Genomic DNA, 142040 nt, shown 5'->3' with positions numbered 1-142040 from the left:
CAAACTACTGACAGCATTTATTCCAAATTCCAAATAAAAATATTGTCATTTAGAGCATTTATTTGCAGAAAATGACAACTGGTCAAAATGACAAAAAAGATGCTGTGTTTTCAGACCTCGAATAATGCAAAGAAAACAAGTTCATATTCATTTTTAAACAACACAATACTAATGTTTAACTTAGGAAGAGTTCAGAAATCAATATTTGGTGGAATAACCCTGATTTTCAGTCACAGCTTTCATGCGTCTTTGCATGTTCTCTACCAGTCTTTCACATTGCTGTTGGGTGAATTTGTGCCACTCCTGGTGCAAAACTTCAAGCAGGAATTCAACAGACACTGGAATGGCTGCCATACATGTAGAGATGCTTATTTAAGAAACATTTGGAGTGGTCTCTTAATTTTTCCAGAGCTGTATATACTGTATATGTGCATGTATGTGATTTTCCGAAGTTTGAGTCCACTTGTGAAAATGTTTCTATTTTGCATTTTTATTGTGTAATTGTGTATTTTTCATTACAAATTATATTATCAGCATAACAGTTTGTGTGAAAACTTTGTGCAAAACCTGATGATTATAATATAATTGTGATCATGCATGTGCATTTTCACAGAGCATCTTAAGTGATTTAATGAAAGAAAACCTGTCCTTTTGTACAGTTAATGTCAAAAAATTTGCTTATTTGATTACTGATCACGAAATTGTGTGGAATCTTAAATATTTCTTATATTATGTCATTGTAATCATGTAATCACTAGCACTCAAGCAATAGCGAGAGAGGAGCAGGCTATTTTACTTATATGAAGTTTTTTGCACCTGACCTGCATTCCAATCTACATCTTGATGTAATCCTTCCTTATGATCACGCAACGTGTTTTATTCAGGTGAATGGGAGGCTAAACACTATTAAAGTGTGACGAGACTCGTGCTGCACGTGCAAGCCATTCGCTCATTTTAAGCCGATCAACTATTTAGCCCTTTTCAGTGAATAGCACTTGCAAAATCCTAAAACTTTATTTCCATGTTTAATTTATATTTTGAATAGACGCAGATTTTAATGTTTTATGTTTTCTCTTTAAATCGTTTAATGTAATTTTGAGTGTGACTGTGGTTTAAGGAGGGTGTACCTGTATGCTGGTTTGGAAATCTCAAGGATTAATAGTGGTGTTTACCTCATTACATCACGTGTTTTTCTGAAAGCAAAAAGAAACAAATGAAACACGGAATGTAGGCTGTCATACACGGAACCTGACCGGAGCGAAGCAAAGCGGACACGTTTTAAGTTGCACTATTAACTGAAAGTGTAGCGCTGCCGGCTTGTGATGCACGAATGGTTTGCATGCGCTGCACGAGTCAGTTGGTATACTGCAGTCTCGTCACATTTTAACTTTTTGTTTAGCCTCACATTCAGCTGATGAAAACGCGCTGCGTGATCATGCGGAAGGATTACATCAAGATGTAGATTGGAATGCAGGTGCGGAATTTCAGATAAATAAAATAGTCTACTCCTCTCTCGCCGTTGCTGGCGTGCCAGTGATTACCCCTCCATAGCCATAGGTTGCCGACCCCTGTTCTAAACCCTTATGACTTTCTTTTTTCCGTGGAGCACAACAGGAGATTTTAGGAAGATTGACAGTCTCAGTCACCATTCACTTTCATTGTATCGAAAAAAGACACAATGAAAATGAATGGTGACTGAGACTAACATTTTTGTAACATCTTTAGATGTAACTAACATCTCCTTTTGTACGTAGGATGACAGAATTTTGCACTTTTGGCTGAACTGTTCCTTTAAGTTTCTCTGTTATCCATAGGTAGTACATTCCTGTGTCATCTACATCATCCAAAAGGCCCGTTACATTGCCTCAAACTACAGTGGAACATTTTTCCGGATAGAGCATAATGTGGCAGAAATGGAAGCGTACTGTAGTGCCCTGTGCCAGCTGCGGGCATTGCTTTACCTGGCACAGGTATTACTAAATGACAATGCCTATGGCCAGCTCTATTCACAAGAGGAAGGAGGTTTGAGTGAGAAATTTGTGCAAGAGTACATCTCCATGCATAAGGCTTGTTTCTATGGCCGTTGCTTGGGCTTCCAGGTGAGATTATGTAAATGCTTTTTGAAAATTGTGCAGAATGGTTCTGGTTTTACCACTTTTATACAATACAGAGAATCACCCATGCATAATTAAATTTATCCTTTCCCTGGTGTTGGCAAATATGTTTCAAAAACATAATGGCAGCCTCTATTTTTTTCTCTGTCTTCCAAGTTTTCCCCATCTCTCAGGCCTTTTCTACAGACAGTGGTCATCAGTATGGTATCCTTTGGTGAAAACTACAAGAAACAGCAAACTGGTATAGGTAAGTGCAATGGATCTGCGTTGGGCAAAATGTCTAAGCATAATATTGTGATTAGATGTGTGGTGATGTTGGCATGGCCGAGCGACGTCTGTGGAGAGCGAGGCCGGGAGAGGAAGAGTGGTAAGAATTGACACCTGTGGGAAATCACTTCTAACAACTGTTTTGTGTTGCAGTGAGAGGTGGAGGGGGTTAAAAGGGCAGTCCAAACCGCCGGAGGTGAGAGAGAGATGCACAAAGCTGACTGTGTATGTGCGTGCAATGTTATGCTGAAAAGCAGATCTTTGAGTGTGTAAAATAAAAGACTACGTGGATTGTTTATCATGGATACGCCATCATGGAGTCCTCGCCCTTCGCCGATCTAATCAAGACCCTCACCAGCATCCACCAAACACAACATCAGACTGTGCTTGAGCTGCACCAGGAACAGGAGCAGCGATTCGACGGCCGGAGGAATTCATGGAGCTGTTTGAGCGTGCGGTGGAAGCAGCAGGATGGCCAGAGTCCCAGTGGGCAGTCCTCCTGCTGCCGCTGCTGTCAAGAGAAACACAACTGGCAGCCCAACAACTACCCGTTGCCAACCTCCTGGGGTATCAGGACTTGAAGCGAGCCATCTTGCAACAAGTTGGCCGCAGAGCAGCATTGCCTGCACTTCCGCTCGCTGACGCTTGGCGAGTTCGGCCAACTGTTTGCCTTTGCCCAACAGCTCCGTGACTCCTGCCAGCAGTGGCTGCTGCAACCGAACGCGACGTCGTGGCAGTAGTCGAACTGGTGGTACTGGAGCAGTTGATCAACTGACTACCGAAAGGGATGGCAGAATGGGTCCAGTGCCACCGCCCGGCATCGCTGGACGAGGTGGTCAAGCTGGCTAAGGACCATATGGCGACATATACGGGGGCTGGCGAGCCCTCATCTCTCTCCATCTCTCTCTCCTCCTTCCCCCCTCCTTCCACTCGTCCTGTTCCTATTCCCCAGAAACGGGATATTCAGACCCCAAACCGGTTCCCCGGTCCCGTGGGCCATTCAACCCACCGGTTTTCCCTAACCCTCTCCACTTTCCCCCACAGGCTGGTGAATCCGCTGCCGCGGGTGTGGGCGTGAAGTCTGGGCTGGGCTGGTCTGCTGGAGCTGCAGGGAACCTGGGCATTTCCAGGACCGATGCCCCACAATGGAGGTGGAGACATTGGTCTGGATCCCCGACATGCCACAGGCTGCCCCCGATCGAGCAGGTGCATACTGGATACCTGTGAGTATTAAGGGAGGTACATACAAAGCCTTGGTGGATTCAGGTTGTAATCAAACCTTCATTCACCAAAGCTTGGTTCAATCTGAGGCTTTGGATACGAGCCAGCGGGTGAAGGTAAGGTGTGTGCACGGGAATATTCAACATTACCCTGTAGTGACGGTCATTATTCCATTTCGGGGACAAAAGCATTGTGTCGAGGCTGCGGTTAGTACCCACCTCTCCCATCCACTAATCTTGGGTACGAATTGGCCGGCATTTACAACTTTATTGAGGGGAATATGTGTGGATGGGTCCTGCAACAAAATGTATCGGTGTGTGGTGTGTGATTCGCTGGCTGGGGAGGCGGTGCCACAGCCGTCTACATCAGCTCCACGTCAGGAGGATGTAAGGGAGGGGAAAGTCTTGGCTCCCCTTAGAGGATTCCCTGCAGGGGATTTCCCTCTGGAGCAGACGTGAGACGAGACCCTTCAGCACGCCTTTGAACAAGTGAAAGTGATTGATGGTCAACATCTCTAGCCAGACATTGCACTCACATATCCGTATTTTTAAATTATCAAGGATCGGTTGTATCGAGTGATGCAGGACACTCAGATAAAGGAGGATACAACCCAATTGTTAATACTTAGGAGCCGTCTGGAAATGTTATTCCAGACGGCTCATTTTAATCTGATGGCGGGTCACGTAGGGCAGGAAAAGACACTGAACCATCTAATGGCCCGTTTCTATTGGCCGGGCATTCACGGGGATGTTTGCAGGTGGTGTACGGCATGCCATGAATGTCAACTGGGGAATCCGCCGGCCACCCCAAGAGTGCCAATGCGCCCACTTCTGTTGATTGTGGTCCCCTTTGAAAGAATTGGTGTGGACCTCATCGGGCCATTAGAATGGACGGCACGAGGGCATTGCTTTGTGTTGGTTCTGGTGGACTATGCAACGCAATATCCGGAAGCAGTGCCTCTGTGCAACATTTCAGCGTAATCCGGCAGTATAATAGGGGTACTTGACTACGGGAATTTACACCGGGAGAGAAAGTCCATGTATTGCTCCCCACATCAAGCTCTAAATTACTAGCCAAGTGGCAAGGACCCTTTGAAGTCACACTGCAAGTTAAGGAAATCGATTAAGAGGTCAAACAAATGAATAGAGATGGAGCACATCAGATTTACCACCTCAACCTCCTAAAACTGTGGAGAGAGGTGGTCCATGTGACTTTGGCGACAGTGGTTCCGAGGGAGGAGGGAGGACCGGAGGTGAACTTAAAAGTCACCGATCGAGTCACCCTGGTCACTTGTGGAGACCACCACTTACCATCCCAAATCACAGAGGTTGCCAGGTTGCAAGGAGAATTCTACGACGTGTTCTCGCCTCTTCCCGGTCGTATGAATCTCATAGAGCACCATATCGAGATGACCCCAGGGGTAGTGGTATGTAGACATCCCTACCAATTACCCGAGCACAAAAAAAGTGGTTCGGGAAGAATTAAAGGCTATGCTGGATATGGGGGGTAATAGAAGAATCCCACAGTGACTGGGCCAGCCTGGTAATTTTGGTTCCGGTTCTGTGTGGATTATGGAAAATTCAATGCAGTGTCTAAATTTGATGCGTATCTGATGCCTTGGATTGACGAGCTGCTCAATCGGTTAGGTGCGGCTCGCTTTTATTCAGCACTGGATTTGACGAAGGGATATTGGCAGATCCCCTTAACTCCCATGACCCGTGAAAAGATGGCATTTTCCACACCGTTCGGATTACACCAATTCGTGACGCTTCCGTTCGGTTTGTTTGGGGCCCCGGCGACATTTCAGTGGCTCATGGACAGAATCCTCAGACCGCACGCTGCTTACGCCGCTGCCTATCTGGATGACATCATTATTTTCAGTAATGATTGGCAGGGGCACTTGCGGCATCTGAGGGCTGTCCTGAGATCATTGAGACTGGCGGGACTCACGGCAAACCCAAAGAAGTGCGCAACTGGGTGGGTGGAAGTAAGGTATCTGGGCTTCCACTTGGGTCACGGGCAGGTGTGGCCCCAAATTGATAAGACCGCAGTGATTGCAGCCTGCCCGAGACCTAAGACCAAAAAGGAGGTGAGACAATTCCTGGGGCTAGCTGGCTATTATCGCAGGTTTGCGCCTAATTATTCGACCGTCACCAGCCCACTGATTGAGCTTACTAGAACGGGGGCACCAGATCCGGTCCAGTGGACGGAGCGTGTCAGCAGGCGTTCACGCGGGTGAAGGCTGCACTTTGCCTGGCTCCCGCTTCCTCCTTAAAGAAGAGAGTTAAAGAACCTGTTACAAGATTATTAACTTATTTGATGGATGAACTCCTAATAATCAGGATGGACTGTTTGAAACCTTAAAGTCAACATGAAATGCTGTTCGCAACACATTTTACTTTGTAATCTGGCATATTTCTGATTTAAAAAAAATTAGGAGGTATTGACTGGATCGACTGAGGCTGTCATTTTGCATAAAATCTCCTTTTAGAACAACATGAGAGTGATGACATTTTTTGGGTGAACTATCCCTTCAAACAACTACATATCCCTCTAGTTAGTGAAGTCTGGTCTATTTACAGGCATAGCAGCTCTCTCTTTCTTCACATCTGGCAAATATGCGATGAACCCTGAGCTGAGAGGGGCAGAGTTTGAGCGCATCACTCAAAATTTAGATATGCAGTTTTGGAAAACCTTTTGGAACCTAACAGAGACAGAGCTATTATCAGTAAGTACAAGCATGTTTCTGTGTGCTCCTACATGACAGCTGATACAAAACGCCTGATTTTTATATTCACATCATTAAAGGAATATTCCAGGTTCAATACAATTTAAGCTCAATCTACAGCTTTTGTGGCATAATATTGATTACCACAAAAAATCATTTCGACTTGTTTCTCATTTTATTTACCCAAAAATCTGAGTTACAGTGAGGCACTTACAATGGAAGTAAATGGTTCCAATCTGTAAACATTAAAATACTCACTGTTTCAAAAGAATAGCCACAAGACATAAATAATATGCATGTTATCATGATTATAGTGTGATAAAATTGTTTACAAATATTTTCTGTGTAAAGTTATAGCCAATTTTACAACTTTGTTGCCATGACGACGTAATGTCATAATTAATATAATTAATTAATGTCTTAAATAACTGTAAAAGCAAAGATTTAAACAACTTTACAGCTCAAATAATGCATGAGTTTTAACAGAAGAATTAACGTAATTGCTTATATAAAATTATAAGCGTTGCATTTTTGCCTTTAAACCCTCCAGAAATTGTCCCCATTCATTTCCATTGTAAGTGCCTCACTGTAACCCAGATTTTTTTTAAATAAAAGTAAGGATGAGTCGTAATAATTTTTTGTGGTAATCAACATTATGCCATACATGCTGTTGACTGAGCTTAACTTGTATTCAACCCAGAATATTCCTTTAAGAATATTTTTTTTTGTTTTGTTTTAAGTGTAGAATAATCAAATACTTGTTAATGAGTTATTATGTTAATGAGATATGGTTTACAAAAGTGCTTGCATGTCACTAAATAAGACAGAAGAGTTCAAAGCCTTAAGGTGATTATCCTTTTTCTCTCTCCTTTCTCCATAGAGTTTGTCAAGGATTGCTTCCAGTGTGGTGCAAGTGAATCTGACATTAACAGTGCCAGCTGAAACGTTTAGTTTGCCACTCGCCTCTGACCCAACTCTCTCAGTCTCTGTGACCCCACCAGTTGCACACTGGGGCCCTGGGCCAGTTAATGTGCGGCTGATCTCACACATGCTCCGCCAAGGACAGGTTTGTGTGTATGTTTTATGGAAAAGAAATGGCTAGTAAATTTTATTTATTTAGGATAAGCAGCTATCTAAAGACAGTTGGAAAGCACCCCAGTTTCAAGCCTAGGAACGGCATCTCAAGAAATACGTAGTATTGCTTTGTAATATGCATACAATCCTTGTGATTGGTTGAAATGCCTAAAAAAGTAACTGTTAAACATTTACTTCCCCTCAATTTCCCCCACCCTCTATATTCCCTTTCTTTTCATAGGACAGTGCAGATCTGTTAGCATTTTCTCGGTCTGAAGGGCCTTACCGTTCTTTACCTGCAAGTTTCAGTCGTCAGACAGCTCCTCTCACTCCTTGTCTTCTCATTCACTTCCATGGAGGAGGATTTGTCGCACAAACTTCAAAATCACATGAGGTATCCAGACAGCAGTTGTTTTGTAGTTGCTTTGTTTAATGAATAACCAGTGTGCCAAAACCTCAGGATAGTGGCCCAAAAAGTATTAGGATCTCAAACCATACTTAAAATACGTGAATGTTGTAGAATTAAAGCTGAAGCATGAAACTTTTTCTGTGTTAAAATACTTTCTCATATCCCAGTTTAATATGCAGAGAAAAGTATAAGTAAGCCATTCACAGGTCAGTTTTCTTGAAAACTGTAAACACTGTGTCTCTGTGGCGCTTTAAAAATTCCTCTGTTTGTTTTGAGTGACCCATTTCAAGAGAGACAATAACATTGACTTGACCAATGGCATGAGTTGAGGGCAAAATGATCAGTTTCTTTGACCAATGGCAGATTGGGGTCATAATCAGAAAGCTGTTTTGAAAACAATGTTTATTTTTGTAATTCCGTTTGGTGCCACTAGTGGCACAGAAATTATATACTTCTGCTTTAAATGACAAAATATCAAACCAAGTGCCATTTATTTTAAAGAAAGATAGCTTAAGCACATTTTTCAAGCAAAACATGTCAAAGTTTGTTAGGTTTAAAATGATAAAACAATAGATATAGTGTTTAAAATGAAGACATAAAGTATAGTGACACTCTGGTTGTCAGATGTAAGTGCAGCGTGTCCATAGTTATTGTGATAAACTAAGAAAAGTTAATTGTAATAAAAGTTTTAATACTGAAAAAAAGATATAATTTGTTTGCAGATGAAACTTGCTTATTATTTTATTATCTAATGCTATATCATTCAGACATTTCAATCATTAAATGAATATTCATGGTTAATTACAAGTTAAGCTCAGTTGACAGCATTTGTGGCATAATATTGATTTCCGCATCGATTAGTTTTGACTCGTACCTCCTTTTCTTTAAAAAAAAAAGCAAAAATCAGTTACATTGAGGCACTTACAATGAAAGTGATTGGTGCCAATTTTTGGAGGGTTTAAAGCCAGAAATGTGAAGCCTCTATTTTATAAAAAGAAAGCAAGCCACCCCAGTGGCTCCCCGCCTCGGTCCTTCTACCTATGGGTATGAGGCCGTGCCGGTTAGCACTGGGGGCGATTTGGGGACCTCAATGGGACCACCTTTGCCGGGTATCCCCCCACGGACCTCCCATTCCCCAGCACGCTCACTTGCCCCGGTCAGGCGCTCGGACGAGATCGCCGGCTCGTCTCAGGGCGAGTTCGACCTCTCGTTCGGAGCCCGGGAAGAAGACGGGTTATCGAGCGCAGCATCGGAGAGTGGGCTTGTCCAGTCAGACGCAGAGGCTTCGACTGGGCTTCCTCCTTCGGGAATGGTCGCCCAGTCCCAGGCCGATGAGGAAATGATGGACATGCTTTCCCAGGCGGCTGCGAGTGTTGGGCTAGAGTGGAACCCTCCACTCTCCCCTGAACCCTCGCGGCTCGACGATTGGTTCCTGGACTCAGAGCGCCGCCCACAGCCACGCCCCGCCCCCGTTCCTTTCTTCCCGGAAGTGCATGAGGAGCTGACAAGATCGTGGGAGGCACCTTTTACTGCCCGATCCCAGTCTTTCAGCTCCCCCTCTCTCGCTATCCTCGATGGTGGAGCTGCCAGGGGGTATTCGGTGATCCCCCAGGTGGATAAGGCACTCGCAGTGCACTTGTGCCCACAGAGCGCTGCCACCTGGCGCGGGCGCCCGAATCTCCCGTCCAGGGATTGATGCAGGAACTGCGCTCGGCAACCGACCTCGCTCTCCGGGCGATGAAGGTCATGGCGCGGTCTCTCGGGCAGGCGATGTCCACCCTGGTGGTCCTGGAGCGCCACCTTTGGCTCAACTTGGTTGAGATGCGAGAGGCTGACAAGGCACGGTTTCTTGATGCCCCCATCTCCCAGGTTGGCCTATTCGGCAACACCGTCGAGGACTTTGCCGAGCAGTTCTCGGCGGTGAAGCAGCAGATGGAGGCCATACAGCACATCCTGCCCCGGTGCGGCTCAAGACCCCACACCCCGTCTGCTCATCGCCAAGGGCGTCCTCCTGCAACTACAACACCAGCTCTGCCACCGCCCCCCGGCGTGGAGCCCAGCGCAGGAAGCAGACGCCATCCGTCTCACGGCCAGCTGCTAAGAACCCGAGGAAGACTTCGAAACGCCCCTGAGACGGGTGACCCAGAGGCAAGGAGACCCGCTTCTCTGGAGCTGGCAAGCAGACCACTCCATCCCCCGGTGGAGGGCCAGGAGGAGAATCTTTTGTTTCATTTTCATTTAATTTCGCTGCATGTCCAAGAGGTTGCGGTACCCAAAAATTCAACAAAAGAGCGGTTTTCTTGTTCCCTGGGTCACATGTCCGGTGTGCATGGCCGTCGTCATGACCACCGTCCACTGTTCCATCTTTGCAGGTATGGCGCTCCAGCGGCGGTCCCCCGCCCCTGTGCGCCCAGCTGTGGCACAAACACACCCACACGGGATTGGGTCCAGTGGACTATGGGGACGAGATTCCTCGTCCCCCCTCCTCGGCCAATCTTATGGTGGGCGACAAGAGCCAGGTAAGTGCTTTGATGTCCCTGGACTCAGCATGGCCACGGGGCTCGAATCCCCTCAACGTGGCACCTCGAGCTCCGTCCCGCCGCGAGGCCCCACCCGCCGGTATGTCCGACGTGATCATTCCCTTGGTCCCCCTCGCCCGGAGTTTGGGCGCTTGGCTCGCGCTTTACAACCCGTCGCGATGGCTGACACAGACCGTCCGACTCGGCTACGCAATTCAGTTCGCCAGGCACCCGCCCAGGTTCGGTGGCGTCTGCTTCACCTCGGTGAAGGGCGAGAACGCCGCTACCTTGCGTGCGGTGATCGCTACCCTTCTGTGCAAGGGTGCAATAGAGCCTGTCCCTCCAGCCGAGATGAAGAAACGGTTCTACAGCCCTTACTTCATCGTACCGAAGAAAGGCGGTGGGTTGCAACCAATCCTGGACCTGCGAGTACTGAACTGGGCTTTGCACAAACTCCCGTTCAAGATGCTGATGCAAAAATGCCTTCTAGCGAGCGTCCAGCATCAAGATTGGTTCATGGCGGTAGACCTGAAGGACGCGTACTTCCATGTCTCGGTCTTACCTCGACACAGACCCTTCCTGCGGTTTGCCTTCGAAGGCCAGGCATACCAGAACAAGGTCCTTCCCTTCGGCCTGTCCTTGTCCCCTCGTGTCTTCACGAAGGTTGCAGAGGCAGCCCTTGCCCCGCTAAGGGATGTGGGCATCCACATCCTCAACTATCTCGACGACTAGCTAATCTTAGCTCACTCTCGAGAGTTGCTCTGCACACACAGGGACCTTGTGCTCCGGCACCTCAGCGGACTGGGGCTTTGGGTCAACTGGGAAAAGAGCAAACTTTCAGAGCATCACTTTTCTCGGTTTGGAGTTGGACTCAGTCTTGATGACAGCGCACCTCACGAACGAGCGTGCACAGTTGGTGCTGAACTGTCTGAAGGCATTCAGATGGAGAACAGTGGTTCCACTGAAACTTTTTCAGAGGCTCCTGGGGAGAACCGCTCGAGTTGATCTGGCTTCGGACTCGAGTCCCAAGATGGGCATGGTGCCTCGGGACACATCGTGTGGCCATCACGCCGATCCGGACCGACCTTGCATTTCTTTTTTTTTTTTTCAATTTGGAATGCCCAATTCCCAATGCGCTCTAAGTCCTCGTGGTGGCGTAGTGATTCGCCTCAGTCCGGGTGGCGGAGGACGAATCCCAGTTGCCTCTGCGTCTGAGACAGTCAACCCACGCATCTTATCACGTGGCTTGTTGAGTGCGTTGCCACGGAGACATAGCGCGTGTGGAGGCTTCACGCCATCCACCGCGGCAACCACGCTCAATTCACCATGCGCCACCAAGAACAAACCACATTATAGCGACCACGAGGAGGTTACCCCATGTGACTCTACCCTCCCTAGCAACCGGGCCAATTTGGTTGCTTAGGAGACCTGGCTGGAGTCACTCAGCACACCCTGGGATTCGAACTAGCGAACTAGCGACTCCAGGGGTGGTAGCCAGCGTATTTTACCACTGAGCTACCCAGGCCCCCCCGACCTTGCATTCCTATGGGCAGGGGGTCCCCAAGAGCAGGTCTCCAGGTGCGTCGTGGTTACAACAGATGCCTCCAAGATGGGCTGGGGCGCCGTATGCAACGGGCACACAGCCGCCGGCTCCTGGACTGGCCCGCGGCTGCTTTGGCACATCAACTACCTAGAGTTGTTGGCAGTTCTTTTCGCCCTGCGGAGGTTTTGGCCATTGATCAAGGGCAAGCACGTGTTGGTCTGGACGGTAGCGTACACCCACCCAGACATGGTTCTCGGATCTCACGCTCCTCGGATCTCACTACCCACTGTCGTGTTCACAGACTGTGATCCCTGGATGACTTTCCTCCTTAGCCTTCTGGCAGTTGAGTTTGCGGAGAAACTCGCTGACTGGCCCAGTACGTGCGCTGAGCCCCTGTACTGAGGTAGGTGCTCCACATGTGCTGGTTCCCCGAAGGCGACCCCATGTGATATCTTCCACAAAATTGTTTCCCTGACGGCAAACTGCGTCTTCCTTGGGCAGAGGCCCCTCTGGCCCCCCAGTTGCCATGCTCTGTAGAAACTCCTTCCCCTTTGGGTAAGACCTACCATGGGACCTCTCCACATGACATACTTCCGACAAGACTCGGTAAGACCGTGTGACGTATTCCACTCAGAATACCCCCCCCCCTTTTGGGCGGGTGTGGTCTCCGCAGTGCCTTCCCCTTGGGAGGGACACCCCCCAACGCAGACACTTATGGCTCCCAGTCAGTTAACAAATTCCACTCTTTTTGGGGAGAAAAGAGGCCTCGGCTGGTCTAGCCTGTCCCTATAGTTGGGCAGCCGACTTGTTCCTAATGGACCGTTCAACACTCATAAGAGCGTTGGGGGAGGTTATGTGACGGTCTGGTGCGCTGGCTACGAGGCACGCAGCAGTCTGCCTGTCACACACCGCCAGTTCACGTAACACAGTTCAGCTAGTTGTGGCGTTTTGTATAGGGACCCCTAGTGTCACTACATCAACACAACGTCGAGTAAGTGACAGATAGGGAACGTCCTGGTTACTTTCGTAACCTCCGTTCCCTGATGGAGGGAACGGGACGTTGTGTCCCTCTTGCCACAACGCTGAACTACCCACTGAAATGGCCAGGACCTGGTCTCGGCTCCTCAGCACAAAACCTGAATGAGTGGTTGCATACCAGCTCCTTTTATACCCGTATGTCCGGGGGAGTGGCATGCAAATTCCGCTCGCCAATTCTCATTGGCCATTTTAAAAAAAAGCAGAGGTGTTTGGGGCTCACAAGAGTGACCCCTAGTGTCACTACATCGACACAACGTCTCGTTCCCTCCATCAGGGAACGGAGGTTACGAAAGTAACCAGAACGTTAATTCTTCTGTTAAAACTCATTAAATTTTGTACATTATTTAAGCTGTAAAGATGTTTAAATTGTCAGTTTTACAGTCATTTTAGGATTTAAGGTTTTGTTGACATAACATCGTCATCATGGCAATGAAGTTGTAAAATTGGTTAAAACTTTACACAGAAATGGTTAGCAAGCGATTTTTTCACACTAAAATCATGCTAACACACATATTGTTCACGTATTGTGGCTATACTTTTAAAACAGTGAGTATTTTAATGTTTACAGATTCTTCACAGGTTCTTTGCAGCTCCTTTAGGGATAGTTTACCAAAAAATTCTGTCATCATTTACTCACTTCCCCAGACTTTGGATTTTTTTAAAGAAAAGGAGGGACAAGTCAAAATTTCATTTTTTTAGTAATCAATATTATGCCACAAATGCTGTCGATAAAGCTTAACTTGTATTCAACCTGGAATATTCCTATAACCTCCTGAGACCAGAGCGTGACTGCTGTATGGATTTTCCATTGATTTGTAACTAGTAGCGCCGAAAAAACATGAAAAAACAAAAAAAAATGTTTTAGACCAAATCGTTTTCCTAAAAATTGATGTCAGCATATTTGGACAATGGGACTAAGTTGTGACATTTTAAATAATACCAAGCTATAGAAAGTCAGATTTTTTTTTATTTTTTTTATCAAATTGTTTATTATGTTTCCAGTAGTGTTATTTATGTTTTTGAGACATTACAGACATTACATCAGAAAAGAGCATAAATAATTCTGATTCAAAGTAATGGCTAAATCTATGTAAATCTATGTACTGATTACCATTGTTTCATGTCTGCCAAACATGTTTAGTGGTCCAAACATCTGCTTCTGTTTGGTCACAAGACTCGTACTTCAAATGTTTAACCCTTTACTTTTTTTGATTTTCTCCCCAATTTGGAATGCCCAATTCCCAATGTGCTGTAAGTCCTCGTGGTGGTGTAGTGACTCGCCTCAATCCAGGTGGCGCACGACAAATCTCAGTTGCCTCCACGTCTGAGACCGTCAATCCACGCATCTTATCACGTGGCTTGTTGAGTGCGCAACTCACCACATGCCCCACCGAGATTGAGAACCACATTATAGCGACCACGAGGAGGTTAACCCAATGTGACTCTATCCACCCTAGCAGCTGGGCCAATTGGTTGCTTAGGAAGCCTGACTGGATGTTTAACCCTTTACTGACAGCACAGAGTCTTCTGAACTGAGATCAGTCAGTTTAAATTAAATAAAATTATGCGTTGCATATTGCAAAGCTAAAATACAAAGTCCACGCATGTGGATGCGGGGTCGCACAAGTTTAAGTGTGGCATAAGTGTTCAAATACTGTTTGGAGCTAAAGCATAAAGTTTTTCATGTATAAAATGTATTTGTTTAGATTCAGTTTTTTGTCTCTGTTGTAGAATTACTTGAAAAGCTGGTCAAAGGATCTGGATGTGCCTATTCTCTCAGTGGATTACTCCTTGGCTCCAGAGGCCCCATTCCCCCGAGCTCTAGAGGAGTGTTTCTACGCCTACTGTTGGGCCTTGAAGAATTGCCACTTGCTGGGTTTGTATAGCGCACCCCTTACCAGATAAAAACAAAGATCCTTAAGATGATGATGATGATGACAGTCAACAAAGGCAAATCCACACTTGTTTGCCAAAAAAGTATTTACGTATTTGTTACATTTTTTTTGTTGTTGCTATAAAATAGGATAAAGCTTACTTTGTAAAATGGGATCCAGACATAGACACTTCATTTAAATGCATTCAATTTATTTAGTTTTATAACCTGATATTTGAGGTTAGCGAGTTAAATTATTTGACATCCATGTTTTTAGTGACAAATATTAAGAACCAAATATTAAAATAATGGTTTCAATTACAACCAAAAAGCATTTTACAGTCTGATATCAGATGAGAATTTAAGTTCTGCAAAGACCTTTTTATTCACCAGTTCTTTTGAAAATATCTACGTACTTTAAAGACCAAAGAAACCAATAGACTGATCTGCAAAATCTATTAAAGTAACATAGAACCAGTTCACCTAAAAGTAACTCACCCTCAAGCTGTTTAAAAAATATATGGCTTTCTAGGTGGAATTTTTGCATCGCCACCATTCACTTTCATTGTATAAAAAAACGATGCAATGGAGAATGGTGACTGAGGCTAACATTCTGCCTAACATCTCCTTTTGTGTTCCATGGAAGAAAGTTATACAGGTTTGGAACAACATGAAAGTGAGTAAATGATGACAGAATTTTGTGGTAAACTATCCCTAAAGGAGCTGCAAAGAACCTTTGAAGAACATTTATTTTTAAAAGTGAAAGGTGTGTGCCTCATGCCTATTTGAGAATAATTAGAGATGCTTAATGATTCTCTAAATCTTGATCTTGCTACTCAGGTTCGACTGCAGAGCGTGTTTGTTTGGTTGGGGATAGTGCAGGTGGTAACCTGTGTATAACCGTCTCTATGAAGGCAATGTCTTACGGTGTGCGCATTCCTGATGGAATCGTGGCAGCGTACCCAGCAACTCTACTGACAACGGACTCCTCACCATCCAGGCTGCTTACTCTCATTGACCCTTTGCTGCCTTTGAGTGTGCTCTATAAGTGCATCGATGCCTATGTTGGTGAGATTTTGAGTATGAGTTCTGAGTCCATCATTAGCATCTTTCGGGTGGATATTATGTCATAAGCTACATATAATGTAAAGGAATATTCTGGGTTCAATACAAGTCATGCTCAGTTGACAGCATTTGTGGCATAATGTTGATGACCACAAATACTAATTTCGACTTGTCCCTCCTTTTCTTAAAAAAAAAAAAGCAGAAATTGAGGTTACAATGGTGCCAATTTCTGGAGGGTTTAACCTTGCGTGACCCTGCGTCCACATGCGTAGACATTTTATTTTGGCTTCGCTATACACAATGCATAATTTAAATTAATTTATACTGACTGAATACTGTTCACAAGACTCTAGACTGTCATTTAAGGGAAAAACATCTGCCGCACCGAGTCACTTGACACAACAGCATGGCATCAATTTCCATGAAGCTCTTCTACGGGTGCAGAGCTTACAACATTTTTTTAATTGAAACCTGTTTGGGTGTAAAGAGTAGCGTCTCTAGTTTCATTGATATGTCACTAAAAAATTCATTCATTTTTCACATGCTGATAAACATGATGTCCATATACGTGGATTTTGAGACATTATTCCCTCAAAAGTAAAGAAAAAACATGTTAGTTATTTTGATAACTTTCGACATTATCTGTGAGAATGTTTTATTTATTTATTTATTTATTTTTTATTAGATGTTACTAGTTACAAATCAAAAAGGGAAATTGAAAATGCACACAGTAGTCACTCTTGGGTTTCAGGAGTTTAAAGGAAGAAATGTGAATTTTATACAAGCACTTATATTATTTTTTTCTGTTAAAACTTGTGTATTATTTGAGCTGTAAAGTTTTCAAATTGTCATTTTTATGGCTGTTTTAGAGTTTTGGGGTTCACAATGTTTCGTCGTCATGACAACAAAGTTGTAAAAATGGATATAACGTTACACAGAAAAGGTTAGTAAGTGATTTTATCACACTAAAATCATGTTAACATGCAGATTGTTTACTTCTTGTGGATATACGTTCGAAACAGTGAGTATTTAAATGTTTACGGACATTGTAACAGATTCTTGCTTTTTTTTTTTTTAAAGAAAAGTAGGGCAAGTTGAAATGATTTTTTGTGGTAATAATCATTATGCCACAAATGCTGTCATTTGAGCTTCACTTGTATTGAACCCAGAATATACTGTACCTTTAAACTACTTCAAATACAGTCAAGCTACGCTTTTGAAAAAGTAGTTAGCTACTTTGCTAACATAAATTAGCTAACTACATTGAAGCTATTTAAGTAATGTATTTTTAAATATATAATCAAATAAATGTTTTAGCAATCAGAACAGTATTTTTCTGGCAGAAATTACAGCATTAAACCTGAAAAGATAAATTTACACTAAATACAACCAAAAAACATGAAAACCTCATAATTGATATAACTGAGCAGCATAGAACTAAATATTTGGCTAGAAAAAGACACAGTTCCTGATGAAGAATGATGACTCTGAATTGGTTCATATTTTTTAACTGATTAGTGTACATGAACTGTTCAAACAAATTAATTTAACTAAAATGAATTGGACTCTTCATTGCTTTATATAAGAGAGAGAATGAATTTGATAATTACCTCAGTTTTCATGGCTGTAAAGCTATGCGTACTATGTGGCAAAAAAGTAACAATGTAATGTTTTGTAACACTACACTGCTACTTGTTGGAAAAAAGGAGCTATTTACTGGAAAAGCTACTCTATATTGAAAACAATTTAAAAATTGTAGTTAAATTAGTAGCATCGCTACTTTTAGTTAGTTACTCCCCAACACTGTTTTAATCTAATAGTGATGTTGGTAGAAATCTATACATGTTTAATCTTAAATCTGTTTTATTCTCTCTCATGATTATCCTGTATTTTTGTCGCTATCTCTATCTCAGGTACAGGAAGTCAGACAGTTCAGCCAGCACGGCATTTAGACACCCTGGACGCTTTGGGACAGGATACAGTTAAGTTGTCAAGTAACTTTACACAGGGAGCGACCAATTGTTTTAAATCCTTAATAGATCCAAAAGCACCATCATCATCATCATCCACTGCAACCACATCATCCAATGGGCCTTCACCTTCCAAGTCACACTCTGAAGACAGGCCACAGGAAGTCCGAGAATACCCTGAAAACTTTGAGCCACTCCGGTCGAGGTGTCTGGTGGATATACAGACACCTTGCACACCAATAATGAAAAACCCCTTTGTGTCCCCTCTACTTGCTCCAGACAGTCTACTCAAGGGGCTGCCACCAGTGCATATAGTGGTAAGACATGATTAGGCCACTAGAAATTCTGTAATTTGTGAAAAAATACCACTTTCATTCCCGCAATTACTTGTTTGATGTGTTTGTAAGCATGTGCTGGAGATCATCGTAAGTTTTAAATGCTGTAATTAATTGAAAGTTTCTTTCCAAAACCCTGCCTTCCAAAAACATGTTAGTCAATCAAATGTTATCAATCCAGATTGTGCAAAATGATTCACAAGTAAAGAGTATTTCTGATTGGCCAGTTTTGTACTAGTTTGCACAGTTGTTTTGGCTGCCACAGAGACAAGTGTGATTTAGGGACATTAGTAGGGGCATTTTATGCATGGTATTTAAAAAATAAATAAAAAGTAACTACTGTAGATAGGTTAAGTTTGTCAAGAAAAAAACAGACAGACAGACAGATAGATAGATAAGACCTTTATTAGACCTTGAAGGAAAATAAAGTTTGCTTATAAGTAAACAAGGACAGAATTTGAGCTGCTCACAAGTCATCTCTTTCTTTTTCTTACTGTTATTATACTATTGTTCTCCTTAGGCCTCTGCTCTGGATGCCCTGTTAGATGATTCAGTGATGTTTGCCAAAAAGCTGAGAAATATGAACCAGCCAGTGACACTCACTGTGGTAGAGGACCTCCCCCACGGCTTCCTGAGCCTGTTAAAGCTCTCCAAAGAAACCCAGGAGGCATCTAACATATGTGTTCAACGAATCAGAGAAGTCTTCCAGCAAGAAGAAGTACCTCCTGCTCACAGACAGCCAAGGCTCAGTTAGACAAAGCTTTATGCTTGAGAATGTCAGGGAAATAAATAAGAGCAAATCTTGACAGGTCATGAAAATGTAGCATCAACAAATGTAGTCAAGAGTGAGCAGTACAAAAAAGCACCAGACTACAGGTGCATCTCAATAAATTAGAATGTCGTGGAAAAGTTCATTTATTTCAGTAATTCAACTCAAATTGTGAAACTCGTGTATTAAATAAATTCAATGCACACAGACTGAAGTAGTTTAAGTCTTTGGTTCTTTTAATTGTGATGATTTTGGCTCACATTTAACAAAAACCCACCAATTCACTATCTCAAATAATTAGAATATGGTGACATGCCAATCAGCTAATCAACTCAAAACACCTGCAAAGGTTTCCTGAGCCTTCAAAATGGTCTCTCAGTTTGGTTCACTAGGTTACACAATCATGGGGAAGACTGCTGATCTGACAGATGTCCAGAAGACAATCATTGACACCCTTCACAAGGAGGGTAAGCCACAAACATTCATTGCCAAAGAAGCTGGCTGTTCACAGAGTGCTGTATCCAAGCATGTTAACAGAAAGTTGAGTGGAAGGAAAAAGTGTGGAAGAAAAAGATGCACAACCAACCGAGAGAACCGCAGCCTTATGAGGATTGTCAAGCAAAATCGATTCAAGAATTTGGGTGAACCTCACAAGGAATGGACTGAGGCTGGGGTCAAGGCATTAAGAGCCACCACACACAGACATGTCAAGGAATTTGGCTACAGTTGTCGTATTCCTCTTGTTAAGCCACTCCTGAACCACCGACAACGTCAGAGGCGTCTTACCTGGGCTAAGGAGAAGAAGAACTGGACTGTTGCCCAGTGGTCCAAAGTCCTCTTTTCAGATGAGAGCAAGTTTTGTATTTCATTTGGAAACCAAGGTCCTAGAGTCTGGAGGAAGGGTGGAGAAGCTCATAGCCCAAGTTGCTTGAAGTCCCGTGTTAAGTTTCCACAGTCTGTGATGATTTGGGGTGCAATGTCATCTGCTGGTGTTGGTCCATTGTGTTTTTTGAAAACCAAAGTCACTGCACCCGTTTACCAAGAAATTTTGGAGCACTTCATGCTTCCTTCTGCTGACCAGCTTTTTAAAGATGCTGATTTCATTTTCCAGCAGGATTTGGCACCTGCCCACACTGCCAAAAGCACCAAAAGTTGGTTAAATGACCATGGTGTTGGTGTGCTTGACTGGCCAGCAAACTCACCAGACCTGAACCCCATAGAGAATCTATGGGGTATTGTCAAGAGGAAAATGAGAAACAAGAGACCAAAAAATGCAGATGAGCTGAAGGCCACTGTCAAAGAAACCTGGGCTTCCATACCACCTCAGCAGTGCCACAAACTGATCACCTCCATGCCACGCCGAATTGAGGCAGTAATTAAAGCAAAAGGAGCCCCTACCAAGTATTGAGTACATATACAGTAAATGAACATACTTTCCAGAAGGCCAACAATTCACTAAAAATGTTTTTTTTTTTTTATTGGTCTTATGATGTATTCTAATTTTTTGAGATAGTGAATTGGTGGTTTTTGTTAAATGTGAGCCAAAATCATCACAATTAAAAGAACCAAAGACTTAAACTACTTCAGTCTGTGTGCATTGAATTTATTTAATACACAAGTTTCACAATTTGAGTTGAATTACTGAAATAAATTAACTTTTCCAAGACATTCTAATTTATTGAGATGCACCTGTATGTGAAGAAAAAATAACTTTTGCTGTCCCCTGTCCAAACTCCACTAAATCAGTCATACTTGATGTAAACGTCTGGAAACAAACATGCACATGCACTTGTAAATCCAACTTGCAACACCAAAGACATATCTGACATTTAATGAAACATGCAGACTTTCATTACAATGACTAAAAGGTATTCACAGTGACCATTCACTTTACTGACCATATCAACTGACAAGATTTTACCATTGTGCCTGTACTAAAGCAATACAATCTATCTGAGCTGCTTTTGCATTGCAAACTAACACCATTTTTTTAAAGCATCTGCGCTGTTGCCTTTTATTTATGTCACCCTTTGTTTTGACCTCTTGTAAGTAATATCTGAAATGATAATGGTTTGAATGCTTTAATTTTAAAATACAAGGTTTAATAAATAATTTTACAAGGGTGTGTGTGTGTGTGTGTGTGTGTGAGAGAGACATTATTATTTACAAGATACAATTTTAAGGCCTTTTAATGGATGGGGTTATAAGCTTTACACCATTGTTTCCTTTCGTACTGTTGTCTAACCTCGTCATCTCATCAACACAAATGTTGATGACCAGATGCACTGTTAACTTGTCAATGTTAAATAACATGGTCAAAAAAAATTATCAAACTTTGACAAGTTACCAGTTTCTGTTACATGCAGTTCACTAAATAGATGTTTGTTCTATTGTGTGCACTTAAGATATTTTGATATTTGCATTGTTTTTAATAACAAATGCAATAATAAATAATCCACTGTTTTCATTAAAGCCTCATTTTCCAGTGCGTTTTTTCTTAGTAGTCTGTCTTTTACAAAATGTTACCACGGTAGCCATAGTTTCATCAAAATACAACCGTTAATACACCGTACACCCGGACAAGTTCGTTTAACTTAAAACATTTTATGGAAACTCATTGCCCTAAAAAAAAAAAAAAAAAAAAAAATTCTGAGGGAAAGAATTTGCGTTAACTCAACTTAAATTAGTTGTGTTATCTTTCTTGGGTTTTTTTTTTTTTTTCAACTTGAGAAGTCTTGTTGAGGCAGATCAAACAACTGATTTAAGTAATGTGGACTTGAACTATTTAGTTCAAGTAACTAAATATTAATTAATTAAACTTGTTTTTGGTACTGTTGTAGTTTATCTGTATACTTTATGTGAAGTACACAGCACAACCTTTGCCACTTAATGCACAAGCATCTTGCAAAGCAAACGCAGCATGTGATATTCTGTATAGGGAGGCACATAGACCTCAAAACTTTGCACACAAACCTCAGTAAAGCTCACAATCGACAAACATCAATAAGTGAAAAGGTCAGCTTTGAACATCACCACACAACCATTAACTAACAGTAATGATGAAAACAGCAGCAAAGATAAAGTCTGCAAACAGCAAAAAATAAGCCTATAACACTTACCATAAAAATGCATTCATGCCGCAATCCATGCTGGGAGCTGGCAAATCTGCAACATTGTTCAATATTAAATAGTTTATTCAGACAACTTTGTTAAGCTAGTTGGGGCAACATCTAGGGTGATATTGTTTGTCTAACATGTGTTTAGATTCAGAGTAATTTACATTTCTTAGTGCTGAAGATCTTGTGATAAATTATGTGAAATTACCTGGCACCAAATGTAGTTGATTCAACGTGTGTTTTTGAGTTGAGGTGGCAAATACTTTGTTAATTCAACTTAAGTATACAAATTGAAACAATAACAACTTAAAGGTGCACGAAGTAACATTTGTCTTTGGCTGCGTTTCATTTGGAAGGCTGCGTCCTCGGAGGTCGCATTTGTCGGCCGCATACGTCATCGAGGCTGTCTCGTTTCAGAAAAGCGAGTAGGACACTCTGAATGCAGCCTTCGAATGCGACCTTCTTTCACTGGAATTCAGAGGATGCATGAGGTGTATCCTTTGCGGGCACTCACAACCCACAATTCTTTGCTTCAACAGAAATAAAAAAAAATTAAAAAAAATGATGCCAATTTGCCTGTAAATATGATGTTCAAACGCAAGTAATGTTAATTCCCAAGTTGAAGTACCTCAGTAGATGGGTGCAGAGTATATAATATGTATAATTATATTAATATATAATTAAAATAAAGTATTAGACTAAAAGTACCCCTGTAAAATCTATTTTCTTTTCTCTTTACATCATTATAACTCTCCTAAAATGTACCTCATACATTCCCTTCTAAAGGGACTTTGTTCCCTTCTCACTCAAAGCACTCCTGCTTGTTAAAGAGTGGCGTGCTGTCATAGCAACCATGTTACGTTCCATTTCCGTTTGTCGTACGAAGGCCGTCTCGTTTAAACGAGACTTGTTTAAAGGAGGACACTCGGTATACAGCAGCCTTCAAAGGACGCATCCTACCTAGCATGCAGCCTTCGAAATGAGACACAGCCATTGTGTCATCTTGGACACTGATACTTGTGTATCCATACTGCTTGGATGCAGCATTATTTAAAATCAATAATTTTCAGTTTCAGATGCCATTGTAGAAATTTTGTATTCACAGTTCAGCCATGATTACTTTAATTAATGAGTGAAAGTGTCAAATAACAGGACGGTTACTGAGATTAAGTGAGTGGTATTCGGCTGGTCATTTGATTCTAACATGGCAGCCCCCATGTGCGGACCCTCTCCATGTAGAATAAAACAGCTTTTATAAGGTTACTGATATGACTGGAGTCTTAAATTTAATGTGAGTGGCCATGATTTCCTACATATATTGCAAAATAACAATTCATGTCTTTAGAAGTTAAACTTTTTTAATGAGGAAAAAATTACTGAGTGCACCTTTAAGGGAGCCTATATTTAGTAAATGTGAAGGTCATGCGAGCCTCCGCGCTGTTGATGGCAGCACTTCAGCTGTGCCGCGGTAATATCAGCACGGAGACTCGACCATGTTGACAGAGAAGTACAACAAAGGAGACGAGCTGCTTGTAGTGACATTACACACTTTCTAAATACCACACTGATAAACCATTAATTCACCTCAGATATAACGAAGCATACAGCATCGACAAAAGCAAAGGGTAAATGTATTAATGTTTGGTTGTAACTATTGGACATTATGAAGTAATGTCACACCATTCACTGGTTAGCCTAGCTTAGTTAGCACATATCACCTCCTTAGTGAACTTACAGTTTGGTGTTTGTCCAAATCGGTGGACAATAGCTATAAAGTGAGGGATAGTTCAGTTATTTACTTAAATTAAGCAATTATCAATCTCACTCCTTGTAACTCTGATATGCTGGTGTTTAAAAAAAGTTATGGCTAAACATTTATATCATATACTATAGTTGTGTGAGCCTGTCTCGCTTTGTTTTGAATTGATTGGGATGTGTTCATTTGTAAACAAGAAAATCTATGCAGTGACATACAGATAGAAAGTCATGACACTTAGGTCGTGCCAGCTCGTATATCTTACAAAGACAAAGTTGAGTTGTGACTATTACAGTTTATGACGCTAACAAAAAGTATAATGGCATTACCGTGTTTTTAGACATGTACCAGTATGGTATTCTTTGAAGTACCATTGTATTACCATCTGATACCAATCACAGTACCATAGTACTGTCACGGTACCTTTTTGAAAGGGGAACATTTAGGTCAGACAGGGGATATGAAATGGACTGTTTTTAGTCCTGAATATTTAAAGCTTCTCTTACAAAGAATTTACCATGGTAACCACAATCTCTATTCCATGCTATTTTAGCTGAATCTTTAATGACCATGATATTGCTCATTGCAACTACAGCTGAAAGAGTGCATGTGATTTTGTGTTTGAATATTTTTTTGATTTTCAAACGGTTTCTCTGCAGGTTGCACAGGTGTGGGAATAACTGGAAGACGACACAGGAAAGGATCTACTACTCCATACCTCCCATTTACACATACCCTACTCACTTATATTCATATTTACATCTCTGACTACTCCGCAAGCATAGACTTGCAAGCTTAAACAGAAGATTATTTAAGGAACTGAAGGCGATACTTGTGTTTGGTCCTGTTTGGCCTTTGGACTGCAGTCATCCTGAAGTGTTGCTTTGTCTATGAACATTCCCAATTTTGAATGTGACTGATTCAACCCTCAGATGCTGTGGAGTGAATCTTGCCTGCCAGACAAATGTATAGATGAACTGAACCTGGACTGTGATCTAAACAGGATATCAAACAATTTAAAAAGCACAAGAACTAATCTGTTTAAGTGTCTATTGCAAAAGTAAGACAAAAAGTCATTCAGGTCAGAAGAGCAGTATTTATGCTAAAGGTCTTTCCTTAGTTCAGATTGCCTTAGCTGTTCTTTTGCAGGACTAGTCATCAATCACACCTGTTCAGGTATAATTTTCTATACTGTGTGCAGGTGTACTATATTTATGCACATAAATATTTATTTCTCTTCTTTTGGAAGAGCTTTCCTGTTAAATCTTCTGTGACAGCAGTTGCTCTTATTTAAAGAGATAAGCTGTACATTGAGTTTGTAAATATCTCATAAGATTCTTAATTGAAGATTTTTACTGAGACCTTGTGGACACTGTAAATGCTTTATTAGATCTTATATAAACATTGGTAAGGCATTAAAAAGAGTGAAGAAAAAAAAACAAACTTCAGAGAACAAAAAACCTTTAAAGAAGTGATCAAACGGCAACAAGGATGGAGAATGTTAGCCCTGCTGTCATGGGAATGAACCAACACAACAGGCAGTTTAAAGGCCAGCCTAAAATAACCTCTCAAGTAGGACCCCAAACCGCACCCCAAGGAGTTCAACCTGGAAAAGAACATGCAGGAACCCAGAAACCAGCCAATGCCTCTCGAGAAAGAACTGGCATCAGGTTAGCTCATCAGATTTCAAAGAAAAACATTTTAGGATTTGTTATAATACACATTTTTTTTGCACAATATTTATTAAAATATTCCTACTTAATCTTGGGGCTTAATAGGTTAGTCAGACTGTTTTAATCCCTCTGAATGAGTGTTTTTATATCTGTATGTATATGCTATTCACCTACTGCCTTTCAGGTTTGGTGATGACTGGAAAAAGAGTCTAGAGCTCCCCCCTACGGACAACAGAGTCAAAACTTCTGTAAGTTTTTAACTGAAGTTATAAAACCTCACAGTACACCTTTAAAGTGTGTTCAGAAACTGAAAAGTGCGCAAATTGGAATGTATACATATCCATGGAATAATAGTGTTAGAATAATATTAGTCTTAAAGGGATAGTTCACACAAGAATGAATATTCTCTTATTTACTCACCCTCATGCCATCCCAGATACAGTTGAAGTCAGATGTTTACATATACTTAGGTTGAAGTAATTAAAACTCATTTTTTAACCACTCCAGAGATTTCATTTTAGAAATGAAGTCGTTTAGGACATCTGCTTTGTGCATGAGTAATTTTTCCAACAATTGTTTACAGACAGATTGTTTCACGTTTAATTGACTATATCACAATTTCAGTGGGTCAGAAGTTTACATACACTAAGCTAACTGTATTTTTAAGCAGTTTGGAAAATTCCAGAAAATGATGTCAAGCCTTAAGGCAATTAGCCAATTAGCTTCTGATAGGCTAATTGGAGTCAATTGGAGGTGTACCTGTGGATGTATTTTAAGGCCTACCTTCAAACCCAGTGCCTCTTTGCTTGACATCATGGGAAAATCTAAAGAAATCAGCCAAGACCTCAGAAAAGAATTGTGGACCTCCACAAGTCTGGTTCATCCTTTGGAGCAATTTCTAAATGCCTGAAGGTACCACGTTCATCTGTACAAACAATAGTATGCAAGTATAAACACCATGAGACCACACAGCCATCATACCGCTCAGGAAGGAGATTCATTCTGTCTCCTAGAGATGAACATAGTTTGGTGTGAAAAGTGCAAATCAGTCCCAGAACAACAGCAAAGGACCTTGTGAAGATGCTGGAGGAAACAGGTAGACGAGTATCTATATCCAAAATAAAACGAGTCCTATATCGACATAACCTGAAAGGCTGCTCAGCAAGGAAGAAGCAACTGCTGCAAAACCGCAATAAAAAAGCCAGACTACAGTTTGCAAATGCACATGGGGACAAAGATCTTACTTTTTGGAGAAATGTCCTCTGGTCTGATGAAACAAAAATTGAACTGTTTGGCCATAATGACCATCGTTATGTTTGGAGGAAAAAAAAGAGTGAGGCTTGCAAGCCGAAGAACACCATCCCAACCTAGAAGCATGGGGGTGGCAGCAGCATGTTGTGGGGGTGCTTTGCTGCAGGAGGGACTGGTGTACTTCACAAAATAGATGTCATCATGAGGAAGGAAAAGTATGTGGATATATTGAAGCAACAACTCAAGACATCAGCCAGGAAATTAAAGCTTGGTCGCAAATGGGTCTTCCAACTGGATAATGACCCCAAGCATACCTCCAAAGTTGTGGCAAAATGGCTTAAGGACAACAAAGTCAAGGTACTGGAGTGGCCAACACAAAGCTCTGACCTCGATCCGATAGAAAATTCGTGGGCAGAACTGAAAAATCATGTGCGAGCAAGGAGGCCTACAAACTTGACTTAGTTACACCAGTTCTGTCTGGAGGAATGGGCCAAAGATCCAGCAACATATTGTGATAAGCTTGTGGAAGGCTACCTAAAATGTTTGACTCAAGTTAAACAATTTAAAGGCAATGCTACCAAATACTAACAAAGTGTATGTAAACTTCTGAACCACTGGGAATGTGATGAAAGTAATAAAAGCTTAAATAAATCATTCTCTCTACTATTATTCTGAAATTTTACATTCTTAAAATAGTGATCCTAACTGACCTAAGACAGGGAATGTTTTCTACTACTAAATGTCAGGAATTGTGAAAAACTGAGTTTAAATGTATTTGGCTAAGATGTATTTATACTTCTGACTTCAACTGTACGTATTACTCCTTTTCTTCTGCAGAACACAAACAAATGTTTATAGAAAAATATTTCAGCTCTGTATGTCCATTCAATGCAAGTGAATGTTGATTTTGAAGGTCCAATAAGCACATAAAGTCAGCATAAAAGTAATTCATAAGTGATCCATGTCTTCTGAAGAGATCCAATCAGATTTGGGTGAGAACTGACCAAACAGAATTCACTATAAACCTTGACATCAGCAGTGTCCATCTAGCGCTCTGCACATGCGTCAAGCACAAGGAGGTGTAATCAAGCTTGAAATCATGATTGTGCCTAGAGACTACAATTGCAAGATGTACAGTGAAAAATGAATTACAGTGGTCTGTTCTCATTCAAAACCATTTGGATTGCTTTAGAGGACATGGATTAAATCACTAGAGTCTTATGGATTACTTTTATGCTGCCTTTGTGCTTTTTGGAGCTTCAAGGTTCTGGCCACCATTCACTTGCTTAGTCCGGACCTACAGAGCTTGAGGTATTCTTCTGCGTTTTACTAAAATCATTTTTTTTTTCTTCTTTTTTTTTTCTCTCTTTTTTCATTCTCTCTCTTAAGGATGTCACTGCCACAAAAGGAAATGAGTTTGAGGACTACTGCTTGAAGAGAGAGTTACTGATGGGCATCTTTGAGATGGGCTGGGAAAAGCCCTCCCCCATTCAGGTAACGGATATAACAGCTTCAGAAAAGGATCTTTGCCGTAGACAAGCAGATACCTTTGGTAGGCAGTTTGTTAAAATGAGAGATTTGTGTCCTGGATGCAAATCAGTGCTAGTTGTTTCATTATTTGTGTCCAGTAATGATAATGGAATTACCACTTTTTAGCCTGATTTGTTTAGTACGGTCGTTCTGTAAAATATGTGTATTTTACAATCCAAAACTTTTTAACTGGCTTATGCTCAAGCCATTTTTCTCTTTTATCCTCTCAGGAGGAGAGTATCCCTATTGCTCTCTCTGGCCGTGATATACTGGCTCGTGCCAAAAACGGAACAGGAAAGAGTGGTGCGTACTTGATTCCCCTACTGGAGAGAATTGACCTGAAAAAGGACTACATTCAGGGTAAGAGACACATTTTCTCTCTCTCTCTCCCTCTATGTCTATCCCCCTGTCTTTCTCTCCAAATTTTCTTCTGAAAATTAGCTTGTTATATAAGTTTTTGGCCCTTTATTGTGCAATCTTTGATCTGAGTTGTCTTTCTGTTTTTGCCTGCAGCCATAGTGGTAGTTCCCACCCGTGAGCTCGCACTGCAGGTCAGTCAGATCAGTATTCAGATTAGTAAGCACCTGGGTGGCGTTAAAGTCATGGCAACCACAGGTGGGACCAACCTACGAGATGACATCATGCGCCTGGATGAGACGGGTAGGAATCCGTAATGCCTCAATATTTATGCACTGATAAAGAGACTAGTTAATGTTTGACCACCATCTATAATGAAGACATAATGTTTACATTTGTTTTCTGCAGTTCATGTTGTTATAGCAACACCAGGCCGAATTTTGGACTTGATTAGAAAGGGTGTGGCCAAAATGGATAAAGTTCAGATAATGGTTATGGATGAGGTATGTAAATCATATGACATGTTTATGTACCGGTAGTTGTTGCAGGGTTCCCACAGTCATAGAAAACCGGAAATATAAGGGAACTTTAAAATTGTTATTACTAGGCCATGGAAATTTCAGTTGTGGACATGCTTTTTTTTTCTTTCAAATATTCAAAAATTCTAATATTAGAATGTTTTTGTAGACATGTGTGCACTAATAAGCAGAATTGTTTAAACATGTTAACTCACAATTGGTAACTGAAATACAAATGGAGATCCGGCCAAGCAATTTCTGTAAATGATCTGTAAGAATCGTTATCCAGTTACAACAAACGACTGGAATAGTGATGGAAATATATTGGTCAAAATGTTTGGGAAACCTGTTGTCAAAATTTTCATATAATATATTTATGTAAACACAATTGTTTCATTGCCTAGTTTCACCAGTACCAAAGTATCCTTTTCATTGCCTCTCTCAATCTTTTCCGTGTTTTTATTCTAGGCTGATAAGTTGCTCTCTCGGGACTTTATGGTTCTTATTGAGGACATCATTGGTTCCCTTGCAAAGAACAGACAGATTCTACTTTATTCGGCCACCTTTCCCATTAGCGTACAGAAGTTCATGGTTCGAGAAATTTCATTGGTCATTTGTCTCATTTCTGCAACATCATAGGAATATTCTAGAAATTTTGTGGCTAAAATTTCTAAGTTAGCAAATTAATTGCTAAAGTTTGTGTACTTGTATGAGAATTTTGATTTATTTTTTTGTCTGAGTTCAGGTGAAGCACCTGCAGAAGCCCTATGAGATTAATCTGATGGAAGAATTAACTCTGAAGGGCATTACCCAGTACTATGCTTACGTCACAGAGAGACAGAAAGTGCACTGTCTCAACACACTGTTTTCCAGGGTAAATTGCCTCAATGTATTGTAATATGTTGTGTCTAATGAAAGTTGAACAGCACCAACATTGATGTGATTAAAAACGGAAAACATATAGTACTTAGACACAATATTAGGTATTGAACTTAGTTTTATAAATGGTCCTGGTGTACTGGAGAGGGAGATCGGAGTTTTGAAAGTATGCTCACAAAGTACATCAAGCTGTTTTGTTTAAAAATATAAAGGAAAATGTAATTGTACATGAAGCGACCCATTTAAGAACATTTTATTAATCATAAGTAATTGTCGTTGGCAGCCCTAGTAGTAACCTGTATAGTATTTTGCACTTTCAGTATCAAAATAAATGGCTTCTAAAGTTTAATAGAAAGTGCAATGGCACGTCATGTGACTCAAGCATAATTTGTGATACACACTCACTGAGCACTTTATAAGGAACACCTGTACTCTTATTCATGTGATTATCTAATCGTGTGGCAGCAGTGCAATGCATAAAATTATGCAGATGTGGGTCTGGAGCTTCAGTTAATGTTCACATCAACCATCAGAGGACCACGTCGGGCACTTTATTAGGACCATTGTGTTCCTAATAAAGTGCTCAGTGAGTGTATGTGATATTGTATTTGCAAGAGCCTTGCTGATACTCACTTGTATTCTCCACAGTTGCAGATCAATCAGTCCATCATCTTCTGTAACTCTACTCAGAGAGTGGAACTTTTGGCCAAGAAGATCACCCAGCTGGGCTACTCCTGCTTTTACATTCATGCAAAAATGATGCAGGTATTGTTCTAATATTTATTCCATTCAGTTAAACAAATCTCCATTTTACTGGACACATTTGTGTAATTGTGACTGTATTCTATGGCAGGAATATAGAAACCGTGTTTTCCATGACTTCAGAAATGGACTCTGCAGAAATCTTGTCTGCACAGGTGAATAAAGCCGCTCTCCCATCTTTCTTGATTTTAAAATAAAATCTATGTATTTCATAACTGCTTAAAATGGCAGTGGTACTAATTCACTAAATTGATATTTTTGGAACAGATTTGTTCACTAGAGGCATTGACATCCAGGCAGTAAATGTGGTCATAAACTTTGACTTCCCCAAGAATGCAGAGACCTATCTGCATCGCATAGGACGCTCAGGTAGAGTTGACAGGCAACAAAGAGATGCCATTTTAGAATGAATTATAACTTGTAACTATAATTCTTGTGGCTTTGGATGTTTCATGTGTTGCTTTATTTCATTAAATTCAATAAAACCAAGTGGTGAACTCTTTACAATAAGGTTCCATTTGTTAACATTATTTAACATGAACTAACAATGAACAATACTTACACAGCATTTATTAATCTCTTATTAATAAATAAATAATTTCAACATATTATACTTTTTTTAAATCAAACATTGTATATTTTAACATTAGTTAATGCACTTTGACATGAACTATTAACAATTGTATTTTGTATTTTTTTTATAAACTAACAAAGATGAATAAATGCTGTTAAAATACACTGCCTGGCAAAATGACGGGGAGTTGAACCACTCTGTAAAGTCTTCTCCAGCACATCCCAAAGACTTTCGATGGGGTTAATGTCAGGACTCTGTGGTGGCCAATTCATGTGTGAAAATGATTCCTCATGCTCCCTGAACCACTCTTTCACAATTTGAGCCCAATGAATCTTGGCATTGTTGTCCTGGAATATGCCCGTGCCGTCAGGGAAGAAAAAATCCATTGATGGGATAACCTGGTCATTCAGTACATTCAGGTAGTCAGCTGACTTCATTGTATTGCTGCATAATGTTGCTGAGCCTAGACCTGACCAATTGAAGCAACCCCAGATCATAACACTGCCTTCAGAGGCTTGTACAGTGGGCACTGTGCATGACGGGTGCATCGCTTCATGCGCTTCCCCTCTTAACCTGATGCAACCATCGTTTTGGAATAGGGTAAATCTGGACTCATCAGATCACATGACCTTTTTCCATTGCTCCACAGTCCAATCTTTATGCTCTCTAGCAAATTGAAGTAGTTTTTTCCGATTAGCCTCACTAACATGTGGCTTTCTTGTGGACACAGCTGTTTAGTCCCAATCCTGTAAGTTCTTGTCACATTGTGCTTGTGGAAATGTTGTTACTTTCGCCATTAAACATAGCCGTGAGTTCTACTGTCAATTATTTTTACGATGTGACTTCAAGTATTTTAGTAATCTACGAGCTCGATCATTGAAGATTTGTTTCCGACCACATTCTTCCGCGAAGCTGATGGTTCAACACTATCCTTCCAGGCTTTAATAATGCTTTGGACAGTTCTTAACCCAATTCCAGTAATTTCAGCAATCTCCTTAGTTGTTTTGTTTGATTGATGCAGGCCAATAATTTGCCCCTTCTGAAACACAGTAACATCTTTTCCACGACACTGGATACGTCTTCCGACATGGTTGTTTAAGAAATGAGAAGCTACATACTGCATCAGTTAGGGTTAAAGAATTGTTGCCAGCTGAAACATATTAATCACTGCAATAATGATCCAATCATAGGCTCTTAAGTATCTGCTTATTTAAATCCAAACAGTGACTTTTTTTTATTTTTTGGCCAGGCAGTGTATATTGTGCATTGTTAGTTCATGGTACCTAATGGAATGGAACCTTATTTTTAAGTGTTCACAATATGTAGTCTAATATGGTTAAGCAGGACAAAAAAAAGTGGTTCGTTGTTTAGTTGGAGGATGAAATAGTTTGCTTGTCCTGTATTGTAGAGCAGCCCTTGATTACAAGTTGAGCACAGAATGCACTATTTGACCCTAACAGCTCTTGTGCCTAAATTGTAGGAAGATTTGGACATTTGGGTTTGGCTATCAATCTCATTTCCGCTGAGGACCGCTTTAACATGAAGGCCATCGAGGACCAGCTGATCACGGACATCAAACCCATTCCCGGCAGCATTGATAAGAGCCTGTATGTGGCAGAGTTCCACTCTGTTAACCCTGACTGTGAGGTGGAAGCAGAGGAGGGAGAGACCCATCGCCCTGGCAGAGAGCCTCAAGCCTCTTAATCACCACCATTAGAGCAGGTCAGTATAGGGAGAAGTCATATAGATGGGTGGGTGGTGTAACACAAGGAACCATTTTGGGTAATTAGTGGGTATATTTGTGTAAGGAAATACAAGGCATATTTAAAGGTGAAGTGTGTTATTTACACGCCACTAGAATCACCAAATGGGATTGCAAAAATAATGTCACATTGTTTACACTTTAAGGGAATCAACCTACAAATGGCTTACGTATAGCTGTCTCTGCATATTACGCTTGAATAAGAGAAAGTATTCTATTTCTAATCTAACACTGAAATAATTACATCACCTTTAAAGTCTAAACTTAGCATGTCCTTATTGAGCTCAAAGAAGCTAATTTTGTAGTTTCTATTTATATTTCCATATTTATTAAAAATAGTGATTTTACCATCTTCCCTTTCTAGGACAATAAGAGAAACTGAACCTGGCGTTTGCACAAACCAGTTACTGCTCCGCTCATGTTTTCCCCCTGCAACTTGCCAATGTTTTGTTCATTTTTACATTAATTGTTCATTGTTTTGATCCTTGTGTCTGTCAGACTTTGTAGTATGCTTTGCACCAGAGACCAAGACTGATTATACCTCTATATGAATGACCACGCACATTCCAGTTGGTCCAATGGAGACTTGCAATAAAAACCTATTCAGATAAGTGTTCCTGTTTGATAGGATAAATATGGGCGTTTTGAAAATATAGAGTTGCATGGATGCATCATTAGTCTGTGCTCACGGTGCAAATGGTGCAGACTGTTCACTCGCTCTAAGAATTTAAGCAACGCATGAGTCTTTATGAGACAGTCTCCCCATATTTTGTCCCACACACACAAGAGCGAAGTGTTTTTAACCCAAGTGCCTTAATATGTCGCCTCTGTCTTAGATTCATATTTGTCATTTCTGGATGTTGAAGTATTTTTAAAGGCTGAAATGCAGATGCATTGATGCTACTTGATTCTATGAAAGAATCATTAGTATTTCCAACAAGAGGAGCATTTTCAAAGGTGTCAAGTTGTCAACTCAGAGGATTGCACTATATTTGTGATGAGTTCATGGCAGTCTCTTTACAAATTTTTTTGGAGAACTGTGTAAACTGTTAGGAAACATGGAAGGTAAACAGTGATGGTTTCAGTACAAATGGGCACTCCAAAATCTGTAAGAACTTGTAGTTATACTGCATTAAAGTTATACATGTCCAGTGCAGTTTTTTTATATAGTGAGAGGCTTTTTTTAAATATAATTTTGAAAACATTCTTATAAAGTTTAGCAATACAGAGGTGAGATATTACTAATTTAACAGGGTCATGTCAAAAAGCATGGCATAATGTGAAATACAGCAGACTACTACTTGAAAATTGAATCAAAATATATTGAATCTCACCACAAATAAAAATCAATTCATGTCAAGGATGACAGAAGGCTGAATGGAGTCATCATAGATTATCATAAACAGTCCTTAAAGATATGCACAACTACATCAAAAGATTCCTCAAAACGGTCTGTTTGGTTGATTTCAGTTTAAGATTGGTGAGAAGACACCAAATCTAAAAGGTTAGTCAAGTGCTCTGTGCAAAGCATTTGGACTGATATTGAAACGTTCTTTCATACCAAAAGGCTTTAGCCAACTACACATTTGGAAATTATATTTTCTGAAAATGTTATTCTTTTACCTTTTGCATTTATTTTGATATGAATGAATGTATAAAATTAGTTAATGAATGAACTCATGATATTTTATATTTCAAGATATTTTACATTTTTTTGCCAAAATGTTGGCTTTCACCTTCTACTGAATTTTGCATTTGGTCCATTCTCTGTCTAGTCTATTATTTTTTTTTTTTTTTTTTTTTTTTTTGATGGTTCAAAATCTTTACATGTCAGGAAGAAAGTAACTTTCCTGTTAATGTCAAAAAGCCTTTCTTTCATCTCCTTTTGGATGCTTGTAAGTGGCTTTTTGTAATCCAGTGTTGCATTTATATAATGGATGTTTTTTTGTTTGTTTGTTTGTTTTCAGATCAGATTTGTTTGTTTTTAAGTATAGCAAAATTGTAGCATCTTCTAAGTGGCAGCTGTGATATTTCTCCAAGAGATGTTCCTTTTATTGAAACCAGTGGGAAAAAAATACTTTTGGGCCATTTTTATTTTTTGTCAGTTCTTGCTAAGCAGTGATATGTTTTCTTTATTGCAGAAAACTCAGTTTACATTTAGCTATTAATGAGCATTTCCGAGTTAAATTAGGAGACATTGAGCCAGACTAAAAATCTCTGCTGAGGATATTGTGTTTTTGAAACACGGGTTTCTCAAAAAATTTAAGGCATATACAAATTTAGCATATTTCAAAACCTTCACCAAAACTTTTATTTGTACTCTAAATGGAGTTAAATTCTTTAAGCATCCAGTTGTTGTTGTTTTTGAAAAAAATACAAATAAAATGGTTCACTGCAATTAAAAGAAGTTTAAAAAACAGCAGGAGATATGGGTGTGATAGGGAGGCAGATTTTGTGGGACAGATTATTTTTATCTAATGCTGAATGTCAGGACAAAAACTGAAGCAAAACCAAAAATATGTTTCTGGAGTGTGCATGTGTGCATATTTTTTTGGGTGGGTGTACATGTAAGTTACCCTGTTTGTTACTCTGATTGATGGAAGAATGCTTTTGTGTGTGTACGTGTGCATGTGTGGGGGTCTGATTTGAGAATAATACTGACATGTTTGTTTTTGTATCTAATGTTCATTTTCTTTAAATAGCTTGAGGGTTATAGTTTGTATTGTAGTATGGAAGAGAATGTGTGTACCATAAGTTCAGTATATTCATATCAGATGTTGCAGAGTTAAAGCGAAGAACTGAGCCATTACCTTGATCAAAACATCACAGACCGCATAAATTGGTTTAAGTAACCATGCACCGGGGGAATGTATTTGCATCCAAAACATTTCTTATATTTTATGTACAGAGGCAGCTCCTTTGCTCTAAAAATTGTTAAAACTGTTTCCTATAAAAATGATTGTTGCACCACAATGTATATCGTTAGTAAAGAATACAAATATTTTCAATTAAATATCATTCTTAAAATATGTTCTATTTAGCATGATTTCTTTTTCTGATTTAACTTGTTCAATAACAAAAGTATAGTGAGAAATCAAATGTGTTCAGAAATCTTTTGTATGTCGAAATCCATACATCTTTGACCATGAATATGTTTTCTGTTTCTATGTATTTTTATATCTGCCTCAACAAGGGAAGAGAGAAGAAATGTGCTTATTGATACGCTCTGAACTTAGCTGTGATGTCTTGGCTTGGTTTGTCCACCCTGTGCTTCCAGTCATTTTATTCCCAAGTTACTGCTGTTTAACTAAATCTATGCAACATTACTGCTCATTAAAGCATAGTTTTGCAATGAAAATCCAATTGGAAATTGCAGCAGTCACCTAGTCCTGGGTTGGATTTGATGATGATAAAGTTACCATGTGGTCTGTGGACCATCATCAGTTTATTATTTGTTTAATAATAAAAAATAAAAAAACAATTGTTGTGTAGTGAGTGATTAATTATTGATAAATGTAGCAGAGCAGTGAAACAATGCTTGATTGCTCATAACTGATGTAAATGAGTATGATATTTGTTGCTTTCTGTGTTCAGTTAACAAGAGTTAGTTAGACACTAATGGGAAATTAAGTTCACTGCTCAAAAACATTGGCTTATTTTGTACATTCTGTGCTACATTAAAAGCCAAAGCTTCAATATAACCAACTTTATTTTCTAAGGGGCATTTTTGCTAAAGGACGTTTTTAGTATTAGGACAGGAGTTGAATTTTACAGTTAGCGGTTATGCTGACTGAAGACTTTTTGGAAATGTATCCCTCTTTGGCTCTATTAAAGCATTCTTCGATTATATTTAATTTAATAAATTAGAATTAAAGCAAAATTATTTGACATTGCAGTTGAGCATTTAAAGAATATGCTGTGAAATAGAAATGTGAGGTTTAGTATTAGAGACAGATCTTAAATCTACACCTGGATTAAATTGTATCTGTTGCAAGATGTCTTTAAATGAATTCCTTAATTCCTATTAAATATATATATATATATATATATATATATATATATATTGATTTGACATTAATAGTACCGATGTAAATCCTCTGCCCATACTTAGCAGGGTTTTAATTAAATAAAAAGATGAACTGAAACTGAATTAAATAAGTAAATGAAACACATTGGGACAGTGCTGCTCTTTTTTCAAATTATTTTACAGCTATGTTTTCTACAATGATACTAAGAGTTCATTACACAAGTTAATGATTAAACATATATATATATATATATATATATATATATATATATTCTTTTGTAAGTATCATTGGTTATATTTATAATTCTAGCTCCAGCTCGACCTTCATGGTCCATTCCTTGACCTTCACCGTACCGCCCCTTGCAGGCTCCTGGTAGGGTCATTACCACTGGCGTTTCATAACCATATAAACAGAAAATATAAGCTAAATTAGAAAGAAAAAAACAGAAGCATCATTTCTATTCGAGTGTATGTGAAGCACAACATTCAGCCGCCAAAGAACTGAATAAAGAAAATACAATAAATTTGCCGTGCTTGCTCTCTCAAACCCACCTCATTTTTAAGTAGTGATTGACAGGTAAACAGCCCAATAGTCATTCAGCTTTGGCTTTTTCGAACACGTGACTGAAAGTAGGAGGAGCAGGACTAGACCAGCGAGTAGGACTACAGGGGAAGCACGTGGTTCTGTAACTGTGAGAAGCGTCTTCTGTGAATCTCAACGTGAGTTGTCATTCATTCAATGTCAGTGAGCTTTTTTTTTTTTCTCTTCAATCTGCTGTATAATTTAGTGATATCATAGCGAGTAACATTCTCTGTTATACTGGAATGGCGTTTATATTAATTGCAAATAGGTTTAGTGTCTCATGAGTAACAAAACGCGTGTGGCATTTAGCTTTCCAGCTAATTTGTCAATGAACTACTACTAGTAGTATTCGTATAAAACCCGACTATCTGTTTAAAATAGCGCAGTTAAATTGTCATTTTCTGTTCTGAATAGCAGATACCTTAAAAATAAAAGACCAAGAACGTTTTCAACATTGCTCCCTAAAAATAACGTTCATGTATATTTTTTATCCCCAATGTATCCACTTTTTTGCATTTGAGGTATAAATCATATTTTATATATATATATATATATATATATATATATATATATATATATAGATATATTAAAAAAGGGGGAACGACAAATGTTATGTTTATTTGATTTTATATTGTATTAAATGTGTTTTATTATTATTATTATTATTATTATTATTATTATTAAAAATCTTAAGACCCAGAGTACATTATTTCAACAAAATGAAATATTATTTACCTCTTGCTCCCCATCCCTATTATTCTTTTCCTTCTGCTGTCTTAGAATGGGCAGTGTGTTGGCTGCCAGTGCCCCTAGCCCACCTCCGCCAGGCCCAGGTGGAGCAGGTTTGGTTTCAGTCCCACCAGGATTCACGATGCCATCCGTCTCACCTGTCTCTGTTACTGGTGGCTCTATCAATGGGCAGCTGAAGACTGATCATCCCCTCCCTAACCCTGGTGCCTTTGAAGAGTGTCATCGCAAATGCAAAGGTAAGAAAATCAGCAGAATTTCTCAATTTCAGTGGATTTGAAGGCTTTCAGTTTCAAAGTTTAAAATGCCACTGACTTAGTGACATACCTAAAATGATATTATATCTTGTATGACTCCTAGAATGATTATAAATTCATGGTCTACCTTTCTCAGCATGTTATAAGCTGGTTGTGCTGTTTGCGATTTGCACAATTTAGGGATATGCATTTTGGCAGATTCTTTTAACCAAGTAACCACCAGCATTAACTGGTTAACCGATAAGCCATTATTACATTATTATTATTAAGGCATTTTTATTACATTAACATTGAATGAACAACCGTATATTTCCTTCTTATATTTCATAAAAAAAAATTTTAATGGATCGCTTGCATGCCCAACTAACCTACGAGTCGATAACTTTTGCCATTTTAACAATGGAAGAATAAAAAACAGCAAGCCTACTCATAAATTGTGCTTCTGGGTAATCCTAATCATTTTTGTTTAGAAGAATTAACATATATACAATACTGTGCAAAAGTCTTGACTCTTGGGCAAATAAGATGTTTCACAAAAACATTTGTCGTAAGGTGGTTAACTATATGTTCAGCTTTAGTGTGTCAATTGGAAATATACATTGTAGACTCCCAACCATTCCTTTTACAAATAGAATAGAATAGATTTAAAATAGAAGAAAAGGGAGCCCTGCAACAGATGGCATGGCCCCCACAGAGCCCCCCACTGAACACTGAGTCAGTCTGGGATTACATGAAGAGACAGAAGCAATTGAGATAGCCTAAACAGATAGAAGAACTGTGTCGAAGAAGCCTGGAACATCCTATCTGCCAACAACCAAGAAAAACTAAGTCCAGGTGTATCTAGGAGAAATGGTGCTGTTTTGAAGGCAAAGCTGGTCATTACAGTATGTATCCGGTTGACAGCAAGCCTGGGAAACCACTCCGAAGGCACTGACGTTCCGCCGTGCATCACCCCTCCCATCTCCTGTGCAACATGAGTGAAATGTGGGGCTGTAAACATATGCTCTTAAATGTCGAGGCTTACAGATTTTTGTATATATATATATATATATATATATATATATATATATGGTACGGTATTGTACTTGTGCTACTACTAAAGACCTATTTTACAATTTGCATCAGAACACGTCATCTTCACGTACGAAATGGTCCCACAGTGCATCCTTTATATTTTCTTGTCATTAAGACCGAGTGGAAGACAGTGGTTTACATGATACGCATGTGTAGATAACATGCCCTACAAGTTAAACCCATCAGCTAAGCTCTCTGTTGTTTCTTTAATTAACCTCTCAGTTAATTTTTAACCAATAGTATTAGTCAAACAAATTGTTAATGTCAGTTAATTGGTTAACCTTCTACATGTCTAGGCACAATAGTGATGATGTTCATGGATCACCTGTTGTTGTTGCACTATTATGACATAAATCATAATTGTCAATTATTTCCAATTATTGGGATTCATTTCGATTAATATTATTTACATAAAAATACTTATTTTGGTTGAATAAACTGCATGTGGAATTGCTTTTGTCGGCTACACATCCAAAACTAGCTGAGAAATGTGTTCCTGAATTACTGTATTGCTTTTTTAAACATCAGTATAACAAGACTAGTTTCCTAAATGGTCAACTTCACATTGACCCTCTTAAAAGCTTAAAAAAAATGAAGCTGTTATTTTGAATCGATTATAGACAGAAAGCGAACAACAGGCTCATCTGTGTTTGGTTACAGTGCTCAAACGTTGCAAAAACACACGTTAAATAGAAATTTAAATGGAAAAGTTTGATGCAACATGAGTAGACCTGCATGGACTGCTATAATGGCAGCTGTAATTTTAATCTCAGTTATTTATTTTATTAATTTTGCAGCCCTAGATTCGACCAACCAATCTATTGTTTGGTCACTTATTACCTCATGATTTACAAATGGTTTATTTTGTGCTGCAATTGCACAGTACATCTTATCAGTGTTTGCTGGTTTGAGTGTTTTCTATTTGTTTCAATGTCATATCTCTTAATATTTATTGTTTTAAGCTCAGTGACAGTGTTCATTTTGTCTGTTGTCTGTTCCTCAGAGATTTTTCCTATGCAGATGGAGGGTGTCAGAATAACAGTGAACAAGGGCTTGAGCAACAACTTCCAGGTTAGTCCAGGCTGTTGATTGCTGGAGCTGAGCATTTTTAATTTGTTTTACTGTGCTATCGAAGGTATTTTTTATTTATTTTGGTCTTTGTCTACTTGCTGTGTGACTTGTAGGTTGTAGCTGTCATCAACACTGTCTCTTGTTTTATTTAATAGGTGAACCACACAACGTTGCTAAGCACTCTAGAAGATTCCAGTTACAGGTTTGGAGCTACTTATGTGGGGACCAAGCAAACAGGACCCGCAGAGGTAAACCTCTTTACTAGGAAAACTAAGCTGTGCTTACTTAACAATTAGCTGTTTTCATCCAATGAAAATGTATAGGGAAATTCATGAGTTACAGCATATAAACAAAAATGGATGAAAAAATGAAAGGTGCAAATGTATACTGTAAATCAAGTAAAAAAATATAATAAAATTGAACATATGAAAATATAATTAATATACAAATATGTACCGATTTAAAGACCTGCATTCTAGTCCATGTCATTTCTTGCACTTGAGTTTGCCTTTGATTGGTGCTGAAAGTTGCAACACACTTTGACAATCAGATCTTGTGTGAAAAGAGTTCTTGTCATGCCCTAATATTTTGTCAGGCCTTTCCTGTCATGGTTGGGGACATGGACAACTCAGGGAGCCTAAATGCACAGGTTATTCATCAGATCACCGACAAAGTGCGCTCCAAACTTGCTTTCCAGGTGTGTATATGTATGTTTAATGCTTGTTAAAGTTGGCTATTTTTTATGATTCATTTTGATGTGATATTAATGCATTGCTGGACATGCTGCAATGCTTTTCTCAATCAGACTCAGCAGCAGAAATTTGTGAACTGGCAAGGAGATGCAGAATTTAGAGGGAAAGATTTTACTGCTGCAGTTACATTTGGCAACCCAGATGTGTTGGTGGGGTCTGGTAATTGTCTTCTGTTTTATTATGAATCTGTGTACAAGTCAAGCTTGACCATGTTTATTTGTGCGACAGGTTGTTTGTTTTATGTTAATGTCTTGAGCAGTGTAGTTTTTTTTATTGGATATGAAGCACTATCATGGTCAATATTGTAAAGATCAATGCTCAAACGAAACCTCTATTAAAGGAATATTCTGGGTTAAGCTCAATCGGCAGCATTTGTGGCGTACTGTGGATCACAGCAAAAAATAATTTAGACTTGAAAAAATCAAGGTTATAGTGAGGCACTTATGTAAGTAAATGGGGCCAATTTTGGAGGGTTTGAAGGCAGAAATGTGAAAATTATAATGTTATTAAAGTGCTTACATTAATTCTTTTGATAATACTTGTGTTATTTGAGCTGTAAAGTTATTTTATCGTCATTTTTATGGTCGTTTAACAACACACATTTTAATTGCACTCATTTTTTTTTCCAGTTTCATTTGAATTTTTAGTTAAAATAAATAAAAAATAAAGTTCAAAGTTTGAAATGTTTGAAGTGCCTTGCTTTATTGTGTAGGCTTAACCCTAACCCTGCTTAATGAAAATTATGCCATAGTACCACCTAGCATCCAACCAGCACTAATACCGATGATCTTCAGTTTCCCGTGGATTTTTTTTTTCTGCGACCAAGTTGACCAAGACTCTTCTCATCGACTAAGGTTTGGTCGACTATCAGGGGGCAGCCCTAATATAACTTAACATTGAAAAGGTTAGTAAGGGATTTTATCACGCTAGCACGCATATTGTTTACGTCATGTGGCTTTACTTTTGAAAACAACATTGAGTATTTTTTACATTTACAGAATGGCCCCATTCACTTCCATTGTAAGTGCCTCACTGTAACCAATATTTTTAAAGAAAAGAAGGGCCAATTAAAAAAATAAATAAATTGTTTGTGGAAATCACCATTTTGTCAACAAATGCTGTCGATTGAGTTTAACTTGTACTGATTATGGAATGTAACTTTAAATGGAAAGTTTTTGTGACTTCTGGGAATAAAATGGGCTTGTTTAGCCATTTAATGTTAAAAAGCCATTATTAGCATTGAATAGGCTTCAACTGCCAATTTTCAGACTCCTTTATTAACAAAAGTCATAGATCATGATCAATCATTTAACTTTTTTTTTCTATTTTTATTTTATTTTTTTAAATATATTTTATTTTTCCCCTTTTTCTCCCAATTTGAAATCCCCAATTCCCCAATGTGCTTTTAAGTCCTCGTGGTTGCATAGTGATTCGCCTCAGTCCGGGTGGCGGAGGACGAATCCCAATTGCCTCCGCATCTGAGACCGTCAACCCGCGCATCTTATCACATGGCTTGCGCGCGTTGCCACGGAGACATAGCGCGTGTGGAGGCTTCACGCCATCCACCGCGGTATCCATGCACATCTCACCATGCGCCCCACCGAGAACGAACCACATTATAGCAATCACGAGGAGGTTACCCCATGTGACTCTACCCTCCCTAGCAACCGGGCCAATTTGGTTGCTTAGGAGACCTGGTTGGAGTAACTCAGCACGCCCTGGGTTCGAACTAGCGAGCTAGCGAACTCCAGGGGTGTTTGCAGCTTATTGTTTAAATGAGTGTTGTCTGTGAACAAGTGCTGTCTGTCTGTCTATGATTGCATGTGCTTTTCAGAGTTTCTACTCATGTTCAGATGAGCAGATGGACTGGCAGAGTACATTTACTTAACTTATTATCTTTCTCTCACCCCTTGTCCATTCTTCCATCTTCACTCCCATCTCCCTCAGGAATTGTCGTAGCTCATTATCTCCAGTCTGTCACCTCATCGCTGGCATTAGGGGGAGAGTTGGTGTACCACAAACGACCGGGAGAGGAGGGCACAGTCATGTCTCTGGCAGGCAGATATACAGGTATATGATATATGGAAAGAGGAGTAGAATTAATGATTGTAGTAATAAATGTTGTTATAATAATGGACGCATTGCTTAACCTTTGATAGTTAATTCACGATGTTTTGAAATGGCTACAAAATGGCCATTTTTGTATGTTTATAATAATTACATTCATATATTCAATTATTTCTTTGTATTACTTGTGTGCCTTGTGGTTTTCCACTCTTCATTGTCCATATTAATAGTGTTTTGTGCCTTGCTTGTCACTTATGCAAAATAAATGGCATGACTTAGAAATTGTTTTCTGTAGCAATTGTTTTATTTATTATTCTCCCCGGATTGAATATTTCTCTCCCTATATTTTCTATGATTTAGATTTTTTTAAAGAATGAATGAATACATGTATTAATACATTAAGAGTGCTGATAAAATCAGTCTATTGAGGGAAAAGAGATGAGTAGAGTAATATTATTGTAAGCGTCCTTTTATTTTTTTACATGTCTGATTCATGACTTTATCAGGCAGCAACTTTATTGCCACATTGACGCTAGGAGGAGCTGGAGCTCATGTGTCATATTACCACAAAGCAAATGACCAGGTAAATGTTCATCAATAGAATTAACCACATTTTTATTCTTTCATTCATTTATGTCTTTTTATGGCTGATGCCTGCAAACTTCTCAACCAGTGTTTATACACTTGACATTAGTTTTGTGTTTTGATATTAGTTACAGGTTGGCGTGGAGTTGGAAGCAAGCACTCGAATGCAGGACACTAGTGTATCATTTGGATACCAGCTGGATGTCCCCAAAGCTAACCTTGTGTTTAAAGGTTGGTACACACCCACATGCAAACAGAATTGATCAAAAATTCAGAACTCTAGATTTATGATGAATTCAACACTTAACTTGTGTTACATAAAACACTATTCTTTTTATGATTGATTTATACACCAGAGTTCCCAAGGTCATGGAAAACATAGAAATATCAAGGACTTTAAACATATTATTATCCAGGCCTGGAAAAGTAATGGAAATTAATCAAATCCGAAAAGTCTTAGAAATTTGTATAGTGACTATAGATATTTCTAGTTATGCTCTGCTCTGAAATATTTCATGGGCTAGATGTTCCATGTTTTGAGTACTTGTGTAGAGTAAAACTTGCAGGCAAGCCTGTGTGAATCATCAGTTGTTACTTGACATTTATATGGAAATCTGCCACAGATGGTTTCTAATATACATAATATGTGTATTCTAAAACTTTCACTTCCTCTTGCTCTAGGTTCTTTAGACAGTAACTGGGTGGTAGGAGCAACGCTTGAAAAAAAGTTGCAACCCCTGCCTCTGTCACTTGCCCTCTGTGCTTTCCTGAACCACAGAAAAAACAAGTTCCAGTGTGGATTTGGTGTCACCATTGGTTAAACCTACTGTCTTTCTTACTGGGAAAGCTTCAATTAATGCTACAGTTTACCTACCAGTGCCGTCGCTGGTCAAATGGTAAAGACTGGACACACTTGCACATTTATCCATACCTGTCCAAAACCGAAGATGATGTTAGAATTAAATTTCTACTTTTGAAGCAAAACACAGTTAAACAACATAAATATTTCTTTTTTTTCTCCATCCATCTGTGTTATTATAGTAATATTAAAGAAGAAAAATGTTTCAAAAAGCAGTGATCAATCTAGTAAATATTAGCCAATGGAAAAAACTTCTGTACCCTCTTATACATTGCGAGAACCATGTACAAATACTTGTTTGCATACAGATTTGCATTTTCTTTAGTTGTTTGTTATGGTCCAATTTTTATAAATTATTTCCTGTATTTCAGTGTTTTTTTTTTTTGTGTGTTTTTTTTTTTTGGTCTTTAATGGAGGGGTCAGGGGTTTTGTCACTTTTCAATAATTTTAAATACATCACTGGAGTATCTTTGTACTCCTATGGGTACATATACAAATAAAAAATATTGTATACATTGCCTGTATTATGAAACATGGATAGATCATTAAAACAGAACCTACGTCTAGCTGTTAAACTGAGATGCACTTTTATAATTTTTACGGATGTATTTTTGTGGGTGTGTCAGGACAATTATAAACAATGCGTGTAGTTGAAAGAGGGAGAAAAGATTAACTGAAGATGAATCAAACTTTTAATGTGTGCACAACACATCTTACCTTAATGAACACAGGATAAATAGTTTCATGATTTAGAAACATCTCTGTCTTAACTGTACTTTATCATTGTTAGAGAACCTAAATGACTAAATAGTTAACTGACAATTAATTGTGATGTATTATTAAGTAATAATAATTTGTATCCTTATTAAAAATGACACCGTTTATAACTATTAACTAATACATTGCAAATGTATTATATTCGCTCTTTATGCTGATACTTACTTGATTTGCTGTCTTAGTTTACACTGGGTGACTGTTACCATTGTATAAGCAGCTGTGGACATGACTTACCTGTACTAACATTATCCTAGAAAACATCTTTTACCAAGTCCATAAACGTGGTCTACTTTTAGGCCATTTTTAGTTTGTATTAAACATTTGGAGTTTTGCATGTTAGGTCAATGCATGCCAAAAAAGAATATAGAAAAACAAGACATAGAAAACTGATTAGTTTTGGGTGGGGCCTTTTCATAGCATAAACACTGCCTTAGTTCCAAATCTAGTTGAGTCTCTTACGTTCTATTTTACCTTTGTAACTGGTGTTCAGCTGATATCAGGTCCATTTTTATGCAGATAACTGTTGTGATGAAGCGTGTAATGTCCAGAAGGACCTACATTAATACCTGACTCATCAGTCATTCCAAGTCATTACATAAACCTTGCATTAATGCATGCAGTCCAACATGAACACATGCATATACTGTGTTACAAATACAAGTTCTACGTCTAAAACAAAACCTAACAGATCATTTAATCATCATTTTAATGGGAAATATCCCAATATTGTTAGCTAAGAATATCAAGGATTTGTTACATTAACATTGATTACTGTGTTACACTTTCAAGTGGAATCCAGTAGGTTTAGCTCAATACACAAGGGGAAAAAACTCATTTGTAATTCAGTAATTCATTATTAGTAATCATTGTTGGGTGTAATCCAATTAAAAAGTAATTAGTTACTGTAATATAATTACTTTTTAGTAAAAAAAAGTACTGTATTACATTTTAAATTCTAGTAATCAGATTACAGTTACTGACTTTCAATTAATTTAATGACTTTAGAGCACATTATAGGGTTTTGCTTATTTCTAATTTCTAATTTATGTAGAATGCATGAATTTTGACCCCGTAATGAGTCATTGTGAAGAAGAAATGTGAGTTGCTGAGTGTATGACTTGTGTGAAACAATGAACAAGAAAGAAATATAAACATTATTTTGAATTTGTTGAGTGGAAAAGTATTTTAGAAAGTAACTTAAGAGTAAAGTAATTAGTAATGTGATTACTTTCCCCATAAAGTAATAAGTAATCTGATTACTATTTTTAGAGAAATAATTAGTCATTTGTAGTGGATTACTATTTTTAAGTAACTTGCCCGACACTGTTAGTAACTCAATAATTAATTATTAGTAATTCAGTCACACTTCACAGAATTCATGTTTGTATATTATATAGTTAAACATTAGCAATAATTTTCTTTCATTATAATGTCAGATCATTCCCAAAAAATTCGTGACAGATGTAGTACTGGATACAAACTACAAAGATGCTTTGAGCAACAGCTGAATGCACAAAATGTCTACTACCATGGAATGCAGATGTAATAATCTGGTTTACACTGGAAAGCAATTAGATCAATACGAAAATGGTCAGGGGTCAGTCCTCACGCCGGGTTCACACATCCTGCGTGAGTGGTGCGTTTCCGTTTCGGCACACATATTATCAGATGACACCGTTTACACTGCAAGCGTGAGTCGCAAGGTGACACGTCCCAGAAGTGGCAGTGAGCGGATAGTTTCGGCGTTGAGCCTATTTTTGCTACGCGGCTCACGCTGAGCTCAGTGATTTTGGCTGCAGTACAACACTAAAATAATCAGGAGATTATTGAAAAGACAAAAAAGCAAATCAAGATGATTAAAACCGAACCTATAATACACTACAAATTATATGTCTGCATGCATGTGAAGTCAATAAAATAAATAAAGAATGAATAAACTGCCGGATCTTTTGCCATTCTGTGTATATTGGTGTAGAGTTTAGACACAACATTAACCAATCACAACCAAGTGTGCTGATAAAGATGAAGTGCACATGACTGCCCCCCGCTGTTGTCCTTGAAGCAGCAATAACCTCAGCTTATTACGACCTTATTAAAGAAAACATTTGGCGTAGGACCCCGTAGATAACTTTATTTCCTACGCAGAGGCGCAGCTGTTTCTCACGGAAGAGACGCGGCCAATGTGAATGTCCAACGCAACCGCCCCGCTCACGCCTTGCTCACGGAGGATGTGTGAACCCGGCATCAGTATTCTCCTTTACCTGACTGATAAATGTATGTGCAATCAACCTTGATGACTCAGTTGAATTCTGAAAGGCATTTTGTGTGTAATTGGGTGAATGCCTAGATGTATTTTACAACATCTGTTAAGTGAACTTTAACTTCTTAACCACTGATTTCTTAGTTTAAGACTGTGTGTAGGAATATTTATTTTTTTAAACCATACATATATATACAGCTCTGGAAACAATTAAGAGACCACTGAAAAATATTCTGAAAAAAAAAAAAAAAAAAAAAAATAAAATATATATATATATATATATATATATATATATCAGTTTCTCTGGATTTACTATTTATAGGGATGTGTTTGAGTGAAATGAACATTTTTGTTTTATTCTATAAACTACTGACAACATTTCTCCCAAATTCCAAATAAAAATATTGTCATTTATTTGCAGAAAATTACAACTGGTCAAAATAACAAAAAAGATGCTGTGTTTTCAGACCTCAAATAATGCAAAGTAAACAAGTTAATATTCATTTTTAAACAGCACAATACTAAGGTTTTAACTTAGGAAGAGCTCAGAAATCAATATTTGGTGGAATAACCCTGTTTTCCAAATCACAGCTTTCATGCGTCTTGGCATGCTCTCTACCAGTCTTTCACATTGCTGTTGGGTGACTTTATGCCACTCCTGGCACAGACATTCTTGTGACCATCCATCTTACTCTTGATCACATTCCAGAGGTTTTCAATGGGGTTCAGGTCTGGAGATTGGGCTGGCAATGACAGGGTCTTGATGCAGTGGTCCTCCATCAACACTTTGATTGACCTGGCTGTGTGGCATGGAACATTGTCCTGCTGGAAAAACCAATCCTCAGAGTTGGGGAACATTTTCAGAGCAGAAGGAAGCAAGTTTTCTTCCAGGATAACCTTGTTATGTGGCTTGATTCATGCATTCTTCACAAAGATGAATCTGCCCGATTCCAGCCTTGCTGAAGCACCCCCAGATCATCACCAATCCTCCACCAAATTTTACAGTGGGTGTGAGAACCTGTAGCTTGAAGGCCTCTCCAGGTCTCCGTCTAACCATTAGACAACCAGGTGTTGGGCAAAGTTGAAAATTGGACTCATCAGAGAAGATTACCTTTCTCCAGTCCCTTATGGTCCAATCCTTATGGTCTTTTGCAAACCTCAGCCTGGCTCTTCTTTGCTTCTCATTGATGAAGGGCTTTTTACTAGCTTTGCATGACTTCAGTCCTGCCCCTAGGAGCCCGTTTCGAACCGTCCTCGCCATGCATTTCACCCCTGCTGCCGTTTGCCATTCTTATTGTAGGTCACTTGATGTCATCCTACAGTGGTCGAGTGACAGTCGAATGAGTTGGCGGTCATCCCGGTCAGTGGAGAGTTGTTTTCACCCTCTGCCGGTCTGTAGCTTTGTTGTTCCCAATGTCTGCTGCTTGACCTTGTTCTTATGAACCTCTGTCTTTGAAATTTTAAGAATGGAAGCAACCTGATGCTTACTGTATCCTTCTGCCAGTAAAGCTAGAACTGAACCCTTCTTTTCATCACTGAAAACTGTTCTATTCAACTCTTTTGGCATGGTCAATAGTTATGTTTTGATTCTAATTACTTTTGAGGTACTACTAGCACTGTTTTTTCCATCCAGCTGGTCCTATTGCAAGAGGGTAGTGATGACAGCAGTGGTTTTTATACTTTTCCTCATTACATAAGATTTGGTTGAGGTGATCACCTAATCAGTACCTTATTAAGTAGAATGAGGTGTGCTTGTGTTGGAATTCAACAGACACTGGAATGGAAAGGCTGCCATACATGTTCAGATGCTGATTTAAGAAAAGTGAGTGGTCTTTTGAGAGCTATATATATATATATATACAGTTGAAGTCAGAAGTTTACATACACTTAGGTTGAAGTCATTAAAACTCATTTTTTTAACCACTCCACAGATTTCATATTAGCAAACTATAGTTTTGGCAAGTCGTTTAGGACATCTACTTTGTGCATGACACGAGTAATCTTTCCAACAATTGTTTACAAACAGATTGTTTCACTTTTAATTGACTATATCACAATTCCAGTGGGTCAGAAGTTTACATAAACTATGTTAACTGTGCCTTTAAGCAGATTGGAATATTTCAGAAAATGATGTCAAGCCTTTAGACAAATAGTCAATTAGCTTCTGATAGGAGGTGTACTGAATTGGAGGTGTACCTCTGGATGTATTTTAAGGCCTACTTTCAAACTCAGTGCCTCTTTGCTTGACATCATGGGAAAATCAAAAGAAATCAATCAAGACCTCAGAAAAAAAATTGTGGACCTCCACAAGTCTGGTTCATCCTTGGGAGCAATTTCCAAATGCCTGAATGTACCACGTTAATCTGTACAAAGAATAGTAAGCAAGTATAAACACCATGGGACCACGCAGCCATCATACTGCTCAGGAAGGAGACTCATTCTGTCTCCTAGAGATGAATGTAGTTTGATGCGAAAAGTGCAAATCAATCACAGAACAACAGCAAAAGACCATGTGAAGATGCTGGATGAAACAGGTAGACGAGTATCTATATCCACAGTAAAATGAGTCCTATATCGACATAACCTGAAAGGCTGCTCAGCAAGAAAGACACTGCTGCAAAACCGCAATAAAAAAACCAGACTACAGTTTGCAAGTGCATATGGGGACAAAGATCTTGCTTTTTGGAGAAATTTCCTCTGGTCTGATGAAACAAAAATGTAACTTTTTGGCCATAATGGCCATCACTATGTTTGGAGGAAAAAGGGTGAGGCTTGCAAGCCAACACCATCCCAACCGTGAAGCATGGGGGTGGCAGCATCATGTTGTGGGGGTGCTTAGCTGCAGGAGGGACTGGTGCACTTTACAGAATAGATGGCATCATGAGGAAGGAAAATTATGTGGATATATTGAAGCAACATCTCAAGACATCAGCCAGGAAGTTAAAGCTCGGTCACAAATGGGTCTTCCAAATGGACAATGACCCCAATCATACCTCCAAAATTGTGGCAAAATGGCTTAAGGACAACAAAGTCAAGGTACTGGAGTGGCCATCACAAAGCCCTGACCTCAATCCGATAGAAAATTTGTGGGCAGAACTGAAAAAGCATGCGCGAGCACGGAGGCCTACAAACCTGACTCAGTTACACCAGTTCTGGCTGCAGGAATGGGCCAAAATTCCAGCAACTTATTGTGAGAAGCCTGTGGAAATGCCTGGAAAAATGTTTGACCCAAGTGAAACAATTTAAAGGCAATGCTACCAAATACTAACAAAGTGGATGTAAAATTCTGACCCACTGGGAATGTGATGAAAGAAATAAAAGCTGAAATAAATCATTCTCTGTACTATTATTCTGACATTTCACATTCTTAAACTAGTGATCCTAACTGACCTAAGACAGGGAATGTTTTCTACGATTAAATGTCAGGAATTGTGAAAAAATGTATTTGGCTAAGGTGTATGTAAACTTCTGACTTCAACTGTATATATGTGTATGTATATATATATATATATATATATATATATATATATATATATATATATATATATATATATATATACACACACACACACACAGTATATATCTGTTTAAAATTAAATCAAGATTGTGAAACAAATAATTTTACTCTTCCATTGCTACGCTTACTGAATCCATGCCATATTTAAAAGGCCAAAAAGGACATGCCTAGACCCATCAAAATATAAAATACTGCTTCTTAACTCAGACTCAGAAAAGCAACATTTACAAAAAGTAAATGATAGACAATATGACAAGTTACAGCAGATCGGCTGGTAATTCATGTAGATTACAGTAGTATCGTCATGTCAGGTACAAAATTTGTTCTTTGCAGGTCACGTTATACTGTTTCAAAAAGCCTAAATATCAGTGTAATGGGTGTTCAGTGTATGTGTGTATTTGATGGCTTGGTGAGTCATAGGATGACAACAATAGCTTAAAGATAACAGTTTGAAGAGTGTTACATTTTGTCTTAATAGTTTGCAGTTTGTAAAATTGAGTTTCTAGTTTTGAGAAATGTAATATAGGTTTCAGAAAATGTCTTACAATTTGGAAAAATATTTTATTACTACTACTGCAACTATTACTGTAAATATACTGTATTACCTATATACGTATTTAAAGGCACATGTGTTTTCGAAATGCAGAATGTATAATTCTTATACAGTATTTGGTTTGTATGTAGGATTGTGGGTCACAGATCTGAGTTCAATTCAGTTAATTCAAGATATGCAATGAATGACATGGTATGTACAGCTGACAGCAGGGCACTACCTTCTGGACTTTACTGCCTTTATCAGAGCTCTGCAATCTATATATATATACAGCACTGATAGCTTCTCAACACATTTACAAACGGAAGAGGACAAGAGAAAGTCCATGGTAAAGAACTGGATAAAAACATATGAATGCAGTTATTTTATTCCATTACAAGCTAATCAAAAAATGTATAATATTGGTCTTGTCTGACAATATTATTTTTCATTTTAGACCATATGCAGAATCATGAAGGTCCTTGTAGTTTTTGTTATTGCAGCATTCTCAGGTGAGTATTCACTAATCTCAACAATTCAGTCATTTTCAAATGAAAGGAAACATTTTTGTGTTTTTATAACTGAAATAGAGGTCTGCTTCTGCTAAACACCAACCCAAAACTGGTCAGGAAAAAAATTTAACAAGTAAAACTGTTAATTATATTTGTTTTCTTTTATATTTTAATTGTGGTCAATTTAATAGGTTGTCATGCCAGTATGATGTGGCAGGACCAAGCAGAGCCTAGTATGGACCTGGTGAAAAATGCATTCTGGAATTATGTTGCTCAAGCAACCCTCACAGCTGAGGACACATTGCAAATGATCAGAAATTCTGAACTGGGACAAGAATTCAAGTAAGCAAAAAGTACATTTGAAAATAAACTGCTTATTAAACGCATGATGAAACTATAAAGAACACAAACATCTCTCTCACTTTCTCTTTAGTGACAGGATCTCTAAAAGCACAGATGCAATAAACAAATACACACTGGCCATTCATGGTCAAGTAACTCCTCTGACACAGGAGCTGCTGACCAAACTTTCCCAGGAGGCAGATGAATTGCAACTGTCTCTGGAACAGGAAATTACATCTGTGAAGTCCCAGCTTAAGCCTTATGTTGAGGAGGTTAGAGATGATATTCAGCAGCAGGTTGAGCAACTGAAGAAAGATGTGGCCCCATATGCAGAGACCCTGAACTCTGAAGCCCTGAAATCTACACTTCTCAAGGGAGCTGAGGAGCTAAAGGCAAGTCTGGAGAGAAATTTGATGGAGCTGGGCCCCAAAACTGAGGAGCTGAAGCAGAAACTGGACCAACACCTCCAGAACTTTCAGATGAACATGGCTCCATTAGCCCAAAGCTTCCAGAGTCAGCTGGCCCAGAGAAGCCAGGAGATTCAGAAGAATATTGCTCCCTATACAGAGGAGCTGATAAGCAAACTGGATCCATATGCCCAGGACCTGAAGGGCCAACTAACATCTCTCTGGGAGTCATTTGCTAAGAACAAATAGTAATAAGTCTTTTAAGGCTTTAGAGACTTTTTGGAAATGCAAAAGGACACTTCACTACTTTAAGTACTATAATATTAATAATACTGGCCTTGCTTTGGCTTGTTGGCCATGCGCCACCGTTTAGTTTCACCAAGTAGTTTATTTTTCATGTATGTTTTTAAAAAAAGAAAAGCTAAATAAAATAAAAAGTGTTTTAAAATAAAACAGTGTTTGATGTCAATCTAAATTTTATATATATATATATATATATATATATATATATATATATATATATATATATTACAGAGAATATAAAGTCATAATCATATGGTTAACTATAATATAAAATCATATGGTCCTAGGCAAGATTTTAATGACTACAAGGTCTGAGTTGAGTTATAATTTTCAAAAACATGCCACAGATGGAGAGAACAAGGAGTGGTAATTAGAATTAAGCCCCAATTATTTAATCTTCCTCTGCCACTGAACACCATGGCAGCCCCTAGAACTGTTTAGAGGAAAGTTGTTAAATTTGGCACATTGATTGTGGTGGACCTCTGTAGTCTTTGGGGTCTCCCAGACAACCCTCTAAAAGTACCATGATCAGTTCAAAGTTTGACTTTTCTTTTGCTTATAACTTTTGAACCATTTGGCCTAAGGTGTTTTAAACCAGTATTTTCAATATATGTTGTATTGATTGTGCAATATTGTCAAATACCATTGACATTTTTCCGCTACTCCTACAAATCTTGTCGAAGTCATCAAAAAACAGAAAGTCAGGCTAGCATCTCAGCAATGCTTTTGTCCTATGGACCAAGCGTCACAAAAGTTATTTTTATAACAGTAACACAATTTTAACCTTGTGTTGGGGCTTTTGAATTGCATTCCTGGAGGGCCACATCCTACAAAGCTTACTTCCAACCCTTCTCTTATAAACCTGACTATATTTCTCAAGTAATCCTAAAGACCTTGATTAGCTGGTTCAGGTGTATTTAATTTAGGTTGGGGCTGCACAGTTCAAGACATGGCCTTCTTCAAATGGAATTGAATAGGCCTTGAATAGGCTATATTTGCAGTTAGCTGATTCACAACTTGGTAGGTATCTTTGGCTATGTTCACAGTTGTTCATGTTGGTGTGGCAGAGTAGGTAAAGCTGTTGGAAAGGCTGCTTGAAAGGTTGCATGTTTGAACCCTATCCAGCCTAGTCTTAAAGTTTTACTTCTGTGTTCTTTGAACACTTTGCTTAAATTTGGTTAGTGAATATTGGCTAGGCTTGGGCCCATAATTTTTATTGAAACCTTGTTTGTATGTAAACATTCCAAAGCACTCACTAAAATGTTCCTTCATATACACTGGAAAAATATCCAGCTAACCTGTCCATTTACTTTGAAGGACAAAATCCATACACTTGCTACAAGAAAATGTTAAAAAGGGACAAAAGGACATGTAGATTTAATTTCACTGCCATTGTCCCACTAGTTTGCCCAGCATTTGCCATCATGTTTCAAGAGTAAACATAAACATGAGAATAATAGCACTAAGCATTATTTTGAAGACCCCATCGTAACTCAATCATGATAAATCAATATGTTTGGTTTCTAGGTTTAAAGTCCTTTGCCTATTACAACTAAAATTCCAGCAGCCCAGCCTCCCTGCAATATAAACCCAAAAGTGCTAGCCTTTACCATGGTACCACTCGATAAATGTAAATTTTATTGTGGTTCTGTAGGGATGCCCTCAGTTTTCCAGTACTTGTATAGTAAGCGCAGAGATTAAATGCTTCTCATCTGCCTTCTTGGGCAGGTTCTGTTAAAATGCAAGAATCATCCCCCTAGACCAACAAGTCTGCTTTCTTAGGCTGGTTCTGCTAAAGTGTGGGTCTTGGACTATTGGTGCATTATAGAAAGTAAAAGGCCTTTGCTAGCTGAATTAATGCCCATGTTCTCCAAAAGGGAGTTATTCTTTTTAGATGCACATGCTTAAAGATTTGTCAGTGTATGACAAGAACACACCCATTATATGATCAACTGAGATTGATCTCTCACAGCTCCAGAGTGGGCTCAAGCAGGTTCCACCAAGATTTGAACTCAGATTGCTAGATTCAAAGGCCAGAGAGCTATCCATTACAGCATGTAACCACTCAAGTTTGCCTCTGTTCTGAGACACCTTGAAGGATTCCACTGACACAATGAGCTGCATAGACTTAAGCTAAGTACACACTACACAAAGGCAGTCAAATTAGACTCTGCAGAACAAAAATATGCTTTTCCCAATCAAAGTGGGTGTTTATAGACCAGGATGGGCATTTTTCAACCACTTTACATAATTTACCAACTACATTGAGATTCCCTGCTTTCATTGGATAGTTAAGAAACACTCATCCTGGTTTGGAAACGCCCACTGATTACTACATTGAGATTCCCTACTTTTATTGGATAGTTTAGAAACACCCTTCCCAGTTTAAAAATGGCCATAGATTAGGAAATACCCATTATTGTTCAGCAGAGACCAATACTTCCATTTGAATGATAAAATGAGCATTTGAATTTTAGATGTGTGCCAAGCACTGATAATGAGGTCAGAATGATCAAATTCTTGGGCAAAAACAGACGCAATACAATTAATAAAATAGAATGTCTCGAGACACATTTTAAAGGTTGAATTTCCTTGTAAATGGACACAGTGACTAAAAAAAATGCACAGTTTCTGCACGAGATGCACGAAAAAACAGCAAGACATGGTGTTTTGCATTCAAAGTGAATGGCCCCCAGAGGTGGTCTTTGGCAGTTGTTTTTTGACTATGCCTTGCATAATCAGCTGCATAAGTGTCAGGTACAAACATACACCTGTATTAAATGAAAAACACTGTCATACCGGCGGTATTATGAAGCTTGAGTCTATGGTAATATTGCACCGGTATAGGCTACTGTGCACTACCCTTACAAAAATTGAGAGTTCATGGCAAATTTGCTGCTCAATATTTTCACATGCAAATTAGCTTGTGATTTGGCACAAATGTTTGACAGAAGTTTGCAGCTCTTCACCGGTAGTAGTGAACCTGCAGCAACCTTTGGCAACAATGGACAAATTTGACTTTCACATTTTTTGCACATTTGTTAACAGCCAGATATGTTCTTTGCAATAAACAATTGCTTCAACACTGCTGATTTGTTTATATTGATTTGTTGCACCCTCTTGTGGACGTCTGAAGGATTGTGTGTATTTTTAACTGTCATTAGTCAGATGTCATTAAATGTGACTGTGCCCCTGTATTGTATCTATGTTTGTCAAGGTTCATCAACCCTACAATGGTTGGGTTATGCTGAGGGGGGTTTCTGTGAGACCACATTTGTTTAGATGTTCCTAGGACATTCCTGGGGTTCACACTTACAGTGTTGTCCCTAGGCGGTCTCCTGTCTGTTTAGATAAAACATTTGCTCAGGTATAAAGGTCTGTCACGCAGAAAGAACTTTGGGTTAAGATTCAGAAGAGCAATGCTACACGATTGTCATCAATAAACTCTTTTCCCCACGAGCACTTGGTTTTGCTTACTCTATGTATTAGAAGAACTCTAATACATTGGCGAGCCACCTGATATCTGGTCAGCCAAATACAACAAGATCTAACAGTTGATTTAAAAATCAGATGTCTTTTAGATTTTCCCTCTACCTGAAATAATGTCTTTAAAATTCAAATATTATGAGAATTATGGTAATTTCCAGGATTTGACCCCTAGACCTCTCACACTCAAAGCAAGGATCATACCCCTAGACCAATGAGCTTGCATTAATTAAGGAGTTCTGCTTAAATGTGGTTCTTAGACTATTGGAGCAGTATACAAACTGAATGGTCTTTAAAAGCCAAAATGATGGCTGTGTTCTCCAAGAGGGTGTTTTTCATTTTCGTGTACAGCAAAAAAACACCCATTATACGCTAAACTGAGACCTCACAGCTCCAGAGTTTGCTCAAGATCTATGGCTGGATTCAAAATCTAAATGCTAGCCATTACACCATGGAAGCACATGAGTTTGGTTCCTTAATGCAACACCATGCACATGTTCTACAAGAGGGAGTTTTCCTTCTAAATGCACTTCGCTAAAGGCAGAGGTTTGGCAATGTATGGCATAAACACAACCATAATATGCTCAACTGAACCCAAACAGGTTGAGTCTGCTCAAAAAGGTTCCACTGAGATTATAACTCAGATTGCAGGATTCAAAATCCAGAATGCTAACCATTACACCATAGAGTCCACATACACAATTAGCTGCAAAGACTTATTAGTTGCATAACTTTTTGCCTCTTACATTCTAAAATCACTGGGCTCCTCCAACATATGAACCCGGGACCTTTTACACCCAAATAAATAATCATACCCCTAGATCAATGAGCCTGGCTCCTTTGGCGGGTTCTGCTAAAGTATGGGTCTTGGACTGTTGCTGCATTATAGAAACTGAATGGCCTTTACTAGCAGAATCGATGCCCATGTTCTCCAAGAGGGACTTTTTCCTTTTATTTGCACTGGGTTAAAGGTAGTGGTATGGCGGTGTACTGCAAAAAGCCACCCATTATATGATCAAGTGAGACTGATCACTCACAGCTCCAGAGTGGGCCAAAGCAGGTTCCTCTGAGATATAAACTTGGCTCACTGGAATAGAATTCGGAGCTCTTGCACTTATAATAAGTAATCTTAAAAAGAAATTATGATTATTTTTCCATAAATTGATTGAAATGAAAACAGCAGCCTTATCATTGTTGCCTTGCACAAAGTCTGTGCAGGTAAGAAATGCTCAAGATAAGATACTTCAGTCTCTCTTGTGTTACAGATGATAGTAGTTTGCTGACATGTTGTATTATTTTATCCAGGGCTGGTTTCTTTACAATACATTGACATGTTCTAATAAAAGATTAGTAAATGTAAAATATATACTGTACTGTATATTAATGTAGAAAATATAAAACAATGATAGGTAGACACATGAACATAAGGATACATAACCAAAATATAATATATATATATATATATATATATATATATATATATATATATATATATATATATATATATATATATATATATATATATATAAATAAAAAAAAAAATGTAAAAAGATTTAAAATCTTACAGTAAAATTGTTTAAAATTGTTATAATTTAAATGTTAAAGATAAAACATAAATTATGTGTATGGATGAAGACAAAATCCAAAATTTCTACTAAATAGATATAATGTTAGACATTTTAGTAATACTTGCATAATTAATGAATGTATTTTATAAGGTTTTTTTCTTCAGTTATTTCTTTCACATATGGTTAATAGTTATCATAAGTACTGTTATTCTTAAGAAAATTTCATTTCTCTCTCACAATCTTGCTCTCTTTATATATTTATATTATGCTTGCAGTTTAATATTACAGTATATTACTTGAGAGACTACAATACATTTTAAATTGAATTTGTCACACTACAAGACCATTTAAAATGCACTAGTACAAGCAAAAAATGTCATTAGAAATAGTGAAAACTTGAAATGGTCCCAAGTCACCTAAATCAGCTAAAATCTAAAATTCCACTTCTTATAATTACACATTCATATACATTTCAACCTAACATTTTTGTGTTGACAGAAAGGTTAATGGATACAGTGTGTGTGTATATATATATATATATATATATATATATATATATACACACTTGATTCTGCATATTTCGTCTTATGTGAACAGTGATTAGTGCAGAGTGACAAAATGGCAAACTAAAACTAGTTAAATAGATAAAATGTTAAGTTTTGATCCTTGAATCATGTCTGCTGTGTCCTCTACCTTGTCCAAGGCAAGGTGCCTTTTTAGTAGCGTATTATACAGTTGCAATAATGATGTGATATTAACCTATTTACTCTTGATCAATTGCTAATACATCAAAGGAAAATGTAATGACTAGTGCAATCACCACATCCCTTTTTATTGTTTGGTTCATCTTTTTCTCTCTCTCTCTCTGTCTTTTTTTTTTTTGTGTGTGTGCATTATATAATAATTCTGCTTCCTACCTAAATTGTTAAACTTAAAATATTTGTGTTGTGCTCCTGCAGCTACACACTCACACTTTTAGATGAATGAGCTACTTTTCAACAAACCAATTTTAAAGGGACAATATTTTAATAATACCACATTTTGTCCTTTTGGAACCTCAATTATGCAACGTGGAATGAAATACTGCAATAAAAAAGTGAACAGCATAGCATCTGAAGAGAAGAACTTTGGACATAGACTGCCAATTCACCTCATAATCATAGTTACATTATGACCATTAATATCATTTGACTCAGATCCAAGTCATATAAATACCAGTTGTTTAAAACACTCATTACTGAACACATCGGCAGACCTGTCTGGTAACTAGCTTTTATCTTATTCAGACTGTTTTTGTTGTTTTAACCTCTGTGGAACTTTTCATATTTTTATACAATTAATAATATTGTCTCACAGCTCTTATATAATCTCAACTACTGAGTCTTCTGTTCTGTGCAGGTGTACTGTCTAAAAACAAATATGAAGTTTGTGGCTGTAATCCTTGCTCTCTCAATAATTTCAGGTAAGACTAAGATCATGAAAAATGCACATCTTCACAAATTCAAAACTGTTTGTTCACCTTATGCTAGTACAACAAAGACTGGCTAATATATGTCTTTTAAAATAAATAATCTTTGGCATTATAAAAGTTTGATAACTGAGTTTACACATATGCTGGTAACTTGCATTTCTTGGACGGATCATTTGAACAGACTGCATGATTGTTTTCATTGAGACCTTGATGGCACAGGTGATGTACGTACAAAATCTAGATAGGAAAATCTACATTTACAAAAGTCCATATGCTAAAACACATGTGTGTTCCATGCTGACTTTGCAGGCTGCCATGGGCGCTTCTTGTTTCAGGATGAACCGAAGAGCCGTTGGGAGGAGGCAGTGGATCGGTTCTGGAACCATGTATCTGATCTGACCTCTAGGGCTGAGGAGATGAGGGATAACATCAAAGACTCCCAGCTCGGCAGAGAATTAGAGTGCGTAACTCTACCAAACATCAGAGTATAGCAACCATTTCACCGTAATCTAGTCTGTTCAAGCACACAACACTATTTGTCGATATACAACGATGTGAGAAAGCATGACTTAAGCTTTAAAAAGAAAATGACAAACAAGATATACCACACCATAATGGAAATTGACTTTCACTGTCAAGAAAGCTGATTTATGATATGTTATAACTTGAAATTAATTTCAAATTCTTTGCAGCACACTGATCTCTGACACCATGATGGAGCTGCAAATGTACAGTGATGACGTGAAGTCCAAATTGGGCCCCTATGCACAGGACACTGCCCAAAGACTTAATGAAGATCTGCAACTGCTGGCCAGTAAGCTTCGCACCCACATGGAGGATGCTAAGGAACGTGTCACTGAATACACCCAGGAGCTCCAGACCATGGTGGAGCAGAACGCTGATGAAGTCAAGAACAGGGTCAACACTTATGTCCGGAAATTAAAAAAACGTTTAAACAAGGACACACAAGAGATCAACAAGTAAGTCTGTTTAAGTGACCAGTTGTATTGTTTGTTATGTTTTTAATCTCAATTACACAAATTTATATATTTTCTTATTTATGTAATTGTTTAATATTCATAAATCATAATTGTTAAATATACCTCTGACATTTTTTTTATTGGCTCGCAGTTTTTAAATGATCATTAAGTAAATAATTATTAATTTAAATATTATACACTATTTCAGTAAATATTGATGTAACTTATTTATAGAAAATGTTTTATGAAAAAAACACAGTTAAATGTGTAGTTATACTAAAGTCATGTCTGAAAATCTCTAATTTTAAAGAATTTCTCTGTTTTTCACCTGCTCTAAAGAAAAATGGAAACATACTTTGAGGAAGTCCGCTCTCGTGCTGCTCAGAGTGTAGAGGAGGTGAAGGATCGTCTTGAACCTTATTTTACTGTAATGCGTCAGCGTGCTGAAGAGAAGTTAACAGCTCTGGGAGAACTGCTGAAGAGCCAAGGTGAAGGAATTATAGAGAAATTGGATTCCCAAATGCAGGACCTCAGAAAGCAGGTTGAGAAGACCACAGAGAATCTGCGTACCACTCTTCAGGAAAAGACAGAGGAGCTACAAAATTGGTTTCAGCCATATGTCTCTAAAATCCAGGAGCAAATGCAGTCTATGTGGGAGACATTTAATACAAGTGCATAAGCATGAGGTGCCAAAGCAAGAGTAATGACTTTCCAGCATAGCTTTGCTCACAGAAATAAAGGTATTGGAAATGTAAAGGTAAAGAGTGGAATGTATAACTAGTACTCATCTAAGATATGTAATATAAAGCTCAATAAAAACAGCATATACAAATAAGTATGAGTACAGTACCCTGTTTATTAACCGTGTATTAATATGTTTATAACATACATACTGACACTGTATATTACAACACATTGTTTTTGCGTGTGTAGTAAAACCTGAAATCACCTATACAGTTGTGCTCAAAAGTTTGCATACCCTTGGAGAATTGGTAATATATGTACCATTTTTAAAGAAAACATGAGTGAGCAGGCAAAACACATTTCTTTTATTTCTTATGGGATTCATATTCAGCTGTAGGTTATAACAGAATGGCACAATCATAAAACAAAACAGGGCAACAAAGAAAAAAATGAAATGACCCCTGTTCAAAAGTCTGCATACCCTCAGTTCATGCAGCTCATTTTTGTTCAAGTATCGTCGTATTGTGCTCCTTGAAACAACCATACTGTCTTTTTCCAGAGCAGCCTGTATTTCTCCTGAGGTTACTTGTGGGTTTTTCTTTGTATCCTGAACAATTCTTCTGGCAGTTGTGGCTGAAATATTTCTTGGTCTAACTGACCTTGGCTTGGTATCAAGAGATCCCCGAATTTTACACTTCTTAATAAGTGATTGAACAGTACTGACTGGCATTTTCAAGGCTTTGGATATCTTTTTATATCCTTTTCCATTTTTATAAATTTCTTTTCTGCTCCCCATGGCTCAGTATCTAGCCTGCTCAGTGCATCCACATGAGAGCTAACAAACTCATTTACTATTTATACACAGACACTAATTGCAATTTAAAAAGCCACCAGTTTGGGAAATTAACCTTTAATTGCCATTTAAACCTGTGTGTGTCACCTTGTGTGTCTGTAACAAGGCCAAACATTCAAGGGTATGTAAACTTTTTATCAGGGCCATTTGGGTGATTTATGCTATCATTATGATTTAAAAAGGAGTCAAAAAACTATGTGATAATAAATGGCTTCATATGATCACTATCCTTAAATAACAGACAGTTTTTTTTTTTTGCATGATCAGTCATATTTTCAAAATCAATGCCGAAATTTCACAGTTTCTGCCAGGGTATGCAAATTTTGAGCACAACTGTATATGGAGATCAGCCAACAGTCACAAAACTCCTCACCAGGAAAACAGCCTATAAAAATACTAAACCATGTCTTAAAGGAATATTCCGGGTTCAATACAAGCTAAGCTATATCGACAGAATTTATGGCATAACGTTGATTACAACAAAAATAATTTTGACTCATCCCTCCATTTCTTAAAATAAATAAATAAATAAAAAAACCAAGGTTACAGTGAGGCACTAACAATGGAAGTGAATAGGGCCAATTTTTGGAGGGTTTAAAAGCAGCAGTGTGAAGCTTATAATTTTTTTTAAAGCACTTACATTAGCCTAATACTTCTGTTAAAGATCTGAGCTTTAAAATGGTTTACAGCGTAATGTCGTCATGGCAACAAGGTTGTAAAATTGGACATGCCTCTACCCAGAAAATGTTAGCAAGCGATATTATCACACTAAAAGCATGTTAACATGCATATTGTTTACGTCTTGTGGCTATACTTAACATTAAGTATTTTTACATTTACAGATTGGCCCCATTTGCTTCCATTGTGACTTACTGTAACCCAGATTTTTACTTTTTATAAAGAAAAGGAGGGACAAGTAATTTTTGTATATATCATTATGCCACAAATGCTGTCGATTGAGCTTAACTTGAATTGAACCTGAAATATTCCTATAAATGGGTTATGAGAAGGTTTGGTTTAGTTTGGTTTGGTAAGAGGTAAAGTTATGGGGGTAGAACATGTCATTAGATCAGTTCATAAACAACAGAAGGTACTAGAAAGTCCCCATCATCAATTAAAAAACAATGTGTGTGTGTACAGGTTTAACCTCCATTGTGGGGACCAAATGTCCCCAGAAGGATAGTAAAACCTGAGATCACCTACATTGTAGAGCCCAGCCAGTTCCCCAAGAGGGAAATGTAAAAATGCAAAAAGATTTCTGTGAGAGTTAGGTTTAGGGGATAGAAAGTATCGTTAGATCAGTATAAAATCCATAGAAGTCTATGGAAAGGCCCCTCTATGATATAAAACAAAATGTGTGTGTGTGTGTGCAAACTAAGTGATGAATAGGTCTGTACAACATATCAAGACAATACACCAATATTGGTATAACATCTCAGAGCTAACTTTTTTTATGTGTCTGCGTATTAGAGGCTGTTTCCCATTACCAACATTAGTTTAGGCGACCACATACTCCCATTTGCAACACAGCAAATCTCCCACCTCCCAGACGAAACCTCTCGCTCTTCCGGTCTTTTACGGATGTTGTGTTTGGATACATCATAGGACCCCACAACAGACCACCACGAGGAACACAAACAGTGTTATTAAACACGAAAAAGCATCGAACGATACTTTTATTGATACTGAAATGTCACTCTGATATTAACAGTCCTATCAGTCAAAGGTAAATGACCGCGCGCAAAGGATTAATCGGTAAGTGCACGAGCCCAATGCGTTTTCTTCGCGCGGCTTGACGGGAAATCTTAGCTATGTTTTTTCTTCTTTCTACAAAATGGCCTACCTGGACTGCTGTAAGATTTTGTTTATCGAGCAAAGGATGGCCGATATTTCTAACAGAGCGTACAAATAAACCAAGTTGGCTACGATGTTCATTTAAATATTATAATGTTTAGTTTATGAATTAGCATGCAGCTAGCGAAGCTTCAAGTGAGGCTTAGCCCGACATTAACAACAAACACGCTTTCTCTAACAAAACCCAATACTGCAATAGTACTGTCAATAATGCGGCTTTTTCTATTATTCGTGTACTAGTAGTGAACACCATTTAGGAATGTTTTATTGTATTTCCTTGTTTAGTGGCATTCATTAACATTTATCCTATACTATCTCATACATGAACAGCATCATGAAAAAAAAGAAAAATGTTATACGGTGAGGCATTTTTTTATTTTGCACTCACTATCAAAGTAATCACACGAGGAATCAATTTTATTGGTAGGCATATTTAGTCCGGGTCTACATTTCTGTCAGTTCATTTTTGTTCTTCAGTGTTTGTTAATCCTTTATACCCAAGACAGCATTAAATGGAAATGTTTACAGGAAGTTGATATCAACAAATATTTACTCAAGATGCATAAATGTATTGACCTAATTTTATAAAGAATTAATTTGTCTGTTTGCAATAACATATACTGCTTAGTGTCAATAATTTGGATGTCTGCTATTTTCTTACTCCATGTTATTGAGATACTATGATGATAGGACATGAATGAAGAATGAATGAATGCTCATTCATGTTTTTGCAACTACGTGTGTATGCAAGTACCAAGTTTTTCCCAAGTAAAATCAGCATGTCAGCTATGTTGGGGCTTGGACACTTAAAGATTTCTATGGAGACTTTTGTCAAAATTAAAGGATATCAACACACCTCATGCGTCAGTAAAGACAGTCATTTCCATCTGCCAAACCATGATTTGTTTTGTATTGTCGCTCAACTGTTGAGTCAATGGCCTTTCTTACCTTTAATTTTTCCACACAAGTGTGAAGGAAAGCATTTTGATGATTTATATTCTTACGTTTCTTTTAGTTAAACACTGCCATGATTTATGCTGCCTTCACGTGCTATCGGAATTATCGTTAGTGATGGGGAATCAACTCCAAAAGAGTCGATTCCTCGATTCTGACTCAGGAATCGACTCTTTTGTTCGACTCCGTAACTTTACGAACAGAAAGTTGGGACTGGCTAAAATAAATTAATTAGCGTTCTTAAGAACCAATCACATATTCTACAAATATCTGTTGGTTAGTGGGACACTCATTCATCATGTGTGTTTGAGTGGGATATAGTGTGCGTGCGTGCAAAAGAAAGAGAGAGAAAGGGTATGTGACAGATCTTAAAACCTTCGGTATTTGTGTAGTATTACATTAGTGCATGGGGCAGTGGTTGGAGAAGTGGATTCTTCCAATTTGTCTAGTTTCTATTTGACAATTAAAGGAGCAATATGTAACATTGAAATCAAGCGTTTAAAATGGGTACTGCAGTCCAAATTCAAAAATATTGGAGAGCGTTGTCTCCCTCACCCCTCTTCCCCAGACTCGAAGCTCACGCTGGACACGCAACAGGAATGAGCAAACTGACAATGGCAAGCGACGAGCCTTACACTGTAAGTTGATCAGCTAATGTATACGTATGCAATGTTTTTATTGTTTTAAAATTATAAACCAGCTCATGTGGATTTTTTATAACTCTGTCAATGTTAGCTAGATGTATTGCTGGCTTCCATGGCTGCAGCGCGCTGTGTTTGCAACTTGTTTCAAATCTGGCAACCCGGGGTGTCGAAATACTATTGGGAACTGGGCAGTGGGCAGGATCACACAGGCCAAAACATGAATGTTTTTTCCGGCAACAAAGCACTTGAATGTGACATACTCGTAATTACCACTTCAGAAGCGGGAAGTAGGATAATTCCAATAGCACATGAAGGCAGTAAAAATGGAGCTAGTGTTTGAAGGCACAGCTGCATTCAAGTGATACACTGTCCATACAGGAGAGAAAAGGCAGGAGGTTTTTTTTTTAATCTATGAAGAAAAATTAAGACATTACACCAGCTGAATGAGTATCACAAAATTTTTTGAGATTTAGGTTTGGAAAATAAGGCCGATGCAACTCTCAGCATCCTAGCTGCATAATTTAGTTGAATATGGTCCTGCCACATTTTATACTGTTGTCACAGGGAACCAAAATAATGCCAAATAACAGATAATGCTCATCATTTTGGTTAAAAAAAAATGTCCTAAGATTCAGGCAAAATGTTACGTAATTTACTTAATTTAACTTTACGTTTTTACTACCACAAACAAAGAGAACAAAATAACGTAAAATATGCAGCAAGAGTTAGAGGAACACAATCCTAAAAAATGCTCAGATTGCAATTTTAGGATTAATTATGTCGTAAAGTAATAATAATAATATAATTAAGAATTAAATGGAATTTACATCCATTAACAAATATGCTCCTTTAGAAAAATGTGCCACTTCATCTGGTGGCTTGTATCATATATCATGCTTTACCTTTTCTGAATGGAAGCAAAAAAAAATAATTTTTGTGTTAATTAGTGTTTTGCTTTTAGGAAGCTTCAAATCTTTAAGCTAAATACTGTAATGTCTGTTATTTAATTAAAATAAAAAAGAATTGTAAAAAAAAAAAAAAAAAAAGCTTTTCTAAATTCTTCCCCTATCTGTCGTTGATCGAACAAACAGATAGTCCTGCCCCAACTCATACCAGGTTGAGTCAATAACTGCTTTCCTACCATTAAGCCGAACAGTTCTAAGCATGGTGAGGAACGGTTCCAGTAGCATTTCCACTTGAGCACGGTTCGGCATGGCACGATTACAAACCATTCTCAGCCCGGATTTATCGTTACGGTAAGCTTACCGTGCTTAATCAGGCTCAACTGTGCTGGTGGAATGGCTTTAGTACGTGGCGACTCATGATTGTCAATTTGCCAAACACCAAGGTAACTCATTTGTTTCTAGGTAGCTTGCAAAGTTTGGTATGGTGAGGTTAAAATTTTATAAAAAAAAAAAATAAATAAAAAAAAAGAATTATTGTTTGATGTATCTTCATGATTTTATGATGATTGTTTAATTAGTATAGTAAAAAAAAAAATCTACATGCTTACATTTTCTTCAGGGAGGTAGATTATGCTAGCTAGCTCATTAAAAATCATGTCATTATATTACTATATATTTTGTCAATAAATGTCCTTTTTAGCTGAAATGATGGTAAAACTCTCGCCTTTTTTTCTTGGCTTTCCTTTATGCGACATGGAACGTGTCTTTTCTGTGCTTTAGCAGAGTAAAAACCAGGATAAAAAGCATTCCTAAAAACTGGAATATGCAATCATCCTCCATAGCGCACTCGCTTCAATTTTTACCTCACGCTGCTGCAAAACTGATGTATATGTTAAGTGCATACAACCACCACAGCTGAAAAATAATACGTTTTGCAACTAGAACCATTCGGTCTAATTGTGGAAAAGCGTCTAAGGCTGTGTGTCCACCAGCTGAAAATGCCAGGTGCTCTTCTTTGGAGGCGCAACGTTTTTTCAGCTGAGACGCTTTGGTTGCTATGATACGGAATATCCAAGGAAGTAATGTGCTGCAAGTACCTAATTTCGCAGATAGTTTGTGTAACAAGTACTGAATGTAAAAATGTCAGCACAAGGAAGAGTACTTGCTCTGGCCCTTGCTCTGGATGAAGGGAAGGCTGAAGCATTATATTTTTCATATTTATATTGTGGTAGTCCGGGAATGTCATTTGGTACAGAGATGAATACTCAGAGACCAGCAATCTTCTCGTCCATTGTTGTTCAATCGTTGTACAAGTAGGATGTGATGGTTGCTCAGTTTTACCAGTGTGGTATTTGTCCCGCCCCTCCTCCACTGTGATTAGATGGCTGGGTAAAAAGTGACAATGATGAGCGCTGCGTTTTACCCAAAGTTGAAAAATTTTAAACTCTAGGCGACCAGAAAAAAATGGCAAGCGTAGCGTGGAATAGACACACTGCTGGCTTTTTTAAATACGCGGTGCTCCCATTGCAAACAATTGAAAACAATACGCTGGAAAAAGTGCTTTGGTGGACACACGGCCTAATGTTGCTGTGTCTGGCTGGACAAGCCGCTCAGACAAACAGAGCAATTTTTATAGTGCCACAGAGAAACAATGTTAAAAGTTTTTGAGGAAATCAACCTACAAATGGCTTATAGTTGTCACTGTATATTAAACTAGGATAGGAAAAAGTATTTTAACATTGGAAAAGCTTTGTGTATTGATGAGGTTCAGTGTTTTTTCTAACCATGGTTACTTAAACATGACTATATATAACTGATGATTTATTTTTTATTTTTCCTTACAGCCATTGTATAAGAGTTGTGCATTTTAATTCAGAGTTTTCATCAACAATTCGGATACCATGGATGGCAAGTTTCCACCATGGAAATGGCATGGAAAGCATAGGAACAAGGTTCCCTATAATACACCAGGTGAAGGCCAGGAGGTATGTTACAGTAATTATTTTCCTTCAAATTGTGATAAAGTAGGGACTGCAGGGAATTATGGAGAAAGAACAGAACGGTTCCCTCACAGTACCTGGCCACAAGCACAGTCACAGGTAGGTGGTATATCAATTGGAACGCTAGTAGCAGAAATATTTGGTTTCATCCAGCCCCTCATCTCTAAACTAATACCTTTTCCCTCTTTATTTGTAGGGGCATGACATGATAGGAGGCAACTTTGCTGCTGGAGAATCCATGCCACCACTGTCATCTTGTATGAGTGGTGCTTTTAAGGCTTTGCTGCCAGATTATCATGAACCTTCCTCAGCAATGACAACAAACTCTGTTAGATATTCCTATTCCCTTGATAATCGTTGTCTTCTCAAAAGTGGCACTGAAGAGGATTATGGTGAAAACATAGCAGTGGAGAGAATGCAAACATTGAATGTAAGTGCAAAAACTGAATGTAACTTGTCAATGTCACTTGGCAGTCAATAATGTATGTCTTTTCACAGGACCAAGAATTGGACCCAGGAAACCCCCCTATTTGGACATCTGTCATCAAAGATGCTCTAGAGATGAGTAATGGAATGGAAATGGAACAGAGTTTAGCCGTTGATGTCTGTGCCCCCCTAGTGGACTTAAATCCTGTTTATAAAACACCTCAAACTGATGAAAAAATTACATTAAAGAAACACTGTCAGATAGCAGACTCCAGACCAAAGGAGAAACTGGATGGGGAAGAAGTGAAAGGAGATCAGGATTGCTTTGTTACAATGTTGTCAGATGGCATAAGCAAACAGCAAGATGTTCTGGAAATGGTAGGTTTTAATATAAAAAAAATAAATTAAAAAATTGTATTTTATAAAACAGCATGTAAAATAAGCAATCAAAGTTTAAAACAGTTATTTAATGTCACCTCTATATTTGCCCAGGGGAAAAACCAGGAGCAAAATATCTTTGCTTATGGATCATCTACAAGAAAAGAGGAACTTGGACTGACTGGTATCAGAGTACCTGAGCCAGCTGCATTAACAGGATTTAACAGGAGTTCATATGTTCCTTTTTCTTCATCAAAAGGTAATATGAAATGTGAAGGGTTTTCAGGCATTCCTTTGGTCAAACAGTCTGTTGAACACACCCTCTTGAGGACAGAAAAAGTACATGGGCTGTCATGCAAAGATGGCAGCCCTAGAAAAACTCTGGACAACTGCATGAATGTAAATAATGAAACCTTCCCTGAAAGTTCAACTGTATATGGTCTTAATCATCTTAATCTTCAAAAGGGCATTCTCCAAGAGGTTACAGATGGAAAAACTGTAGTTAATTTCCAGACTCATCCCTTAAACCATAATGTGCAAGATGAGAGGGTAAACCAAATTTATTTGCATGTTTCTGACACTACACTTATCAAACCACGTTCATCATGTCTACCCACCACCCCAAACTTCATCAGTGAACTGGAAAATCAAGTGCATAATCTTGTACCTTCTCAAGACTCAGACAGCATTTTTAATCTGGCTGTGGTTGAATGTGAAAATTCAAAACTCCGACTTGCAAGAGAAGAACAGACCCTTGAAAGGGGTCTGTCTGTGCCTGAAGAACTTGAAAATGAGGCATCTATTAACACTGAAAATGCTGAACTCAGTCTAAAGGTCAAAGCAAAATGTGTCCCTGCAGTTGTTTCCTTTCCAGTTCAGAACTCTTCTTCAGTCGCAGAGATAGTTCAAGACCTACCTGCTGTTTTCGAAAAAATGCACACTGATCACAAATGCAAGGATTCCCAAACAGAACAAGAGGAAAGTGACAACTTAAATAAGCTTTGTTTTCAAGAGAAAAATTCAAAAAATGAGGCGACGGCATTGTCCTTAACTCCTGTGTCTACTGATAGTAGGACATACCACCCATATATAGAAGTAAAAAGCTCTGAAAATAGGGAAAAGACATTTCCTAACAATACTGCAGAAATCAGTGATCTTCCAAGTGCTGAGAATGTACAGGCAGCTTTACCTTCCCCCAGCTCAAGGATTGATTGCTCCACTCAACATAACCTAAAGAACGCATTTCAAAAGCACAGGAAACTAAGAAAAAGAAAAAAGTCAGAGCCTGAGGAATTAATTGGACAGAAATCCACTACAGTAGGTGACTGTTCTATGTATGGATCAGAAATATCAGATAGTGCTGTTAAACCAGGCACAACTGGATGTGAAGAAGCTAATCGAAACTGTACCTTGGCTGATCATGACAGCACTGCATTGAAAGAGAAGGACTTAATTAAAAATGATGTAATCCCACAGAGTAGAAGAAAACCCCCTAAGAAAAGGAAAATTATGTCAGTGAGACATGAAAATGTTTTAAGTTGTCATGCAGAGTCATTTGATGGTACTAAATCACCATGTGATTCACAACTGCAAATTTCACAATATGAGCAACTTGAGGATAAGGCAGATAAGACAGAGACCTCACAAAAACTAGGTCATAGCTTCTCTGATGAAAAAGTCACATCAGGTATCAGACAAAATGATTTTTTTGATAATAAGGCTAAAATATCAGATTCTGTCATAAAATCTGCTTCCAGAAAGAAAAATAGAATTACAAGGTTATGTTTAAAAGCAAAAAACTCAGCTGCTCAGAGCAGTCAAAGTCTGTCCCAAAGCACTGGCTTGTCCCCAGAAGAGGATTATTCATCACATTCTCAGGTCAGTAACACCATCCTGGGTGCTGTGAAGGCAGTGAATAATGCAGCACAGAGTGCATCAGTAAACCAACAGGCCATCTCTATTTTAGAGACCAGTACTGGTGAGTGCAGCCCAGAAAAGGCACAGAAATTAAGAAGCAAGAAAACTTTGCAAACAAAAAATCAGCCTCCGAAAACCGTACAAGGCAAATGTGATTCAACACCCAACATCTGCAAAACTGAATCACAGCTTGAGGATGTTCCCACAACAATTTCAAAACTTGAGGAAGACTTAGTGGGCCACAATGTAAAGAAGCATAAGAAGACGAGAAGACCTACGGTAAGGGCTTCTAGAGTCAAAAATGAAAAGTCTGCAACTACTCTGGATATATCTTTACCAGACTCTGTGAGTCCAACAGATTCTGTTTCAACCTCAGTGTCTGACTCTTCAAACATTTTAAGCCCTCAGAATAATCCAAAGAAAGCAAGACAAAAGAAAAAAGATATAAATAAGGCAGAAAATACACTCAAAGTCTTCCCAACAATGTTCCAACAAGAGGATATTCCCTCACCATTATCAAAATCTAGAGGAAACATGGTGGCGTCCAATAGAAAAAGTAATGTGAAAGCAAAAAGACCTGTTATAAAGACTACTAGAAAGGATCAAAATGATGACTGTGATACTGCCCTTATACCGACTTCTACAGCTTCTCTAAAGCACGAAGATTTTTCTGGAACTGAAGTTGAGCCTCCATTTGTGCTTACCACAAAAAAAAAATCACGGAAAAAGAAATGGTTAGGTATTCAAGATGAGGCAGTACATATACCTGAAGTTGACCAAAAAATGTCTCAGCCAGATGTTTTGACTCTGCTGTCAGAATCAGATGCCATCATTGTGTCACCAAATAGAAGAAGATTCAGAACACGAAAAACACTTGCCAAAACAGTTTCTCATAGCACAGTAAGCAAGAGCTATGAAGCGGTTCATTTGATTGAACCAATTTCTTCAGCAAATGGGAATCCATTTGACACTGTGTCGGCTAAAGAAACTGACTCTTCAGATGTTCTGAGCCAACAGAACACAGAAAAGACATCAAGTAAAAGGAAAAAAAAAGATAAACATATTACAGCACAAATGTCCACTATCAGCCAAACTTTTTCACAACAGGAAGATGTTACTGCAATACCTTCAAAATCTAAAACTAGAAACAAGATAAGTGACATTCACCTAAATGATAATTTGGTTGAAGAAACATCTTTATCAGCCACTGTAAAACAGGAAAATTCTATTTCACCTTTAAGGATTGACTCTTCAAGCAGTGTCAAACTAAGTAGCACGCTGAAAAAGTCAAGAAAAAAGACCAAACCTGCGAAAAAGGCAATTAGGCAGCGTGTGAAGAATAACCATCCAACTGCTCCTTTGGACATGCAGACTTCTACAACCTCTCTGAAGCAATCAGAGTGTGTTTCAGCTATTTTTACACTCACACCAAAGAAATATAATAAAAAGAAAATGTCTGATATTCAAGGTGAAGCAGTACATATACCCGCAGTTGACCAAACAATGCCCCATCAAGAAACTTTGACTCTACATTCAGAATCTGATACCAGCATTTTGCCTCCACATGCAAGAAATTTCAGAATTCCACAAACACTTGCTTCAAAAGAACCTTCGAACACAGCTAGTGATAAATATGAAACTTCTCATTTGAATGAACTTGTTTCTCCAGCTACTGGAAATCCAGCTGATTCTGCGTCAGCCACAGAAACTGATTATTCAGATGTTCTCAGCCAACAGAACTCAGTAAAGACAAAAAGATCAACAAAAAAGGCCACTAGACGAAAAACACATGTAAAAAATGTTCAATCAGAGGACCATGCTGAACATCCTACGGTTTTGTCAGCACTTTCAGGTTTGCCTTCACCAATATCTCTGTGTAAGGATGCAACAGCAGACCCTATTTCTGTCATTGCCGAAGATGTTGTAATTCCACAGAGGTCACTGAAGAAGACAAAGAAAGCACAGGGGAAAAAATTGCTGAAGCAAAAAGTAAGTAATAGCTCCCCTAAAACAGCAAATATCATAGAGCTGGCTCACAGAGAAGAACAAATGTCAGGTCTGCCTTCTGTTTTGAGTGAGTTAGCCTCAGAGAATTTTGAAACTTTAAAAGCAGACAGCTGTGACCAGAATTGGAAGATTTCTAAGAAGAAATTAAAACAACCTAAGCAAATTGCAGAAACACATGGACTGGCTAGTGTTTCTTTGTCTCAAGAAATGTTGTCTTCTAGAGAATTTGGGAAAACTTGCAAAACAACTGAGATAAAAACTCAATTAGATGAGGCAGGTGTCATGGATACCAATACAGCCATGCAAGATTTCTGTACATTATCTGATGTTCAGTATGTGGAAGGATCACAGTGGCCTAAAGAAGATGGTTACGTGGTTGATCAAAAAGATATTACAATCAAACAGGAGACAATTAAAGATCTCAAAGCCCCAAAAACTCAGAGAATCAAAAAGACAAAGAATCGAAAAACTGGAAAAAAGAAGAGGAAAATGGCAGGCTTGTTAACTCGAAGAGTTAAAGATGAGGAACAAAGAGATATTTTTTCTGATAAAAAAATTGCCTGTGATGTTCAGAACAACCCTCAGACTCCGTTGTCTGATAACTCATCGAATACAGCAGTTATAACAGAAGAAGCAGTGCTGAAGTCAAATGTGTTCATTTCAAGAAAATCAACCCGCATACAAAATATAAACTCGGGCCCAGTGTTTAAAAATTTGTCAACCCAGTTCAATAGCACAGTCTCTTCAGACGTAACTGATAGTCTTGCAAGACAACAAGAGACTCTTTCCAGTTCCATGTACACTGTTGATTGTGAAGGCCAACATACTGGCCATGGAATTTCAATAAGTGTTGAGCAAAAGTCACCAAACCGAGGAAGACGTTCCCCAATTAAAAGTAAGAAACTAAACTTATCTGTAGCACATTTAGATGATAACACATCACCTATCCAGATCTCAGATCTTTCTTCATTGCAAGGTAACACAGAAAACTCTGTCAAAGCAGCTGCAACTCCAGTGAAGCAAAAGGTTGTTCGACCACTTGTAAAGAGAAAAGCAGTGAAAAAGAAAAATGTAACTGTTACGAAACAATTGGGTGCAGATCTCACAGAATTCTCTCAGAGTGTTACGGATCAAACAAACAATACTCCTTTACAGATCATCCTTGCAACTGGATCTAAAAAAGAGAAGAATTTTAAGAGACCAACAAGAAACCTGGAGTTAACATGTTTGAGAGAATCCAGTAGAGCATCCAGACGGAACAGTGGCACAGTCCAAGGTTTTCAAAAAACTGACATAACTCACCTACCTCAAAATTCCACAAAAGTGTTCAAGAAGGTAGAGTTGAAAACATCATTGACTGTCCCAGATGTGAAAAAACGAAAGCTCTTAGACAAAGACGTTGTGTCGGCAGCTACGGAGACTTTTCAGAATAAGGCAACAATGGTTGGATTGCAAAACGTACCTGAAGAACTGAATGAAGAAAAACATGGTCGAAAAAGACAAAAAATTAAAGAGCCATGCTTTGCTGATCCAGTAACTGAACATGGTGAGCTTCAAAGGCTAAAAACAGAATCCAAAAATAACAAAACAGAACGAATTCATCTGGATACAAAAATCAAAGCATATACTGAGCTGAAATGTACTCAAGAAGCAGATACAGAACTGAGTATGGAAATGTCAGGGGAAAAATTATCTGATTACTTACCTGAGACTAGTGCTAATAAGGTTGATGTACTTCAACCCTCTAAAGCACAGAAAGCTGATGGCCATGTTGCAATATATAACAAGTTTACTAATAACAAGCAAATGGGATCCCAGCCTAAAGAAAAAAGAAAAAAACCTCTCACTTGCAAATACTGTGGCATTTCCTTTCGGCACATTACAGCATATGTCATTCATCAACGCATTCATACTGGTGAAAAACCCTACAAATGCAGGTTTTGCGGTAAAACCTTCGCTCAGCTGTCTAAACTAAATTCACACCGAAATGTACATAAGCAGCATGTCACTTTTCCCTGTCCTTGCTGTAGCCAAAAGTTCTTGCATAGAGAAGATTTGATATGTCATTTTAAAATTCACCTGCAAGAATCAAAAGTAAAAAATCAACCTGAGAAGGACAATAAGAGCAAAAGAGATATATCATCAGATGCGTCTTCAAAGACCCGAGACAATTTTAGGTGCCTTATTTGCAAGTTTTGTAACAAAAACTTTGTAAACCAAGTCAAATTGCAGAGTCACATGCAGATTCATGAAGTAGAGAAGCCCATGACTTGTAAAGACTGTGGGAAGAAGTTTTGGAAACCTTCAAGCCTCGCTGTTCATGAAAAAATCCACTGGCCTGTTAAACCGTATGCTTGCTCTGTTTGTGGAAAAGGCTTTGACCAGCTGAAGGCACTAAAAATGCATTCTCAGGGCCACACAGGTGAGACACCTTTCTCCTGTTGTCACTGTGGTCATGCTTTCAGTGCCCTGTCTGCACTTAGGACGCATCAAGCATCCAAAATGTGCATTGCAAGGAGAAATGCTGAGGAAAACTCTGACATTGCAGGCTTCATTGTAAGTCAAGGAGTTGTTGGTCAGGTGAACACACCAGTTTTCTTCAAGTGCCAAATATGCAAACAGCTCTTAAAGAAATGGTGCCAGTACACTCTTCATCTTCAGACTCACACCAGCTCTTCCCCATACCTTTGTTTCTCTTGTGGACAGAGTTATGAGAAGGATTCTGAGATAACTGTTCATTGTGAGGTGTGCTGCCAGTCAAGTGGGGAGGAGAAGACTTGTGGTGCATCACTCTCAGAAATCATGCAAGGTGTCACCCAAACTTGCCCTGAACCGCATAGTATTTCAGGGAACAGTTTACAGTGTACCTCATCTCAGAGTTTACCAAGTACAGAATTTCAGCGGATTTCCCAAACACTGACCAGCCCACAGACTAGCGTAGAACCATTTACTAAACTCCCTCAATCTACAGAATTTGAATCTACACAAACAAGAGCCTCAGACCTTTCATACCATCTTGAAAATCATTCTAACCAGTCACCTATCGAACTCCCAATTGCCAAATCACCCACTCCTTCTGAAACCAGCTGTACTTCTTTTGATAGTTCTCTAGAATGCATCGAAATCTCTCCAAGTCTTTGGAAGTTTCAGTGTTCACGCTGTGGTCAGCGATTTAAGCGTTACCGGTTTTTGTGTGCTCATATGCAGACACATGCTCCTGGTTTCAGATATACTTGTGCACATTGTGGACAGTTCTTTGAAAGGTGGAATAAACTATGGTTGCATCAACGATGCCATCGTCTTAAAGGCCGTTGTTACTCATGTACACAGTGCAATCTGCAGTTTAATTTCTTTAGCTCCTACAAAGAGCATATGTTTGACCATGCAGGGCAGAGACCATATGCTTGTCCTCTCTGTCCAAAAACCTTCATCCAGGAGGACGGCTTACATGCTCACCAATGTGAGTCTCATAAACTGTGTAAAAGTCTCAAATGTGACGTCTGTTCTAAGACTTTCAGTAGTTTAAGAAACTTAATCAAGCACAGTCTTCTGCACAACGGTGCTACCTCTCATGTTTGTCTCCTTTGCAATCTCTCATTCACGAATACAAGAGCCTTACAAGAACACTTGAAAACCCACACCAGTTTAAATGGACCGCCACTCCCTGATATTCCATCAAAGCCACTCAGTTTTCCCCACAAATGTAAGAGATGTAAAGCTAGCTTTTCAACTGGGGACTTACTTTATGCTCATCAGATATGCCATTCCAGATTCGCAAAGACTGAAGTCCGTCCAGCAGTTGAGTCTACCTCACAATTTTCAGATTCTTCTCATAATGACACAGAATCTATCACACCATTTACTTGCACCAATCACATATCGAACCTCAAACTTGATGGCATACCCAGTGATAAGAGCCTTTATGCTTATTCCCATCCTGATAGGCTATATGTGACCCCTCAGCAATCTAGAGGACGAATTCCAGTCATTAATTTGGACTCTGATGAACACGAGGTCTCAGTCATTCACAATACCAGTCCTGAATTTCCAAACTCTAACACATCAGTCAACAGCGAAGGATCTGGGCAAGATTGTCCTCTATCCAAAGAACGAATTCCAGTGATTAATTTGGATTCTGATGAACACGAGATCTCAGATTCTCACAATACCAGTCCTGAAATTCCAAATTCAAACCCATCAGCCAACATTGAAGGATCTAGGCATGATTGCCCTGTAGTCACTACTCAATCAGACAGCACACATCTACCTCAGACCACATCTGGTCAATACACTACTAACTTAAAGTCAAGTGAAAGCATTAAAGGGATAGCAAACGATAATATCCAGGATGAAAGTAATTACAGCTGCAATTATCAGAGAAAGCATACGATTCTAGAGACAAGTGTTGACATGGAGCTAGAAACTTCTTTTACTGAAGAGGAGTCAGAGGAGAGATTTGAATGTGTAGATTGTACTGAAAAACTGACCAGTGTTTTGGGTCTTTATGAGCATTACATACTTCATGCAATGGGGGATACATATGTACATTGATCATTATTACAGTTTGTTTTATCATTCATTAATGTTGAAAGGTAGATTATGTTTTCTGTATATGCCTGCTTTAAAATCATGATGTTGTTGTAAGAGCTCACTGACATGTTTGAAACTATTATGTTTCACAATTCTACTGTTGTGTACTTTTTGCATGCTTAAAGAAGATATTGGCTAAAAGTGTCATTCTGGGCAAAAACCATTGGTGATAAAGCAGCATTACCACAATTCTTCCTTCTGACATGCTCTTTGAACACTCAGGTTCATTTGTTTTTAAATGTTTTAACCATTTTTTTTAAATACCCTCTATCCACTCCTAGATAACACTTTGCCTTATCTCAGTCATCTCTGTGCTGCCCATTATTGTCTAGATATCTCTATATGTGCCTTCAGCGAGAGGTTTGGTAGCATCTGAGATTTAATCTTTGATGATGCATATATATATATACACTGTATATATATATATATATATATATCAGGATCATATACTGTATATATAAATCAGGCCCTATAAGAATCTGTAAATAGCTGTACAAAAACCTGCATAACCCCACAACCTGCCAGTCCTCCAGTGTTACATCTAATGTTATTTTCAACACATTCCAACTTGATTGTTTTGTAATATTGAAAGTTGGTTAAATATATAACCTCAGATTACCTTGACCATTCATCTATGAATGTCTGGATGGGACAAAAAGATACATATTGTAATAAGAAATAGAATAGAATTTTGTAATGCTATGATACTATGCTGTATTCAAGTTTTTTTTTCTTTTTCAAATTAAAAAAAAAAAAAAGTACCATCTGTAATTCATCCTTTATGTTTTCACTAAAACAATAATTTTGAGGAACCAATGTGTTCCTACAACAAATATCTTGGTGAATTATATGGTATAGTATTGATGAGCAAAATAAAGAACTGTAAGGCACTTGATTAGATTTCATGTTTTAATGGCAATAGAAAAAAAGAAACCATTTTAGATGTTTTGCACAGGTTCATCAAGTATACGATAAATTGTGCACAGTTCTTGAGGGGAATTTTTTGTTTTAACAAGCCATGTGTGAATTGAGGTACCACACAACATTGCAGAAATACCTAGGTGAATGTCTCAGCAATGGGGTCTGCATCTAAAATTGCTCCAAAACATCAGATGTGGCAACTTATTGTAATTTTACTCTTTTTTTTTTTTTTTTTCCTCTCACATGTCAAATGGCTTATACAACAATCAGTCACAGAACATTTTTTGAATTTATTTCTTCTTTTCATCATCTTTTTTCCCCTCTTGTTTGTTACCACTCTGAGAGGCCAGGGAACCCATGGCATTGCGAATGGCCTCATTGTTGGGGTCAACGCCAGGCAGATTCTCTAGAACACTTTGGAGGAATTCTGGGTCCTGCATTACATCATAGTCATCCTCTTCCTGTAGAGTCAGTTAATAAAAAGTGCAAGAGAAAAGTTATGTTAGCAGGGAGAATAAGGGAACAAATATTGTTTAGCAAGAGAAAAGGAAGACGTGAGAATACCTATAATGAACAAATTTGAATGCAGAAAATATTTTTTCAGTAAAATCAATTCCTGATCAGCTCTTTTTGAGACTAACGTTAAAATCAATGTTAACAAATGCCTTAAAGGTGCACTCAGAAGTTTTTTTCCTCATTCAAAAGTTTAACTCATAAAAGACATGAATTGTACTTTTGCAATATATGTAGGAAATCATAACCACTCACATTAATATAAAGACTTGCTTAGTCTCAGTAACCGTCCTGTTATTTGACACTTTCACTCATTGAATAAAGTAATCATGGCTTACTATGAATACTACATTCCTACAATGGCATCTGAAACTGAAAACTTGATTTTAAATTATGCTGCATCCAAGCCGCTAGATGTCAGCGTAAGTGCACCTTTAAAAATTTTTGCACACCTGCTGTGGACTGTAATGTTCTTCAAAGGCACAATAAAATCCTAAACACTTTGCTTAAAGCACAGAAAAATTAATATAATATGCCACAGGTAAAGCTGCAAATTCTTTTTGGTTAAACGTAGGAATGGGTATCCATACAGATTTCCCAATTTGATTCCGATTCATATGGGTATATTTCAGTTATAATGCCCATTTTGCTTACATATGAAAGAAATTCTCTTTCAGCTAATGCTTTAAATCATGCAGGGGACCTTCGAAATAGGTATTTTACCAAAATATTATTTAACAAATTATTATTTAATTTTTCATCATTTGTCATTTGTTTAGCTTTTTAAAAATGTACAAATCCATGTATTACATCATTAAATCTATTATATTTAGGCCTATCGCGATTATTAAATAACCATCTGATCGCAGTTATTTGAGATAACCGCACTGATATGCACGCTGTCAGCATGTTTGAAAGTGGAAAAATTAGGAAATACATTTTTTACTATTGCATAATATAATAGAAATATAATAAAATATATATAACAATTTTATTAAATTTTTTATTAAAAAATATGAGTTAAAAAAAACAAGCGTAAATGTAAAATTGACCAAAACAAAAGTTGACCAAAAAGAGAGACACATTTTAAGTATTTAGAAGTATTTTTATATTTAAAACTTTATTTTTCATGTCTTAAAAGGAAATCATAGTATATTTCTATTTTATTTTTTTTTATATATTTTAAGTTAAATGCGTAAAAATGACTTCATAAGGTGTATGAAGCACACATGCAGAAAAAAGCACACCTTAAAAAATGACAATTTATATGACAATTGATCGTAAAAGCCCTTAACGCCCCAAAACCCTAAAACAGACAATGAAAATTCATAATCACAATTATGTTTGACAATTAATCGTCAGCCAAATTTCATAATCTTGACAGCCCTAATTATATTGCACATATATATAATATTTTCCATGTTTATTGTTTAATGCATTATTTATAGGGCTGGGTACCGATACAGATTTCCCGATTCGATTCCGATTCACAAGCTCTCAATTCAATTCCGATTTGTAATCGATTCATATGAGTATATTTCAGTTATAATGTCCCTTTTGCTTGCATATGAAATAAATTCTCTCTAATTCTGTGAATTATACAGGGGACCTTCTAACTAGGTACAATGTGAAAATATAAATTTTACTAATTATATTTTCTTAGTTTTTCATAATTTGTCACATTTTAGCTTTTTAAAAATGAGCAAATCAATGTATTCAATCAATAAATATAATACTATTGCATATATTTTGTTACATTTTTTGTTGTTTAATTGCATAATTTGTACCATTTACAGGTATTTACATTGATTTTTAAAAACAGTACTGTCTCTTTAAGAAAGATGGCATTTCTGTAAAGAGTGTCTTTAAATAAGCGCATGTTAAGGAGAGAGACTTGAATGGCTTTATCATCTCTGCTATGCGTGATTAGAATTAAATGTTTCTTTTTTGTTTATTATCAACAACTGACTAAAGAACAGAAAGGGTATTAAAAGAGACATTATTCAATGACTAATGGGGTCACATGTATCTCATCTTTGGACACATTAAACAACTTTTACTCTCAACAAGCAGTGAAAGGATCTCGCTGCTGAATATCCCACCACTATACCACACAATTCATTCACTGGTGAGTGAAATCTAAACATTTAACAGCCAGTTGTCAAATATATACATTTTTAGTTGCAAAAGTGCTAAATTTGGTTGTGAATGTGAGTGATTTCCACTCATTGTAGTGGAGGGCTGCGCATAGAGTAAAAAAATTGATCTTGAGATTTAAGAATCGATACTGAGAAGGGCCTGGGTAGCTCAGCAAGTACTGATGCTGACTGCCACACCTGGAGTCACGAGTTCGAATCCAGGGCGTGCCGAGTAACTCCAGCCAGGTCTCCTAAGCAACCAAATTGGCCTGGTTGCTAGGGAGGATTGAGTCACATGCGGTAACTTCATGTGGTCGCTATAATGTGGTTCGCTCTCAGTGGGGCGTGGTGAGTTGTGTGTGGATACCGCGAAGAATAGCGTGAAGCCTCCACACGTGCTATGTCTCCATGTTAACGCGCTCAACAGGCCACGTGATAAGATGCCAGGGTTGACAGTCTCAGACGCAACTGAGATTCGTTCTCCACCACCACAAGGACTTGGAGTGCATTGGGAATTGGACATTCCAATTAGGGAGAAAATCAAAAAAAAAAAAAAAGAAAAAGAATCGATACTGAGATCATTCAAATGAAGATCGCAATGCATCGGAAAATCTATATTTTTACCCACCCCTAATTATTTATACTAATTACAGGTTTTTACATTGATTTGTAGAACATGTGCTAAAAAGAAATCGATCCTGTCTTTTAAAGAAAACTGGCAATCATTTGTTAATGAGCACAAATTGACAAGAGAGGACTCAAATGGCTTCTTTACCTCATTCGTGCTATTCGTGATTAGAATTAAATGTTTATTTTTTGTTGTTTTTGATTAACAATCGACTAAAGAACAGAAAGTATATTAAAAGAGACATTATTCAATGACAAATGGATTGCGTGGATCTCGTCTTTGGACACGTATTACACGGAACGAGTCAAATCAAACTTTTACTCTCAACACACAATGAAAGGTTGCTGATCTTCTTAGCCAATATACTACTCAATCACTGGTGAGTGAAATCTGAACATTTACCTGCCAGTGGCTAATCACAGACATCTCATAGCATAAGATTTGGCCTCATTTGCGAGTGATTTACTCGTTCTATAGAGAGTTGCGCATTTAGGAAAAGATTGATCTTAAGAATCGATATAGAGATTGCTCAAATGAAGATCACCATGCATCGAGAGAGAAAAAACTAACTAGGACTGGGTAAATATATGTTTGTTTAATGTTCCAATGACAAGCAGTAGTCCATGCTGCACACATGCTTCTAGAGCTAAGCTGAAGGAATACAGAGGTATTGGGGTACTGTGGCATTAGCTACATCAGTAAATGAGCACTGGACAAACTATATAAATTTGATTTTATGCTTTTGTAGTTTGATTTTTGGTTACGATGTGGAAGGATGAGCTTAATTTTTAAGTTACTACAGTTGTGCTCAAAAGTTTGCATACCCTTGGAGAATTGGTATTATAGGTACCATTTTTAAAAGAAAACATGAGTGAGCAGGCAAAACACATTTCTTTTATTTCTTATGGGATTCATATTCAACTGTATGTTGATTACAGAATGGCACAATCATAAAACAAAACATGGCAACAAAGAAAAAAATGAAATGACCCCTGTTCAAAAGTCTGCATACCCTCAGTTCTTAATACTGTGTATTGCCCCCTTTAGCATCAGTGACAGCGTGCAGTCTTTTGTAATAGTTGTCTATGAGGCCCCAAATTCTTGCAGGTGGTATAGCTGCCCATTCGTCTTGGCAAAATGCCTCCAGGTCATGCAAAGTCTTTGGTCATCTTGCATGAACCGCGCGTTTGAGATCTCCCCAGAGTGACTCGATGATATTAAGGTCAGGAGACTGTGATGGCCACTCCAGAACCTTCACCTTTTTCTGCTGTAACCACTGGAGGGTCAACTTGGCCTTGTGCTTAGGGTCATTGTCGTGCTGGAAAGTCCAAGTGCGTCCCATGCACAGCTTTCATGCAGAAGAATGCAAATTGTCTGCCAGTATTTTCTGATAACATGCTGCATTCATCTTGCCATCAATTTTCACAAGATTCCCGTGCCTTTAAAGCTCACACACCCCCAAAACATCAGTGAGCCACCACCATGCTTCACAGTGGGGATGGTATTCTTTTCACTATAGGCCTTGTTGACCCCTCTCCAAGCATAGCACTTACGGTTGTGACCATAAAGCTCTATTTTGGTCTCGTCAAGGTGTTGTTGGGCATACTGTAACCGGGCTTTTTTGTGGCACTGGCGCAGTAAAGGCTTCTTTCTGGCAACTCGATTTTCCCAAATTTTCCACTTCTTAATAAGTGATTGAACAGTACTGACTGGCATTTTCAAGGCTTTGGATATCTTTTTATATCCTTTTCCATCTTTATAAAGTTCCATTACCTTGTTACACAGGTCTTTTGACAGTTCTTTTCTGCTCCCCATGGCTCAGTATCTAGCCTGCTCAGTGCATCCACATGAGAGCTAACAAACTCATTGACTATTTATACACAGACAATAATTGCAATTTAAAAAGCCACCAGTTTGGGAAATTAACCTTTAATTGCCATTTAAACCTGTGTGTGTCACCTTGAGTGTCTGTAACAAGGCCAAACATTCAAGGGTATGTAAACTTTTTATCAGGGCCATTTGGGTGATTTCTGTTATCATTATGATTTAAAAAGGAGCCAAACAACTATGTGATAATAAATGGCTTCATTTGATCACTATCCTTAAATAAAAGACAGTTTTTTTGCATGATCAGTCATATTTTCAAAATCAATACCAAAATTTCACAATTTCTGCCAGGGTGTGCAAACTTTTGAGCACAACTGTATATACAGTACTACAATTAATATATTGATACTGTAATAATAACATTGTCTATTGGGCTTATTTACCTTAGATTTTGCAGTGTCCATTGGAGCTCCTGTGTCCATTGATTCTCCTAATTCTGATACAAGAGGAGAGAAGTCAATGTTACATCAAAAGTCAGTTTTTAAGAAGTATTTCCTAGTCATTTTACATTTCCAATGTGCATACAGCACAGAGTATGTTCTAAGATAAACAAGGCATGACCATTCTGATCTGTGGATGTGAAGGTACAAGAAAGGTACAAACCTCCACCTGCCAGGGACATCTGCATGGCATAAGCTATCTGCTCCTCCTCTGTCATGCTGCTGAAGTCTGGCAATGCTGCCACACCACTGTCAGGCTGAGAGGCAGATATCTTCAAAAGTGCTTCCTCTGATTCTGAGGAAGACAACAAGTCACACACTGAAAATCAAGACTGTCTGCAATGGGAATCAACTTGAAGGGAAAGAACCAAACACTGAATATCAAGTTGAACTCTGAACATGTTTGTTTCAAACAAAGCAAACACTAATTACTTGCAAATGAATAGGGTGCACAAATAAATCAATAACTAATTCAAGCTAAACAAAGCAACTGTCATGGTTTAATAACAAAATAATTTATATAACAAAATTTTAAAAAAGGGTTAAAACCCATTATAATTTTCATAGGAATTTTGTTATTAAATCACCACTTGTCTTGCTCTGATCAAGGGTCATCCAAAACTAATTGCAGTACACTTGCAGGGACAATAACCCTGAAGCAATCTAGGGTTAAATGCCTAGTTAAAGGGCACAATGGTAATAGTTAATGTTCACAATATACAGGGCTTGAACCAGCAACTTTCTGGATACTACCCCTGAGCCACTATGCCACACCATCTCATTAGAGGAATAAAAGAATACAGATAACAGAGATTTGTTTAGAGAAATGCAGAACATGATGCCCAGTTCTGCATCCTTACCATCAGCAGTAGAGGAAGGAATGCCGGCCTCGGCCACTGATTGTGCGGCTGCCCTGCGGGCTTCCTCTTCCTGTCTCTGCCTTTGCTCCTCCATGGATACACGCAAAGCCTATGACAGTGAGTTAGTGAGAAAGAGAGATGGTTAAGAATCATTGAAATGAATATCAGTCCTTTCAATGTCAATATTATATAAATGGTTGCCAGTTGTTTCAATTATAATTTGCATTCATGTTTAAGTGGGTGTAATGAACTTTAAATAAAGAGAGTTCACTAGCAAAGCATTATCTTATGGATGGGATTCTTTCTTCAGTGTAGTTATACCAGAGGTTAAATTGTATCTTACCAGGGCCAGCTCTGGGTCAGCACTGGGGTCCACTCCAAACTCAAAGTCACTCGCACCCAAGCCCAACATAGTACCACCCTCACCAGCCAGGACGGGAGAAGAGAGCAGGGCATCAGCAAGGCTGGGCCCAGGAGGAACCGTGACCAGGTGAGAACCTGTGCCCTCCTTTCCATTCAGTGTGTTCACAAATGCAGTCAGTTTCTCTGTGTTCACCTCCTGAACAGATTGATTCAAGGATGCAAAATAAAAAAAACAGAAAATCAGGAAGACTTTAAAGTGATCAAGGGGATGATGTGCAATTATCATAATACAATATATATATATATATAGGAATGCAAAGGGAGGAATGTCTGTTACCTCTTCTCCAAAATTGATCACATCTACATTGACTTTTTCTTTTTTCAATCGCTTTGCCAACTTCACCAGCTGAGGAAAATATTGGGGAAAAATATTTGCAACCAACACTGAAATCTGCAACACTGAAAAATTAAAAGCATTTGACCTTCATGAGAGGAAACCTACATCTTTTTCATTGTCCTCCACTGGGCTGCCCACAAAAGCAACAATCCTCATCTTGTGGTTCTTGCCTTGTCTGTGCTTCAAAGCCAACTAGGATCAAATATAGATAAATGCAAATGTAAGCCGACTAAAACATTATTGTAATTTTTTGGAAACATTTTACAATAAGTTTCCATTTGTAAATATTAGTTAACATGAACTAACAATGAACAATACTTTTACAGCATTTATTAATCTTGGTAAATGTTAATTTCAACATATAATAATACATTTTTAAAATCAAAAGTTGTATATGTTAACATTAGTTAATGTACTATGAACTAACATGAACTAACAATGAACAATTGTATTTTTATTACCTAGGATTAACAAAGATGAATAAATGCTGTACAAATATATTATCCATTGTTAGTTCATGATATCGAAGACATTTTTTAATGTTAAAGGAATAGTTCACCCAAAAATGAAAATTCTCTCATCATTTACTCACCCTCATGCCATCCCAGATGTGTATGACTTTCTTTCTTCAGCAGAACACAAACAAAGATTTTAAGAAGAATATTTCAGCTCTGTAGGTCCTTACAATGCAAGTGAATGGTGGCCAAAATTTTTAAGCTCCAAAAAGCACATACAGTTAGCATAAAAGAAATCCATAAGACTCCAGTGAATTAATGTCCTCTGAAGCGAAACACTAGGAGTGTGTAAGAAATAATCAAGATTTAAAAACAATTTTTACTAGGTGTTTCTTACAAACACCTAGCGTTTCACTTCAGAAGACATTAATTAATCCACCAGAGTCGTATGGATTACTTTTATGATGGCTATGTGTTTTTTTTAATTTACAAATGTTGGCAACCATTCACTTGCATTGTATGGACCTACAGAGCTCAAATATTCTTCCAAACATCTTTGTTTGTGTTCTGCTGAAGAAAGAAAGTCATACACATCTGGCATGAGGGTGAGTAAATGATGAGAGAATTTTCAATTTTGGGTGAGCTATACCTTTAAAGAATGGAACCATATTGTAAAGCGTTACCAATTTTTTTTAAATATCTGATGAATTTACATACGTGTGCCACCCGTATGCCAGTGCAGAAGGAGATTTTGCCCAGGGGTTGAACTGCATGGAGCTTCGAGAGTATGCGCCCAGCGTCTGGTGTTAAAGTGGTGAGGACCTCACAATTGCTGCACAAAATCAACAGATATGCGTTACTACACACATACAATAATGTTGCCCATCAGATCATACACATCTAAAAGGAAATGGAAACACACATAGTATATACACACTTACTTAGCCATTGTGATTAGCCCCACATTGTTCTCTGGGTTACTACGAGTCTTTGAGTGACAGACAATGTTGACAGCATCCTGCTGTGCCTGTAATCTGGTGGGCAGAAAATCTCCATTTCTCATGTATTCACTGTTGTCCACACTGTAAGCACAAGAGAGGAAAATCAGCATCTTTCCCATGTAAAATAATCATCCGATTTGTACTAGAGTGTTATAGAGAAGTAGTATAATCAGAATCAGAATCAGCTTTATTGCCAAGTATGCTTACACATACAAGGAATTTGTCTTGGTGACAGGAGCTTCCAGTGTACAACAATACAAAAACAACAGCAAGACATAGATAATAATAAAAAATAAAAAAATAAAACTAATTATACACATACATACATACACATAGGTAGTGCAAATCTAATACAATCTGTTATATAAAGTGCAAATACAAATCTGTTATGTACAGTGCAAATGTTTTTTTTTTGTTTGTTTGTTTTTTGTTTTTTTTCAGAGGAATTAAATGGCAGAAGATGTTGGATGTGTTGGATAAATATAAAAAAGACTAAACTGCATATTGCACATAGTTATTGCTCAATGGAGCAATTTAACTGTTCATGAGATGGATAGCCTTAGGGAAAAAACTGTTCCTGTGCCTGACGGTTCTGGTGCTCAGAGCTCTGAAGCGTCGGCCAGAAGGCAACAGTTCAAAAAGGTACTGGGCAGGGTGAGTGGGGTCCAGAGTGATTTTTCCAGCCTTTTTCCTCACTCTGGAAGTGTATAGTTCTTGAAGAGGGGGCAACCAATAATCCACTCAGCAGTCCGAACTGTCCATAGTCTTCTGATGTCTGATTTCGTAGCTGAACCAAACCAGACAGTTACTGAAGTGCAGAGGACAGACTCAGTGACTGCTGGTTAGAACTGTATCAGCAGCACCTGTGGCAGGTTGAATTTCCTCAGCTGGTGAAGGAAGTACAACCTCTGCTGGGCCTTTTCACAATGGAGTCAATGTGGGTCTCCCACTTCAGGTCCTGTGAGATGGTAGTGCCCAGGAACCTAAATGACTCCACTGCTGCCACAGTGCTGTTTAGAATGGTGAGGGGGGTCAGTGTTGGGGTGTTTCTCCTAAAGTCCACAATGATCTCCATCTTTTTGAGCGTGTTCAGCTCAAGGTTGTTTTGACTGTATCAGACAGCCAGCTGTTTAACCTCCCTTCTGTATGCAGACTCATCATCATCTCGGATGAGGCCGATGACAGTGGTGTCGTCTGCAAACTTCAGGAGCTTGACAGAGGGGTCCTTGGCGATGCAGTCATTGGTGTAGAGGGAGAAGAGTAGTGGGGAGAGCACACATCCCTGGGGGGGCACCAGTACTGATTGTAAAGGTGCTGGAAGTGAGTTTCCCCTGTCTCACAAGCTGCTGCCTGTCCACCACAAAGCTGGTAATCCACTGACAGATAGACAAGGGAACAGAGAGTTGGTGTAATTTAGTCTGGAGAATAGCTGGGATGATGGTGTCAAAAGCTGAACTGAAGTCCACAAAAAGGATCCTTGCATATGTCCCTGGTCTGTCCAGATGTTGCAGGATATGATGCAATCCCATGTTGACTGCATCATCCACAGACCTGTTTGCTCGATAAGCAAATTGAAGGGGATCAAGAAAGGGTCCAGTGATGTTCTTCAGGTGGGCCAACACCAGTCTCTCAAATGATTTCATGACCACAGACGTCAGGGTGACAGGTCTGTAGTCATTAAGTCCTGTGATTTTTGGTTCCTTTGGGACAGGAATAATGATTGAGCGTTTGAAGCAGCATGGGACTTCACACTGCTCCAGTGATCTACTGAAGATCAGTGTGAAGATGGAGGCGAACAATACTTATAATGGTAAGATCAGCACACTGTGGTCCTATTATCATGTACTTTATAGCCAAAATAACTGGACTGGATGCAAGCAGTGGACAAGTGCAAAACAAAGTGATTTGCCTTTCTAGACAGCATATTGGTGAATCAAAGGCGTTTTAAACAAAAATGTCGTCTTAGTAGTGCAGTTTAGACACAGCCACAGATTCAACAATATTCCTTTAATGACAGTTCTGGAAGACGAAATACTTTTATATCAGATGCAGTTCACGTATTAGTGTCAATGTTTATGATTCATGAATGTGTTTGTATATAAGTGATCTGTTTGTCTATATAGATCTGCCAACTGAATAATGACTCAGGAAAATGTCAACCTAACCAGAGACCGGCTATTTAATTCTCATACTTTTCTCTACTAATGGATCAAACGTGTGGCAAAATAAAAAAACGGTGTATTTACAATCATTTAAAATATGCATACTTTACACAAAAAAGCGCAAATCTATCTAAAGTAGCGCGTTTGTTTCTTTCTTACCAGACCATAGTACTTTCCAGCACCATCTTGGAAATTCTCTAGTCCTTTTCCCTAAAGCAACGACGTCGCTGATTGGTTCAAAGATGTAGGACTCTGACGATATTTGTAACAGTACAGCGGATTGGCTGACCGTGCTGTTTCCGCTTCTCTGGTCGACGCGGCGTCAGTGCTGGCAGATCATCACTCTTTGAAAACGACGTTGGACGTTTTTACAAACGTCATTTTTGCACTTCGAGAAGGGGACGCCACTCAAAGGGTCGTTCCAAACAAAAGAAAGAAAGTTAATTTTTTCACAAAGCGCCCTGTCAGAAGACTTTTAGTGACAGCTGTATTCAAACTGTAATGTCATGCTCCCTTCAGAGTGCCCACATCAAGAGCTATGTCCATCGTAATGAGTAGGGCATAGGGATGATCACTTAAAGTCCAATTTCAATTGGAAATCGCCCGTTGAATGTTGCGTTGTTAAGGGTAAAATTAAAGGGATAGCTCACCCCAAAATGAAAATGTTGTCATTAAAGTTGCTGTAAGCGCTTTTATTTTTTTCCATGTAAATGCACAAAGAGAGATGTTAAGAAGAATTTTATGGCCAGCCTCAGTTACCATTAAGTTGTATTATATGGAAAGAGAGAGAAGATACAAATGGAAGTGAATGGTGACTGAGGCCGTCATTCTGCCTAACATCTCCCTTGTTGTTCTACAGAAGTCAGTCAGTCATACGAGTTTGGAACAACATAAAGGTGAGTAAATTATAACAGAATTGTAATTTTCAGTGAACTATCCCTTTAAGTTCAGCGGTAAATCGTAAAAAAAAAAAAAAAAAAAAAACTCAAATAGAGCTGTTCATCCATGATGTCAATTTGTAGGTGAACCCGGAAGGCTAATTTGCCATGGGTTCCCTCGGGAATTTACTGTGGGTTTTTATAATGGGGAGTAAAATGAGGTCTGTGGTAAACATTACTTTAAAGGGATAGTTCACCCAAAAATGAAAATTCTCTCATTTACTCAGTCTCATGCCATCCCAGAGGTGTATGACTTTCTGTCTTCTGCTGAACACAAATTAAGATTTTTAGAAGAATATCTATGCTCTGTCGGTCCTTTTAATGCAAGTCAATGAGCCCATTTACATGCACACCAATACTGATAACTCTCTAAAATCAGCTTATTTAAAAAATATGACGTGGCAAAAAAAAAATAAATTAAAATAAAATCAGCATTTACATGACATTTGAAATAATCACGTTATTCTCTGATTTTGACATCAAACTGCGAAGAGGCATGCTTTCAACACGTGCGCACATTGGAAGAGCCAGTAAGGTGTTTACATGTCACGCAAATTCAGAGTAATGGGCAAAAATCTGCCCATGCCCATCTGGATTTTCATAAGCCGTTTATGGCCTTCACGGTGATAAAGAAACGCGGTTTATTGCGCTTATATGACCGCAGACGTTGTCGGCTTATTAAGCATAATCGGTGTAAGAACATGCATGTAAACACCCTCAATGGTGGCCAGAAATCTGAAGGTCCAAAAAGCAGCGATATGATAGGTGAGGGTAAGAAACAGATCAATATTTAGTCCTTTTTTACAATAAATCTCCACTTTCACATCTGAAAGTCACATGTGGCCCCTGTTTAGCTGATGAGAGAACTTTCATTTTGGGGTGAACTATCCCTTTAAGATACTTATTTTTTTCTCTACAACATAAATTACACATTCCTACCTCAAATGTGAATTTGAAAGAGGCTGTGTTTTAAAAAAAAAAAAAAAAGTATGTTGCTAATGAGTTGCTTGATAAGGACTTGTAGTCAAGCATGTGAGTGGAGGTGCCTGACAAAATGGAAAACCACAGTGGTTTTTATCTAGCAACATACTATTTTAAAAGACACTGCAGCTTCAAAATTCACGTTTGGGGTATGACCGTGTGTAATTAATGCTGTAGAACAAAACGTCCAAGTATCTTAAAGTAGTGTTTACCACATACCTTATTTTACTCATAAATCCAAAACTGCCATTATAAAAATTTCCATAGGAAAATCCTAAGGGAACCAATGGCTCGAAAATGCCAATTCTCTTCCAGGTTTTTGTACCAAACCTGAACAGTTCTATGCCATGCTGTTAACAAACTTCAGTCGACCCACCATCTGTTGTAAGAGAATTAAGACACAGAGGCAGTTATTAAGTTTTCCGTTTATATAATTTATTTGCATACAGCACAAAATGTTGCTGAAAATAACATTAAGTATGATGCTATAAATCACTTAATGAAGGGTGGGAGTAGATTAATTTAAAGCTATTGCTTTAAACAATTTTCTGTTTGATGAGACAATAAATATGAAGGTAGCATTTCAGAGTAAACAGCAATTGCACTAAAATCCCAGATATTGAGTGTGTATATTAAGATACTGAGTCACCTTCCAAACCTACTACCTTAGTTGAACACCAAATGTATACAGCCACCAGGTGTCAGAATTTACATAAATTGTGGCGTAAAAAAAACACTAGAGATTTCAGAACTTGAGGAAAAAGAAATAAATTACATGCAAATGTACAAATAAATATGACTGTACAGGAATTTTAGCTTTTCACTACATTAGGTTTATAAAAATGGTCACAAAACAGAAAAATAGATACAGCAATGTCCCCTTACTCAACTACCTACCCATATTTAAAATATTTGCATCTTCATTCCCAATGTCTCTATATTTTGGCTGACTTATTCACAAGTGAATGCACATATTCAAATAGAAAACCTATACTTTGGTTCAGGCTTTAGTTTGATTAAATTCTCTCAAAAAAACTGAGGCCTTAAGAGAAGTTGCTGTACTTACACAGTGAACATCTTAATCTTATAAAAATATACTTAGACAATATAGATGCTAGATGTTATACATTTTTCAGTAGCCTACCAGGTATGAAATCTCATCGTGCCCTTAAAAACAAAACCATCTTAAATGCAATGCTAAACAAAAACTCATCTAAAAGCCATTAGTCACACAATCCAAAATACTGAATTTGTCTTTTATAGGTCGTATTACATTGCTACTCTTTTTACAAAAGTGATCTTTACCCATGTGCTCTCTTTTGGTTCTTTTTTCCAAATAATGTCAAGTTAACAAGTGAATAAAACTAGGAAAAGCTTTTTTTTTTTTTTTTTTTGAGAACTCAAATATTTCTTTGGAATTTATGGTAAACGGGTAAAAAAATAAAATAATATTAAATGGATATGTGTTAATATATCAGTCACACATGGCAGAATGACATTTGAGAGTCACTATATATTGTGTTTTTGTACTTAAAAGATAATGCAATTATGCACAATCTACTTACAGGCACCATGCACAGTACGAGGTATCCTGTTTTAATGACAGGACACATTTCTCTTGCAGTTAAGGCACATTCCTACCATAATACAGCACTGGATTTGAATTTATATATCTAAAACCAACTCTAATTAAAACCTCAAATTGGTAAAAAGTTTTAGTTGTTACATGATTGTTCATTTTTTGTTGTTGTAAATAATCAAGCAATATTCCCAACATATCTGTAAGAAAAATTTGAAATCAACAATGTTTTCCTTTTTCCTATTAGCAAAGTAACTAATATGTGATTTCAACAGATTTGTCTTACACTGTTCTCCTTAGCAAAATAAGGTGGGGGAAACAGCATAGAGTTGCATGATTGAATGAAGTCCAATACCAAATATTCATCTCTTACGGAGGTATTTGAAAGATACGTTTGTTCTCCAGGATCATGATAAAGTTCTCATCAATCTACTATTGTTGTGAAAAAACATGATCAAGTTCAGGAAGTTCTATTAAATATGGCACTGCTTTTTATGTCCCTGTTGGACAGCTGTAAGAACAGTGATATCACACTGTTAAGGTACTACAGTGGCATATTTTGGTTCCATTTCTTAGCAGCAATACTGGAAGCTGTACTGTCAGCCTCCAAAAATATGTGTAAAAAAAAAAGTTATACTCATGTCTTTATAGTCTTATAAATGTGCGCGGTTTTCTCTTATCATCAACTGTTTTTCCAGATTGTCTAGTTTTCACTTCCCCAGGTGTGTACTCCACCTCTTTCTTACATTGTCTTTTCCTTCTTGTTCAGATGTCCTTGGAAGAGAGACAATCTTTGTCCTTGAGAGCTATATTTTGTCCTTTTCAACCACTGTTGATCACTGCAACAGGAAGAGATAGGATACATGAAACCCTTTTATAGTGGCCTTAGAATCAATCTGTAGTCTCATTTATTATACAACTATTTTTCACATTTATTACGCAATTTTTTATGCTATATACAGAACTGTGCAAAAGTTTTAGGCACTTGTGAAAAATGTTGCATATTTAGGATTTCTTCAAAAATAATGACATAAATAGTTTTCATTTATCAATTAATGCCATACGAAGTCCAGTAAACATAAACAAATCTAAATCAATATTTGGTGTGACCACCTTTGCCTTTAAAACAGCACCAATTCTCCTTGGTACACCTGGACAAAAATGTTCTTGTTTTTTGGCAGATAGGATGTTCCAAGCTTCTTTGAAGAATTTGCTACAGTTCTTCTATTTATTTAGGCTATCTCAATACTTCGGTCTCTTCATGTAATCCCAGACTTACTCGATGTTCAGTGGGGGGATCTGTGGGGGCCATACCATCTGTTGCAGGGCTCCCTGTTCTTCTATTTGCAAAAGCAATGTTTGGGAGTCTAAAATTTATATATCCTGTTGACACACTAAATCTGAAGATATAAATAATAATCTAAGACATTTTTTTTCTGTGCAACATCTTAAGTGCCTAAAACTTGTACACAGTACAGTATGTCGTAGGGGGCAGACATTTACATTGTGACATGTTTACTTGGTCATTTTATAGTACACAAGAACTTTTAAATTAAATTAAGTTACATTTTAATTAAACTTTAAATTACACATCATTATAAATTAGATACAGTATCAATTAAACACTCTTTCAAAATATCAAGAATGCCCTTTGCTCTTCGGTGTTCTGTGTAAATAGAAACTGATTGTTGAGCTTGGCAGAAACTGAAGCTTTTGGGAAATCATTATCAGTCCAAAATAAAATGTTTCTTACTTCTGAGGCACTTGTTTGAGGAACAATATCACTGAGTGAAACAACTTCAACATCCAAACTTTCCCCTGATGATTGGGCTGCTCTGCGGCTAAAAAAAAAAAAAAAAAAAAAACCTTTACACATTGGAGAAACAAGAACATGCATCACTAAAGCCTAGGGTATGCTACGTATTTCTGCCTACCGTAAATGTCTTGTGCACAGATGAGCATTCTAGCTTTGAACGTGAACCCGTACAGAAACATTCAACGCATACACAGTACGAATACTTTGTAATACTCATTAACACAATCAATTCCATGCAAATGTGCAGACAACATACACCGAAAATCTGCACAAGGTTACAAAACTGACTACAGTCTGCATGGATCCAGCTGATGACAATTTGTTATGTGCACAGCACATGGGATGTAGCGGCCCGCCAAAAGCATTCTTTAGCCTTAAATGCTCCAATACACTCACAGCGATGCTGAGCAAAGGTATGCTGTTTGTGATAATTCTGAGACCACCCTTTTAAAGGGTGGGGCCAGCATTTAGAGAAGCATGAAAATATGAGATGCATGCTAACTATATGTAAAACATTAACTAATGTGACATTAAAAGGTGTTTTCATTTACAACTTGCCTTATTCTATAAATAATATACATACAAGATCAGTAAAAGAAGCATTTTTAACCACTGTACAATGATATAGAATAAAATATATGCAGTGGATAATGTGTAATTTGTCATATTTACATTCTGCATTCCTGCCGCTAATGCTAAAATGCTATACGTGGCCTTAATATGTTATTGTATTTTATGATGAACTTTGTGAAATTAATCCACTTAAAATCGTGTGGAAAGAATGAGAGTACATCAATATTTGTAATAGTGTAGACAAAAATATAATGTGTTGTAAACAAGAACGTTCGCATACATTATGAATGAATGAATGAATTTTTTCAGATTACAGTGGCTCGATGCAATTGGTAATGCTGAGGTATGATTCTGAAAGGCATTACAAAAAGTAAATCCATCACACACATCCAAAATATCTAGCCATCACATACCTCAGAGCTGGAGTGTTTGTGGAGGGCCAAGAGCTTACAGGAGAACTTGCTGAGAGGGTTGTATCAGCTGAGCTATTGGTGATCTCATCTTTGGTAACTTCTTGTGGAAGCAGGTCAGGGCGAGCTGTCCGCACACCTGACAGGACAGGAAACAATAGAAAAAAAAGAAAGCGAAAGAGTGAGTGCTCCTTAGTGAATAAAGATTAATTAGTCAGGGTTGATTGGAACAAGGATAAAACCTGCAAAAATTTCAGTTTTCCATCCCGTTGCCTCATAGTCTTACAAAGTAAATGCAAAAACCTCAGAGAGGCTGTGAAAAAGCAGAGGCTTTAATGAATCCTTAGGTTAAGAACAATATTGATTCTGTCCATGTATGTGCTGTAGGCGGCACAGATTAACACTAGAAATGTTTACAAACTGTTATCAGCACACAAGGGCATCTAATGATCAAATTATATAAAGTTATCATGTTATTCTCCGCTTGCAGTGAAAAACTAAGCATAGCCTGAAAAAAAGTTAATTTTCCCATATTCTCAAGGACAGGTTAGTGCCATGAGAGTATGCGTTACAAATGCAACATTCATCATCTTTCCACCTTGTCCTAGAACTTGATTTGAATATTTAGGTTTATAATTAACCCACTAAAGCAATCATGAAAATGACAGAATCAATGGGAAACTGTCTACATAATAAAAAGGAGGTGTCTGCCAATAACATAACATGGCTAATAATTTACAGTACTTTAGTAGACATTCTTATCCCATGAAAGATATTGGCAACCGTTCATAGCCTCATTTTACTCTTGTTTTGCATCTGCTACCCTGGTTATCTTATTTTCAATGTCTTCAGGTCTCATACCAATGTCTGCTTGTGTCTCTGAGCTGAGGGACATGGCTCCACTGCTGGACAGCTGTGCTGTAGTCTGCTTTGTTTGGCCTGCTGGCTGTGTTTGTTCAAGGCTTGTTTGTGCTGCTGTAGGAAGGGACTGTTGTTGTGACTGTCCAGACATGGCAATGTTTGCTTTCTTTCCAACAGACAAAGCCCCACCTCTACCTTTCTTTGAGGGAGACGTTTTCACTAAGAAAAGAAAAAGACAACAGAGACTTTGATGCAGCACTATAATCAGAGTACCCACACTCATTTTAACCAATGAATTTTCATGACTTTTCTAGTCGTTTGTGATTACTGCATAAAAAGTGCCTTATGAAATCCATTTTATTTTTCCAAATTCTGTTTTATTGTTTTCCCAAATTCCATGTTTTACGTTTTATTTATTTGGAATTCTGTATTCAGCAGTTTAATTACATCAAAATAGTGTCTAATCAAATGAATTCATTAAAACTTTAATCAAAAGAAAACAGAACAATTTATTAACACAACAGTGCATTATTTTTATCATATAAAGTGCTGCACAACAGAGCATCACAGATGTGAGATATTGCTTAAAATAAAATTATAAATCTTGTTTAAATAGAGCTTTTATTTTGGAGGCACATTGAGTGAGTTTCTTACCGCCGAAAAAGCAGTATACTACATGACCCAGTGTGATTATTAAACAGCAAATAATTTTATATACACCGATAAGCCACAACATTAAAACCACCTGCCTAATCGGTAGCAATGCAGTGCATAAAACCATAGAGATAAAGGTCAGGAGCTTAGTTAATGTTCAAATCAACCATCAGAATGGGGAAAAATGTGATCTCAGTGATTTGGAGCATAGCATGTTTGTTGGTACCAGACGGGCTGGTTTGAGTATTTCTGTAACTGCTGATCTCCTGGTATTTCCATGCACAACAGTCTCTAGAATTTACTCCGAATGGTGCCAAAAACAAAAAACATCCAGTGAGTGGCAGTTCTGTGGATGGAAATGCCTTTTTGATAAGATAGGTCAACAGAGAATGGCCAGACTGGTTCGAACTGACAAAGTCTATGGTAACTCAGATAACCGCTCTGTACAGCTGTGGTGAGAAGAATAGCAATATTAGGCAGGTGGTTTTAATGTTGTGGCTGATCGGTGTGTGTGTATATATATATATATATATATATATATATATATATATATATATATATATATATTTATTTATTCAGTACTGTGCAAAAGTTTTAGGCACTTGTGAAAACTGTTGCATAGTGTGGATGTCTTCAAAAATAATGCCATAAATAGTTTTTTTATATCAATTAACGTCATACAAGGTGCAGTAAACATAAAAGCTAAATCCAATATTTGGTGTGACCACCTTTGCCTTCAAAACAGCACAAATTATCCTAGGTACACCTGGATACAGTTGTCCTTGGTTGTTGGCAGATAGATGTTCCAAGCTTCTTGGAGAATTCGTCACAGTTTTATCTATATCTATTTAAGCTGTCTCCATTTCTTCCATCTCTTCATGTAATCCCAGACTAACTCTATGTTCAGTGGGGGGCTCTGTTGGGGTCATGCCATCTGTTACAGGGTTCCCTGTTCTTCTTTTCTGTTCTATTCTATTTGCAAAAGGAATGTTTGGGAGTCTAACATTTATATTTCCTATTGACACACTAAAGTTGAAGATATATTATATATATAACCATCTTAAGACAAATGTTTTTGTGAAACATCTTATGTGCCCAACACTTTTGCACAGTACTGTATATATATATATATATATATATATATATATATAGCTTAAGAGACCTTTATGGAGTCACTCAGCACACCCTGGATTCGAACTAGTGACTCCAGGGGTGGTAGTCAGCATTTTTACTCGCTGTGCTCCCCAGCCCCCCGACATTCCGTCTTTAATAGTTCATTCTATTTTTACTGTCCGTGTTGTCTGCATTGTGGAAAACAAAGGGCACTAGCTAAGTGAAATATTTTGGAGTCAAGCATAACTGGAAATAATTCTATCACTCTAAAATTTTTATTCATTTTCATACCATGACCCTGTTTAATGTATTAGTTGCAACTTACATGGAGGTTTCTTGAAGACTGTAGAGCACATAAACTTTTGGAAACGATCTGCATAGAAACTCGGCCGGTGCACAGATACAGTGTCCTGCAGAAGAGAACATGTATTAGTGTAAACAAAACACACAAATTCATGTTAGCTCTTTGATATGGTTTTTTGGTTTATATGATTGCAACGTACCCCATCATGCAGCAGAGATTTCCATGAGTGCTCTAACTTCTTGATAAGCCTAAAAACACACAATTATTAGGAAATTATTGGGATTTATTGTGGAGACAGAAATGGATGCAAACATCAGGAAATACAGCGATTTACCTATAAGATTGCAGGATATCAATGATGCCAATGAAAACCAGCAATCTTTCTTCTTTTGAATTGAATGCTGGAATTCCTCCCATGCTGAAAAAGCAAATAAGGCATGTTAACAATTGTGCAGGCAACAAGCAATTTATTGAAAGTCCATTTTATAATTTCACTGAATTACTATGCAAAGTGACTAACAGACAGTGTTGGGGAGTAACAGAATACATGTGAAGGGATTACATATTTAAAATACAAAATATAAGTAACTGTATTCCACTACAGTTACATTCAAAAAGTATTTTGATTAATGAAGAGATTACTTTGCATTTTATTTTCATTTGTTTCATTTAATATTTAGTCCTTTCAGATGGAAAACATTTATACATATAAATGATGCGATCCAAACTGCATTTGAACAGCGGTGAAACACTTTCTTATGAAGTGTTACATTCATACGACCACACAGAGAAGTAAGTCTGAAGTAAGTTTGGAGCAGAAGAAATAGAAATAAACCTTGTGTAAATTGTCAGCTTTATGCTAAGCTAAAATGCTATTTCTAGCCATTTTACATGCACATGTTAGCAGGCACGATCATATTTTTTTATCAAGAAAATTCACGTTGGATCATAATTTCTTTTTTTCTAGTAAGACCTTTGATATTAGGGCAAAAATTGTATTCTTGATAATAATTTTTGTATTGTTTTCCTGTAAAAATATAAAAAAATCCTTAAAGCAAGATCAATTTGATTTATCTTGTTTTAGAAACAACACTGCATAAGATATTTAGGTTTTTCAGAGAATGTATTTCTAACATGTGTATTTTGTCTTACTGTACTGGCAGAGTTTTTATAGTCAAAACAAGTGAAAAACATCTACCAGTGCTGAAGAAGTAATCCAAAGTATTTAGATTACGTTACTGACCTTGAGTAATCTAACGGAATACATTACAAATGACATTTTACAGCATGTTTTCTGTAATCTGTAGTGGAATACATTTCAAAAGTAACCCTCCCAACCCTGCTAACAGAACACTCATTATAGGGAAAACCCTTCTGGAGCAACCCAGGGTTTAGTGCACGCTGCTTCCGTTGACAAGGCGTAACAGGCTTCAGTGATCACAAACCTTTCATAGGGCTGTGGTGGTGTCTTGCCCATGGCCTCCCCTTGAATAGACTCGATGGCTGTACAGTAAAGGGGCTTCTGGCTTGGTGCCTTTTTCTGGGTATCAGGCACTGCAGTAGATGCATCTTCACCTGCCCGATCCAAGTTGTGGATACCCACTAGTAGACTGTAGTCCATGATTTTAAAGCTCTGAAGAACCTATAGCAAAGATATAGAGTTTGTTGGCAAGGTGGCAGTTATAGTAGATGCAGTTTGTAGATTGAGAGTGGTTCAAACAAAATGAAATTGATTTAACCATTGTTAAAGTACAGGGTGCAATTATAAAACCTTTTCTTTTTCAACTCAGCATAAGACAAAACATCACAAACAGTGAAGAAAATATTGTTGTGAAAGGCATGACCATATCTTAAAGAAACAAGCCACATTGACATTAAAAGGTCATGAAGAACACAGTGCTTAACTAATTTAAGAATAAATCCATAAATACTTCAAAAGTTTCAATAGATTTAAGGAACATGTTGCTTGGAAAAAGATCAACCCACAATTTCTTTTTTGTTCTATTCAATCTTTTTACTTGCTACTCTTTTATAGTATTTTCATGTTAAAGATGCACTCAGTAACTTTTGTCTTTGTGTCATCTTGGACATGCACTGATACCCAGCGGCTTAGATGCAGCATCATTTAAAATCAATAGTTTTCAGTTTCAGATGCCACTGTAGAAATTTTGTATTTATAAGCTGGGTTTCCATCAAAATGTTTAGCATTTTTAATGCACATTTCTGAAAATTCAACTAAAGAAAATGTGAAACATCACGCATTTCCATGAACTGTAAATGCTCATTATCTTGAGGGAGCCACCTTTTGTCATGTAGCAGCTGAACAATCTCTTTGCTTAGGGGAGAGTTGTATTTGCTGTAATAAAGCAATTGTACATTATGTTATTAAATGCTGCCAGGAGACATCGTAGAATAAGTGCAATAGCTCACATAATGAGGGCTCAAATGGCTATTCCCATTCACCGACAACCTCCATATACCTAGGAGCACCACGCTCAACAGTTCTGGTGGATTTTGAGGACCCACTTTAAGGACAGTCTGTGGGTGAAGCACTTTCCATTAACCAGGGCTACGTTTGATGAATTACTGAGCACACCTTTAACTTTTGTCTCCAACACACATACACTCACAGTTTCTCACCCGACAGTCTCTCTGTATGGTTCTGCAGAGGGCACTGTAGTGGTCACTCTCCAGCAGTATGCCATCGGGCATGTCCAGCATGAAATCTAGGTCCTTGTATGTAGGCACCTTCTTAGCCCTCTCTTTGGGCGAAGCACGACGCTTACATGTGGAGCCTTTCAGGTCGTATTTAAGATGCATTGGTACAGCACAGGGAAGCAGGTTGTTCATCACTACAATTCTTATGTTCTTTCCCTCGGCCTGAACACAGTAGAGCCCGTAGAACTTGGGAAGCAGGGTACGCTTGTTCTGGTTCAGGTTCTAGAGGACAAAAGGTAAACTTTTATGCTTGTAACTTTTAAATAATTATAAAAAAATAAAAAAAAAGTCAAGAATGTGTTTTTCATCTGGAGTGTTAAAGCATTAAAATACTGAAGAAATGAAACAAGCCAAAAATATACTTAAGTTTAAGCGTTCAGTACAGTCAAACGCTCTAGCTTTTCAGGGTATACTAGGAGTGTAAAAAAATATTGCATCATCCGATACAATGCTCACGAGTCAATGTCAAATGTATAATACGATACATAAATACATACATGAGTTTGATTAAAACCAAGCAATACAACTGAGAGCTGTGAAACAGTGTCCTCCCCGGAGAGGTGGCGGTGAAAAGGAAAAAACAGTAACTAGTCTACACAGGCAAGTTGAGAGCTCGAAGATCGATGGCAAGTACAGTCGACTGTAGCATTACAGCTTGTCGAATTTGCCAAACAACGGTGTCATGTCTCGGTGCTACTGAACATCAAACATGTCATTTTATTTATGCCGACATCACCACAGAACCAGCAGCAGCAAGTTGCAATTAATAGCCAGTCTCTCCCAGCCGACACAGAGCATGATCACATGCACAGCAAGACACTCATAACCATCAAAAACAAGCTTATTCAAAAAAACTTCCCCATCACGGGTTTCTTATGATGTCACAGGGCAAAAAAAAATTACAATTGGTTGTTGCTCAAGCCGCTAAATAATATTGGATTATGTACATGTATCGTAAAGCCAGAGGTCAGGTCCTCTATAGGTTTTTTTTTCTACACTTACTAACATTGAAAAGATTTTTTTTCCCTTGCCACAGTCACCTTTAGCTTGCTCACTGGGGGCTTTAAGACTTTAAGGCATAATTTTTATAAAGCTGTTTTGAAATGGTCTATTGTGAAAAGTGTTACTCAAATTAAAATGACTTGAAAGTAGAAAAAGAATTCAACAAAAAACAAAAATTGTGAGTTTTTTTTATAACAATCAAACAAAATAAATGCAGTGCTGTACAAGTTACTTTATTGTCGTGCTTTGCTTTTTGTTGCCAATGTCAGACACTGTTGTGTCATTTAAGATTTAAATAACATTTATGTAAAATAAGTTTAAGAAAATCTTTTTATTTTTATTTTTTATTGTATCGTGAGGCTTCTGCACTGTGTCGTGACATTTGTGTATCATTACAAGCCTAGTGTTTACTCCACTGACTGTGCGCACATACACAGGCGGTTGATGCATGCATGCTATGACTGCGGGACTATTTTTCTTCAGGGGTTTAGACCCATAAAGATGTCTTTACAGTCTTTCAGACTAGAGTTATACATATGCAGGTATCTTCTGACCTCCTCACACACATGCTTTTGATGTGCACATCCACTGTTGTTTTCACTGGCATTTACACAATCTTCTTGCACTTCTTAAAAGCAACGCCCCAACGGTAAATGTTGCCACCTTGTGGAGCCACTAATTAGTGCAAATAATTCCTGGTACATGATCAGACTACAGTAAGAAAAATCGGGCAGCACATGTACAGTGCTACAGCACTCCGCTAATGACGAAATTTACATCACTCACCCTGTACGAATAAACCTAGCGTACGCATAAAAAAACAAATTATACTTTGGGCTTTAACCTACAGTGCAGTAGACTTTGTTCCAAAACCTACAGAAATACGAAGGTATCTACTACGATACCCTCTTTTAACCAAATATTAAGGCAGCATTGCATAAAACCTGTACGTTTCTGCCTATGTAGTGCGTTCTAACAAATCTTTTACATAGAAAGTCCTCAAGTTACCATGAAGTATCCCGGTAGGAGTGTCTGTAAGAATTCGGCCTCCTTGTGTTGCAATGTCTTAATGATAAACTCATCGTCACTTGAGACGTAGAACAGAGAACCGCTTGCTCCAGGATTAGACAACTCGATAAGGGGTTCATTACAAAGAGAGTACTGTAGAAAACACACATGCATATAGCTGTTAACACATGACTGGGGCATTGCAAATGCAATTTTATTAAATGTAATATGTCACTGACAGCTATTTAAAAAAAACGTTGTCATATTCCTAAAAACAACAGAAAGTCAAAAATCTATGAAAAAAAAAAAGTTGTGCTAAAAGAGACAAAACACAGAACGGTTCAGATATAGCGTGATAAATAAAGAAGAAGATTACCAGGTAATCACCAGGTCGAATCCCGAACAGCTCTCTGAAGTAGCGAAAGGCAATGGGGGCATAGGTTTTAAACGTGAAGTCACCATGGTGATGGCCTGGTGTGGAACTACTGCCTTGGCTGAGAGGCATAGAGAGTTAACTGTTAAAATAGTTTGTAAATAGTATACCATCATATATGTACAGTTGAAGTCAGAAGTTTACATACACCTTAGCCAAATACATTTAAACTCAGTTTTTCAAAATTCCTGAAATTTTTTCGTTGAAAACATTCCCTGTCTTAGGTCAGTTAGGATCACTATTTTAAGAAATGTGAAATGTCTGGGGGCCTGGGTAGCTCAGCCAGTATTGATGCAGACTACAACCCCTGGAGTCACAAGTTTGAATCCAGGGTGTGCTGAGTGAATCCACCCAGGTCTACTAAGCAACCAAATTGGCCCAGTTGCTAGGGAGGGTAGAGTCACATGGGGTAACCTCCTCGTGGTCACGATTAGTGGTTCTCGCTCTCAGTGGGGCACGTGGTAAGTTGTGTGTGGATCGCAGAGAGTAGCATGAGCCTCCACATGTGAAGTCTCCGCGGTGTCATGCACAACAAGCCACGAGATAAGATGCGTGGATTTACGGTCTCAGAAGCGGAGGCAACTGAGACTTATCCTCTGCCACCCAGATTGAGGGGAGTAACCGTGCCACCACTACTAAGTGTCTCATCACTGTCATGACTGCTATGTTGCTTGGAACTGCACCCAGGACTTTCACCCACTGTTGCACTTGTGTATATGGTTGAGTGACAATAAAGTGATTTGATTTGATAAGTAGTGGGAATTGGGCATTCCAAACTGGGAGAAAAGGGGATAAAAAATAAAAAATAAAAAAAAAGAAGATTATGAAATGTCAGAATAATAGTAGAGAGAATGATTTCAGCTTTTATTTCTTTCATCACATTCCCAGTGGGTCAGAAGTTTACATACACTTTGTTAGTATTTGGTAGCATTGCCTTTAAATTGTTTAACTTGTGTCAAATGTTTTGGGTAGCCTTCCACAAGCTTCTCACAACAAGTTGCTGAAGTTTTGGCCCATTGCTCCAGACAGAACTGGTGTAACTGAGTCAGGTTTGCAGGTCTCCTTGCTCGCACACGCCTTTTCAGTTCTTCTCACAAATTTTCTATCGATTGAGGTCAGGGCTTTGTGATGGCCACTCCAATACCTTGACTCTGTTGTCCTTAAGCCATTTTGCCACAATTTTGGAGGTATGATTGGGGGTCATTGTCCATTTGGAAGATCCATTTGCGACCGAGGTTTAACTTCCTGGCTGAAGTCTTGAGATGTTGCTTCAATATATCCACATAATTTTCCTTCCTCATCTTGCCATCTATTTTGTGAAGTACACCAGTCCCTCCTGCAGCAAAGCACCCCCACAACATGCTACTGTCACCCCCATGCTTCACGGTTGGGATGGTGTTCTTTCGCTGGCAAGCCTCACCCTTTTTCCTCCAAACATAACGATGGTCATTATGGACAAACAGTTACATTTTTGTTTCATCAGACTAGAGGACATTTCTCCAAAAAAAGTACGATCTTTGTCCCCATGTGCACTTGCAAACTGTAGTCTGGTTTTTTATGGTGTTTTGGAGCAGTGGCTTCTTCCTTGCTGAGCAGCCTTTCAGGTTATGTTGATATAGGACTCGTTTTACTGTGGATATAGATACAGTGGCATGCGAAATTTGGGCACCCCTGGCCAAAATTTCTGTTGCTGTGAATCGTTAAGTGAGTAGAAGAAGAATTGATCTCCAAAAGGCATAAAGTTAAAAATGAAACATTCTTTTCAAAATGTTAAGCAAAATAAGTGTATTATTTTTGTTTTGCACAATTTTAGAGTGAAAAAAAGGAAAGGAGCACCATTAAAGGGGTTAAAGCAAATGCAAATATGCGCGCAGACACAATGAAGTATTAGACCAGATACACATCATAATGCAACTAAAGCTGAATCCCGGACATTTTCGCAAATTTAGAAATCCTGGCCGGATGCTTAAGGTCCGAAAAAGAGGACATGTCCAGGAAAAAGAGGACATATGGTCACCCTACGTTAGCAGAGGTGCAGAAATTACTTTTAACATGGGGGCGATGAGGAAACATTTAGAAAATCAATTTAAAGTGACTACTACTAACAGAAACACGTGTTGTAATACTAATATGTATATTAAACAGGACTTATGTTGCTGCCTTGCTGGCATCTTGACAAAGTGCTCCGGGATGCTTTCGCTTCAAGTATTCGTTCATGGCGGTTGTACTGCTGTGATAAGCCATTTCCAATTTGCATGGCTAACACAGCACCACATTGTTGGGTCTCTGGCTAAAATACTCCCACGCTTTAGATGACCGTAGGTGAGTTTTTTTTAGCTGCAGTTTGTTCTTCGGGGGAATCCATACTTAAACCGGGCGCTGGCATTTTAATTACTCCATTGCGACGCGCTGACACATGTTATGCAAATCGACGTATTTCTGTAATTGATGACGTCGATGAATCGTCCCAGCCCTACCCCCGACCTAAACATCAAAAATCTGTGGATAGACCTCAAAAGAGCAGTGCATGCAAGACAGCCCAAGAAGAAAACTTCTTTTGCAAGGAAGAATGGGTGAAAATCCCCCAAACAAGAATTGAAAGACCCTTAGCTGGCCACGAAAAGTGTTTACAAGCTGTGATACTTTCCAAAGGGGATGTTAATAAATACTGGCCATGCAGGGTGCTTCGGGCCCTTTTCCTTTTTTTAAACTGTAAAAGATGGAAATAAAACAGTAAAATTGCTTAAAATATTAAAGAAATGTGTCACCTTTAACTTTATGCCTTTTGGAAATCATGCCATCTTTTGCTCGCTTAGCTATTCACAGCAACAGAAATTTTGATCAGGGGTGCCCAAACTTTTGCATGCCACTGTACTTGTCTACCGGTTTCCTCCAGCAACTTCATGAGGTCCTTTGCTGTTGTTCTGGGATTGATTTGCACTTTTCACACCAAACTATGTTCATCTCCAGGAGACAGAATGCATCTCCTTCCTGAGCTGTATGATGGCTGTGTGGTCCCATGGTGTTTTTACTTGCCTACTATTGTTTGTACAGATGAACATGGTACCTTCAGGAATTTAAAAATTGCTCCCAAGGATGAACCAGACTTGTGGAGGTCCACAATTTTTTTTTTTCTGAGGTCTTGGCTGATTTCTTTTGATTTTCCCATGATGTCAAGCAAAGAAGCACTGAGTTTGAAGGTAGGCCTTAAAATACATTCACAGGTACACCTCCAATTGACTCCAATTAGCCTAATTGGCTAATTGCCTAAAGGCTTGACATCATACTCTGGAAGTTTCCAAGCTGCTTAAAGGCACAGTGTATGTAAACTTCTGATATAGAAAATTAAATGTGAAACAATCTGTCTGTAAACAATTGTTGGAAAAATTTCGTGTCATGCACAAAGCAGAAGTCCTAAACGACTTGCTATACTATAGTTTGCTAATTTTAAATCAGTGGAGTGGTTAAAAAATGAGTTTTAATGACTTCAACCTAAGTGTATGTAAACTTCTGACTTCAACTGTGTGTATGACTAAGCTGCACTTTTTTTCTCACACTTTCTCAAAAGTCTCTTGTATTCACTGCTATCTTTAACCAGACCCAGATCATTTACACTCTCATATAGTTGTTACTCTGCAGACAGACACAAACACACACAGGCACACCTGGGAAAGAAGATGCTTTCCACCACTTCGAAGTCCTGCATGAGCACATCTCTCTCTGGCTTCTGGCTCAAGCTTCCCACACTGTGTGTGATGCCCAGCTGAATGGCGCCTTTCAGGGCAGATGATGTGGTCTAAAGGATTCAGATGGAGAACACATTGTGTGCTGAATAAGAACGTGTCAACTTGTATGTAATACAAAAAATATCAAAACAGTTCTCCTGTGTCTACTCTAAGTTAACTTTAACTCTAGGCTACCTTCGGATAAAAGCATCTGCTAAATTACCAAATGTAAATAACTTTATCACTAAAAATCTGTTGTTGATGCAAATTATATTTTGTCTTTGCATGGCATGTTCCAATGCCATGAAAAAAAAAAGTTATTGGGAGGGGCAACAATTCAAGGTCTGCTTATCCTACTTGTACGTGTGGCTGCCATTTACTGGGTTTTATTATCTTCATGGTGCCACACAAGGAACTGTTAACAAAAGTAATCTTCAATTTGCAAGGATGAAGTCTCCTACGCATTAGCTCTTACAGAATCATGAATGTGCGTCATTCTACATCAGTTCTTATAATGCCATTGATTCATCATGTATGGGTCATCATGTCATTTCATAGTTCTATCATGTACATGCTGCACTGAGCATATCAAATCTGTATATCTAAAACTTGCACCTTTTTATAAGTGGTCTCTCCAGTGGGGTCAATTCCTCGGTGGCCCATGGTCCTTTTTTTTGTCTGGGATGAACCTGTGATGCTCAGACCCTGAATGACACATAATTACTCAGAACACAAAGTCACAGAGCATTTAATTTCAGATTTTATGTCATCTGCAACATAACATTAATGACAAAGCAACATTTTAAGTTAATGCTACTGTTTTTCTATCAATATAAACAAATTATACAATGATGCAATACTATAATGTATTAATATAATATTCTTTTTTGTACATGGATGACAGGAATTTTTGCAGGATTTTAGCAAGTAAAAAGGGGGAAATCTGTGTTTTAAATATTTTTAGCTAGATAGTTGGGCTATAAATATTCTTTTTTTGTGATTTTATTTAGCTGTCAGAGAATACATTTACATGTATTAATTTAGCAGAAACTTTTATTCAAAGTGATTACTATTACTAGTGATTTTTTGCCAAAATATATTTGAGCAATAAGGCTGTAATCTTTGGTTTAGAAACTATGCATGGGTGAAAGGGAACTGTTGTGCTGATTCGCAACAAATGAAAAAGGAGGAAATCTTTGTGTTCTAAATATTTTTAGATGGATAGTTGGGCTATAAATATTTTTGTGATTTTATAAAGCGGTCAACAGAGAATACATTTACATTTATTAATTCCGCAGAAACTTATTCAAAGCAATTAACAGATTAACAAATGAGGAATACTACAAAGTGATTATGTGGTTCACCTTCTGCTTAAGAAACCCCATCTTGACCCATCTATCCTTAGCAATTTCAGATCTATCTCCAAATTGCCTTTTATTTCAAAGCTCTTAGAGAGAGTTGTGTATCGTCAGTTGAGTTCTTATATCAGTATGTCCAATATTTTAGATATATATACGGAAACAGCACTGTTGAAGGTCAGCAATGACCTGTTGCAATTTCTCGATACTGGTTCATATGCGGTGCTTGTCTTGTTGGATTTAAGCGCTGCATTCGATACAATCGATCATAGTATTCTGTTACATCGGTTGGAAAATGTGGTGGGTATTCAGGGTGTTGCCCTGCAGTGGCTGGCCTCTTACCTCAAAGATAGAACCTTCTCAGTGAGCATTGGGAAGTTTTCTTCTTCGTCGGTTCCCCTATTATGTGGTGTGCCCCAAGGGTCCATTTTAGGTCCTCTTCTCTTTTCACTTTATATGCTCCCCTTGGGTGCCATTTTTAAGAAATATAAGATCTCCTACCACTGCTATGCTGACGATACACAATTTTATCTACCAGCTAAAACTGACAGTAGTTATCCTTTGGACGTGCTTTGTGACTGTTTTGAGATCATCAAATGTTGGATGGCTAATAATTTTTTGCAGTTAAACGAAAGCAAAAGCGAAATTCTGATTTTAGGCCCCTCCAGGCCTCCATCTGTTTTTAATTTAGGTTCTCATTCTGCCAGTTCAACCTCATGTAAGAAATCTTGGGGTTACATTTGACTCGTCACTAAATTTTGAGAAACAAATCAGTACAGTGGTAAAGGGCAGTTTCTTTCATCTGAGATGAAATTAAAACAGTTTCTACCCCCGAAATATTTGGAGACTGTAATCCACGCTCTCATAACATCACGCCTGGACTACTGTAATTCCCTATACCGTGGCCTGCCTCAAATTGCGATCTCTCGCCTGTAAATTGTCCAAAATGCTGCAGTGAGACTTCTTACCGGAACCAAAAATAGGGATCACATTTCTCCCATTTTAGCGACTTTACATTGGCTTCCTGTAAAGTTTAGAATCGATTTTAAAATTGCTGTTTTTGTGTACAAGGCTTTATCTGGTGTCGCACCAAAATAAATTTGGTGACCTTCTGATTCCTTACTCTCCGCAAAGAGCACTTAGGTCTAGTAATCAGTTTCTCTTAACTGTCCCACGTTGTCACTGTAAAACTAAGGGTGGTCGGGCCTTCTCTGCTGCAGCACCTAAACTTTGGAACAGTCTGCCTGTAAATGTGAGGTTTGCTCCTTCACTAGCCAGTTTTAAATCGGCTCTTAAAATCTTATTTGTTCTCTCTGGCTTTTGATTAAGATTAGTTTAAGGGTTTTATGTTGAAGTTTTCTGATTGTATTTTATTGAATGTGTTTATATTTTGTACGCTGCATGCTTTCCTTTAATGCTTTCTTTTTATATGCTCAACGTTTTACTGTACAGCACTTTGGCGCAACTCTGTTGTTTTTAAATGTGCTATAGAAATACATTTCTACTTGACTTGATTCATCCTAACTAAGGAGACATTAATAGTTACTACTGCAATACAAATTTTCAAAACTGGCTAGAAAAATACAACCTATTATAGAGCCATTATAAAACAAGAAAAATAATTATATATATATATATATATATATATATATATATATATATATATATATATATATATATATATATAAAAATATACACACACACACACACACACTACCATTCAAAAGTTTAGGGTCACTTAATTTTATTTTTTTTTTTTTTTTTTTTCACATTTTAGAATAATAGTAAAGTCATCACAACAATGGAATAATAGAAATGGGAATTATGTTCTGACTAAAAAAATCCAAAATTAATCAAAACTGTGTTATATTTTAGCATCTTCAAAGCGGCCACCCTTTGCCTAGATTTTGCAGAAATGTACTCTTGGCATTTTCTCAACCATCTTCTTGAGGTATCACCCTGGGATGCTTTTTAAACAGTATTGAAGGAGTTCCCATCTAAATGCTGGGCACTTAGTGGCTGCTTTCTTAATTATTCAGTCCAAGTCATCCATATAAAAAAGAAATTATTATTTTGTAATTAAATAGATTAATATGTTGGCACAATTATAATTTTGTCTACAAAACTAATTTAAAACATGTAAGCATACGCCTTCAGATCAAAAGGTTTTTAAGATCATGTGAAACATTTCAGTCAAGTGACCCCAAACTTTTGAATGGTAGTGTATATAGTGCATTCAGACCCCTTCCTTTTTTTTTCATGTTTTATTATGTTGCAGCCTTATGGTAAAATGCTTTAAATAATTTTTTTTGCTTAATATTACATGATGTATGTTTGATGTATGATACATATGATGTTTGATGTATGATACATATGATATTGAATCATGAGCAATTTAACAATATTTTTTTAAACTCCTAGTGTACACTGAAAAGCTAGAGCAATTATCAATTTACACTCCATACCCCATAATGACAAAGCAAAAAACAGATTTTTGATAACTGCAAATTTATAAGAAAAAACTGAAATATTACATTGACATAAGTATTCAGACCCTTTGCTATGACACTTGAAATTTAGCTCAGGTGCATCCCATTTCTCTGAATCATCTTTGAGATGTTTCTACACTTTGACTGGAGTCCACATGTGGCAAATTCAATTGATTGGACTTTATTTGGAAAGGCACACACCTGTCTATATAAGGTCTCACAGCTGAAAATGCATATCAGAGCTAAAACCAAGCCATGAGGTCAAAGGGCCTGCCTGAGGAGCTCAGAGACAGGATTGTGTCGAGGCACAGATCTGGGGAAGGCTACAAAAAAATGTGGCTGCATTGAAGGTTCCCAAGAGCACAGTGACCTCCATAATTCTTAAATGGAAGAAGTTTGGAACAACAAGGACACTTCCTAGAGCTGGCCACTGGCCAAACTTAGCAATTGGGGGAGAAGCCTTTATTTCAGTAGAAGCTTTGTTTTTATTTTTGTTTAAGTTGAGTTGACAACAGTCTTTTAATGCAGTGAAATGTTCTCATCTGCCTTGCTGTCAACAAAAACCCGCTCATGTGGTTATTTTAAATATGTATAGTAAATTGTAGCGGCCAAACATAGAGGTAAGTGAAATTACACAAATGTGCAATTACAGTAAATCTGGGGTACTTTAAATAATGCACTCAGTGCATGTTAGCACACCTAACTGAACTCAGAGCACATCTGTCACTCAGCGCACCAGATAGATAGAGTTTGTGTGTATGGAGCACAGAACCACTCTGAAACCACACGTGTAATACAATAATCCCATTTACATGTATTTAAGAAAGCACTACACACTACAGACAAAACAGCCGCGCACATAGGCGCAGCACAGCAGGCAGCGCATTGAGATTATTTATTTATTTAAATTGCAGCCCTCGTGGTTTGAAAATCACACTGGGTCATATTGCGATTTTGATTTTATTTTGGTTAATCATTCAGCCCTACCTAAAGGACTCTCAGACTGTGAGAAACAAGATTCTCTGGTCTGATGAAACAAAGATTTAACTGTTTGACCTCAATTCCAAGCATCATGTCTGGAGGAAACCAGGCACCGCTTATCATCTGCTCAATACCATCCCAACGGTGAAGCACGGTGGTGGTAGCATCATGCTATGTGGGTGTTTTTCAGTGGCAGGGACTGGGTGACTGGTCAGGGTTGAAGGAGAGCTGAACGCAGCAAAATACAGAGATGCCTTTACTGAAAACCTGGTCCAGAGCGCTCAGGACCTCAGACTGGGCCGAAGGTCCAACTTCCAAAAGGACAATGACCCCATGCACACAGCAAAGACCATGCAAGAGTGGCTTAAGGACAACTCTGTGAATGTCCTTGAGTGGCCCAGCCGGAGCCCGGACTTGAACCCAATCGAACATCTTTGGAGAGACCTGAAAATGGCTGTCCACCGACGGTCCCCATCCAACTTTACAGAGCTTGAGAGGATCTGCAGAGAAAAATTTAAGAAAATCCCCAAATCCAAGTGTGCAAAGCTTGTTGCATCATACCCAAAAAGACTTGAGGCTGTAATCACTGCCTAAGATGCTTCAACTAAGCACTGAGTTAAGGATCTGAATACTTTTGTCAGTGTGATTGCAAATTTATTAAAAAGAAAAAAACTGACCTAAGTTATCAAAAATCTGGTTTTTGCTTTGTCATTATGGGGTATGGAGTGTAGATGTGGAAAAAAAAAAAAAGTATAATTTAAAACATGTTAGCATAAGGCTGCAACATAAAAAAAAAAAAGTTTAAAAAAAAGAAAAAAAATTAAGGGGTCTGAATACTTTCTGAATGCATTGTGTGTGTGTGTGTGTGTGTGTGTGTGTGTATATATATATATATATATATATACACACACACACACACACACACACACACACACACACACACACACACACACACACACTTTGCTGTTTTATTGAAAATACATTATTGAAAATATATTCTTCCAAAAATGCCAAAAAAAAATTACAGATAAGACAAAATTATTGTCCCAAAAATTACAGTATTTCAGCATTTTTGCCCCCAAAAAATTGAGCAATTAGGCTGTAATCTTTGGCTTAAAAACTATGCGTGGGTGAAAGAGGACTGTTGTGCTGATTTGCAACAAATGAAAAAGGGAACGGAAAATGGAAAGAAAAAAGGGGCAGAGAGGCTCTAGAGTAGAGGAAGAAACTACAGCAAAAAAGAAGAAGCTAGCACTGATTAGCAAAACAGTTACAAAATGTGGCTACAGTATGGAGTAATAAATACAAATGGCCAATTCATAGAAATAACCACAAAAATGACACACAGCAAACTGGATGTGAAACAAGCAAAAAAGAAGGGTATAATTACCTCCGAGGAAGGCATCTTTTGCGTTCCAGGAGTACCTACACAGATAAAAAAAAAAAAGACTGAATTTTCCATGCACCCACATTTTATAAACTTTAGAAAAAATTTGTTAGGTTATATGGAATAAAATCTACTTAAAATTCTAAAGAAATATTCTTGCCAACCAATGAAAACCTTGTACTTTATGTATGTATACCTACTTCTTGGACATGGCTGGATGGTTTGATAAAAACTTTTCCTTTAAATAAGGAAAATAACAAAGACTTGACATATTGTTAAACTGTTAACATTCAGCAGGGCACGCATCAGAAGTGTTAAGGCCAATTCACACTGCCCCAACAAACGCCAACAGACACCAACACTTCAAACATTCTAAAGTTGGCTGTTGTATTTAGAATGTTAAGAAACATAACTGTTGTGTTCACACTGATCCAACAAACTTGCAGTGTTGTTCGCTTTTGATGATTGACAAGAAAGAGGTTGCGGATGAAGCCAAACATGCATGATTTAATATATAAATATTATGCGCTATTAATATTATTACTTAAGTATGTTTAACATGTAGTGACATTAGGCTATAACCAAGTAAACACACCTACATTGTAAAAACTTTTTGTATTTGCTGGGAACTTATTCATTCTGACAGTTCAGTCAGAGATTATGTCCATAAAATGTGGGCAAAGTTGATATTTTTTAAAGTTTCTGTGTGATTTGACACCTTTTGAGGAATAATGAAACTTCATGTGAGTGAGAAGAACACTTCAGCACAAATCTATCAATCTCTGTCTGATATGCGGACTCCTTGCCTATTTGTACATATTTGCTCAAGAGTGTCATCCACACAAACTGCTGAACCCATATCAAGGGAACGGAAAGCTTGAACAAGTTCACTACAAAAATGTTATTAATCGTGACTAATTGTGTTTCTCCTGATCTACCGATGTTGTGGCCACGCGCATTCATTTTATATGAGCTGACAGGGACACTGACCTCATTGTCATAGCAACAGTTCGCGCTGAATCACATCACGTCAGTCTGTTGGAGTTTGTTGGAAAGTCATACCAGACTGCTCAAACATTCAAAGACCCGACAAACGCAGACTGAACATGTTGAATCTGTCAAAACAGATACCAACAAACGCCAACAGGGTGAACACACTGATCTGACAAAGACCAACAAACGTGTTTGTTGGTGTAGTGTGAACGGGCCTTTACTGTAACAGATCTATTAATCCACATCTCTATTACAGTAAATATCATAAATGTAGGAAAACTATCTATTTTAATTTGATTAATAGTGCATTTATATATTAATTTCATCCCAAATGTCAAATTTTGTGGCTTCATCCATGTCTTCTGTAACACGGAAAACATAGGGCCCTACGACACATATCTTAATAATACTGGAGCAGAGTGATTTTCATGATGTTCAGTTCAGTCAATGGTTCTTGAACGTGCATCCTTCCGGCAATGCAGACAGAAAACCGGACTAAAATAAATAGACAGTGTTTTTCAGCGCTGCAACACTGCTACTGAATCTAAAGCGTGAGACATAAAGCACAACCTGTATAGTCCGATACCCAAACAAATTAATCTTTGAGCCGGTTCTTTTTAAAGAATCAACAACAACAGTGCTACCATTTAGGGGAGGGTAAAAATATTTATTTCCCGATGCATCGCGATCTTCATTTCATCAGATCAATTTTTTTTACTCTATGCGCAGCTCTACAATGAGAGAAAAATCACTTGCATTTGGAACCAAATTTCGCGATATGCGAATACAAATTTATATATTTGGCAACTGGCTGATAAATGTTTAGATTTCACTCACCAGTGAATGAATTGAGTAACAAAGTGGTGGAATATTCAGCAGCGAGATCCTTCCACTGCATGTTAAGAGTAAAAGTTGTTCCGTGTAATGCTAGACCAAAGACGGATCCACGTAACCGATTTGTTTCTTTTAATATTGTTAAATACTCTCATTAATATACGCTCTTTACAGAAATACTGTCTTTCTTAAAGAGACAGTACCGGTTTTTAGCATGTGTTCAACAAATCAATGTAAATACCTGTAACTAGAACAAATTATGGAATTAAACAATAAACATGTAACAAAATATATGCAATTTAATATCCTACTTATTGATTAAATACATTGATTTGTTCATTTTTATAAAGCTAAACTGTGACCAAAATTATGAATAAATAAATAATATTAATTAGCTCTTGTTAGTGAATTAACAAGACTTATGAATCAGTCGGAGCTGACTGGATAAATCTGACTGAATTAACTGAATCACTCGAAATAACTAGGGATGCACCAATATGACAAATTTTGGTCGTTACCAATTTTAACACAAAAGCGATGCATCTAAAAATCTGTATTTTTACCCAGCCCAATTATAACACCTTTTTTTTTTTTTTTTTTTTTTTAAATGCACAAAACTACACATAGCATAGTTGACACTCTGAACTGTATCACTGTTTGTATGAACTGTTTTGATGTGGCAAAAATGGCATAATTTAATTTCAATACTCACCCAGAAACAAAATATGCTTTATAATCAAGAACCTAAACATTTTTTCAAAGAGGACAAAAGGAAATATATAATCAATATCTAATGCTTGGCTCTTTAAGGGTTCATTTTTACGCATTTGCCCTATTAGTATCTTTCTAATTCATGTCTCCACAATACCTGACTTTTTTTTTTTCTCCCCAAATTGAAATGCCCAGTTCCCAATGACCTCTAAGTCCTCGTGGTGGCGTAGTGACTCGCCTCAATCCAGGTGGCGGAGGACGAATCTCAGTTGCCTTCTCGTCTGAGACAGTAAATGTTGTTGAGCACGTTACCGTGGAGACGTAGCGTGTGAGTGGAGGCTTCACGCTATTCCCAGCAACATCCACACACACAACTCACCACGCACCCCACAGAGAGCGAGAACAACATTATGATGACCACGAGGAGGTTAACCCAACGTGACTCTACCCTCCCTAGCAACCGGGCCAATTTGGTTGCTTAGGAGACCTGACTGGAGTCACTCAGCACTCCCTGGATTCTGACTTGCGACTCCAGGAGTGGTAGTCAGAGTCTTTACTCGCTGAGCTACCCAGGCCCCTCTGACATTTTTACACTTCTCATATGTCATATACGGTCCATGCTCAAAAACTAGCATGGAAACTTCTGTTAACTTGCTTTAATGAAAAAAATAAAAATAAAATTTAAAAGTGCAAAATAAACACAAATGCAAAAAGCAGTTTACACTGAGATGGGTTGAGACGGGTTGTTAACCACAACTGTGCGAGCATACATGCAGCATGCATAAACCTGGGTTTCAATTCCTTAGTTTTTCTACAGTCTGCAACACCAATATTCAAAACAGATTCAAAACAGGTACCTTCAACACAGATCATATTGCAGTCACAGAGATAGGCCTACATGTGCGTGCACACACATGCATGTACCTCTCTACAGTAATAACTTCCAGAATAAAGACATCTGAAAAGGGATAACCCACTGATTGAGGAAACAAAATAAAACATAAAAGAACTTTCAAACAAAATAGTCACAAATGAAGTGAGAGTGAAAGTGACTTTAACATCTGCTTAGGCTACGACAATCCATTTATCTTATTTCATGAGAATCAAAACAGATGCACTTTAATGGCTCATGTTTGAGCTAATAATCTGAACAAGCGGAGTTCTAGTGCATACTATGTGCATAGACAGATGTCTCACTACATTGTGTAAACTTGTGTATGCATAGTTTAAATGAATATTCTGGGTTCAGTACAAGTTAAGCTAAAATTAATTTCGACCCGTCCCTCCTTTTCTTTAAAAAAAAAAAAAAAAAGAAAAGAAAAATCGAGGTTACAGTGAGGCACTTACAATGGAAGTGAATGGGGACAATATTTGGAGGGTTTATAATTTTATAAAAGCACAAATTAATTCTTAAATTAAAACATCTGTATGATTTGAGCTGTAAATAGTCGTTTTTAACAGTCATCATGGCAACGAAGTTGTAAAATTGTATATAACTTTACACAGAAAAGGTTAGCAAGTGATTTTATCACACTAAAATCGTGTTAACACGCATAATGTTTATGTCTTGTGAATATACTTTTGAAATAGTGAGTTCCATTGTAAGTGCCTCACTGGACCAAGATTTTTGCTTTTTTAAAGGAAAAAAGGAATGAGTCGAAATTAATTTTATGTAATCAGCATTATTCCACAATGTCTATCTACCTATTAATTTCTTACTGTAGGAGATTTATATGTGAGATAGATTCTTTAAAGCAATAGCAGAGAACCGAAACAAATGTATCTTCTATATTTAGATGTCAAAATCTAAATCAAAAGGAAAGGCAATTCTCTCTTACTGGTGGAGCTCGGCCCGTCCGTGGAAACTACACCAGGCATAGCCATTTGCTGGCGGACGTTTCATGTGTTCCTGCTTGTTTTCACTTCTGGTTTCGGTCCAACAGCCTTCTAAGATGAACCTGTGCAATAAAAAGTGTGTTAGTCATCTCAGTTAGTCAATACAAAAATGTATGTTTTACAAGATACTTAACTTATAATAACATTCTGTCCTGGCATATATTACTGGAGCTTGGACGTTGACTTAATTTCAAAGTTAAAATAATAGTTATTGATCAAATTGTGTTCGTTAGCTCGTAAACTAGATAGAGCGAACTTTTCAAATTCCCATGCAAAACAACAGGTAAACGCACTTACCTCAACTTATTTACTTCGTTTTTGACTCACGGATGAAAAAACAGATTCAAGTGTCCTGTTTACGTTCTCGGAACAGCTGGAAGCCTCTTCCAAAACTTCGAGGTGCTCAAAATGGTCGTTTTTAGGACTTAAGCGGGCCGGTCCGGCAGTAAATAGTCCGTTGAATCGCACGGAAGCTTCCTCAGGACCCTCAATAAACAAGCGGAAGTGACGTTGTTGCTTAAACAGTCGTGTCTAGAAGTCTCGCGTGAGCCGCATGCGACGTTCTCACACGGCTTTTATTATGTTTATTTGGAGTCCTACAGACACCTTACACCTACCCTTACCTAAACCATACCACTAAATATAACCCTAAACCTAATATTAGTAACAGCACATGAGACTCTCGCGAGACTATGGCATCAGGATGGTTACCTCTAGAGACAGCCGTCTGCACCGCTCTGTCCTCTGTCCTGGGCTGCCTAAAGGGGGTGCTCGACTGCTCAGAAAAAGAAAAATCTTGGAGGAATATTCCGGGTCCAATACAATTTAAAGGGGCATTCCGTAGTTCTCTAGCTAGCGTTAGCATTGCTCTTCTTCGTGAACTTTAAGTGCCGATACTACAGTGGTGTTAGACGCTGCACTGCCATCTATCGATGTGGATAAACATGATCGTCTCTGCTGCCTCTAACTCTGGAATATCATTTGCATCTGGAAAATGTCAGAGTTGAGGTAATTTCTAAAGTTATTTATTACTCCTATAATATAACTGCTTTGCCTTAAAACAAACGTCAGAAATCAAGTGAACATGCTTCTACTGAGGACAGTTTATTATTGTTCCTCATATCAATAATCTTTGAAGACTGTCTACATTTCACGTTATTTCTAAAGACAGTTATTACCTTTATTAGAGAACTGCTTAGCGTGAAATAAACCTAAATTATCTAGCGATACAGAGTGTCATGGTAAAGGAAAGATTAGAATTGTTTTTATGATCAAATTTAGCATGTCCATGAATACTGTATTTGAAGAACTCGTTTTGTTTCCAAGCAAACCAACATCATGGTTTACTTAAAATCCACAACAATCACTGTGCAAAGCTATTAAACGAATGACGTATGCTGTTTTATAGAGGTGGAGGTAGATGGGCCCCCTTACTATAGCTGTGATAACTAAGAAAATAAAATTACACGTTACTTTCCGGTTGCGTTTGTAAACACCGCTGAAAACGGTCCATTACTAACATACGTTGACTACACACGTCATTTGAAACTTGTATTAGTGTTCTGTAAATTCCACTGATACTATTTTAGAGAGTGGTCTAAACAATTCATAATGTCTTACCTGTCCAACAATGAAGAAACATCGCCATCACTACTCATGTTTTTCTCCTTCATCATATCTTTCCACTTTGTGTTTGCCCTACCGATGTTTACTCTAGATTTTTACCTTTGCCGGTCTTTCTGTCTTCTTTCTTCGGACCTTTTGTACTTCTTCGGCAGTACAGCTACTTAATCTCCTGTTGTCTCTGCTTCTAAAGCACTGTATGTTCCATTGTATTCTTATTGCTCTTCGCATCACCAAAACAACACTGCGCTAAGCATAGCCAAGCGTATCTGCATAGGCGGCAGCCAATGAGCGGGAGGATTCTCTTCGACGTTTAGTGAATGTGGCAGCGGGGGCGTGGTCGAGCGCCCTACCGGAGAGAGAGAGAGCGGTAAGGGCGCTTAGGCCTGAGCTAAATTATGTCTAACACCTGTCTCTAATTCCAGTGAGCTTGGGGAGAGCTGCACATAAACAGCCACGCCACTACCAAAAGAGCGAGAGAGTCTGACACAAGAGAGCCTACAGTGATCGTGGAGGCTGATTTGTTTATGTTTATGAAGATAATTTGTTTACCTATGTGAAGCTAATGAGTTGAGTGCCTATGAGCCTCTGAGACTGAGTTTGTGAAGCTGTAAAGCAGTGAAGTGGCCGATTAAAAGCGTTACCTGAGTCAAAAAAAAAAAAAAAAAGGCAAGGGAAAGGCCAACACGGAGCGACAGCGCGTGAGAGAGAAAAAGCTCACTCACCGGTTCTTTGATGTGTGGTCCTCGATCACTCCACCCTCTCTGGCGGACAACAGCCGCTCCTCCCCGTGTGGACCGGAGTCAAATCTCCGACCCCCAGCGGACAGAACGCCCCTCCGTTTTCCCCCTCAGGTGGAAGTGCCTGCTGACGCAGGGGCGGGCGTGGCATCTGGGCCGGTCTGCTGGGGTTGTGGGGATCCGGGGCACTTCCGGGATCAATGCCCGGTGATGAAGCTGGGGATGGTGGTCCAGATCCCCGACGCCCCGCAGGCTGCCCCCGACCGAGCTGGAGCTTACCGGATACCGGTAAGAATCAAGGGGGGTACTCGCCAAGCATTGGTGGACACAGGTTGTAATCAAACCACGGTTCACCAATGCTTGGTTCAACGCGGGGCACTGGGCACAACCAAAAGGGTGAGGGTGAAGTGTGTGCATGGGGATATTCACAGTTACCCTGTGGTGACCCTTGTGGTTAAATTTAGGGGGACAAAACAACCGCGGTTAGTTACCGCCTCACCCATCCGCTGATTTTTGGGGACTAATTGGCCTGAATTCAGAAATGTATTGAAGGGAATTTGTGCGGATGGGTCCTGCATAAAAGCGCTGAGATGTGAAATGTGTGATGCTCTGGCAGGGGAGGCGGAGCCGGGGCCATCTTCATCAGCTCCACGGGACGTGAGGGGGGAGAGGCTGCAGCCCCTCCCATCCTCAGGGGATTTCCCTTTGGAGCAATCGCGAGATGAAACTCTCGATGGTCAACAACTCCAGCCGAGTATCGCATTTTCATATCCCTATTTCGCAATTATAAACGAGCGGTTGTATAGAGTGACGCAGGTCGCTCAAACAGATACCGCGGAGCCGCCGGGAAATGGTGTTCCAGGCGGCTCATTATAATCCCATGGCGGGTCATCTAGGGGAAAGGAAAACACTAAACTGTCTAATAGCCCGTTTTTATTGGCCGGGCATTGGCAGCAATGTCCGCAGGTGGTGTGCGGCTTGCCGTGAATGTCAGCTGGTGAATCCATCGGCCACACCAAAAGCGCCATTGCGCCTCCTTCCGTTGATTGAGGTCCCCTTCGAGAGAATTGGCATGGACCTTGTCGGGCCATTAGAATGGTCAGCACGTGTACATTGCTTTGTATTGGTCCTAATGGACTATGCAACGCGATATCTGGAAGCAGTGCCTCTGCGCAACATTTCAGCACATAGTGTTGCGGAGGCACTCTTCAAAATAATCTCCCGGGTTTCAGCACCAATGTAAAGGGGGTACAAGGGAAAGGAGGAGGCGAGAACCGGCTTAACAATATAAATAATATTTAATTAAATAAAGACACACAAACTCATACAGGGCAGCTGCCTGTAATTCTCTCTCTCTCTCTCTCAAGCTGCCATCTCCAGTCGCCTTTATCCCTCGCTCGCCTCATCAGGCTGATTGGGGTCTGGGCGTCCATCATTCCGCCTGGCCCCGCCCTCCTCCACGCTACAGTGAAACACAGCGGACCATGTAATTTCAACATGTCGAATGGAAATGAATCGGGCCTGTTCGGAAACATTGAAATACTCACTGTTTCAAAAGTACAACCACAAGACCAAAAATATGCATGTTATCATGATTTTAGTGTGACACTAGTGGGACTGTGCATCCGTGGTTAAATCAAATGACGGGTTAGATGCAAATTGTGGCATGTCATAAAGGACTATTGCTTTTTATAAGCCACTTTTCTCATTATCTTGGTTATAACCTGTTTAATGCTTTATTATGGTCAAGAACTTCCATTCATGTCACACAGAGCTTATCTACATATAGTTCTATTCACAAGAGGAACAGGGTTTGATTGTCAAGTTTATGCAGTATGCACATGGCTTGTTGGGTTTCCAGGTTAGATTATGTAAATGTTTATTTGAATTATTCTTTGCAAATTGTGAAAGATACCTCTATTAAAATGAAATATGGGTTTGTCACTGTTCTTCAGTATACTGAGATCCACCCATAATTGTATTTATCCTTTCACTGCTGCACGCAGTATGCTTTATGCAAATATAATCCAGACACACAAAGTCAGCCTCTATATCATTCTCTCTCTCTCTCTTCCAGATATTACCCTTTTCTCAAGCATTTTCTACAGACAGTTTAGTTACACAAACTCATGGGACCTTTTTTTTCTTGGAAATTTGTTAATTTGGTCATTCATAAACTTAATGGGTTAAATTAAAGCAATAATATATATCGATAGCGAGGGAATAAACTCATATTCTAGTGCAATAGCATTTCTATTGAAACTTTTGAGAATTTCTCTTCTGAAACCCACAGGCATAAACTAAACAGCAAGAGTACCACTGAGTCCATAAACAATTCTCTCTCTTGATTCCCCAACATCTGTATGCAAGAAATCAGACAGCACCAAGTCAGGTCAAGTCAGACTCTTTATTGTAATTGTACAAATACAATATATTTTTAGTACTCCATGATGTTGTTGCATTCAACTAAAACATAGCAGTTGCTGATCTGTGTTGATTTGTCCAGGACTCTTTTTCCAATTCATCTACCATATTAATACTTTTTTTTTTTTTTTTTTAAAGTGAAAGATCAAGCCTCAGAAGCAATATTTTTTCTCTCAAAGGATACATTAAACATCAAACAGTAAGGCTGCTTATGTAAGATTTCTTTAGTCTATTTGCCCACTATTTATCTATTTTGCACATTATAGAAAGCATGTGTTAGGTCTCTTAAATGCAACTGGTATAACCAAATTATATTTTGTGACACAGAGTGATACATCTGATGTTATATATAGTAATATACAATGTTCTAATCCAGCTCTAATACACTAAGCATGTTTAAATTACATGATACACCCTGAATACTGATCCACAGTTGGCTATGTTACTCAGTCTATTAAGAATGTAAGGGGTTAATCAATTGGCAGGACGTTTCCAGAAAACTGCAATAACTCCAAGAGATGGAAGTCGACATTTGGACTTTTGTGCTGCTAAATCAATCAAAAGTTCTCATGTGGCATTAAGAACTAAAAATAATTTTTCATTTAGATTTTTAACTGGTATTGGGGTCCCAGGTGAAAATCCGGTCAGGTGGTATAACAGGGGCAATGTAGCCCGGTAGGGGTTGGTAGGAGGGGTTAGAAGCCAGTCTTTCAAAGCAGTTCCACCTGTCTTCCCCCTTCTTCTCACAGCACTTATGGGGCAGGGTCATGGTTGAGAACTCTTCAATACAGAAATGGGATAGGGCAGTCTCCCACTGCAAAGAAAAAGAAAAATACATCAGTTGAGAATATCTTTAAATGGTTCTGCTTGTCTTTCATCACTCTGTTTACTCACCGCCTTGTTGGCACAGCAAAGGATCTGTTCATTCCCTTGAGCCACACCACCAAAGCAGCAATCACTAAACCATGCCTCTACTCTGTTTATTGCTTTTCCAGCACGACGAGCGTAAGCGTAGCCTGAGGGCGGAAAATAGCTGGCGGGATATCTGGAGCGGCCATTGCCATGAAGACAGATCGCGTTTAGGTTATTCAACGAAGGTCTGGCTGGAGGAAAGTCTGATCCCAGCAGTACGTCAGGGTGAGTGTTCTGTCCCCCTGTTTGAAGGAAGGGCAAAATACATTACATTTATATTTACTCCCTTGGCAGACAATTTTATCCAAAGTGGCTTACGGTGCATTCAAGGTATACATTTTATCAGTTTGTGTGCTCTTTGGGAATCGAAGCAATTGCTAGTCAATGCCCTACTAGTTGAGCCAAGGGCTCAAGAAATAAATATTCTGCAAAAATGTGCCATTAACAAGTAACATGCTATTCACAGCATACATGTGATTTCTAATGTTTTTTAAGTGATCTTTTAAACATTGATACGTTTTTAAAAAAGAATCTCCATGAAATGTATCAATTGGATATTAATGTGTTCTGAACGTAATCTAGCAGTGCAATGGTGGACATTCCTTATTAAATTGTTTAATACAGAGAAATAAATCAAATTTATGCATTGGGGTTAATCTGAAGCAATTTACCAATTCCTCTAAATTAAAAAGAGAAAATAAATAGAGTAAAATTTTGTAAATGAAGCACATACCTCCCAACGAAGTTAGCTGAATAATAAAAATAGTGACAAGTGTGCTTTTCCAACCCATCGTTGCTTCTTGATCTTCTTTCCAGTTTAGGGAATTTGCACTGTTGCTATCAGTTTTAATGGGAATCACAAGGCTCTGTCTAGATTTAAAGGGATGGAATGGGTATGGGAGGGGATGAGTGTAATGATGGGTCAAGCAGAGTTGAAAGAAGTGAGACAAGGTCATCAGACTTTAATTGATATAAATTCCCGCATGATCTTAACTCCTACATCAAAACAGTAGATAGTCAAACAGGGAAGGCTGAAGTTCACCAAACTTCACTAAAGTTAAAATGAGGGTAAAATGTACTGATATTAAAGTCATGCACAGATTTTCTTTCAAATTTGCATTGTTGTAAGTTTCAGTGTTAAGCCTTGTGCTGATCTAAAGGGCCAGAAAGGATGGAAAGATTTTATTATAATCCTTACAAGTAGTACATAGAAAAAGCTTTCACTAAAGTTATAAACAATGAAAGCCATTATCAATGTCATGACACAGATTAAATTGTGTTTTATTTTGGACAAAGTAAAAGGATAAAACAAAGTTTTTTTTCCCCAGTTTTTTATTTGTTATTTATTGTTTGTTTGTTGAAGTAAAAGATGGGAAAAAATAAACACAACTTTTTAATGATAGTTTAAATAATATCAATGCTTAATATTCATTCATAACATCACCATAAAAAATCAACATCACCACAATATCAACAAGATATGAACTCTCCACCACAGCCACACTATTATCGGAAGGTCATCAGTAATTAATTCTTGTTTAAAAACATGCAAGAAATACTTATTTTGTGTGTACTCCATTAAATGAATTGTTTGGTTCATTCAGTTGGAAGGAATCTCATTTGTGTTGTCTCTGTTACACAAGGTCAGCCCCAAAACATTACAAAAGCAGACCAAAAACATCTCATGTCCCAAATATGCAGCAATATGGTAATAGAGCTTTTCTCAGTACTAACTTCACTTTTCTTAGCCATTTAAAAAAAAATTTTTAACCGGTTTTTAACTGGCCTCAATGTCATTTTTATTGGATGTTTAAAGTCAATCTGGTCACTTTTTATTAGGTGGCCTTAACTACTATGTGCTAACATTAAATACATACAAGAATATGTATTTAATGTGTAACTTCATGTTCTGCAAAATGCCCACACTTGCTGCTGCTTAGGTTGAGGTACAGGTAGGGTTAGGGTTAGGATTAGGGGCTAGAGTTAGGTTTTGGGGTAAGGGTTGTGTTAGGGGTAAAGTTAACAGTGTAACTACAAATGTAATAAAATGCAAGTCATTTAAATGTAATTACAATGCAACATGTATGTACATAATAAGTACATTGTATCAAATGGTTAATTACGTAGTAATTAAGGCTACCTAATATAAAGTAGGTTCGTCAGTTCACACATGTACCTTGGCAGACTAACCCACAGGTGTTGTTCATAAAATGAACATGTTCCACTAACATTAACATAAACATGTTCCACTAAGTTAAACAACCAAAAAGTGGTCAAATACTTTTGTCCTAATTGTGAACACTATATTATTTCATAATTTGAAACCTACAGTAACAAACTTTTTATTTTTTTATTTTTTCCTCCCCTTTTTCTCCCCAATTTGGAATACCCAATTCCCAATGCGCTCTAAATCCTCCAGGTGGCGGAGGACGAATCTCAGTTGCCTCCACATCTGAGACCGTCAATCTGCACATCTTATCACGTGGCTTGTTGAGCGTGTTACTGCGGAGACATAGCGCGTGTTGGAGGCATCACGCTATTCTCCGCAGCATCCACGCACAACTCACCACGCGCCCCACCGAGAGCAAAGCACATTATAGTGACCACGAGGAGGTTAACCCAATGTGACTCTACCCACCCTAGCAACCGGGCCAATTTGGTTGCTTAGGAGACCTGGCTGGAGTCACTCAGCATGCCCTGGATTCGAACTCGTGACTCCAGGGGTGGTAGTCAGTGTCTTTACTTTTTAAAAGATTGGCTTCATTAAAATTCTTTAAAATGAATGTCACTTGGTTTGATATTTAGTTATACTGTATATTGCAAAGGCATTCATACATTATTTAATGTGCTTTAAGTGTCCAAATACTTTTAGGGGCCACCTGGGTTGGGAGGGTTACTTTTGAAATGTATTCCACTACAGATTACAGAACACATGCTGTAAAATGTCATTTGTAACGTATTCCGTTAGATTACTCAAGGTCAGTAACGTAATCTAAATATTTGGATTACTACTTCAGCACTGGTAGATTTGTTGTCACTTGTTTTGACTATAAAAATTCTGTCAGTACAGTAAGACAAAATACAAATTTCTCTGAAATAAGTCTAAATCTATGCAGTGTTGCTTCTAAAAAAAGATAAAGCAAATTGATCTTGTTTTAAGGATTTTTAGATATTTTTACAAAAAAAAAAAATACAATACAAAAATTCTTATAAAGAATAATCTTTTTAGCCCTGATATCAAAGATCTCACTAGAGAGAGAGAGAAAAAAAAAAAAAATAGGATTATGAGAATTTTCTTGATAAAAAATATGATCTGATAACAGGTTCATGTAAAATGGCTAGAAATAGCATTTTTAGCTTAGCATGAAGCTAAATATTTACATGAAAATTTACACAAGGTTTATTTCTATTTCTTCTGCTCCAAACTTACTTCAAACGTACTTCTCTGTCTGCTTGTATGAATATAACACTTCATAAGAAAGCGTTTCACCGCTGTTTAAACTATTTTTGGATCGCATCATTTATGTGGATAAATGTTTTCCAACTAAATAGACTAAATATTAAATGGAACAAATGACAATAAAATGCAAAGTAATCTCTTCATTAATCAAAATACTTTTTGAATGTAACTGTATTCTGATTAATAACGATTTAAATTGTAACTGCAGTATTTTGTATTTGAATCCCGTTACATGTATTCCATTACTCCCCAACCCTGGGAGCCACTATATACATCTAAATTGTTTCCCTGAACTGGTTTATAGATTTTTTTTCACAGGCCTTTACTCTCACATCAGTTTTACTAATAGCTGATAATGTGGCGAAAGTAATCCGCAATTTTATTTGTAATTTTACCCAGCCAGGTTTATGAGTTTTGAAAACTTATCTGAAATTTTGCCAGGGTTCTTCAACATGTTTCCAGTATTCTAAATGTAAGTAACAGGTGTTGTGATTGTTTAGGGAGGATGTAAGACTTAGCAGGCCATATCTAAAAGATTGCATGGTTAAGCTGCACACAGCACAGAAATTTATTGTGTCAGCTGAAACTGGTTTTCTTACCATGATACCAGTAGGAATTCCTGACCGGAAAACACGTAAAAATAGTTAATGGATCCCAGATCATTCTTATCTTCACAGGTTCAAATCTATTCCAAAACACTGAGCCTGTTCACACAACTTCTAATTAAATTTGTTTTCTTAATACATTGCCCACTAGTGCATGAGAGAAATACTCCCATGTCTTATTGCAAACTAGTCAGTTTTGCTGGGAATAATGTTTTGCGTATTGCACTGAGAAAAAATAAAAATAAAACTTGATGTAGCACACTGCTGGCAGCTAAACAAAGCAAGACAAATGACCGTTTTAGCATGGAGCTCTGAGAAATTCTTTGAACTGAACAATATCGAAACTCCCTTCAGTACTTGCTTACTAACTAGGTCTTTCTATACATCAAATTATGTCTGTGCAGTCCCATTTAATTTGACTAAATTGTAAAGAAATGAATTACTGCTATTTGGGAAAAAAAAGCCCAGTAGGCTGTTAAGCAGGAAATGTTTTTTTTTTTTTTTTTACTATATTTATAATGTCCTGTTTTAGGTGTACCTTAAAGATTTGAAGCCTGCTAAATGGAAAGATCAAAATCACCACAATATAAAAATGCCATAAAAGTTGATTATATTTAATTATTGACTTTTTCTTGACCTGAAAAAGTCACTATTGCTCCATGCTTTATCAGCTCTCAGCATATTATGCATTTTTTGTCAAAATGCATTAGTGGCTTGTGACAAATTTTAAGTTTGTTGTAGTCTTCTATTATTTTATATTATTTTGCTGTTTGCTTTGTGTCTAAGGAAAATTGTAAATTATTAAAACAATTAAATTAGAAAAATTGCATTATACAATTTTTGGATTGATTGGACTGTAAATGAAATCAGAAGTTCAATAACTTTTTTTCTGTAATTAGGTTAAGTTTATAATTCTATAATTTAGTATTTTTAAATTGAATGACACAAACCCTTCTTACACTTAGTAATTTTGGATTCGATTAAAAAAACATCCTGGCAAAAACACAGTTGCAAATCAAAAATCAGTCTAATGCAAGGTCTTACTCGTCTACAATTTTTTATACAAAATGCAACAATTTTAAAAAAGAGCTTTGTTTTTTACATTGTATTTTAGTAACTGATTAAGAGGGTATGATATTAGTAAAGATTTAGTGCTCTCCTGTAAAAGTAATTGTCTATAATATATTTAAATTATTACATTGAAAATCAAAAAATTATCTAATTGATAGTAAAGCCCTTTGCTTTAACATCAATCTTGTTCACAGTAAATGTATTACAAATTCAATTACTTAACTGCACAATAAATATTTTGTGAAGTATAAACAGATCATTTCTGTCCTGCTGATATGAAGGCACATAAACTGATGGTGGAAGTTTGAGATAAAGTTGTTTGGAATAAAACATTTTGAAAAAGTCACAAAAAAAATTGGCTAAGCTTTTTAAAAAATATGACCGCATAATTTAATTGTACTAATGGACAAAAACATTTGTTTTTCTTTTTTGTGCATTTTTAACTTTTTGTTTGTATTTTAATGTTTTTTTTTTTTTTTTCTAATTCTTCAGTAAAATCTACTTGATCATAGTTCTTAGACTTAAAGACTTATGTTTGTTTTTTTAAAATAATCTATTACATTTTTTGACAAAGTGTGTGATTTCCTTTTTGATTTATTGGATTATTTTGTTTTATCCTTTTTGTTTTATTTATATTTTGAATTGACACCCAAATATATACTTTATTATTTTGCAGGAGATTTTTAGCATAATTCAAATATTTAATAAACCTTTAACAATTTCAGAAATGAATACTCCTAAATGATAATTTTGTGGAGTTGGATTTTGTTATTGAAGGGACAAAAAAAAAAAAAAAAATAGGCAGACTATTTTGTTCCATATGTTTTTTTATTGACACTTTGTTGTTAATATACAACTCTTCTGTCTTCTCAGTTTGCACTAACAAATCTTGGGGTCCCAGGTGAAAATCTGGTCAAGTGGTATTAGGGGGGCAGTGTAACTAGGTAGAGGTAGGTAGGAGGGGTTAGGAGCCTGTTCTTCAAAGCAGTTCCACCTGCCTTTCCCCTTCTTCTTACAACACTTGTGGGTCAAATCCATAGTGGCGTACTCCTCAAAACAGAAATGGGAAAGGCCGGTCTTCCACTGCAAAGACAAGGTGAAAATACATCAGATGAGTATATGTAAACTCCATAATCACTTTGGTCAGTGCTTTACTGCTATAAAATTGATCTCTATTTCTCAATTTTTAATGTTAAACAAATCAAAACTACATTCTGGACATTCTCTCGACCAACTTCATCAGGTATCCACCCGGGATGCTTCCTACATATATTCTGGGCACTTGTTGGCTGCTTTGAATTCACAATCAGATCCAACTCATACATTAAAAATCCTTTTCAAATAACATGTTAGTTTTTAAAAATAGTTTCAACCATCTAAGCCTATAGATCAAAAGGTATTTTAGATCATGATAACATAAATTCAGCCAAATGTGGCAAATTTTACTTACTGCCTGTTTGGCACAGCAAAGGATCTGTTTGTTTCCTTGGGCCACCCCTCTGTTGCAACACTGACTAAACCACGCTTCTATTTTGTTCACTGCGTTTCCAGCGCGATGAACATAACCGTAACCTGAAGCAGGGAGACAACTGGCGGGATATCTGGGGCGGCCATTGCCTTGAAGACAGAGGGTATTGAGGTTTTCAAGTGTTGGTAGGGCTGGAGGGAAGTATGGCTTGATATGCACCTGAGGGTCAATATTCCTTCCTCCTGCTTGGGGAAGGTCATGATATAAATTAGTTGCATATAAAACATTGTAATTATTGAGATAGCAAGTGTCTGGTAAATTTGCAAATGCATAATAGAAAAGTCATACCTCCTAAAGTGAGCTGAAGAGTTAGAACAGTGATGAGTGAGGCTTTCATTCCCATAATAGATTACTGTATGTCCTGAAGTGAAATGAAGATTTGGGTAAAGTTGTACTGCCAGTGCCTGGCCAGGGAGGGACTATGTGGCCTTGTCTATATTTAAAGAGGTGGATTGATAACTTGTTGGGTAAGAATATGTTGTGATGTTTATAAACAGTATGTACAAATCTGTCCAGGAAAAGATTGGTTGTAAAGATACAAGGAGTAAAAAACATACTGATATAATTTCAATGACACCGATAAGATTTTTTGCACTGTTGAATAGGGAATTAGTGCTATATTTTAGAAGGGTGTTGTGCTTACAGGCTGACTTCTTTATCTATTAATTTTGTTTTATTTAGTAAAAGGTCTTAGGCAAAATATAAACCATGTGTAACTTCAAAATGAGTATGATAGGAATCATAATGTCGCATATTGTACTGTAATAATGCATGTAAGTAATGCAATATTACTTGTGCTTTGAAATGTTCCCATCTTCTCAATTGAAAGATCTTTATCAACACAATATTACCAAGGTGATATGAAAATGGATGATTCTTCCATTCAATGCAGTTTCTAAAGAGTACCTGTAAGTAATACTTTAAATAAATGCTTTAAACAAAAACAAAAAAACAACAACAAAAAAATTATATAAAGTATGGCAAACACAGCTGTGATCTTAAAACACCTGATATTCATGTGATATTCTGAACATATGAGTTGAGAACTCAAAACAGCATTGAAATGTAAGGAATACATTTTTTTTTTTACTTTAGTTTTTGACACATTTTTTACCTCAACGTTTGACCAAAGTACCTCAAACAACAAACATTTTTAGGTTTGCACTGTTAAAAAAAACAAAAACATTCTCTCTCAGCATCATTTGAATACACTGCATTTTGAGTTAGAAAATTTTTTATTATGCATAGTTAGGGCAGTAACATTGACACAATTTTTTTTAGCCCCTTTTCCTCCCAATTTGGAATGCCCAATTTCCACTACTTAGTAGGTCCTCGTGGTGGCGTGGTTACTCACCTCAATCCAGGTGGCGGAGAAAAAGTCTCAGTTGCCTCCGCTTCTGAGACAGACAATCCGCGCATTTTATCATGTGGCTCGTTGTGCATGACACTGCAGAGACTCGCAGCATGTGGAGGCTCATGCTACTCTCCGTGATCCACGCACAACTTACCACGCGCCCCACTGAGAGCGAGAACCCCTAATTGTGACCACGAGGAGGTTACCACATGTGACTCTACCCTCCCTAGCCACTGGGTCAATTTGGTTGCTTAGGAGACCTGGCTGGAGTCACTCAGCACACCCTGGATTCGAACTCGCGACTCCAGGAGTGGTAGTCAGCGTCAATACTCGCTGAGCTACCCAGGCCCCCATTGTACATGATTTTACATATTTACAAATATGTGTGACTGAAAGAGTGTTGTTAGATTTAATATTTTGTTTCTAACTGTTTGTTTGGTGTAATGTCTGGTGTATAGTAACATTTATCTTTCAGGCATTCATGTAATATTCAGTATCAGAATTAATCAACTTCACAGCATAATTATTCATTAGGCTTTTTTTTTCTTCTTTTTTTCAATTAACATTTTTTTATTTATTCATAGACATATAACAAAGAAAAAACACAACATATATATTATTGAATCAACATTTAACCCCCACTATTACCCCTCCCCAATCACCAACCCCACACTGACTCCCAACGAACACCCTTGTGGTCACAAATAAGAAAAAAAAGAGTAAATATAATAATCATATATAATTAAAACTAAACTACTCTCTCCACAGCCCCCGAGTCCCCCAAAAACATTAAGTACTTGCCCCGTTTCCTATCAAACAAATTCCGAAACCCCATCCTTCTGCTATTCATTAGGCTTTAGACATAGACATTTTTACCAGTGTTCACAACTAACTGTACGTTCAAGTCTAAGAACAAAGTGCTGAGCTTGTTTGATAAGGGTATAAAGCTGACTCAATGAGACACATACATTTATCATTTCAGCTGTAAGAAAATTCATTTTGCTCTTTGTTTTTACAGTAGCCTAAATATCAATGCATGGGCAAACAAAATTCATTGACACATAAATGTTATCTTTACTGATACACACATACTGTATATGAAAGCAAAGGTCTTGCTCACAACTTTTTATCTGAATAAAAACACTTTTCACTTACGTAATGCTTTGCCTGCTTGTGCGTCAAAGAAATACTCACACATATCTTTCCATTAACCAGACAGAAAAATTAGGTCAATGTTAACAAGTCTTCTATTGGCACCTTAAGGAAGCATGATAGATTATATTATCTTTGATTGTCTAATATCAACATAGATTTCAGAGGAACTTACTGTACTGAACATCATCCTAACTATTTCCAGTTCTGACTTGCTGAGGTCTAACATCCCATTTGAGAAAACCTATTTAGAACTGAAATTTATTACAATTTTAATCTAAAATCTGAAAAGGTTTACTCAATTCAAACAAAATATTAAAGATGATGACATTTTCAACCCTTCAGCAAAAACTGTTCAAGTAATATACTTTATGATGTAATATCTTTGCATTACTTATTAAATTACATTTTTATTTTAAAGTATAAATGTTTCTTCTGTTTTTTTTCTTTTCCTTTTAAAGCCTATTGAATTAATAGTTGTTTTTAATTGGGTAGAATTACATTGTTTTTCAAGGCATAATCAACAATCACATTTTTATCAAACCGCACAATGATGACTCTAAGACATTACAGACATTACAGCTTCATTTTCTGTTGCAGCGTACATTTTCTGTAAAGCTGCTTTGAAATGATGTGTGTTGTGAAAAGTGAGGGATACAAAATAAGAACAATCATTTATTTTCTACTCAAAATGCAGCCATAAATAATAATAATATAAAAAAATCTATTTATGGTAATGTTCGAATAGGTATTTCTGGTATCAATTACAATGGACATTGGTTTTGAATGGTGCCTTTTTTCCCTTGTGTCACATGCTGCTATGCTATATTTCAAAAGGAGATTTATTTTTTCTTCCAAAAAGTAACAATGTGTGATATGACACTCATAGTTGGACTTACCATCATCTAATGTAAAAATTATTTGTGATTTGGGTGGAAATATATGACAAAAACCTTCAATAAAAAAATTAAAAAACACACCAGAAAAAAAGTCTTTAGAATGGACACAGTGTCTAAAGGAATAGGCCTCATAGTTGAAATGTTAGGACAGTTAGTTTTACTTAAATATGGGTTGTCTGTTAGCTTGCTTGCTTATTTGTTTTTTAGTGATTTTACATTTTCAGAAGAAGGCTAACTGTAACTGGAACCACATCAACTAAAAGTCGAGGTTAGATTGGTTACAATATTTTCACGATATGCTTAAAGGATTAGTTCACCCAAAAATTTAAATTCAGTCATTGTTTACTCACCCCTGTGTTGTTAAAACCCTATATGACTTTCTTTTTCTTAACAAAAAGGGAGAAATAAAAATAAAAAATGTGCTCAGTGATGTCATACAATGGCAGTATATGGTTACTACCAGAGACTAATTAGCAGACACGGGCCACTTCTATTTAAATGAATGGGAAAAATTGGAACGCCCAACCAAGAAGCTCTAGCACCCAACGGTCAATGGATGTAGAAAGTAAGTCCCGCCTTACAGGTAAAAGAGCCAGTCACCTTTTAGATACAGACATCGCCTGTCAATTAACTCAAGAACGCGCATGCGCATTAGCCAGGAAAATGGCGTGCTTTAACGTAATTTGAGGTAAAGAAGTACAATTTATGATTCCAATATTATCACAATGTATTGCTGATTTGAAATATGTTCTTTGATCGTAATCTTGACCAAATGTTTTTGAGATTTCGTTTCCCCCATTTAGGTAGAGGGGAGCTGCACTGGCATGACTGGAAATAGCCTCCCAAGAGCATTCCAAAGATGGCCGACAGTGGACTGATTTGCTAGAAAGACTTTGTTACTACCTCTTCAAGCCTAAAAAACCCCGCAGAATTATAATTCAGATGTCTAATAAATTATTCCATGAGACTAATGATTTTTATGAAAGCATACAATAAGGTTTGTTGAGAAACAAACCCAAAATAATGTTTTCACATTTTCTCCTTTGTGTTAAGAAAAAGACAGAAAGTCATAAAGGGTTATAACAACACAGAGGTGAGTAAACAATGACTGCATTTTCATTTTTGGGTGAACTAACCTTTTAAAGTGGTCGACAAGTCTTGGTGGAGCCTTGTTTTTTTGAGGGTGGTGAAAGAATATGCATTAAAACGTCAGGAATTGCAGGACCTCGGATAGTTTTTCAATTTTAAGCCCCATTTTATTTATTTTATTTTATTTTTTTAATCGATTTATTTATCCATCCATCCATCGTTTTATTCATTCATTCTGTCTGTCTGTCTGTCTGTGTAAAAAAACAAACAAAAAAAAAAAAACAACACAAATGGGCTTGATAGTCGTATTTCTGTGCCCTCTAGTGGTGCAGACTGACATTATGCAAAACATGTTTAGTGTTGGCTGGGTGAAACACTTAAGTTTCCACATTTTATTCAAATGTACACTGCATTATTTGATCTGTGCAGCGAAAGTGGGTCCAAAATAACTGTATAATGTAAGTTTCATTTTGAGCTAAAGGGCGAGCAACAGCAGCTTATATGAGAGACAGAAAAAGTAAGTGAGGAATAGAATGGTTACTTGCTTAACCAGTTTGACTGGCCTGGAATGACAGAGAAGACAAAGAAAAAAAATAAGCTCAGTTGTTTTTTTCAGCATGTTCGACACTTTTCGGTGTGCAGGCGCACGGGCTGCTTGACAAGGTTGAGTCCATTTATTGCCCTCATCTGAAATGGGTAAAAAGCTTCTACTGTATGTGTTTATAGATTTGTCAAAAAGTTATATTTATTTTAAGTTCTAAGACAAAATGCCCCGCTTTTAAGCATGACATTGTATTGTAGGTTGATCTGAATTAAAATGAATGCTTTTTCATACAATGCTTGCAGGATATATAATAAGTTAGGCTACTGCTTATCTACACTTTAGTGAAGCCAGTATCATGCAGTTATCAGGCTAGATTCAACTGTATCAAGAGATTGTTTCATTATGATTGTAAATTTAATATATATATTTTCCTGTTTCTCTGTATTTTCTTTCAGAGACTGTGTCTGCTGTCATTTTTTATAAAGAAACATACCGTTCCTTCCGTTAAACTCATTTAACAACCTGTTTAAGCTGATTTAAATGAATCGGTAGACTTTGGACATACACAAATAATAGCCATGGAGAAGAGGTCATACTGCTGGTTTGTGATCTTTTGTTTAATTGTAGCTGCAAATCTGAGCGTGTTGTCATATACACACATTTGAAAGGAATTGGCGATAAAACTCAAAGATGACATAGAGCTCTCTAAAGCACAAATCAAAAAAGTAGAATTAAGTATAATACATTTTGAATCGGCACTTAAATATGCGAAGAAGCGATTGAACACCACTGGAAATGAGGTTAAGAATCTTGAGGTTGAGCTGAAGGAATTAGCTGTCTTTCAGCAGGACAAAGCCAAAAAGGTTAAAGAATGCAAGTATTTTTTGGTAAGTAGCAAAGATCCATCAGGTTTACTTTGGCATGTTGTCAATGTTAGAAAATGCACAAGACGTCCTTATATTTACTTTAAGATTTCCAAGCATGTTTTCAAATGGTTGGTTTGGCCAGCAAGACTGGCTTAAATATGTATTTTTGATTCAAATCCTGTAACTCTTGGCAACCCGTATATGTGATTAGTAAGTATGCACGCATTGTTTTAATTGAATGTTGGTGAAAGCAAAAAATAATACAGTGGGAGTAGAAGTATGGTCAGTATTATTCAGTGGCTCACATACTGTATATTAGAATGCTTCTGCTCACATTTGCTTATTGTTTGTTATCATGGGCTGTGCAAGAGTCTGACATGCCAGCTCACCCTTAGAGCAGGTTTAACAACTAAATGTGATATTATAAATACTTTTAGAGATGTTGTTTCTGAAACAAAATAACTTTTATTTGTCCTTATACTACAGCTAAAATAAATTATATTCAATTCAAATGTATTTGTATAGAGCATTTCATGATAAATATTGCAGTGTTGATATACTCAATGTCAGCACTCTTAAAACACTGCTTGTCCAATCAGATTAGAGGGCTAGAGCTGTTGTATAATCTAAAACATATGCACATTACATCCAATGACATGATAAAATATTACTAAAAATATTTATATATAAAATTGAGGCCGCAAGGGGGCGCTAGAGGCCGCGGACTCCAGTTATAAATCCCTATCTGCCATTGTGTGTTCCATAGGAGAGCGTCAAAACTGAACTTGACATAAGGGACAAGGAGAAGACTGACAATGATGGTATGACTAATAGTGACTTGTTTTGGGTGGAGGTGTGTAGCTGTGGTGGCCCTTAAAGGGTTAGTTCTCCCAAAATAATCATTCTCTTATCATTTACTCACCCTCATGCCATCTCAAACTTCTAACTTGACTTTCTTTTTTACGTGGAACACAAGCGAGATATTTTGAAAGATGTATGATGTGTTTTTGTCCAATACATGTCAATGGATCCAAAACTTTCAAGTTCCAAAAAGGACATAAAGACGGAATAAAAGTAATCCTTACGACTCGAGTGGTTTAATCCACATCTTCTGATGCTATACATTTGCTTTGGGTGAGAAACGGACAAAAATTAAAGTGCATATTCACTATAAATCTATGGCCCAGTTTACACCAGGTATTACGATGTCTCGGGTGATCCGATCACATGTGGTCAGGTGAGACACATCGCTGTTTACACCTGGTATAAATGCATCTCCTGTGACCACTTGTGTTCGGATTTGGAGGGGAGGATCTCTGTTTCATGACGACATACATCTAGGGAGGCCAGAAGTCCTGTTTTTCCATAATTAAGCACTTTTTCTAGTGTCCCGACTTTTGTTTTGTCCCGTATTTCTCCTCTCCTAAAATTTCTCTATCACCTATGCGGCTTTCTCATTCACGTGAGTATTCTAATCAAAGGTAGCCAAGGATATGGCTTGTAAAACCAATAAAGTCACACCATGTTATTTGAAGTACATGATTGGATTAAACTATCCAGTCTCAACCCCCTATCAATAGACATCCAGTTAGTGAACTGTTTGAAGAGTCAGTTTGAAAGAGCACACAGATGAAATTGCGGCTGGAAAAATGTCAAGGATGTGTGCATGTGGGGCCTGGGTAGCTCAGCAAGTATTGACGCTGACTTTCCACTCCTGGAGTCGTGAGTTCGAATCCAGGGTGTGCTTAGTGACTCCAGCCAGGTCTCCTAAGCAACCAGTTTGGCCCAGTTGCTAGGGAGGGTAGAGTCACATGGGGTAACCTCCTCGTGGTCGCGATTAGTGGTTCTCGCTCTCAATGGGGCGTGTGGTAAGTTGTGCGTGGATTGCGGAGAGTAGCATGAGCCTCCACATGCGGAGTCTCCGCGGTGTCATGCACAACGAGCCACGTGATGAGATGCGTGGATTGACGGTCTCAGAAGCGGAGGCAACTGAGACTTGTCCTCCGCCACCTGGATTGAGGTGAGTACCTCGCCACCACGAGGACCTACTAAGTAGTGGGAATTGGGCATTCCAAATTGGGAGAAAAGGGGATAAAAAAAAAAAAAAAAAGGAAGCGTGCATGTACATTTAATGAGGATCTTCAAAAAAGAGTTTAAATTTCTAAAAGAGTCACAGACAGAGCCTAGTAAAGTGAGGTGTGAGATTTGTGGAGCTCACTTTTCCATCACCCATGGAGGCCGCACCAAGTGTTAGCGATTTGTTTTTGTTTTTTTTGTTGTTTTTTTTTTTGGTTTTTTTTGTGAAGCAAAGTTCCGAATCTGTCAAGGTGCATGCAAATGAAGGAATTTTTGCCAATCATTCTACTATGCATGGCCATAGCTTTGCACATTCATGACCTGAGTCTTGCAGGTCAGGCTGGAGGAATCATTCATACCCATTAAAAAGCAGTTGGATGCGCTGGTTGAAGCTGGTGACATGCAAGCGATTGATTTCTTTTGTGCAGTGAGAAACTTTTATTCAGCATCAGTGGATTACCTCCAAAAGAGTGTGGTTCTGCATGATATTAAAGTGCAACATAGTCAATAAAAACAAAAAAAAGCGCAAAAAAAAAAAAAAGCGCAATGTTACAGTTATTTCATTTTTAAAGCTGCTCGTAAATGGCAAAGTTTAAACTCTTGTTTTAGCGAAGCAGTTGATTGTCAGGGGAGGGGTGGCGCTTCTGCTGCCGGGACGCATACAGGACGGATTATCGTTTACACCTTAAATGCAATGTGGCCACGTGTTTTTGACCACATTCGTATGTGGTGGTGGTGTAGTGGACTAAAGCACTGAACTGGTAAGCAAAAGGTTGTTGGTTCAATCCCCACAGCCACCACCATTGTGTCCTTGAGCAAGGCACTTAACTCCAGGTTGCTCCAGGGGGATTGTCCCTGTTATAAGTGCACTGTAAGTCGCTTTGGATAAAAGCGTCTGCCAAATGCATAAATGTAAATGTATGTGGTTTTTGAGATCTAATTGCAAAACTATTTAGACCTGTATTTAGGGCTGACCAGATGTGATCAGATCACCCAAAATGCGTCTTAATACCAGATGTAAACAGGGTCTATAAAGCCCTGCCCATAGTTCAAGTGTAAGGAAGTGTAAACAAGCTTCTCTACTGAATGCGCCAAGGAGACTGCAGATGTCAAGATTTATAGTGAATAAGGACTTATATTTTGGTCTGTTTCTCACCCAAAGCGACCATAATGCTTCAGAAGGCATGGATTAAACCACTCGAGTCATATTGATTACTTTTATGCTGCCTTTATATAATTTTTGGAGCTTGAAAATTTTGGATTCCATTGACTTACATTGTACAGACATAAACACATAATACATCCTTCAAAATATATTTGTTTGTGTTGCATAGAAGAAAGAAAGTCATATGAGTTTCAGATGGCATGAGGGTGAGTAAATGATGAGAGAATTATTTTTGTATGAGCTATCCCTTTAAATTTGTTTGAGAGAAGAATTTACCTTCTCAGTTTACAAGCGTCTAATAAAATTGGAAGCAAAGAAAGACTGACAAAGAAAAGAGCTGATCATGATTCTCTTTCTCTCTCTCGCTCTCTCATATATATATTTCAGGTGCATTTGCTGCTCTTCAGGACAAGTGGAATGCAACAAGTAATGGCTTTAAACAGCAGCTCAACAGGCTTAGTCCTCTTTGTGAATATTTGAAGAACGGTACAGATGCAAAGTGAGTTATTCAAGGATTACTACCTCTTGTTACAAATATATAAGAGCTGCTTTATGATTTGAACAAAATAATTAAATTGCATGAGCAAATTAATCTTGTGCAATTGCAATGTAATGAACAATGTTTGAATCAATCTTAATATTTATCTTTGATTTTTTTGTTTGTTTTTTTTTTTTTTTTTTTTTTTTTTGTAGTGAGCTTTGCCCTCCAGTTCATAATTACACTTTAGGAGCTACGGTATAGTCTTGAGAAGAACACCAGCAATCCATATCCAAGACAGTGTTTTAAAAAGGAAATCCTAAAATTCAAGTTACACATTTGTGGCCTCATTTACAATAAATCCTTAAATACCTAATTATCTATATTAGCTTTGTGTACTCATTAATGAAAATGAACCTTTACTTACTATTCTATTAATGTGTGCATTTACATCTCTACACTAGACATTCTGGGTTACCTTTAACATTTTTATTGCAGTCCTTTGTGTAATTGAGTCTTTATGATAAATTGTGTGTTATATTATACCTAAATTGTAAACTGTTTTGGACAAAAGCATCTGCTACATGAATAAAAGTAACAGTCAATTTATGAATATTCTCAAAAACAACTGAAGATGAAGATTACATTTGTATTTAGTCAGTTTTATTACAGGTCTTAAAAACATCAGAGAGTATTAATATATTTTGACTTAGTATAACAGTTGCTTCAGTATGAATACAGTATCTTCATTGGTCTGGATAAATGGCCTAGTGAAAATCTTATTTAATCAGTGAATCCTATGATTGTTTATACAGTGATAAGTTTTCATGATATATGATTTGTGATATATTCAAATGAAATTAAAAAATGCATTTCTTAAAGGAATATTCCAGGTTCAAGTTAAGCTCAATCGACAGCATTTGTTGCATAGTGTTTATTACTACAAAAATAATTTGGACTTCTCCCTCCTTTTCTTAAAAAAAAAGCAAAAATTGAAGTAAAAGTGAGGCACTTATGATGGAAGGGAATGGAG

The 142040-nt window shown here is 37.8% G+C and overlaps 11 protein-coding genes and 1 long non-coding RNA gene across 27 annotated transcripts in view; 7 read left to right on the top strand and 5 right to left on the bottom strand.

Annotated features, from left to right (window-relative positions):
- LOC127425486 (hormone-sensitive lipase-like) overlaps positions 1-19075 on the top strand; it is a 23529-nt gene extending 4454 nt beyond the window's left edge. For all 4 annotated transcript variants that reach the window (XM_051671544.1, XM_051671546.1, XM_051671547.1 and 1 more), the window contains 9 exons: positions 1815-2099; positions 2271-2361; positions 6185-6330; positions 7211-7396; positions 7646-7798; positions 14645-14789; positions 15627-15854; positions 17765-18138; positions 18677-19075. In XM_051671544.1, the coding sequence (XP_051527504.1) occupies positions 1815-2099; positions 2271-2361; positions 6185-6330; positions 7211-7396; positions 7646-7798; positions 14645-14789; positions 15627-15854; positions 17765-18138; positions 18677-18910 (1842 nt within the window). In that variant the 3' untranslated portion in view covers positions 18911-19075. The remainder of the gene's footprint in view (positions 1-1814; positions 2100-2270; positions 2362-6184; positions 6331-7210; positions 7397-7645; positions 7799-14644; positions 14790-15626; positions 15855-17764; positions 18139-18676) is intronic.
- A 4454-nt stretch (positions 19076-23529) lies between these two features.
- LOC127425286 (probable ATP-dependent RNA helicase ddx6) lies at positions 23530-36584 on the top strand. Its single transcript, XM_051671055.1, has 14 exons — positions 23530-23666; positions 24457-25467; positions 25655-25718; positions 28111-28215; positions 28482-28611; positions 28765-28911; positions 29017-29111; positions 29595-29717; positions 29872-30000; positions 30654-30770; positions 30859-30922; positions 31035-31136; positions 32822-33063; positions 33468-36584. The coding sequence occupies exons 2-13, from the start codon at positions 25289-25291 to the stop codon at positions 33043-33045; spliced, it is 1479 nt and encodes a 492-aa protein (XP_051527015.1). The 5' UTR covers positions 23530-23666; positions 24457-25288; the 3' UTR covers positions 33046-33063; positions 33468-36584.
- A 1201-nt stretch (positions 36585-37785) lies between these two features.
- On the top strand, positions 37786-46283 carry LOC127425020 (mitochondrial import receptor subunit TOM40 homolog). 2 transcript variants are annotated; one of them, XM_051670608.1, is made up of 10 exons: positions 37786-37850; positions 38494-38699; positions 40795-40862; positions 41018-41110; positions 41458-41559; positions 41668-41773; positions 43562-43684; positions 44188-44264; positions 44395-44497; positions 44948-46281. In XM_051670608.1, exons 2-10 carry the CDS (start codon positions 38495-38497, stop codon positions 45085-45087), a joined length of 1017 nt encoding a protein of 338 aa, XP_051526568.1. In that variant the 5' UTR covers positions 37786-37850; position 38494; the 3' UTR covers positions 45088-46281. The 2 variants fall into 2 exon arrangements, with proteins under 2 accessions (XP_051526568.1, XP_051526569.1); XM_051670609.1 differs by having other exon boundaries at positions 37805-37871; positions 44948-46283.
- Positions 46284-52547: 6264 nt separating this feature from the next.
- Positions 52548-53763, top strand: apoa4a (apolipoprotein A-IV a). Its single transcript, XM_051670933.1, has 4 exons — positions 52548-52560; positions 52669-52723; positions 52915-53065; positions 53157-53763. The coding sequence occupies exons 1-4, from the start codon at positions 52558-52560 to the stop codon at positions 53719-53721; spliced, it is 774 nt and encodes a 257-aa protein (XP_051526893.1). The 5' UTR covers positions 52548-52557; the 3' UTR covers positions 53722-53763.
- A 6296-nt stretch (positions 53764-60059) lies between these two features.
- On the top strand, positions 60060-62097 carry apoea (apolipoprotein Ea). The gene is made up of 5 exons (XM_051670932.1): positions 60060-60091; positions 60228-60291; positions 60610-60760; positions 60993-61280; positions 61620-62097. The coding sequence occupies exons 2-5, from the start codon at positions 60249-60251 to the stop codon at positions 61957-61959; spliced, it is 822 nt and encodes a 273-aa protein (XP_051526892.1). The 5' UTR covers positions 60060-60091; positions 60228-60248; the 3' UTR covers positions 61960-62097.
- A 2307-nt stretch (positions 62098-64404) lies between these two features.
- Positions 64405-78709, top strand: si:ch73-347e22.4 (uncharacterized). Of its 6 annotated transcripts, none has more exons than XM_051670494.1 (6): positions 64405-64572; positions 69019-69082; positions 69203-69273; positions 69371-69604; positions 69673-69978; positions 70093-78709. In XM_051670494.1, the coding sequence occupies exons 2-6, from the start codon at positions 69076-69078 to the stop codon at positions 78451-78453; spliced, it is 8979 nt and encodes a 2992-aa protein (XP_051526454.1). In that variant the 5' UTR covers positions 64405-64572; positions 69019-69075; the 3' UTR covers positions 78454-78709. The 6 variants fall into 6 exon arrangements, with proteins under 6 accessions (XP_051526454.1, XP_051526453.1, XP_051526451.1 ...); XM_051670493.1 differs by having other exon boundaries at positions 64405-66263; XM_051670491.1 differs by having other exon boundaries at positions 69019-69273.
- Positions 78710-79387: 678 nt separating this feature from the next.
- On the bottom strand, positions 79388-90517 carry LOC127424928 (26S proteasome non-ATPase regulatory subunit 4-like). Its single transcript, XM_051670495.1, has 10 exons — positions 90417-90517; positions 88036-88176; positions 87812-87926; positions 86745-86831; positions 86580-86648; positions 86223-86438; positions 85880-85988; positions 85183-85314; positions 84963-85015; positions 79388-79874 (listed from the first exon to the last, which is right to left on the bottom strand). Exons 1-10 carry the CDS (start codon positions 90440-90442, stop codon positions 79704-79706), a joined length of 1119 nt encoding a protein of 372 aa, XP_051526455.1. The 5' UTR covers positions 90443-90517; the 3' UTR covers positions 79388-79703.
- Positions 90518-92586: 2069 nt separating this feature from the next.
- Positions 92587-119485, bottom strand: LOC127424891 (phosphatidylinositol 4-phosphate 5-kinase type-1 alpha-like). 5 transcript variants are annotated; one of them, XM_051670422.1, is made up of 16 exons: positions 119319-119485; positions 118964-119083; positions 114591-114625; positions 108988-109077; positions 108313-108443; positions 104591-104708; positions 104215-104367; positions 102127-102426; positions 100932-101128; positions 99821-99904; positions 99686-99734; positions 99508-99592; positions 97416-97634; positions 96558-96693; positions 95509-95596; positions 92587-94594 (listed from the first exon to the last, which is right to left on the bottom strand). In XM_051670422.1, the coding sequence occupies exons 2-16, from the start codon at positions 119007-119009 to the stop codon at positions 94592-94594; spliced, it is 1734 nt and encodes a 577-aa protein (XP_051526382.1). In that variant the 5' UTR covers positions 119010-119083; positions 119319-119485; the 3' UTR covers positions 92587-94591. The 5 variants fall into 5 exon arrangements, with proteins under 5 accessions (XP_051526382.1, XP_051526383.1, XP_051526384.1 ...); XM_051670423.1 differs by lacking the exon at positions 119319-119485 and adding an exon at positions 117983-118101; XM_051670424.1 differs by lacking the exon at positions 119319-119485 and adding an exon at positions 117983-118083 and having other exon boundaries at positions 118964-119072.
- Positions 119486-123772: 4287 nt separating this feature from the next.
- LOC127424892 (extracellular matrix protein 1-like) lies at positions 123773-125621 on the bottom strand. The gene is made up of 3 exons (XM_051670427.1): positions 125454-125621; positions 124703-124962; positions 123773-124622 (listed from the first exon to the last, which is right to left on the bottom strand). The coding sequence occupies exons 1-3, from the start codon at positions 125509-125511 to the stop codon at positions 124419-124421; spliced, it is 522 nt and encodes a 173-aa protein (XP_051526387.1). The 5' UTR covers positions 125512-125621; the 3' UTR covers positions 123773-124418.
- Positions 125622-130486: 4865 nt separating this feature from the next.
- Positions 130487-135572, bottom strand: LOC127424894 (extracellular matrix protein 1-like). 2 transcript variants are annotated; one of them, XM_051670429.1, is made up of 3 exons: positions 131673-135572; positions 131307-131566; positions 130487-130939 (listed from the first exon to the last, which is right to left on the bottom strand). In XM_051670429.1, the coding sequence occupies exons 1-3, from the start codon at positions 131725-131727 to the stop codon at positions 130736-130738; spliced, it is 519 nt and encodes a 172-aa protein (XP_051526389.1). In that variant the 5' UTR covers positions 131728-135572; the 3' UTR covers positions 130487-130735. The 2 variants fall into 2 exon arrangements, with proteins under 2 accessions (XP_051526389.1, XP_051526388.1); XM_051670428.1 differs by having other exon boundaries at positions 130489-130939; positions 131307-131569.
- A 930-nt stretch (positions 135573-136502) lies between these two features.
- The window catches only part of LOC127424895 (uncharacterized), a 5900-nt gene continuing 362 nt past the window's right edge, over positions 136503-142040 (top strand). The window contains exons 1-5 of the long non-coding RNA XR_007894536.1: positions 136503-136574; positions 136878-137309; positions 138055-138109; positions 140917-141028; positions 141223-142040. The exon at positions 141223-142040 is cut by the window's right edge and continues 362 nt beyond it. This is a non-coding gene — a long non-coding RNA (uncharacterized LOC127424895). The remainder of the gene's footprint in view (positions 136575-136877; positions 137310-138054; positions 138110-140916; positions 141029-141222) is intronic.
- The window catches only part of LOC127424890 (cytosolic phospholipase A2 gamma), a 10473-nt gene continuing 10083 nt past the window's right edge, over positions 141651-142040 (bottom strand). For both annotated transcript variants that reach the window (XM_051670421.1, XM_051670420.1), the window contains exon 14: positions 141651-142040. This exon is cut by the window's right edge and continues 1525 nt beyond it. The gene's annotated coding sequence lies outside the window, so the exon portion shown is untranslated.

Source organism: Myxocyprinus asiaticus, chromosome 34 (assembly GCF_019703515.2).
Source record: "Myxocyprinus asiaticus isolate MX2 ecotype Aquarium Trade chromosome 34, UBuf_Myxa_2, whole genome shotgun sequence".
NCBI classification, from domain to species: Eukaryota; Metazoa; Chordata; class Actinopteri; order Cypriniformes; family Catostomidae; genus Myxocyprinus; species Myxocyprinus asiaticus.
This window is presented reverse-complemented; position numbering and strand designations above follow the sequence as displayed.

Excerpts from the sequence above, each read along its gene's own strand:
- LOC127425286 (XM_051671055.1), top strand. The coding sequence starts at position 25,289 with ATGGAGAATGTTAGCCCTGCTGTCATGGGAATGAACCAACACAACAGG. Across the intron at positions 28,216-28,481 it reads AAAAGCCCTCCCCCATTCAG|GAGGAGAGTATCCCTATTGC; the intron begins GTAACGGATATA and ends TTATCCTCTCAG. Across the intron at positions 28,912-29,016 it reads CATGCGCCTGGATGAGACGG|TTCATGTTGTTATAGCAACA; the intron begins GTAGGAATCCGT and ends TGTTTTCTGCAG.
- LOC127425020 (XM_051670609.1), top strand. The coding sequence starts at position 38,495 with ATGGGCAGTGTGTTGGCTGCCAGTGCCCCTAGCCCACCTCCGCCAGGC. Across the intron at positions 41,560-41,667 it reads GCTCCAAACTTGCTTTCCAG|ACTCAGCAGCAGAAATTTGT; the intron begins GTGTGTATATGT and ends TTTCTCAATCAG. Across the intron at positions 41,774-43,561 it reads AGATGTGTTGGTGGGGTCTG|GAATTGTCGTAGCTCATTAT; the intron begins GTAATTGTCTTC and ends CATCTCCCTCAG.
- apoa4a (XM_051670933.1), top strand. Across the intron at positions 52,724-52,914 it reads TGTTATTGCAGCATTCTCAG|GTTGTCATGCCAGTATGATG; the intron begins GTGAGTATTCAC and ends TCAATTTAATAG. Across the intron at positions 53,066-53,156 it reads GAACTGGGACAAGAATTCAA|TGACAGGATCTCTAAAAGCA; the intron begins GTAAGCAAAAAG and ends CTTTCTCTTTAG.
- apoea (XM_051670932.1), top strand. The coding sequence starts at position 60,249 with ATGAAGTTTGTGGCTGTAATCCTTGCTCTCTCAATAATTTCAG. Across the intron at positions 60,292-60,609 it reads TGCTCTCTCAATAATTTCAG|GCTGCCATGGGCGCTTCTTG; the intron begins GTAAGACTAAGA and ends CTGACTTTGCAG. Across the intron at positions 61,281-61,619 it reads GACACACAAGAGATCAACAA|AAAAATGGAAACATACTTTG; the intron begins GTAAGTCTGTTT and ends CCTGCTCTAAAG.
- si:ch73-347e22.4 (XM_051670491.1), top strand. The coding sequence starts at position 69,076 with ATGGATGGCAAGTTTCCACCATGGAAATGGCATGGAAAGCATAGGAAC. Across the intron at positions 69,274-69,370 it reads GGCCACAAGCACAGTCACAG|GGGCATGACATGATAGGAGG; the intron begins GTAGGTGGTATA and ends CTTTATTTGTAG. Across the intron at positions 69,979-70,092 it reads AGCAAGATGTTCTGGAAATG|GGGAAAAACCAGGAGCAAAA; the intron begins GTAGGTTTTAAT and ends ATATTTGCCCAG.
- LOC127424928 (XM_051670495.1), bottom strand. The coding sequence starts at position 90,442 with ATGGTGCTGGAAAGTACTATGGTCTG. Across the intron at positions 88,177-90,416 it reads CTGGAAAGTACTATGGTCTG|TGTGGACAACAGTGAATACA; the intron begins GTAAGAAAGAAA and ends TTGTGCTTACAG. Across the intron at positions 86,649-86,744 it reads TGGAGGACAATGAAAAAGAT|CTGGTGAAGTTGGCAAAGCG; the intron begins GTAGGTTTCCTC and ends TATTTTCCTCAG.
- LOC127424891 (XM_051670422.1), bottom strand. The coding sequence starts at position 119,009 with ATGGCTATGCCTGGTGTAGTTTCCACGGACGGGCCGAGCTCCACCA. Across the intron at positions 108,444-108,987 it reads GAGAGACCACTTATAAAAAG|ACCACATCATCTGCCCTGAA; the intron begins GTGCAAGTTTTA and ends TGAATCCTTTAG. Across the intron at positions 95,597-96,557 it reads ACAAACACTCCAGCTCTGAG|CCGCAGAGCAGCCCAATCAT; the intron begins GTATGTGATGGC and ends TTTTTTTTTTAG.
- LOC127424892 (XM_051670427.1), bottom strand. The coding sequence starts at position 125,511 with ATGGGTTGGAAAAGCACACTTGTCACTATTTTTATTATTCAGCTAACT. Across the intron at positions 124,963-125,453 it reads TCAGCTAACTTCGTTGGGAG|GGGGACAGAACACTCACCCT; the intron begins GTATGTGCTTCA and ends TCCTTCAAACAG. Across the intron at positions 124,623-124,702 it reads TTTGCTGTGCCAACAAGGCG|TGGGAGACTGCCCTATCCCA; the intron begins GTGAGTAAACAG and ends TTTTCTTTGCAG.
- LOC127424894 (XM_051670428.1), bottom strand. The coding sequence starts at position 131,727 with ATGGGAATGAAAGCCTCACTCATCACTGTTCTAACTCTTCAGCTCACT. Across the intron at positions 131,570-131,672 it reads TCTTCAGCTCACTTTAGGAG|CAGGAGGAAGGAATATTGAC; the intron begins GTATGACTTTTC and ends ACCTTCCCCAAG. Across the intron at positions 130,940-131,306 it reads TTTGCTGTGCCAAACAGGCA|TGGAAGACCGGCCTTTCCCA; the intron begins GTAAGTAAAATT and ends TTGTCTTTGCAG.